The sequence below is a fragment of the Saimiri boliviensis genome, chromosome 1, assembly GCF_048565385.1.
Source record: "Saimiri boliviensis isolate mSaiBol1 chromosome 1, mSaiBol1.pri, whole genome shotgun sequence".
Taxonomy (NCBI): Eukaryota; Metazoa; Chordata; class Mammalia; order Primates; family Cebidae; genus Saimiri; species Saimiri boliviensis.
In genome coordinates this window covers 256,082,926-256,227,104 of record NC_133449.1, presented here as the reverse complement: position 1 = coordinate 256,227,104, position 144,179 = coordinate 256,082,926, and the positions used below count along the sequence as shown (strand labels likewise).

The window sequence follows — 144,179 nt, the reverse complement described above, 5'->3', positions numbered from 1 at the left end:
CCTCAGCCTCCCAAAGTGCTGGGATTACAGGTGTGAGCCAACGCACCTGCCCCCCACGCTATTTTAAAAGTTTTGTTTCTCACTATTGGAAATACATTTTATTCAAGATTTTTTTTTCCAGGCACTTACTTCATTTTTAGATATAATCACTCTTTTTGACAAAAAAATAAGTTTATTATAAAAGTATGTCGAAAATACTTGGCTGTCTACAGACTACCCTCTACTTTCTTTCTTCTCTGAAGATAATTTTGATTTTTTTTCAAGCACTTTTCTTCTCCGAAACCACGAGTCTCAGAAAAATCGGACATCACCCCCAGTGCTGAGGCAGGTCTAATGAGTTTTAGGATTACCCTAATGTTTGCTAACAGTGGCTGAGAAATGAGAATGTGAACACATTTTGGTTGATGAGACAGGGAGACATACTGCAGAGGAGTGTGTGGGAAGTTCCCTCAATTCAGGAACAGAGGACAACAGGATGTTTTTCTTCTTCCGCGGGACATCGTCACTGTACGATGTTCCTGTCACTGCCCTGCTGTCTCCCTCAGGATAAAGACAAAACCAAAGATGGCAGAGAGAGAGGATGGAAGCATTTTGCTCCTGAATGACAGACTGCAGTAGCTGGCTCAGCCGTCAGCCCAACTTCTGGGTTACCATTCACCCGGCATAATGCATTTTCTTCTTGTTCCAACTGTTTTAGTCAGTGTAGGCTTTGCAGATGAAAATATCCTAACTGATGCAAAGGTGCACAGAATTCGTCTCCTAAAGATATACATAGAATACTTATGATAATCCCACTCACTACCCTTATCTTCAGTGCCCATCTCAATGCCCAACTCCTACTTAGAGAGAAAATCTCCTGAAAACGTGAGAGTTTAAATTTCCTCTTTATTGAGTGCAAATCTGCGCTTCTCCCACTGCTCCCAATATCTGGTAAACTGGATCTATGATGAATTGACATTTTTAACAGGGAAAACAGAACAAAGCCTTTCAACTCTAAGATGTAAAAGATCATCTGGGAGACAGGGGGCAGAATTGCAAGAGTGGCATCACCTGCTCCTGTTGTACCTGCAGGCAAACTTGACAGCCAACATGTGCTTACAGGCTTATTCATGCACAACGACAAAGGGAGCCTTTTACATTTCAAGGAGCAAACACTGCCTTCTCTCTCATAACATATTTATTCTACATATCTTAGCTGAAGGCACAAGATATCACTATAGCCATGGCATATGTCAGATATACCTCTGCAAGTAAAGAGTTTACAAGTGCAGTGTGAGAAGACAGAGACCTGCAGTTAATATGAGATCATAGAGGCGGTGTGGATAATAATGCATCTTCTTTAAGGCCACCCAACAATTATAGGGAATGAATGGAAAAACTCCGAATGGTAACAGCCATTCTTTCACATACTATGACATCAATAATAATAACCATAATAACATTTATTGAGTGTTTGCTATACTCTAGTCACAGAACTAATTTGTTACTATGTCATTTGCCTTTCACAATTGCTCTCTGTGGTAGATACTATTATTTTACCCATATTACAGATGATAAAACTGAGGCACAGCAAAATCAAATAATATTCCCATGACCTCAAGCATCTTCCTGGTCCTACTGGCACGCAGGAAAACAAAAGTTGAGAGGTAACCTCAATTCCACACCCACAAGAGTATTTTACTGCTGTGCAATTTCCCAGAAATTGGATTGACAGGGATGGAGGGGCCAGGTGGCACTGGCAACTTTAAAAATCCATCAAACCTGTAGCCTTGCCCTTGCAGAATTCTCAATCTAGTCAAAGTATTTAAACAGAAAAGTGTTAATAACAATACCAAATTATGTGTTATATAGCTAAATGCATTGTCATACAAAATGATTTACAGTCGGAGATCTACGTGTGAAAGGTGCCCATACTTCATCTTTGAAGGAATGGGTCCAAGATCAGGCATCCAGACACATTAACTAAAGTGACTCCTTTCTTCAATGTCAGAATAAGCAATGTCTAAGAAATTTGATAAATAGTGCTTGAAACAGATTGGCACGAGAAGGCCCTGGACATCTCAGGATTCATTTTCTAAGGATGCATTTCCCATATATCTCAAAAGTGACAGAGATAAATAACAGAAAATAATTGCTTAGGATAGAAGCACAAAGTCCGATACGTGTCCTCTCCTTTGCAGTTCCATGCCTCTGCTTCACTCTCCACAATGCTAGGACGCTTCTCCCGTCTCCTCTACCTGTAAAAATTCATCCCATCCAGCTCAAACAGCAGGTCTTCTAACAAGTCCACCTGGATCCTGCTTTTGACGTGAACTCTTTCTCCTCTGGATTTCTTCCACCCTTTGTGTTTCTCTAATGCCCCTTCTCTTTTCTATTCTGGGTCAGAGCTATTTGCTCACCTCCCACTATATAAGGTAGAAGTTTCCTTCCTCATTATTCCAAGCTTCTCTGGCAGCTAGGATTCAGGCATGTGATGTGGACCCAGACAATAAGATGCCCCTGCCCGAGATTTTGAGTCAAAGATTTACAGCGTGAAGAAGCAGAACAGTAGAGAATTCATTCTGGAGAGAGTGACAACAGTGGCTTCTGTGGAAGCCTCCCCGGGAGTGGTGGTCAGGGTCTGGAGCCAGTGATGGTGGCAGGACACTGTGTGCATTCTGTGACCAGCAGCAATGACAGTTGTGTCTTTACGGCACAAGTTTTGTAGCATGGTTTGTCTCTTCCTCTGGCTGCCCGTAGCTTTCTTGTCCTTCCCAACTTCTAGGCCTCTACCTTTCGTACTACCCCACACTCCCTAGTAACTCAGTACCTTTTCAGGACATTCCTGTACTGTTTAAATTAACCAGAGATCGTTTCTATTGCTTTATCCCAAGAACTCTGGAAGATATATTCACTTACATTATTGTGTTCTTGTTCTGCTCTTCATAAAGAAGGAGTTTTTAAATATCATCCTATGTATGATACACTTTATAACCACAAGTTCCAGTGCTGTAACTGATCTAGCACTAATGCTATTGGTGAAGCTTTCTGTCACCAATAGAAATCTTCGCAGGTTGTGTCGATGAGAAAGGGATATTTGTTGTAGTCAATAAGATTCATATATATATATATATATATATATATATATATATATATATTTTTTTTTTTTTTTTTTTTTTAGACAGAGTTTCACTCTTGTTACCCAGGCTGGAGTGCAATGGCGCGATCTTGGCTTACGGCAACCTCCGCCTCCTGGGTTCAGGCAATTCTCCTGCCTCAGCCTCCTGAGTAGCTGGGATTACAGGCGCCACCATGCCCAGCTAATTTTTTATATTTTTAGTAGAGACGGGGTTTTCATCATGTTGACCAGGATGGTCTCGATCTCTTGACCTCGTGATCCACCCGCCTCGGCCTCCCAAAGTGCTGGGATTACAGGCGTGAGTCACCGCGCCCGGCAATAAATCTATATTATAATTAGCCTCTTCCATGTTTCCTTGACTTCTTCCCCACCTAAAAGATGGAGAAAATAGTCAAACAAATGCCAAGCTAGCTACAACCAGCATTCTCTAGATGCTGGAGAAGAAAGTGTTTCATTCTTACTCTTAACCACTCAAAGTTTGATAATATGTGCAATTTTTTTCTTCTTAGGAGGACTACTCTGAGTATCTTGATGGTACTGAATGTGTATGTTAAGGCATGAGTTGTACAAACAGTCCGTTCAAAGGGAAAATGGGCATATCTCAGTGTTGTGTTTATACTAACGGCTTTTTTATTGGCTACATTGGTGATAGTACTGCCTAACATACTGTGATTATTCTTTCTTTAACCATTCTTTACCTAAATTATCTCACTAGATCCTTAGAACAAGTCCAAGAAGCAGTGATTTATAAGGCAAAAGTCCAGAAGACACTGTATTCTAAAACTTTGGGAAGAGGTCTTAGTTTTCTAGGTTAAGTGGTTAACCTCATGCCACCCAAACTAGTTAGCGAAAAGCCAGAACTAGGTTGTGGTCTTTTGACCCTGAGAAAGTTGCTCCGTCAAACTTAAAGGATTGAAATAAGCTCATCAGTCAATCAATGTGTCAGACAAGTATTTTTTTAAGCCTCTGTAGGGTCCTTAACATTGTCCTAACCCCTGCCACTTGAGATACAGAAAAAACCTTTAACACGGTCGCTGCCTACAAATGTCTTACTCTTCAAATTATCTCCCTGTAAAGAGCCCAAGCAGACTCTAAAGTGGGGGATAAGAGGAGGGAAGAAAGAGAGGGCAGAAATCCTCAAATATCTCGTTTCTGCAGAAAAGTAATAGATATGACTATCAGCATGTCCCTTCTGCTTCCTTGGGCATGTAAATACATAAAGTCTTAAATGCAGCAAGAGAAAGAGCCCAGTCTAAGCAAAACTCTGCATTTGGAGGAATCTCTCTTCACCATCTTTTTATGTTGTTTTCTCTCTTTGGTAATCTTCTTGACTTTCTCTTCCTTCTTCTTTGTGCTTAACTCTCACTGCCTTCTGTTAGAACCTGGGAAATAGTGGGAAATAGTTTTCTAAGCTTTTTTTTTTTTTTTTTTTTTTTTTTTTTTTTTTTTTTTACAGTAAGTTGTTAATAATTGTTAATGATTTAATATGTTACCTTTCCCAGCAGGGCTTTCAAGGGCTTACACAGGACCAAACACATCTTGTTAGTGAATGCTTCTCACTTGAATATGCATTTACATTTTGCCACCCAAGAGCATGTCTAAGTCTACTAAAGATGGTCACGTGCATCTGCACCTTGAACAGTCAGTTCTTTTTCTGATTCTCATTGTCACTGTTCTCTTTATTCCTGTTCAGCTTCTGTGTCCTTGAGCAATCTGTCTCATATCTGCAGTCACACTTGACAGCTGCTCTACAAGGCTGTCAGAAATTGAAATATAGGTCACGCTTCCAGCAAGAGCATCAGGGCCCATGGCATGTCCTTTGAATGGATCCGGGGTATCTTTGTACTTGCTTGAAGTGTTGAATGTACCATGGGGTTGTTGGATTGCCTTAAGGGCTCCAGTCAGAAGGTTATGGAGCTGAGTTGACTCTGACACTATTGTCTTTTGCTACTGATTTAGTGACTGGCTATTTTGCTGAGGTAGCAATAAATTCTTGCCTCCCCCCACCTCTGAAAGCTTTGCTTGCCATATTATATCCCAAGTGAGAGAGGAAGAAAGGAAATATAGTTTTGTGACAAAAGATTTGTTAAAAGTCTATTCATCTGAATAATTAGTTTTGATTCTGAAACTGTTTATTAAAGCCTATATTTATTTATCTTAGTCTGAAAAGAGAACCATATCTGGCAATATGACTGTTAAGAATTATTGTGGGTAAAGATTTTAGCAAACAAAAAATTGAAAATCACAATAAGCTATACACATTTCTTGGTAGTCACAAAGGAAAAAACAAGATTTGTGCTGTATTTTATCTGGAGAATTTCTGTTTCCAAGCCTGTGTCTATAGATTAATTATTACCTGTAGCAGTGCCCCCATACTCAAAATTAAAAAATAATATCTATATCTGTATATGTTACTATAGATGTATATATATATGTCCACCTATATATACACATATACATACATCTGCCCATACAAATAAGTATGTATGAAATGACTACCTTCTCACATGGTAAAACTTGCTCTTTAAATATCACTACTGCTTTAAAAATGGAAGAATGAATGTATTCAGATGTTTTCTCTTTTCACACCCCTCCTCATTAGAAGGCAATATACGTGACCAAAAGTCTTCATATCCTTTCTTATTTGGGCTCTCCTGGTAATAGTACACTTGCTGAGTTTTGGCCTTCCTGGTCTGAATTCTATCCAACCAACTATGGTCATTAACAAAACCAGCAACACTACTTAAACACTCCACAGTTCAAAATGTCCTTGTTCTTAATTTTTGTTTTGGTCTCCTCTTATCAAATGTATTTTTATCCATATGCCCAATTTGTTCTCTGATAATCTCATGTATTTAGAAACCTCTCTGATTTCTCTACCTTAAGAATCCCTTCCTAAGAACACCATCTTTTCTTCCTCCTTCTTTTTTCGTAAAGAGACCGCAGCTCTGTTGTTCTGGCACATTTAACTCGTTACTAAAGTGTCCATTCTCATCCACATCCTCATACCTGCAGTGCAAGCCCTTCTGACTTAAAACTTCAGTCAGTTTTAACTAGAAGTTTGTCAAATAGGAAAATGGTGTTCTAATTCTATTTTGTGTTACCTATTTATATATATTTTACCATTTTCTTTCATTGGTTCCCAAGTTTTTCCCTGTGGTATCTTCTTTACCATTTCTTTCCATTTTATTTCGATTTTTCATTGTCTTTCAATTTTCAGAAATCTTTTCTTTTCAAATATAAATTTTTTTTTCACTAGTCTTCAAGGCGTGTGAAAGCCATACATCATCATGAAGGAAGAAATTAGCACAAAATCTGCTTGGCCAGTCTTGCTTTGTCCTCTAATATTGACTTAGAAATTTCCCACAGGTTTGCCTTTGATTCTACTTCTCTTCATGTTCATTCCTGGACTATTGCTACATTACCATCCTTTCTAAATATTTGCCACTTCTCACTTGGTCATCCATCTCTTCTCTACCAATAGTACCTCCTATTTGTACATTTTTATTTTTTGTTTTATATAATTAATGCATTGGTTCTTCTAGTATACCTGCCATATTTTTCAAATTTAGAGTTCTTCCTTATCAAACGTGCCATCCACAGAAACTGTTCCTAAACTTAGCCCACAAATCACTATCCTTTGATGATAATTACTCTTTCCCCTAAAATATTAAGTTGATTATTTTAAGGCTGGCACGTCTGTTGAGCATACATACAAGAAAAATCTACGTAAAGAGCCAATGTGTTTTTGTCCTTCTGACATAAACATTTTATTTCTCAACCCCTCACTGAGTAAAAAGATACTGGTCATATTAGTACTCAATGATACTGGTCATATTAGTACCTGATCTTGGTATATTTCAGTGATCTCATGGGGAAAAAAATCTTGGCTGGCTAATCAAAAGCCTTTCTTTATCGATATATAATCAACATTCCCACACCTTTAGTCTTGAATATAGCTCTTTAATTTACCAACCAGCATCTGTTTTCTACTGATTTTACTATTCCTATTGATATTCTTTTTTATCAATACCTATTGATATTCTTTTAAATCTTTCAATAAGAGCCATTCCCAATACTTTTTAATGTAGAGTTTAACATTAGCAGTCCTAAGTTTTGGTCATACTTCCTCTCTCTTTTAGCAAATATGTTTTTATTAACCTTTTATGTTTCATATTGCTTGGCCTTTTACTCATAATTTTACTCAATTACCTTCAACCACATACTGTGCTGATGACAGAAAGGAATGCAAAAATAAATTAGATACAGATTTTGTCTTTAAGAGCTTATAATCTGGTAGCCATTTCTAAATACAAATATTAGAAAGACATCATCTATTCATAACTCTAAAACCAGGGAGAGGGTGACAAGCACCATAAATATATCCAGATCAATGGCTGGGAGGACTGTACAACTACTATTGGTTTGTTCAAGTTGTGCTCAGAACATATGCAGCAGTCATCTCTGAGGTCAGCCGACTGAGGAACACTTCCCAGCTGCAGCTGCTTCATGCTGCTCATTTCTTCTCTTGAGCAGTCATCCCCACCACTAAGTAATTTGTTTCATTGTACTTTGGTTGGTGGATACCCAGAATTAGCCCATACCATCTCAGTTCTTCAATTCTTTCTTCGCTTCTTCCTTACCCACCTTGGGGGGTTCTTGCTTTAAGTTCTGCACTGTCAACAGCAACTCACTCTATCTTTTTCACGCTCAAGAGTAGGTTGCTCTCTTGAATGAATGTACCATTCACTTATAGATGAAGCTGACTGGATGTGCAGAATACCATTGTCTAAATAAGGCAAGTATTTTTTATGCCAGTTTAATAATAGTTAAGATACTTGAAACAGAGTGTATGTCATGTCCTTAAGGGTATATAGTTGCTTAGTGAAACAAATGAGATTCACTCTATCATTAAAATGATGTGTTTGCTTTTGCACTGTGCATCAAAATTCATCTTACTAGGAAGAAGTAGTAGAAAACCCAAAACCTTGAAGATGAGCAAGGCTAAAATAAGGAGGAAGAATTCCAAAGAATCTGTTTTATAACAGGTATAACAATAGAGAGATAGAGATATTATTTAATTCTCACAGAAACACTGTGATGTATTAATGTCTCCAATTTTACAGATGAAGAAAATAAGACCTAGACAACATTTATTAAGTAGGCACTGTAATCTATATTATTTACATTATTGCATTGAATACTCGACAATAAAACTGTATGAAAAGGAATGTTATTCTCATTTTACAAAGAACAAAACTAAGGTTCAGAGGGTTTATAGAATTTGCTTAATACAAAATCTTTCATTACTTTTGTAATTTTTATGCTTTCATTTTCTTTATTTTTCCCTGAAATTCTTATTATCTTAATACTTGTTATATGAATGTACTCAACTTGTCTATTATATTTTTTCTTTTTTTCTTCACCTGTTTAGCTCTAAGTTCTAAAAAATTTCCTCAAGTTTGTCTTTCGGACTATTTATTGACCTTCTTATATCGTCAGTCTTGTTTTTATTTCCCAAAATCTTATATTGTTTCTAATGGTTTTTTCTTTAATAGCATTCTCTTCTTATTTTGTGGTTGTAATATATTCTAGAATCTCTCTGTGGATATTAGTTAGAATTTTCAAAGATCTTTCCTGAATTATTTGTAACCTTTAGAGTTAGTGACCTTATTTATTCACTTTGGATTTTCTTTTTCATAATGTTAAATGTCATCAAATTTCATTAATCTTAGACAAATATCATTTATTATAAATGTTTGTCTAGTGAATACTGATTATCTGTGATATATAGAATAAAGACAGACTAATAAATAAAGGGATCTAGTACAAGTTCCCTTTTCTAATACAGAGGTAGATCTATGATCCTACAAGTCCTCTCCATTGAAAGGGTTGGTTGCCTGGGGATTCTGTGTATGTGAACAGAAACTGTGACTTAATAAACTTACCTTTAGGTAGTGTGGATGTGGAGAAAGCCCTTCTTATGCTAAAATAAAGAGGTTTTCTCTCTGGGGTTCCAATACCCTCACCAGAAATCCTAGCTTTTCTGAGACAGATGGTTCACTTTCTGTGGAGAACAGTGGTCCATTTCCTGCCTCGGGGTAAACAGAAGATAGCCAGTTGGTTTGAGTAAAGGGGATGAGAGAAAGGATAGAGAGATGACCAGAGCAGCTGCTCTGGAAAAGCGTACTTCAGTGAATCACTCTGCTTTCTGCTCCTCCACTCATTCCTGATCTCCCTATTTTCCAAGGGAAACAGTAGGTCTTCTCAGGGATTCTGTTGGAAAGATATATTCCCACATATGTGGCAAGACTTTTCTTCTGTGTATTCTGGGCTTCAGATTGCTCTAGATTCTTTTATTCAGCAGGTCATTCTCATTCATTTGATTTTTCTAAAGGAAAATTACCTATGCTTCTCCTCTATAATAATGACTCCTACCCCCATTAGTCTATTTTTTTCTGAATATATTTCCTTTTGAATTCTCTGCTACCATTTTGATGAAGTGTTAGAAAAGAAAGGAGGTCATATCTTGAGCTAATCTTCAACTTTATTTTAAACTAAAGTGGTAATAACAGGTGAAACTTAAACTTGAAATCAATGAAAAAACACTTACTTTTTGCCTAAATCATTGAGGTTTTCATTAAGACTTTGAAAAGAGGAGTAAGAGAGCCACTACAGTAGCAAAACAATTCAGTTCACCTTCTTGATTTTAAATGGCTATAGTTTAGATGACAATCTTAGATAAAATCGCTCTGAAGTAATAACAAATATTAATGTTTAAGGGCATATATCTTAAGATTATTTAGTTATTAAGTTTACATTATTTCAGAGTGGAAGCAATGCCTTTCAAGCTAAATTTCTATATGTGATATAAGTTTTATTCATTTTAAGCTTGCCATTCTGCAAACATTTATGCAAATTCCCGGGTGCATTCTAAAACACCAAATACAAGGCAAGCAGCTCATAATCCAGGAATCCCAACTGAGGCAGGGCTATGAATGCCAAATAGAAGCCAAAGTTGTGCTACCACTTTTTCTCCCTATCAAGGGTTTAAATTACTCAGTTCAAAATTTGTTTCCGTTTTGGAAATAAACCAATTGTTGAACATTCTCGACACATCACTACATTTTAATATTTATAAAAACATTAATCTATAACATTTTCAGGGTCTATTCAATCAAGTTGATAATTTTTAGGTAAATACTGGTATACCTTTTGTAAAGAAACAACTTTCTCAGTTTTACTCTTAAATGCATCAGCTTTACTCAAATTTGAAAAAGATGGATTCATGCAATTTTTGAACCTTGTCTTTTAAGAATCATGTGAGAGAATTCAAATATTGTTTCAAGATCCAAGATGGCCGAATAGGAACAGCTCTGGAGTGCAGTTCCCAGTAGAACAATGCAGAGGGTGAGTGATCATCACATTTTCAAATGAGTTTTTACTGCCCACAGACCAGGCGATTCCCAGGTTGAAAAGCCCACGAGTTTCCGGTGTGGCTGTTGCAGCTGGTGCTGCAGGTCTCCGCACAAAAACTCACACAAATCTGGGTGGCCATTTCAACAGGTGCCTGGAACACCTTGGATACAGAGCTGCCCATTCAGCTGGAAAAAGGGGGGTTAAAACAAGGGTCATCTTGCTCAGTGGGTCCCATCCCCCACAAAGACCAGCAATCTAAAATGCTTTGGATTGAGAGTTTCACAGCAAGCACAGCTGGGCCAGGGATGGTCCAGCTCGGTGGGGGGAAGGGCATCAGCCATTACCGAGGCAGTCCACCATTACTGAGGCAGTCCACCATTATCGAGGCAATCTGCCTTTGCTGAGGCAGTCCAACATTATCGAGGCAGTCTGCCATTCTGAGGCAGATGGCCATTACCGAGGCAGTTCTAACTGTACCTCTGTAAACAAAACCACAAGGAAGTTCAAACAGCAGCTGGGCTGAGCCCAAAACAGCTCAGTAAGTAATGCCTCTGCTGACAGACTGTAACTAGACTATCTTGTTGCTGGGCAGGGCATCTGTGAAAAAAGTCGACAGCATGTCAGGAACTTATAAATAAAACTCCACCTTTCCAGGACAGAGTACCTGGGAAAAAAGACATTTATGAGTTCCACTGCAGCAAACATACTTGCCCAGAAGTTCTAAACAGAACAGTGGAGCTCTCAGCTCAGCACTTGAGCTCCTATAAGGGACAGACTATTTCCTGAAGTAGGTCCCTGACTCCTGTGTATCCAAAGAAACACCTCATAAAGGAGAGCTCAGGCTGACATCTGGCAGATATCCTTCTGGGACAAAGATAACAGAAGAAGAAACTGGCAGCAACCCTTAATGTTCTGCAGCCCCTGTGGGTGATCCCCAGGCAAGCAGGGTCTAGAGTGGACCTCCAACAGTCCTACAGCAGAGGGGCCTGACTGTCAGAAGGAAAACTAAAAACTAGAAAGAAATTACTTAAACATCAACAAAAAGGATGTCCACTCAGAGACCCCATCTGAAAGTCACCCACTACAAAGACCACAGTATATAAATACACAAAGATGGGAAGAAACCAGTGCAAATAGAATGAAAACATCCAAAACCAGAATGCCTCTCCTCCCACAAGGGATCACAACTCCTCACCAGTAAGGGAACAAACCTGGATGGAGAATGAATCTGATGAATTGATAGAAATAGCCTTCAGAAGGTGGGCTATAACAAACTTCTCTGAGCTAAAAGAACATGTTCTAACCCAATGCAAAGAAACTAAGAACTTTGAAAAAAGGTTAGACAAAATGCTAATGACTATTAACAGCTTAGAGAATAATATAAATGACTTGATGTAGCTGAAAAACACTACATGAGAACTTTGCAAAGCATATACAAATTTCAATAGCCAAATCAACCAAGGAGAAGAAAGGATATCAGAGATTGAAGATCAACTCAAAGAAATAAAATGAGAAGGCAAAATTAGAGAAAAAAGAGTGAAAAGAAATGAACAAAGCCTCCAAGAAGTATGGGATTATGTGAAAAGACCTAATCTATGTTTGATAGGTGTACCTGAATGTGACGAAGAGAATGAATCCAAGCTGGAAAACATTCTTCAGGAAATTATCCACAACTTCCCCAACCTAGCACAGCAGGCCAACATTTAAGTCCAGGAAGTACAGAGAACACTAGAAAGATATTCCTCAAGAAGAGCAACCCCAAGGCACATGATTGTCAGATTCACCAGGGTTGAAATGAAGGAAAAATTGCTAAGGGCAGGCAGAGAGAAAGGTCAGGTTACTAACAAAGGTAAGCCCATCACACTCACAGCAGATCCCTCACCAGAAATCCTACAAGCCAGAAGAGAGTGAGAGCCAATATTCAACATCCTTAAAGAAAAGAACTTACAACCTAAAATTGCATATCCAGCCAAACTAACCTTCATAAGAGAAGGAGAAATAAAATCCTTTACAAACAAGCTATTGCTGAGAGATTTCATCACCACCAGGCCTTCATTACAAGAGTTCCTGAAAGAAGCACTAAACATAGAAAGGAACAACCAGTACCAGCCACTCCATAAATGTACCAAATGGTAAAGACCATTGATACAATAAATAAACTGTGTCAACCAAATGGCAAAACAACAAGCTAGCATCAAAATGGCAGGATCAAATTCACACATTGACCTTAAATGTAAATGGGCTAAATGCCCCAATCAAAAGACACAGACTGGCAAATTGGATAAAAAGTCAAAACCCAGCAGAGTGCTATATTCAGGAAATCCATTTCACATGCAAGGACACACACAGGCTCAACATAAGGGACGGAGGAAGATTTACCAAGCAAATGGAAAGCAAAAAAAAAGCAGGAGTTGCAATCCTTGTCTCTGGTAAAAATAGTCTTTAAACGGACAAAGATCAAAAGAGACAAAGAAGGGCATTACATAATGGTAAAATAATCAATCTAACAAGAAGAGCTAACTATCCTAAATATATATGCACCCAATACAGGAACACCCAGATAAATAATGCAAGTTCTTAATGACCTACAAAGAGACTTAGACTCCCACACAATAATAGTGGGAAACCAATCCACTGTCAATATTAGACAGGTCAACAAGACAGAAAATTAACAAGGATATCCAGGACTTGAACTCAGATCTGGACCAAGCAAACTTAGTAGACATCTAAAGAACTCTCTACCCCAAATCCACAGAATATATTATCAGCACCATATTGTACCTAATCTATAACTGACCACATAATTGGAAATAAATCACTCCTCAGCAAATGCAAAAGAATGGAAATCATGAAAAGCAGTCTCTCAGACCACAGTTCAATCAAATTAGAACTCAGGATTAAGAAACTAACTCAGAACCACACAACTTCATGGAAACTGAACAAATGGCTCTTGAATGTTGACTGGAAAGCAATGAAATGAAGGCATAAATTAAGAAGTTCTTCGAAACCAACAAGAACAAATACACAACGTACCAGAATCTCTGGGACACATTTAAAGCAGTGTCTAGAGGAAAATTTATAGCAATAAATGCCCACATGAGAAGCAAGGAAAGATCCAAAATCAATACCTTATCATCAAAATTGAAAGAGTTAGAGGAGCAAGATGAAAAAACTCAAAAGCTAGCAGAAGACAAGAAATAACTAAGATCAGAGCAGAACTGAAGGAGATAGAGAAACATAAAACCCTTCAAAAAATTAGCTGGGCATGGTGGCTCGTGCCTGTAATCCCAGCTACTCAGGAGGCTGAGGCAGGAGAATTGCCTGAACCCAGGAGGCAGAGGTTGCGGTGAGCCAAGATCGCACCATTGCACTCCAGCCTGGGTAACAAGAGCGAAACTCCATCTCAAAAAAAAAAAAAAAAAAAAAAAAAAAAAAAAAAAAAAAAATCCTTCAAAAAACCAAATAAATCCAGGAGCTGGTTTTTTGAAAAGATCAACAAAATAGACCACTAGCCAGATTAATAAAAAAAAAAAAAGAGAGAGAAGAATCAAATAGATGCAATAAAAAACAATAAAGGAGATATCACCACTGATTCCACAGAAATGCAAACCACCATTAGAGGTTACTACGAACAACTCTATGCACATAAACCAGTAAACCTGGAAGAAATGGATAAATTCCTGGACACTTGCACCCTCCCAAGCCTAAGCCAGGAAGAAGTTGAAACCCTGAATAGACCAATAACAAGAGCTAAAGCTGAGGCAGCAATTAATAGCCTATCAATCTAAAAAAGTACAGGTCCAGATGAGTTCACAGCCAAATTTTACCAGACATACAAAGAGGAGCTGGTGCCATTGCTTCTGAAACTATTCCAAACAATCCAAAAAGTAATCCTTCTCAAATCATCTTATGAGACCAACATCATACTGATACCAAAACCTGATAAAAACTCAACAAAAAAAAAAGAAAACCTTGGGCCAATATCCGTGATGAACATAGATGCAAATATCTTCAGTAAAATACTGGCAAACGAATTGCAACAGCACATCAAAAAGCTTATCCATCATGATCAAGTAGGTTTCATCCCAGGGATGCAAGGCTGGTTCAACATATGCAAGTCTATAAACGTAATTCATGACCATAAACAGAACCAAAGACAAAAACCACATGATCATCTCAATAGATGCAGAGAAGGCCTTTGACAAAGTTCAGCAGCCATTTATGCTAAAAGCTCTCAATAAACTAGGTATTGATGGAACGTATCTCAAAATAATAAAAGCAATTTACAGCAGACCCACAGCCAATATCGTACTGAATGGGCAAAAACTGGAAGTATTCCCTTTGAAATCTGGCACTAGACAAGGACGCCCCCTCTCACAACTCCTATTCAATATAGTATTGGAAGTTCTAGCCAGACCAATTAGGCAAGAAAAATAAATAAATAAAGGGTATTCAATTAGGAAAGGAGGAAGTCAAATTGTCTCTATTTGCAGATGGCATGCTTGTATGTTTAGAAGACCCCATCGTCTCACCCAAAATCTCCTGTAACTGATAAGCAACTTCAGCAAAGTCCCAGGATACAAAATCAATGTGCAGAAATCACAAGCATTCCTATACACCAATAACAGACTAAAAGAGAACCAAATCAAGAGCAAACTTTCATTCACAATTGCTACAAAGAGAATAAAACACCTAGGAAAACAACTAGCAAACGATGTAAAGGACCTCTTCAGGGAGAACTACAAACCACCACTCCACAAGGAAATCAGAGAGGACACAAACAGATGGAAAAACATTCCATGCTCATGGTTAGGAAGAATCAATATCATGAAAATGGCCACACTGACCAAAGTAATTTACAGATTCAAGGCTATCCCCATAAAGCTACTTAGGAGCCTCTTCACAGAACTGGAAAAAATCACCTTAACCTTCATATGGAACCAAAAGAGAGCCCACATAGCCAAGACAATTTTAAGCAAAAAGAACAAAGCGGGAGGCATCACCACTACCTGGCTTCAAACTATACTACAAGGCTACAGTAACCAAAACAGCATGGTACTGGTACCAAAACAGAGATATAGATCAATGGAACAGATAGAGGCCTCAGAGGCAATGCCACACATCTGCAATCATCTGATCTTTGACAAACCTGACAAAAACAAGAAATGGGGAAAGGATTCCCTGTTTAATAAACTGTGTTGGGAAAACTGGCTAGTTACATTCAGAAAACAGAAACTGGACCCCTTCCTGACACCTTACACTAAAATTAACTCCAAATGGATTAAAGACTTAAGCATAAGACCTAACACCATAAAAACCCTAGAAGAAAACCTAGGCAAAACCAGTCAGTACCTAGGCATAGGTAAGGACTTCATGACTAAAACACCAAAAGCATTGGCAACAAAAGCCAAAATAGACAAATAGGATCTAATTAAACTCCAGAACTTCTGTACAGCAAAAGAAACAGTCATTAGAGTGAATTGGCAATCAACAGAATAGGGAAAAAAAATTGCAAATTACCCATCTGACAAAGGGCCAATATCTAGGATCTACAAAGAACTAAAACAGATTTACAAGAAACAAACAAATAAGCCCATTCAAAAGTGGGCAAAGGATATGAACAGACACTTTTCAAAAGAAGACATATATGAGGCCAACAAACAAAAGAAAAAATGCTCATCATCACTGGTCATTAGAGAAATGCAAATCAAACAACATTGAGATACCATCTCATGTCAGTTAGAATGGAAACCATTAAAAAATCTGGAGACAACAGATGCTGGAGAGGATGTGGAGAAATAGGAACACTTTTATACTGTTGGTGGGAGTACAAATTAGTTCAACCATTGTGGAAGACAGTGTGGCAATTCCTTAAGGACCTAGAAATAGAAATTCCATTTGACCCAGCAATCCCATCACTGGGTATATATCCAAAGGATTATAAATTTTTCTATTATAAAGACACATGCACACGTATGTTCACTGTGGCACAGTTTACCATAGCAAAGACCTGGAACCAACCCAAATGCCCATAGATGATAGACTGGACAAGGAAAATGTGGCACATATATACCATGGAATACTATGCAGCCATAAAAATGATGAGTTTGTGTCCTTTGTAGAGACATGGATGAATCTGGAAACCATCATTCTCAGCAAACTGACACAAGAACAGAAAATCAAACACCACATGTTCTCACTCATAGGTGGGTGTTGAACAATGAGAACGCATGGACACAGGGAGGAGAGCATCACACACTGCAGTCTATTGAGGGTTAGTAGGGGAGAGACAGTGGGGAGAGAGAGGTTGATGAGGGATAACATGGGGAGAAATGCCAGATATAGGTGACTAGGGGATAGAGGCAGCAAACCACATTGCCATGTATGTACCTATGCAACAATCCTGCATGATCTGCATACGTACCCCATATCTGCATAAAGTACCATAAAAATATAAAAATAAAAAACGAAAGAATCCTGTGAGAATAAAGCATTCATCATGTGTCGTATTTCTCAAGTTAAATTGTGAGATAACACATTAAAAGGAAAAAATTTAAAAGATAATTAAAATGCTTTAAAATTTTTATTTGCTATTTTATTAATAACTTTCTTTTATGTAATTTTATTTGTACATGGAGTCAGCAAGTCGATATTTATCAATCAAATATTCTTAGAATCTTGAAGGTCAGAGAGATCCCCTCAGCAGCTTGACCTTGGCAGTTGACACTGGCATATTGCATCATGTAGTTCCTCAATTAAGATAAGAATCAGAATACTTTCTTTTTCATTGAGACATACTCATAAAAACCAGCAGCAACAAATAAAAAAAGATAAAAGATAAATGAGTGAATGAAGAAGTGGATGACTTATTTGTTTAGGAGAAAGTATAATGTCAGTAGAAATGGTTACAGATTCTCTCAGAATTATTTCTTGGTAATTTTCCCTGTGTGTTTAAAATTAAAAACAGAAAAATAATTACTAGCTTCTTTGGGATAAGACATTTAAATTCCAATAAAATATTATCATATGATAGTAACATTCCAATTCAATTAGAAAATCGTTCACCAAACACAGCTTGCAAAATATCGATTTATCATCTTTCTGCCTTAGTGTGTTTTATTTTTTATATTCTCTCAGTTGGAGGCATTGCTGCCGACCCAGGAGGACTTCAAGTTAGAAACCTAGATGTCATCCCTGTCATGTCTAGTTCTTACCTCTCACATGAATCATTCATTGGACCTACAAGTATTTATTGAGTGCTGCTTGTGCCAGCTGCTGTTCAGGGGATGGATTTGGAGTAGTGATCAAAATAGGCAATGTCTCTATTTCTCATAGAGTTTGCCTTCAAGTCAGAGCAGATAAAATAAACAAATAGATGTGCCAGATGCTAGGTAGAGAAAGATACTATAAAGAAAAATGAACAAAATATAGACCAGGTTATGGAATTTCTCCATATCATTCTTTCTTCCCCTTGATTTCAGAGTTTCTCATCATCTCTAAGACTATTTCAGTGGTCTTCTACTTCATCATATCTCACCCTGTTAGTGTTTAAGGAATCTATCTAATACAATTGCCAGATCTTTTTGATTCTCTCCTTAAATTCTTCAAAGCTTCCCCTTACCTTAAAGAAAAGCACTTAACTCCTTAACAATGCATACCAGCCCTCCATGATCTTGCCTCTGTCTCTACCTCCAGCCTCATAATGTCATTTCTTGCTGTCACTGGTGAAAATACCACATTAAGCTAATATTTTAATGTTCACCACTTATTGCTATGTCCATTGTGAAGGAGTTTGCCCTGACTCCTTCACCTGCCTAATATCTCTTTTTTCTTTATCCGGGAATTCTTCCATAATCTCCCTATTTTCCCTGTTCTATTAAATGTGTGACAATTTTATTAGCTCTCAGAATGCTCAGTGTTTATCTCTGCCACTCCATTTGCATATTATATTGTAGTATTTAATATGTATTTAAAATATTTTACTCCTACTGTGAACTGCTTCAGAGCGAGGATCGTGCTTCTTTGTTCTGGTACTCAGTGCTTAGCACAATGCTTGACTTATATTAGGTATGCAAGGCATATTTGCTAAATGAATGAATTAAGGGTCTATATCTGGGCATCAAGAAAATTCTGAAATGTGGGGCTATTGTGCAAGGGAACAGACCAAGGAGAAGGAAAGCATTTAAGAACCCTGAAAACCCAGAGACAAAATAAACTTAGTGTGTACTAATGCCATGCACTAGATACAAGAGAAATAAAAGCTATGGTGCCAGGCCATTGATAGTCACCTCATTTTATGCAAAAAAAAGCATTTTACAAATAAGAAAATAAATATCAACGTGATTACTCAAAAGGTAGAATCATTTAGAGAACAGCAATATATACAAGGCAATACCTTTAACAAAATGCAAAAGGTATTTATGGCTAGCCAGTTACCCCAGCACCATTTATTGACTGGAGTGCTTTCCCCATTGCTGTTTTTTTTTTTTGGTCTTATAAAAGATCAGATGATTGTAGAGGTGTGACTTTTTTTTCTGAGTTTTTTACTCTGTCCCACTAGTCTGTGTCTGTTTTGTTCCAATACCATGCTATCTTGGGTAAAATTAACTCAAAAAGTATCAAAGATTTAAATGTAAGACCTCAAACTATAAAAGTCCTAGAAGACAACCAGGAAATACTCTTCTTGACATTGGCCTTGGCAACAAAATTTTTGGTTAAGTTCCCAAAAGCAATTGCAACAGAAACAAAAATAGACAAGTGGGAGCTAATTAAACTAAAGAGTTTCTGCACAACAAAATAAACTATCAACAGAGTCCACAGACAACCTACAGAAGTGGGGGAAGATATTTGCATACTACGCATCCGACATAGGCCTACTGTCTAGAATCTACAGGGAACTTAAACAAATCAACAAGGGAAAATCAAATAACCCCATTAAAAATAGGCAAAGGGCATGAACAGACTCTTCAAAACAAGACATACAAGTGGCTAACAAACACATGAAAAAATGCTCAGTATCATTAATCATCAAAGAAATGCAAATCAAAACCACAATGAGATAGACACCATCTCGTACTAATCAGAATGACTTTTATTAAAAAGTTTAAAAAAAATAACAGATGCTGGTGAGTCTGAAGAGAAAAGGGAACGAGGGAACACTGATGCACTGTTGGTGACAACGTAAATTAGTTCAGCAACTGTGGAAAGCAGTCTGGAGATTCCTCAAAGAACTTAAACCAGAGTTACCATTCAGCCCAGTAATCCCATTACTGGGTATCTACTCAAAGGAAAATAAATCATTCCACCAAAAAGACACCTGCACTTGTATCTTCATCACTGCACTATTCGCAATAGCAAAGAAATGAAATGAAATTAACACAGGTGCTTATCAATGGTAGATTGAATTAAGAAAATGTGGTATATGTATACCATGGAATACTATGCAGCCACAAAGAAGAATGAAATCATGTTCTTTGCAGTAGCATGGATGCAGTTGAATGTCATAATCCTAAGCAAATTAATGCAGGAAGAGAAAATGAAATACTGCATGTTCTTACTTATTAGTAGGAGTTAAACATTGAGCAGGCACAGACATAAATATGACAATAATAAACGCTGTGGACTACTAGAGGTGAGGAGGGAGAGGTGCATCAGTTGAAAAACTGCCTATCTGATACTATGCTCACTACCTGGGTTATGGGATCCATACCCCAAATCTCAGCATCACACAATATTTCCATGTAACACACCTGTGCATGTAAGCCTGTATCTAAAACAAAAATTGAAATTAAAAAATATTTAACTTTCGTAGGAGAGAGATCCAGAAAAGGGCTGGAATGGCGGTAGATGGAGACTGAATCAGATTTAATGATGACCTGACCACAAAGAGGTGAGATAAAAGGAGTGTTCAGGCGAGAGGACCATCACTAACAAGGGCTTAAAGGAGGAGAAAACAGGAGCGGCAGAAAGGTAAGGTTAAATATTGAAAAAAACCCTTCATGGGACTGGGCAAAATAATCATCTCCACAGTAATACTGTTTCTAGGAACAATCTGTAAGCATAAAGAGAACGACTGGTTTTCCCAAGAGAATCTATTGGGCAATACTTCCATAGACTTATAGACAGCATATTTAAATAAGAGAAATGCTATGCACACATATAAACATGTGCTGCAGATATCAGTCCTGAGTTCTTAAAAATACCATTATAATAATAAATCTGTGCATCAGTTTCTATTGCAATGTCCGCTAGGCTTTAGAATTCAGAAGCTAGTTAGGCTTTAGATAAAATTCTGTCTAAATGTCTAATGCTAAAGTAGTGTAATTTGATGTTTATACAATTATTTTAAATAATTTTAGCTGCTAATTCAGCTCAGGGAATATACTTGTGAAATTGACGCGTGTAGCAAAAACTAGATGCAACTCGAAGTCCATCAATAGTAGATTGGATAATTTATGATGGGTAGAAAAAAATGTCTGAGTGATTGAACAATGGAATGCTATATAGTAATGGAAATGAGCTACGACTACTTGTAATAATCTGGATGAATCCTCAAAACATTTAACTGAATGAAATTTTTTACTGATTAGGGAATAAACAGTATAATTTTAGCTATTTAACATCAAAAACAAGAAAACTAAGTAATATATTATTTACAGATGAATAAATCAAAGACAGGGTGGAAATTATTTCTTTTAATTAGGCTACAAATTTAAAGTTAGGTTACTTCTTGGAGAAGGAAGGAAGAGTCAATAATGGAAAGGTGTCTAGGGAATTTAAAGGTCCTGGTTACATTCTATTCAGCTTGTGGTGGGTAAATGGGCATTTATTTTAGCTTTCTTTAACCGTACATTATATGCACATATTGTAAATAATGTATGCAACATATACATATCTTCATAGATATATGATAGAGTTTATAATTTTATTTATGATGTAACACTTTCCCTCTAAGAAACAATTCTATGTTAGTTGACACTTTTATGAATCAGGAGTTTCAAAATGCATGTTAAATAGGTTTCTGCTGGCACGTGATAGACTAAGTGAATTGTTCGAAAGCTAAGAGCATTATTTCAGTCAGCTGGCAATTGATACCAATCATCACAGCTGACTTTTCCACCTAGCAATCTGTGCCAATTGTTAACATGGGTGAAGTGAGCCAATTGCTTGAGACCAGGTTTCCTTAATTTATATCAAAATTTAGCCTTAAACAGACATATTGGGGAATTAAGAAAATAAAAAGGACAAACCAAAAATGCCAAAAAGAATGTAGAATATTTTGAAGCTGGTGCTTTCATTTCAAATGTAAACCTTCATTCAGAGTGATTGAAAATCAAAAGCCTATTGAATGCACATCATTTCTGGCAATTGTAAAATTCATAAATAGACAAATGGCTTAAGAAACATGATGAAAAAAATGTACTCCCAAGGAGGTATCATCTATGCCAAGTTTACTGCTGAGATCATGAACCAGCGACAATAGGGGTTAATAATGGAAATGTTGGTAGTCCTCTACTTATAATAGAATGAACAGTGCTGCTATAATTACAATTTTCTTTTTTTCCTGTTATATAGAAATGAATCAATATCCAAGTAGAGAGAGGATAAAAATGTCTTTAATAATTTGCTTTGCTCTTCAAAAGAATTGGCTTCTTAGGTCTGCAAGTCAATTGTATCATTCAAAATTATCACAAGGCTATTTATCAAATAGCATAAATTAAAATTTATTTTGACCTACTGAAGGCTATTTTATGTGATTTTCAGTAGAGACTGAATAATCATCACAATTTCCTCTTCTTTATCAAGTTACTTTAAAAAAGAATCAATATGTTATTTCACCAGATATTTAGAAGAATCAACTCTTCATGTGATCTTTTGCTGAGTTATGCCGATACCAAGACTTTTATATATGGATTCTCCTTGCCTTTGCTTGTTTTTAATTAGGACCAGAGAAATATTTGATTAGTGATGATAGCAATAACTGATAAATCTTACCAGGACTGTTGTTATTTCCAAGAAAAGTAGTAGCCAATTGGATTGGCGAATAGAGCAGTATTATAGGAGAATTGAGTAAAATTGGGAATATATGCAATGAAAAAATATATATTTTCCACATAACAGTCTATAAATTTGTTTAAGTTGTGTAAGAAAATTGGCACGTAATCTAAGTTAAATTAATAATAGTCTCAAATTATCCTTGCTACTTTGTTTCTTTTATTTATTTATTTTTTTTGGTATCTGTATTTGCAGGAGGAACCTGCAATAAAAGATTGCTGAAATTTTGCACTAAATTAATCTTATAAGAGGTGAATAATATTAGGCCTCCTTTAAATCTACATAATGAATTCAATTTAATAAAATATAAAGATGAAAATAAAATTTGAAGAAGGCAGAAAACTGGGTTTTTGCATATCTCTGATTTTTCTATTAATGGGTGTTTCATTACGATCTTCAAGTACAGCAATACCTTTTTAAAGAATGTTGTTGACTGATGTTCTGTTCTTTCAGTTTAATGATTTACCTGATTAGCTAATTTTTTCTTTCACTTATTAATCTGTTAGGTCTCTGCCCTGTGATTCTGTGCTCACTTTCCTCTAACTTCCTTAGATCTTCATCCAAGTTAGAGCAGACTCACTAGAGGGCCACAAATTGTGCTCACAGGAGCCCCAAGCACTTCACTTAACAGCTCTGTGATTGCTTTTAAGAGCCTCAAATAAGGAAGTGTTTCTGAAACAAATGTGAAAACTAAAAAAGGCCTCTAAAATTCCATTTGACTTGCAAACAACGTCATAACTACACAACTAATAATACAAATAAAAAAAGACAATGCTGTTGGGTCCCGGGTACTCTCTTCTAAGTGTTTTTTCAGTTTTAAGTCCTTTGATTTTCATAGATATAGACACTGAGTCCTCAAGAGGTATTTTACCCAGTGCTTACAGTTTCCACATCTCTCCCCTTCCCCACTATTTAGCCTCTCCAAATCTCTGTTCATTAATTTACAAAAAAAATCCAATAAAACAAAAGAAAAGGCCAAAACACTTTTCAAACTTCAATATAACTGACTTTTTTTCTTCCTGAACTACTTGTCCATATTAAATAATGAATAAACATTGCTTCTATCTCTGCAATCTCTCATTTTCCAGCTTTAGGTTCCATTCCTCTGTAGATGGCATTTAATTTCAACAAGTTAACCTTGGTAAACCTTGGTATCTTTCTAAATGACACATTCTACTTAGAGTCTCTGGCAAATTTATTGTCTTGCCAAATCCTCACTTTCGACTCTGGAAAATGTCAACTTTCTGACATTCTCCTCCAGCTTCATTTTTGAAGGGTTTGCTCATAAATCTGAATGAAGTAAAGGTGTCATCATCTTTCATGTGTACTTCTCTGATCCCTACCACCAAGCTAAGTGTGTGGGTTCCTTTGGATCATTGTTTCCTATACCAAAATGCCGCTATTTATTCTTTCTGGAAATTGCTCCTATTTCTTCATGCCTGCTTCCAGAAACAAACCTGTGTTGGCTTATTTATAAACTCTTATTATTTCTACATGTTAATATAGATCTTAATTTTGTTCTTGCGCTTAAGTAATTACACCAAGATTCTTATGCTATTAATATGACCTGTTGATATGCTTAATGCCTTGGAATTCATTAATATATGAGTCTGTTTTCATATTCTTTACATTTTAGCATTCTATAGGCATGTATATTATGTCTTTTAAATTTTTATGTATTAATAGTAACTAGCATAGTGCTCAATGCTATAAAATTTAGATAATAAAGACTGAAAGTCATTATAGAACCTTCAATTCAATCTCTTCATTTTACACAAACAGAAGCTGTGTCATTGGTGGTGAATTGGAAATTAATAGTATTATTTTTCCATTCATGTATTAAGTGTTTACACTATTGATAACCTATAAGGTCCACATATCTTAAGACATTAAGTTTCACAGCTCTCAGTGGGATGGTCATTTACCATTATCAACAGACATGGAAACTGAAGGAGAGTTTCACACTTTGCCCATGATCACACATGTAGTGGTGACAGCTCAGATTCAAAGTGAGTTTGACCTGCTCCAAATCTTATTTTGCTCCATCATATTTCCTCTCTAATATACGAGAATACACATTTTGCTTGCAGGTTTTGGGCTGAAAGTACCTAGCTATGTAAGACCCCCACCATTTGAAGAAATCAAAACTTTCAAATCATTTCATGAAGTCCAACCAAAGTGTAATTATTTGGTTGGAAAAAAAAGATGAGTTATTTCAGAGTATATTAGCAGGTATACATAAAAATTAATAGGAATCGGCTTGAAGGAATTCTGAGGTGCCTTTCAAAATATGTTCCTTTACTAACTGGCCTGAGAGAACACGGCATGATTGGGGAAATGAAAGCATTCTGGGATAGGTGCTGTGCAGGGCCATTGAGAGGGGAATTGGACAGATGAGGCTGAACAGGTACTAAGGAGTCAGCCATGAAAGGCCTCATGTTTTATGTTAAAGGATTCATGTTTTCTCATGGATAATGGGAAGCCTAAGAGATCAGATTCACCTAAATACCTTTTTCAGGACAATTCATCATCTCATTGTCAAAGGTACATGTCATGTTCCTCTTTCTTGCTGTTTGCCAAGAGAGGCAGGTGGAATTCTTAGATGGTCCCTAAGCTTTTCTACCCTAATCATTGGGAATGAGAATACAAGGAATTGTTTCTCCTGTAATCTGGTTGTGTTGTATGGCATAGTTAACTCTAAGAATGAGAAGTTATCTGAATGGAGCTAACTTACTTAAACCCTTTAAAACCAGAGAAATTTCTTTAGATGCTAGCGGAAGAGAAAATCAGAGACTCTAAGAATAAGAAAGATTTCATACCCTATTTCTAGCTTGAAGGTGGATGGAGTCATGTGCCAAGGAATGGAGGAGAAAATTAACATATCAAGCTGACTGATTTCACTTTAAAATACAAAGATGAAATCAACACTTAATAATGCTCTAAAATCATATGTTACTATAGCAGGTTTACTTTTCCTACTACTAAAAAGACTATTTGAGATAGTCTTCCCTCTCCTCAAGCATTCCTCGTCTTTACTCCACTATTATTATCAGCTGATGGCCTTATTTCATATTTTATTGTCAAAATATAAGCCATATGATAGGAAATATTTCAGATTTTCTCTGCCAAATCTAAAATCTCACCTATACTGAAATCTATCTTCATTTTTCCCTCTTATTTTAGTTGAGGATCATTCACCTCCACCATCATTGAATGAAAAATCCTACACTCCTTTATCTCATTCCCCTTCAGTACTCTTAAATTCTTATGTCTCTACCTCTTTTAGTATCTTCTCTCCCCTTCTACTATATTATTCTCATCAGCATATAAACAGTCTAGTGTCACTTATTTTATCATAAATAAAAATGGATCCCTTTTTCTCAACTACAATCTCATTTATCTGTATCCCTTCAAAATTAAACTTCTAAAAGGGTTGTCTACATTAGTTATTTGTCTGTCTTCCCCTTCCACAACTCAACCCACAACAGAGTGATTTTCACCCTATAATTCCACTGAAACTGCCCTTATCAAAATACAAGGGTGTTCAAGAACCTATCTCCAAAGAGCACGCTCTGAATTATTAAACTTTGAATATTCTTCACAAGTCAACCACTCCCTTCTTGAAATACTGTCCTCTCTTAACATTCATAGCAGCACTCTCCTGGTTTGCTTCAACTCAGTGGCTGCTCCTTTTCTTTTTCTCTGGTTTCTTCGTCATTGTTATTTTTGCCTCTAAATGTCTAGATACCTCCATGCTCATTCTTGAGTTCTCTAATTAACTTTATACACATTTACCTTGGCAATAGTTACCCATTTGCAGGAATTTAAATGTATCCTCATGTTAATAATGTTCATAATTTGTCCTTGGCCCAGATTTGTCATCTAAGGAAAACTCCAATAAAGAAAATTGATTAAATTTTGGTATCCAGTATATGGGTCAGGAAGAAATATGAGAGCACATGTGGACTTTAAGTGCTTCACATGGCACCCCAAAGGTCATTCATTTATGACAGAAGTAGCACCAGCTCTGTTTTCCAGCTCTGCTATAGAACTGTCTTATTGGACTAGATTCTAAGCTTATTCTAATACCTTCTAGGCCTATGACCTTGGACAAGTTATTTAACCTCAACACATCTTAATATGTCCATTTATAAAATGAATTTATCATGACCAAGTTATGATTTACACTGAGGTAACTAAATAAAATATGAATTTGCTTAGTACAATGCCTGAGATATCCCAGATTCTCAGAAAACACTAGTTATTTTTTAAATTTAAGATGAATTTTTTAACATTTTTCTGAATTATGGTTGCCTCTTACATTTTATAACATCTTACAATACCTATAATCTATGTAGAAATGATAATAAAGTTGTATAAAAATATTCTGTTCATGCCTTCTGATAAGATCAAGTATCAAACGGTCTTAGATTTAATGAACTAAATTTATAAGACTATGCTTTACAATATTATTTATTTAATTATTTAAATCATCAAGCCCTGAAACCCTCTCTTACTAGAATACTTTGTCAATAATGGAAATAGAGAAAGTGAAGATATGTTATCAGCCTTCCGAAAACTTAAAATCTAATTGGTGCAAAAAAGGTTAAAATTGGAGAAATAAATGGAGTATTTTGTTTATAGGCAGCAAAAGGAATACCCCAAACTATGGAATAATGGGAAAATTTAACATGATTCAAGATGTTATGGCAATACTCAGGAGAAGAGGAGTTTGCATTGAAATTCATGAAGAGCAATCAATGAAGGAGTGGCAAGGGTAAGAAACTATAGAAGAACTACATGATCATTTTTGGAGAGATGGGAGTGAGTATGCTTTGTTGAAAAATGTAAGAAACTAGCTAAACCAACTCTTGCAGAATTTTATGAGAAGGTTACATAACCTGTTTTGAGATTGATTAACAAAGCCTGTATATTTCAAGTTCAGTTTATAATTGAGGTAAGAAAAAGAGGAATGAAGAGTGGCTCAGAGGCTGTAGTTGCTGTTCAAGTGTACAAAAACTTACTCTTGAATTAGAATGGCAGCCGAAGAAATGGTAAATTGATTGAATCTCAGACTAAGAAGCAAGATTTAGAAAGATCTGATGACTCTAAAGGCAAAGAAAAGCTGTTATCAAGCCTGGTTCTAGATGCTAAGCTTGGAGGACTGTGAATTTGGAGGCTATTGTAATCAGAATGCCACAATAAGAAAGAAGATATGGTTTGCAGGTTTCGATAGATGAAGATTTTAATCAAATGGAATAGGCTCAATAATCATGAAGACGTGAATGAGGAAATTTGTGAACTGGAGAGATACAACAAAATTATCAAGGATAACAAATTATCAAGGATACCAAATTTGTGAACTGGAGAGATAAAACAAGATTATCAAGACCCATCTACATTTTTTTCCCTCATTTTCAGTGCAGTATTCTTAGTTCAATATAATGTTTTAAATTAATGATTACACTAAGCTGGTGTAATTAGAGGATGAAGTTCCTTACCAAACAAAGATAGAAGAAATCCTGGAAACTTTAGTGGTCATTGTGAACTATCACAAATCTAGCATAGAAAATATGATGTTAGATCTATGCTTTTAACTACGTTTCTGGGATGACATGGTTTGGCCATGTTCCCACCCAGATCTCATATTGAGTTTCCATAATCCCTGCATGTAGTGGGAGGGACCCAGTGGGAAGAGATTGGATCATAGGATCATAGGATCAGTTTTCCTCACACTGTTCTCACGATAATGAGTTAGTTCTCACAAGATCTGACAGTTTTATAAGTGTCTGGCATTTCCCCTGCAGGCACATCTCTCTCCTGCCACCTTGTAAAATAGACGCCTTCTTTCCCTTTGCCTTCTGCCATGATTGGAAGTTTCTTGAGACCTTCCTACCCATGCAGGACTATCAGTCAGTTAAATCTCTTTCCTTCATAAATTACCCAGTATCTGGTATTTTCTTAGAGCAATGTAAGAGCAGACTAATAGAGTAAATTGGTACCACGAGTAGGGTGCTGCTATAAGAATACCCCAAAATGTGGAAGCGACTTTTAAACTAGGTAACAGGCAGAGGTTGGAACAGTTTAGAGGGCTCAAAAGAAGACAGAAGATGTGGGAAAGTTTGGAACTTCTGAAACACTTGTTGAATAGCTTTGTCCAAAATGCTGACAGTGATATGGACAATGAAGTAAAGGCCAAGGTGGTCTCAAATGGAGATGAGAAGCTTGTTGGGAACTAGAATAAATGTGGCTCTTCCTATACTTTGCTTTAGCAAAGAGACTGTGGCATTTTGCTCTGCCCTAGAGATCTGAGGAACTTTGAACTTGAGAGAGATGATTTAGCATAACTGGTAGAAGAAATTTCTGAGCAGCAAATTATTCAAGAGGTGACAAAACATTAAAGTTTGGAAAATTTTCAGCCTGACAAATGCAGTAAAAAAGAGAAACCCATTTTGTGGGGGAGAAATGCAAGCCAGCAGCAGAAGTTTGCATAAGTAACATGGAGCCGAATGTTAATCACCAAGACAATAGGGAAAATGTCTCCAGGACATATCAGAAACCTTCACAGCAGCTGCTCCCAGCATAGGTCTGAAGATCGAGGAAGGAAAAATGATTTCATGGGCTGGACTCAGGGCACTCCCTGCTCTGTGCAGCCTCGAGGCAAAATGTTCTGTGTTCCAGCTGCTTCAACTGCAGCTGCAGTTAAAAAGGGCCAAGGTACAGCTTGGGCCATTGCTTCAGAGGGTGCAAGCCCCAAACTTTGGCAGCTTCCATGTGATATTGAGCCTGTGGGTGCACAGGAGACAAGAATTGAGGTTTGTGAAACTCCACCGAGATTTCAGAGAATGTATGGAAATGCCTGGATGTCCAAGAAGAAGTTTGTTGCAGAAGCAGAGCCCTCACAGAGAACTTCTGCTAGGGCAGTGTAGTAGAAAATGTGGCGTCGGAGTCTTCACAGAGTCCCCTTGGGCACTGCCTAGTGGAGCTATGAGAAGGAGGCCACCATCCTTCAGACCCTGGAATGTGGATCTACTGACATTTTGTACTGTGTGTCTGGAAAAGCTGCAGACACTCAATGCCAGCCAGTGAAAGCAGCCAGGAAGGGGGTTGTACCCTGAAAAGTTACAGGGGTGGAGCTGCCCAAGCCCATTAGAGGCCACATCTTGCATCAACGTGACCTGGATGTGAGATAGAGTCAAAGGAGAACATTTTGGAACTCTTAGATTTAATAACTGTCCTATTAGATTTTAGACTCGCATGGGGCACGTAGCCTCTTTGTTTGGGCAATTTCTCCTATTTGGAATATGTGTATTTATCCAATGCCTGCACCCCTGTTGTATCTAGAAAGTAACTAATTTGCTTTAGATTTTATAGGCTCATAGGTGGAAGGGACTTGCCTTGTCTCAGATGAAACTTTGGACTTGGACTTTTAGGTTAATGTAGTTAGTTAATACTTTGGGGGACTGGAAAGGCATGATTGTATCTTGAAATGTGAGAAGGATGTAAGACTGGGGAAGGACCAGGGGTGGAATGATATGGCTTGGCTGTGTCTCCACCTAAATCTCATCTTGAACTGTAGTTCCCATAATCCCCATGTGTTGTGGGAGGGACCCATGGGAAGCGATTGGATCATGGGGGCAGTTTCCCTCACACTGTTCTTGTGATAGTGAGTTCGTTCTCATGAGATCTGATGGTTTTATAAGGGTCTGACATTTGCTCTGCTGGCACTTCTCCCTCCTGCCACCCTGTGAAGAAGGTGCCTTGCTTCCCTTTCACTTTCTGCCATGATTGCAAGTTTCCTGGGGCCTTCCAAGCCATGTGGAACTGTGAGTCAATTAAACCTCTTTCCTTTATAAATTACCCAGTCTCAGGTATTTCCTTATAGAAATGTAACAACAGATTAATATATGGAGAAAAGATAAGAAGTTCAGGAAACATTGAATATAAGTTAATTTACATTTCCTGACTTTTGTCCTTTATCTGAGGTAGAAATAAATCATATTTCCCTATTTTTTGTTGGAATAATTTCTTAAAATAATAAATAATTTTACCTGGAAAAAATTAGATTATTTTAGGTCTAAAGAATTAAAGCTAGCAGTAATGAAAGAATTAATTAACAAATGAAAACATATTATATTTATAATTGCCAGAATAGTTCTCCTTTACATAAGCTTCCTCTTATGATACAGCAGTACCATATTTTTTCACATTGTCCATACAATGTAATTCAATTCAATGTATACTTCCTAAAAGCATGTTATTAACTAATTGCAAATAACAGAATAGAGAAATATGAAAGCAATTTAAAATAAAATCAGAAGTGTATTATGAGAATCTGAGAACTGATTTTTTTTTGCAAATATACTATTGTTTTTTAAAAATTAATTCCATAAATGGTTCCCTTAAAGGGTTCAATGAAGGAAAAATTAAAACCATGTTTTTAGCATATTACATTTTCCTCTCTTAACAGCAAAAGGGTTTGAGTCTTTTGGTGGGTGCTCATTAACTGTTACTAACAATGAGATGCTTCAGTCTCTTCCCTTAAAGGAGCAGCCTCCACCTTTTTTTTTTTTTTAACATCTGGAAAATAAACTTAAATTCAGGCATCAGAGGAGAGTTGTTTTTTTAATTTAGAAGACAATCTTAGAAGTAATAATTTTTCTTAAACATTCATACTATGATATAAATATCATTTTATTAGTCAAAACATAGTTTATTTGTGATATTATTACACTATAATTTTCAGTTATATGTAAATCGAGGGAACATTTTGATCTAATGAGGTACTTGCCTGAAAAATAGCCCAGTTTTTTACTGTTCTATTTTTTGTTTTTGTTTGTTTAGGCATGGGTTGAGTAGATTTAGTCTTTTCTTTCAAACCTGGTAACTATTCCTTGGAAATCAATCCATCGAATAGCATAACTAGTGTAAATACATAAGAGGAGAAGATAATTAATAAAACTCAAGAAATTTGTATGGTAGAATAACTAAATATCGAAGTGAATGAGGTAGACTGTAGTGATTTTTTTGAAAATTCTACAGATAATAATGACTGCAAAATGGACACAAACATGGCTTTCCAAACCTTTTAAAAAAAATGTATATTATTAGCTTTAGGATTTAACAAACCAAATTAAAATCCAGGCCATCTTGAATGCAAAACAAATCTTCAAAACAGAGCACATATTTTTGGCAGGGTTCCTAAGAGTGGCCAAACCACCAGTGTACGTGAGAGAAAGCATCGTATATTTAGGACAAGCGTGGTGAGTAATTGCAATAGCCACAGGTTTGGATCATTGGTAGGAATGCCATCAATAACGATGATGATGTAATCACATTGGTAAGACATTCAAGGTAAGTCACCCCCTAACAGATCACATTTATAAATGAAAGTATAGGAATATAATTTGTGCTCAGAGAAAAGATTTATATTTAAGAAAGCTTTTCACTACTATGGCAGGGGTCAAGGAGGAAAAATAAAAATAAAAGAGGAGGTAAAAGATTAGAAATAAAAGTTTTATACCATCAAATCAGTTAATTTTCACTTAACAAAATGCTAATTTAAATTTAAATATTGACTCGAAATATATTTAATTGAAAATTCAGTCACATATTTAGTAGCTAAAGTCCAGAAAAGATTTTTGACGAACTATGTCTAAGGGAAAGACATGAGTAATGTATCTGTCATCATTTCTTTGGTGTTTGTTTAGTCACATTCATAAAAGGGCAAAAGCTTCTCTATTTATTCAGAATATTTTTTCCAAAGTCATTTTTTCCATAAAAATATCTTTATATTAAAAGATAACAAAAATTGAAAGAGACACATTAAGTATATCATAATTTTGGAAAATATTATTTATCTTTTCCTGACTTCCTTAAAAATGAATTCTACTATACAAAAGAAAACAGAAATGCAACAAAAACATTATTTATAACCATATTTAGCAAGAAGTGATATATCACTTTATTTTCCTTAACAGATTTAATCTTCTTTTCCGAAATTAAAATTAATCTTTTTCATTGTTATGACCCTGTACATCGATTTAAAGTATTGTAAAATAGTATGCCATATTAGTGAACGTTTTAATTTTTTATATTTGAAATTATGTCTTCAATTACAAGGTACAGTATTATTTATTAAAGCATATACTTTTATAAGTGTGGATACTCCATTTTGGAACATTAATTTTGAAGCCATAGTTTTTAGCTGCTCTAAAGTAAGAACATTTTTCATGGAATATCTTATTATGAATGTTTTGTACTGTATTATGATATGTTGATTAATAAATTCATGTGGCAAATCCACAAACTCAACATTTTCTAAATACATAATTTGAAAGTGAATTATCTTTTTTTTTTTTCCCCTTTTGAGACAGGGTCTCACTCTGCAGCCCAGGCTGCAGTGCAGTGGTGCAATCTCAGCTCATTGCAACCTCTGCCTCCCAGGTTCAAGTGATCCTCCCACCTCAGCCTCCCAAGTAACTGGTGTTACAAGCATGAGCCGCCATTTATTATTGTTATTATTATTACTGTATGTTTAGCAGAGATGGGGTTTCACCATGTTGACCAGGCTGGTCTTGAACTCTCAACCTCTTGTGATCTGCCTGCCTTGGCCTCCCCAAATTCTGGAATTACAGGCATGAGCCACTGCACCCAGTCTAAAGTGAATTATCTAATCAAATGTTCTCATCTAGAAAAATGTCTAAAAGGGAAGTGTGTATAAAATTGTAAACACAACAGTAATGCTGTTAGTTAATACATTTATTCACAATCTATTATTAAATTAGCTAAGTATCCAGTTCATCTCTCTCTGCCAATTTTGGCATTGCCTTCTGCCTTACAGCACCTTCATGATACCTTCCCATTTCCCAAAGCCCCTTGGTTATACCACCTCATATCGCCTTTCCTTTGTCTCTTGCTTCTAGGAGTTTTATCTTCTCCCAAGGATGAAGCTGTTGCTCCTATAATAGGATTGCCTTCTCTCACCAGAATGCATTCAAGCTGAAGGACTGGTACCCTGAATCAAAATGTAAGATTACAATTTAAGTGAGAGGCAAGACTACTCATAAAGAATTGTGAGACAGCAACTAGGAAGATTATAATTGAAGCAATGTTTCCTAACTATTTCCTAATATAAAAATGTGATGGATATGGGCCCACAAATAAGAATTGGGGTTTGGGTGAATATCTGTATTTATGGGTACATTTAGAATTTCTCTGAAAAAGTCCTGAAGGAACTTCTGATAAGAAAAGAAGAAAAAGTATATTTTCTAGCTAAGGGAGAAAAATGTTCCAAGGGAATTTATTCTAGTAGTGCAATAAATATTGGCGAAACTATTCAACTCCAATAGTATTCAAAGAAAGACACATAATATAATGACTTACATAGTAAGTTAGTATATTTTAAATAAGTCTTTCTAATGTTGATATAAGAATAGGAAAATCTGTTAGAAAAAATCATTGGATTTTTTTTTTTTACAACAGATTGCTAATATCTCTGAATAGTTTGAACCAATCTAACGAATACTCAAACTTTTAGAAAAGAGTTATTAATAAATAACTCTTAAAACATAGAGTTATATAGCAGTATTACTTAAAATAGCCCCAAATTGAATAGACTCTAAAATTCCAACAATCAGGAACAACAACAACAAAAAAGCAGTGGTATAATGGTATATAACATAGTATAAAACTATATTTACAATAATGAGAAGAAAATCATTTTAAAATGATTTTTTATTATTACAGAAAAACATATGAACATGGAGATTACGAATGCTATTAACACAACATGTTCAAGCTTCCTGGGTCCTCAACGCAGCCTGGAAATACTTCTATTTCTTCTCTTAGCTCTCTTTCCTTTTATCCTCAGCAACGATTTAGATAGTTCTTAAATCTTCTCACAGCTCTGACCCTACAACCTCACAGACCCTCTACAGACCCTCTCGGAGAATTTGTTTACCTTCTCTTCCACAGAGCAAATGGATGCTCTCAGATATCTTTAGCTTCTTTTCAGAGAACCCTCACAATTTTCCAGCAGCTGTCCTGGCACCTTTCCTCCTCCTCCTCTCTAGCTGGTGTAGAAAAGGAGCAGTCTGGCTATTGCACTCCAGTCTGGGCAACGAGAGCGAAATTCTGTCTCAAAAACAAACAAACAAACAAACAAACCAAAAAAAAAAAAAAAAAAAAAAAAAAGAAAAGAAAGAAAGAAAAGAAAAAGAAAAGGAGTCTGTCCAGCCTAAAGCTGATCCATCTGCACTCTGAATCCCACCTCTTCTGTCTCTGCAACATTCTTTCTTCTTTTTCTTTCCCCTTCCTTCAATATCATCCCTAATCACCCAAATTTAAAAAAATTGCTCATCTCTCCAACTTTAAAACAATAATGAACACTTAAAGTTTTTCTTTTTCCGTAATAATCTTGATAAAATGTATCATTCCTTTAAGTCCCAACCCACTGCAATCTGACATCTAGTCTTTACCTTACGTCTGTCCAGCATTTATAGAGTTGACATTCGTTTTTTGAGTTACTCTCTTTCTTGAGTTTCTGTGACACCGTGACACTGCTCACTTCTGCCTGCCCTCCTGCCCTCCTCTCTTTCTGACCATTTCCATTCATCCTCTCTGTTGGCTCCTCCTCCACTGATTGTCCCATAACATTAGACGACCTTCATGCTTTACTTGGTTCGCTTTCCCTAGGTGACCTCTGCTACTGCCATAGGCTTCAAGTAGAATTATAAGACGATGAGGTTCAGATCTTTATCTCTAGTCATGGCCACTCTCTCTTACCTTTTAGGGCTGTGTATCTTGTTGGCTGGTGGACAATTCCAAGTGATGTCTCACAGAAACTTAGATTCAATATGTCAAAATTTCTGTGTCTAGAATGATCCTCTACTCTCACCTAAATGAACTTTCCTCGTGTGTTTGCTACTCGAGTCATGGATAAACCCGGTTCTTGAAGTCAGAAACTTGGCAGTAATTTTTAACCCTTTCTACTCCCTTAACCCAATAGTCAATTGATTACCAAATTCTGTATTTCTCCAACCTGAATATTTCATAAATCTCTTGTCTAAGTTTTTACTATCAGAGCCAACTGGTTTCTCTACATTTGTCTTGCTCATATCCTCTATTGGTAGAGTGTAAATGTTTAACAACCATTTCTCTGGAAAAAAAACTTCAATTTGTATTTTTTAGTTTTTGCGTAATAAATACTCACAGCATGACTAATTTCGAGCTGCTCAATGTGATTTCACTCACTGACATTGAATTGGCAAGTGATTATGACATGTGGCTTTTTGAGCTTATGAGCTGGTTTCAGCATACTGCTTTTTTAATAGAGTGTTTTTCCATCCTAGTTGTATGCTGGAATAACCCAGAATGCTGCATATATGTATGTATTTATGTATCCATACACATATGCACACATGTATGCATGCACATGGACCTTGTTTGGAAAGTTTAACTGGTCTGGGATGGGTCTCAAGTGTTGATATATTTTAAAACTTTTCCAAGCCTTTCTAATGTGCAATTGAAGTTAATATCAATTCTATGCTGTTTATGTGAGCTTTCTAAAATCAATCTGTGATCTTTAACCATCCTCACCCCTCATCCAATTAAATCATTTAATTGTCTTTGAAGTCCCAGCCAAGTTATTAATAAAACTTTTAAGACCCATATGACATGGCCTTATGGTATTTTTTGACGCCTAGAGTATTTCTTCCTTCTTTTCAGTTAGCTAGCTTCCTCCAAGTTGTCGAGTTTATGTTTAGATAGGACTTCTTCCAGGAAGTCTTCCTGCAGGAATCAAATCTAGATTTCGTTCTCTTCTTAGCTGTACCATAGCACTTTGTACTCCCCCAATGGAACACTTTGTGTCTTTAACACCTCCATGCAAACTATGATCAAGTGAGTCTTATTCTTCGTTGTATTCCCAGAGCCTAGAACCTAGTTTTCAAGTAAAATTTCAATAATGTATTTTGAATAAAAGAATGGATCTTATTTTCTCACTCCATTAATTGTATATTTGTCAGAATATGATACTATATTAAGAAATTAGAAAATACACAAAATCAGAAAGAAGGCCACTCATGGGCCTTTCTTCTCCAAAGCTGTTCACTTGTAAAAGTATATGTTGGCATATATTTTTTCTAACTTTTTCTGGACATAGAAAACTTAATGCTCTAATACATTTTATCAAATGTTATCAAGGATTTTCATCAATACTTACAGCTAGTCTGTTTAGGTTAACTTTGGCCTTTATAAAAACAAAAAGTGCTGTAATCCCAGCACTTTGAGAGGCCAGGAAAGGTGGATCACCAAAGGTAAAGAGTTTGAGACCAGCCTGGCCAACACAGTGAAATTTCATAGCTTCTAAAAATATAAAATTAGCTGGGCATGATGGTGTACACTTGTAATCCCAGCTACTCAGGAAGCTCAGGCAGGAGAGCCACTTGAACCCAGGAGGTAGAGGTTACAGTGAGCCGAGATCACCCACTGCATTCCAGACTCTGTCTCAATAAATAAATAAATAAATAAACACATAAAACAATCAGAACATAATACACATACTAAATCTCCCCTATTCTCATCCTGTGCTTCTCTGCTGTTGCAAATTAATATCATCTAGTATTGAGAAATTAATATGAATCTGACCTCACTTCTTCTGAGCTGTAACTTAATACTCCTGAACCTCAATTTTCCCAACTGTGAAATAGGATTAATAATACCCACTTAAAAGGTTTTTGTGTGGATTATAAGAAATGACAATTGTATAATGTAGATTTGTAGTTCAATAATATTGAATGCTAGAAAGTCCCTGAGAGAATTTGGATGGACAAAAACCACTCATTTTAGCAGAAGAAAAGATCAAGCATAGCACTCCTTCTAGGTTACAGTTTCATAAGTGTGTGGGAGTCAAAGCCAGTCTGCAGGAACTTAGAAGAAACTGTAGACCAACAGTAGACCATAAAAGCTTACCATTCCTCAGAACACTTTCACAAAGAAAGAAAGAAGAGAAATTTGTGGTATCTAGAAGGGGCAGCAAAGTCAAGTGAAAGTTCTTCAAGTTAAGTGGTGGTAAAAAAGTCAGTGGCAAGGAAGAGTGAACATGTGAGAAAAACATGTCACCTGAGAGGCAAGTGCTCAGAAATTGAGGACATCTAAGTGCAGGTAAAGGCATTACACTTAGTAGCTGGACTTTATCATTAGAAGGATGCCTTTTCCTGGAGGGACTTGAGGAAGCTCAGATTAAAATCAATACAACTGATATTTTTAAGACCTATATTTCATTTATTCTCAAAGAGATAAAGAATTCTATACAAATGTACTGACATTAAGATGAGGCAGAATTAATTATTGAAAGGAATTTGAAGGAATAGATGCTAATATTTCAGGTTACTGGCAATTAGCCACTATATTATCTTTACATGTTTTACCATTGGTTAAGTTCCAGAAATACGTGGCAGCCAGATTTGAAGTAATTGATTGTATCCATCTCAAAATCATTGTTAATTTTGTCAGAAGTTCAAGAGAAATCAAGTAATAATTTATTTCAAGAAATCTGATGCAACGGAGTCATGGAAAATGTCTTACTTCAAACAAGACACTAAATGTTTTACTGCCTTTTCTTCTTCACTCAACTTATATTTTGTGCCAGGCGTTGTTTTAAGTTCTGAAAGTTTATCAGTGAGCAAGGTGGACAAAGTTTCTGCTTTCATGGAGTTTATTTTTTAAACAAGGGACTCTGAAAGGACAAAAGTAAACAAGAACAACATCATCTCATGAAAAGCAAAGCTGGCAACTGTGGGTACCGAGTGTATGTGGGGTGAGTGGAAGTACCTTCGTCAGCCTGATCTGAGAGGTGTTCTCTGACCAGTGGGCATTTGAGTTGACACCTGACTGGCCTGAAGCAGAATCATGGGGAATTCAGAGAGTACTGTGTTCTAATTGATCATCAAATTCCCAGGCTTAACGTGGAAAGGTAAAGGCCATGAAAAGCCAAGCTATATGAAAGGAAGGACAGTGTAATTGAGGAAAAAGACAGCAAAAGCATGAAGCAAGGTGAGTCCAGGAATTAGTCAGTATGGCTCGCAGAATATGGTAAGGAGTCGGGATTGATTGCTAGTGCAATGAGATGTCATTTCAGGGTTTATCAGAAATATGATCTGATTTGTATTTCACAAAATTTATTCTGGGTAACGCATGCAGAATAAATAATGTCATTGATATAATAAATATACTGTTTATTACCACCATCTATAAGACTATAAAATGCAATTCAATAGTAGCATATTTGGAGAAGGATCTCAACGTGATTTTGATGAAAGAAGACCAGAGTGATCTCTAGTTTCTTCAAGTCTTTATTTTACAGATAAGGAAGTTAAGGTTTATAGGTGAAATAATATACAAGATCATTCAATATATAAGATCATCTTGTGTCTTGTATATCGGATGATCTTGTGTATATATTGTTGATCTTGAAATAATATGCAAGATTATCCAATCAGTTATTTGTTGAGGCAGGATTACAATAAATTCCTTACCCATTTTGTTCTTCTCATGAGACCTTATCTTTTCACTTGGCTTTGGCACACAGACACAGAAACACACACACACACACACACACACACACACACACACACACAGAGAGAGAGAGAGAGAGAGAGAGAGAGAGAGAGAGAGAGGTCACTAGCTGTGAATCATTTCAGTGACTATCCCAGAAAGCCTAGAAAATGTTGCTTGAAGTGTGTTCCATAGACCATTTACAGCAGAATCACCCAGGTTCTTTGTTACAGATGTAGCACTGATACAGAATTGTAGAATTTCTTGAAATAGGACCTAGTTATTGCATCTTGAAGAAAGAAAAACTTGAAAAGTTCAGGAGCTGTCCCGTTTTCAAGATGAAACATCTGTCCATTATCATCAATCTTTAGCAATTGTGATTGAACTGTCTCTATTGGACATTTTTTCAAAATGCAAAAAAAAAAAAAAGTCTACTAATTTTATTTATATTTTAAGATAGTGGCTGATCTAATTACTGATAACCTGTCATCCAGATAAGAGGAAATTGGAAGTCCTATATACTGATTAGGAAGAAGGGGAAAAACACAACATAATTTAGAAAGGTTTTCATCAAAAATGATTATTTAAGCAGTAGGATTTTGGTATATGGAAAATTCATTTATATGAAACATCACATTTGCCTGAGAATAGTGTATAAATAAAGAATTATTGCTAAAGCTTGTCTTTTACCATTGGAGAAACACGCTTAAGTTGAAATTGTATTTGTTGTTTCCTTCCTATAATTTCCATATTTGTGAATAAAGAATCTTGTTACGTACATTGTAAAATTTGTTTTATTTTTGTTTCCCAAACCAGTAGCCAGTGGTTACATGACTTTAAGGATGAAGCAGCAAACTTTGGGTGAATACTTTCTGAAAGACATTATTGCAGTAATAACAAACATTACTTATTGAACATTTACTTTATGCTAGATGCATAATATCAACTTTATTTGCATTATCTAATTTAATCCTCTCAACTTACCATTTTTCAAGCAAAAATAAAAATAAAAATAAAAATAAAAATAAAAAAGAAACCCACTACCATTTCTTTCAGCATTCTTTCATATTAGAAAGTTAACACCAATCCCCTGAGCAGTAGAGAAATTTATTCAGGTTTCTGGATGAGGACGTGATCTCTGAGAATTGTGAATAACGTAAAAACCTCTGACCCAGAGGTTACAACTAAAAACATCACAGCCTAAACAACTCTAAAAATATTGTACCAGAAACAGCAAAATCATAAAGAATGTGGAGTTCTAGTTCAGCACTTAGCCTGGCTTTTTTATCTAAGCTAGTGATTTGACATTGTTGCTGTAGTGAAATGTAATACTAATTTCAGGGATATGATGTAGGAAAGACTAAACTATAGAAAACTGAGTACTGTGTTTTATATTAGCTTAAAGTATTATGAATTGCTTATGTAAGGTTTTTCCAAATTTGGTATAAAGCTCATAGAAAGTGTGTTTTCTACATATGTTTAAAATTGCATATTAACATAATTAATAACTTAGCCTATACTTCTCAATTTACTTTTAATTTATTTTAATTTTGGCCCAAATGAGGACCAGATAGGTCCCAGAGCCAAGGTGAACCTCTCTTTTGCTTCCCAGGTTGTACAAAGGAAACTGACCAACTCCCATAACTTTGTAAATATAAACCCCTGGACAGTAAAGAGATGGAAAACAAAACAAAACAAACAAAAACAAGTTTAGGATGATAGATCTGATGCAACCCATTCTTTTCCTTCTATCATTAGTCTAAGTTCAAGCATCCAGAAACAGCCTTCTTAGGTTTCCAGCACTCCCTAAAGAGGCTTGAATGAGGCTTAAGAAGGAGCAGTGGCTCATAGAGGTGATAAGGGCACCCAATACCAAATCAGTCCAGAAAACATACATGCCATACAATGCCAGCAGAGATAAACGAAGACAATTCGGTCAATGACAGCAAATTTAAATAAGAATGACCAAGGTTTGAATGTCTCCTCCTTATCAGGACTGAATGAGGAATGAGGGGGGGAAAAAGTCATTTTTTAGTGTCCAGTTTTCTAATGAAATTATTTAAAGGGAATTCAGATGTCATTTCCACTTGTTGAAGAATGCATGGTCTCACTGTATAGTCCTGGCTGGAGTACAGTGGTACAATCATAGCTTATTACAGCCTTGAAACTCTGAGCTTAAGTTATCTTCCCAGTTCTCAAGCAGCTAGGACTACAAAAGCAGCATCTACAGTTTTCAGAAAGGCACAGCAAGAGCAAAAGATCTTCTAGAACACGGTTAAAGAAAATGTACTTACCTGACTAGAGATGAAAGCCATCGAAACTATAGGTGAAGAAATAATTTCCAAAACCACTGCCACACCAATCTTCACCTTCTCCAGGGTAGGGAGAGTACCCTTTAGTGGAAACCCAGCCCACTTACGGACATACTGAAGAACAAGGAAAAGAAAAAAACGGTGGCTTATTTCACATATAGCCCTAGAAAGAATTGATGGTCTACCTATTTGGAAAAACAGAAAGGAAGTTTACTAAGTGTGGAGTTGATGATGTTTGAACCAAACTTTTTGACAACTGAATAAAGAAGAACAGTTAGATACACATGTCTTACAGAATTCCAATTATAACTGAAGATCTGATACTTTTTCAGACAAATTGAAATGTATATACTTATGTGCACATGGCTGTTTTATAAGATTACAATGCTTTCAATAAAAACTGTTGACCGCATGGTTTCAAAGTCTTTCACATGTCAAAAATGTTTTAAAATTTACAATTTACCTAATTAACTTACAAAATATGTAATACTGGATAAAATATAAAACAACAATACAACAAAAACACACAAATAAAATCATTTTTGAACTTGGAAAGAAAATAAAGGAAAATCTTCAGATGCCAGATTAAGAGAGAGCTAATAGTCAGAGCAATGTGTTAGAGTTACAGCTTGAGGGATATAGAAAAATCAGGTCAAGGTTTTCTTCTAAAGTTTTTACAGTTTTGGGTTTTACATTTAAGTCTCTAATCCATCATGAGTTGAATTTTGCATATGGTGAAAGGAAGGGGTCCAGTTTCAATTTTCTGCATATGACTAGCCAGTTATCCCAACACCATTTATTAAGTAGAGAATACCTTCCCCACTGCTTGTTTTTATTAGATTTGTTGAAGATTAGATGATGTGCAGTGGTCTAATTTCTGGGTTCTCTGTTCTGTTCCACTGGTCTATGTGTCTGTTTTTGTACCAGTATCATGATGTTCTGGTTACTGTAGTCCTGCAGTAAAATTTGAATTCAGGAAGCAAGATGCCTCCAGCTTTGTTCTTTTTTCTTAGGATTGCCTTGGCTATTTGAGCTCTTCTTTTATTCCATATGAATTTTAAAATTGTTTTTTTCTAATTCTGTGAAGAATGTCAGTGGTGGTTCAATGGGAATAACATTGAATCTATAAATTGCTTTGGACAGTATGGCCACTTTCATGATGTTGCTTTTTCCTATCCATAAGCATGTAACATATTTCCATTTGTATAATTCTGGAATTGGGCATGGGCAAAGATTTCATGACAAAGATGCCAAAAGCAATTGGAACAAAAGCAATAAGATCTTATCTGAAAAAAAAATTTTCAGATAAGATCTTATTAAACTAAAGAGCTTCTGCACAGCAAAAGAAACTATCAACAGAGCAAACAGACAACCCACAGAATGGGAGAAAACTTTTGCAATCTATCCATCTGACAAAAGTCTAGTAATCATAGGTAACACAAACAAATAAAAAAATATTCTATGCTCATGAATTGGGAGGATCAATATTGTTAAAATGGCTATACTGCCCAAAGCAATCAACAGATTGACTGCCATTTCTATCAACCTCCAAGGTCATTTTTCACAGGACCAGAAAAAATATACTACAATTCATACAGAATCAAAAAAGAGCCTCAAAAGCCAAAACAATGATAAGCAAAAAGAACAAATCTGGAGGCATCACATTACCTAACTTCAAACTATACTATCAGGCCACAGTAATAAAAACAGCATTTACTGGTACAAAAGCACACATAGACCAATGGAACAGGGTATAAAGCCCCAGAAATAAAGCTGCATAACCATAGCCATCTAATTTTGACAAAACAGACAAAAAAAATGATGAGGAAATGACTTACAGGTTCAATAAATGGTTCTGGAATAGAAGGGTAGCCATACGCAGAAGAAACTGGACCCGAACTTTTCATCATATACAAACAATATTGCCAGACAGATTAAATGTTTAAATGTAAGACCTCAAACTATAAAAATCCTTGTAGAAAACCAAAGAAACACCATTCTGGACATGGACCTTGGAGAAGAATTTATGACTAGGTCCTCAAAAGTAATTGCAACAAAAACCAAACTTGGCAAGTGGGACCTAGTTAAACTAAAGAGCTTCTGCATAGCAAAAGAAACTACCAACAGAGTAAGAAATCTAAGAATGGAGAACATATTACAAGCTATGCATCTGTCAAAGGCCTAATATTGAAAATATATAAGAAACAACAAGCAAAAAGCAAATAACCCCATTAAAAAGTAGGAAGAGGACATAAACAGACACTTCTTAAAAGAAAACATACAAGCAGCCACAAAAATATGAAAAAATGCTTAACATCACTGATCATCAGAGAAATGCAAATCAAAACCTCAGTGGAATATTATCTCACACAAGCCTGAATAATTACTATTAAAAAGTCAAAAAACAACAGATGCTGGTGAAGCGGCAAAGAAAAGGGAATGCCTACACACTATTGTTGGGAATATAAATTAGTTCAAGCACTGTGGAAAGCAGTTGGGAAACTTCTAAAAGAACTTAAAACAAAACTGTCATTCAACCCAACAATACCATTACTGGGTATATATCCAAAGGAAAATAAATCACTCTACCAAAAAGACATATGTGTGTGTATGCTAATCACAGCATTATTCACATTAGCGATGATACATAATCAATCTAGGTGTCCATCAGTGGTTAACTGGACAAAGAAAATGTGGTATATATACCCCATGGAATACTATGCAGCTATAAAAAAAAAGGATGGAATCATGTCCTTTGCAATGATATGGGTGCAGCTAGAGAACATTATCCTCAGTGAATCAACATAGGAACAGAAAACCAAATACCATATGTTCTCACTTATAAGTGGGAGCTAAATATTGGATACACATGGACATAAAGATGGCAATAATAGACACTGGGGACTATCAGAGGATGGAGGAAGGGGACAAGAGTTTAAAAACTATTGGGTACTGTGTTCACTACTTGGGTGATGGTAGCAATATACCCCAAACCTCAGCATCATGCAATATACCCATGTAAGAAATCTGTACATGTTCCCTTGGATCTGAAATAAAAGTTGAAATGATAAAAACAGCAACAACGACAAAACACCAAAAATTAGTAGAAGAAAACACATAATAAAAATCAGAGCAGAAGTGAAATCAAAAGTTTTTTTTTTTTTTTTTTTTTTTTTTTTTTTTTTTTTTTTTTTTTGGACAGAGAAACAGCACTGACAAATCATTAGCTGACTAGGAAAAAAAAAAAAAAAAAAAAAAAAAAAAACCAGAGAGAGAAACCAAATAACCAGAATCAGAAAGAAAAAAAGAGACATTAACAATTGATTCCAAATAAGTAAAAAATATGATCAGAGATTATTATGAATGACTATAAGCTAACAAACTGGCAAAACTGGAGGAAATATATACATTCCTGGACACATCCAAGTTACCAAGATTGAGCCTATAAGATATAAGAAACTTGAGCAGACCAATCCTGAGTAATTAACATGAATCAGTAATAAAAGCTGTCCCAACAAAGAAAAGCCCAACATTGGATGGCTTCACTGTCGAATTCTAACAAACTTACAAAGAACTAACACCAAATTCTCCGCCAACAATTCTAAAAAAAATTGAAGAGAAAGAAATTCTCCCTAACGCATCCTACAAAGTCTGTGTTACCCTGATGCCAAAACAAACATGGATGCAACAAAAAAAGATAACTTTCAACCAATATCTCTGATGAACATAGATACAAAAATCTTCAACAAAATGCTAGAAAATTGAATTTAACAGCAGATCAATAAGATAATACATCCTGATCTGTTAAGATTTATTTCAGGGCTTCAAGAATGGTTCAACATATTAGGCATAGAAATTATGCCAACCAAAGGGCAAAACAACGAACCAGTAATAAAATGGCAGGATCAAATTCACACATAACAATATTAACATTAATTGTAAATGGACTAACTGCCCCAATCAAAAGATACAGACTGGCAAATTGGATAAAAAGCCAAGAACCATCAGTGTGCTATATTCAGGAGACCCATCTCACATGCAAAGACCCACACAGACTCAAAATAAAGGAATGGAAGAAGATTTACAATAGAAATGGAGAGCAAAAAAAGCAAGGGTGTCAATCCTAGTCTTTGATAAAACAGAATTTAAACCAACAAAAATCAAGACAAAGAAGGCCATTATATAGTGGTAAAAGGATCAATACAACAAGAAGAGCTAACTATTCTAAATATATATCCACCCAATACAGGAGCACCCAGATACATAATGCAAGTTCTTAATGACTTACAAAGAGACTTAGATAGTACACACAATAATAGTGGGAGAATTTAACACTCCACTGTCAGTATTAGACAGATCAACGAGACAGAAAATTAACAAGGATATCCAGGACTTGAACTCAGATCTGGACTAAGCAAACCTAGTAGACATCTAAAGAACTCTCCACCCCAAATCCACAGAATATACATTCTTATCAGCACCCTATGGTACCTACTCTATAACTGACCACATAATTGGAAGTAAATCACTCCTCAGCAAATGCAAAAGAATGGAAATTATGAAAAACAGTCTCTCAGACCACAGTTCAATCAAATTAGAACTCAGGATTAAGAAACTAACGCAAAACCACACGACTTCATGGAAAATGAACAACTGGCTCCTGAATGTAGACAGGATAAACAATGAAATGAAGGCAGAAATAAAGATGTTCTCCAAAACCATCAAGAACAAATACACAATGTACCAGAATCTCTGGGACATATTTAAAGCAGTGTCTAGAGGGAAATTCACAGCAATAAATGCCCACATGAGGAGAAAGAAAAGGTCTAAAATTGATACCCTGTCATCAAAATTGAAAGAGCTAGAGGAGCAAGATAAAAAAGCTCAAAAGCTAGCAGAAGACAAGAAATAACTAAGATCAGAGCAGAACTGAAGGAGATAGAGACACAAAAAAATCCTTCAAAGAATCAACAAATCCAGGAGTTGTTTTGTTTTGTTTTGTTTTGTTTTGTTTTTAAAAAAAGATCGAAATAATAGATAGACCACTAGCCAGAAAAATCAAAATGAAAAGATAGCAGAATCAAATAGATGCAATAAAAAAACATAAAGGAGATATCACCACTGATTCCACAGAAATACAAACCACTATCAGATTACTACAAACACCTTTATGCACACAAACCAGTAAATCTGGAAGAAATGGACATATCCCTGGACACTTGCTTCCTCCCAAGACTAAACCAGGAAGAAGTTGAATCCCTGAATAGACCAATAACAAGGGCTGAAGTTGAGGCAGCAATTAGTAGCCTACCAACTAAAAAAAGCCCAGGACCAGACAGGTTTACAGCTGATTACTACCAGATCTACAAAGAGGAGCTGGTACCATTGCTTCTGAAACTATTCCAAACAATACAAAAGGAGGGAATCCTCCCTAACTCATTTTATGAGACCAACATCATCCTAATAGCAAAAGCAGGCAGAGATGCAACTAAAAAAGAAAACTTCAGGCCAATATTCATGATGAACATCTATGCAAAAATCTTCAATAAAATACTGGCAAACAGAATGCAATGGCAAATCAAAAAGCTTATTCATCATGATCAAGTAGGCTTCGTCCCAGAGATGCAAGGCTGGCTCAACCTACGCAAGTTTTGTAATCCATCACATAAACAGAACCAAAGACCAAAACCACATGATTATCTCAATAGATACAGAGAAGGCCTTTGACACAATTCAACAGCCCTTTATGCTAAAAACCCTGAACAAACTAGGTATTGATGGTACATATCACAAAATAATAAAAGCTATTTACAACAAACCCATAGCCAATATCATACTGAATGGGCAAAAGCTGGAAGCATTCCCTTTGAAATCTGGCACAAGACAAGGATGACCCCTTTCACCACTCAAATTCAATATATTATTGGAAGTTCTGGCCAGAGCAATCAGACACGAAAAAGAAATAAATGGTATGCAATTAGGAAAAGAGGAAGTCAAATTGTCTCTATTTGCAAATGACATGATTGTATATTTAGAAGACCCCATCGTCTCAGCCTGAAATCTCCTGAAACTGATAAGAAACTTCAGCAAAGTCTCAGGATACAAAATCAATGTGCAGAAATCTATACACCAATAGCAGACAAACAGAGAGCCAAATCATCAGTGAACTTCCATTCACGATTGATACAAAGAGAATAAAATACCTAGGAATACAGCTAACAAAGGATGTAAAGGACCTTTTCAAGGAGAACCACAAAGCACTGCTCAAGGAAATAAGAGAGGACACAAAGAGATGGAAAACATTCCATGCTCATGGTTGGGAAGAATCAACATTGTGAAAATAGTCATACTGCCCAAAGTAATTTATAGATTCAATGCTATCCCCATCAAGCTACCAATGATCTTCTTCAAAGAACTTGAAAAAACAACTTCAAACTTCATATGGAATCAGAAGAGAGCCCACCTAGCCAAAACAACCCTAAGCAAAAAGAGCAAAGCTGGAAGCATCATGCTGCCTGACTTCAAACTATACTATGAGGTCATAGTAATCAAAACAGCATGGTACTGGTACCAAAACAGAGACATAAACAAATGGAACAGAAGAGAGGCCTCAGAAGCAACACCACACATCTACAATCATCTGATCTTTGAGAAACCTGACAAGAACAAGCAATGGAGAAAGGATTCCCTGTTTAATAAATGGCATTGGGAAAACTGGCTAGCAAGATACAGAAAGCAGAAACTGGACCCCTTCCTGACAACTTACACTAAAATTAACTCCAGAAGGATTAAAGATCTAAACATAAGACCTAACACCATAAAAACCCTAGAAAAAAACTCAGGCAAAATCATTCAGGACATAGGCATAGGCAAGGACTTAATGGCTGAAACACCAAAAGCAATGGCAACAAAAGCCGTAATAGACAAATGGGACCTAATTAAACTGCAGAGCTTCTGTACAGCAAAGGAAACAATCATTAGAGTGAATCAACAACCAACAGAATTGAGAAAAAATTTTTGCTGTCTACCCATCTGACAAAGGGCTAATATCCAGAATCTACAAAGAACTAAAACAGATTTGTAAGAAAGAAAGAAACAAAGAAACCCATTTCAAAATGGGCAAAGGATATGAACAGACACTTTTCAAAAGAAGACATATATGAGGCCACATATACATGGAATACTATGCAGTCATGAAAAATGATGTGTCCATGTCTTTCATAGGGACATGGGTGAATCTGGAAACCATCATTCTCAGTAAACTGACACAAGAACAGAAAATAAAACACCACATGGTATCACTCATAGGCACGTGTTGAACAATTTGAACACATGGACATAGGGAGGGGAGCATCACACACTGTTGACAGTTGGGGAGGGGCTAGAGGATGGACAGTGGGAGGTGGGGAGGGTGAGGAGGTATAACCAGGGGAGAAATAGCAGATACAGGTGATGGGGGAATGAAGGCAGCAAACCACCTTGCCATGTATGTACCTATGCAACAATCCTGCGTGACATACACATGCACCCCAGAACCTAAAGTACAATCTTAAAAAATGATTTTGTTTGATCAAAAGACTGGGAAATAATTCTAGTGACTTTAGCAAGGCTACTTAGGGAATTCAAATGTGCAATGAGAGAATTGCTAATACCTAAACCACACCCAAGCTGAGAAACAGCCTTTTCTATAATCATCTTAAAATGTAGAGTAATTAGTGCCTTCATTGTAACACTCCAAACACCCAACATGGTTATTCTCCCCACTACTTGCAATATATTATTTGACAAGTAATTTAATCCCTATGTTCCTCAGATTTCTCATCTATGTCATCACAATAATTGAAGTCTGTCTCTCATTACAAAGTTGAACTCCCAACCTCAGGTGATCTACCCTCCTCAGCTTCCCAAAGTGCTGGGATTACAGGCATGAGGAGCCACCACACCCAGCCAAGAATTGTTAATAAAAGCTATAATCTTTGATAATCAAAAATTAAAAATTAAAAGAAAAGAAAAGAAAGAGACAAGAAAAAAAGAAGTCAGGGAGGGAAAGAGAAAGAAAAGAAGAAATAAAACAGCCCAAGAGAGAAAAGGTCAAATGTCATAAACAGTAATTTACAAAAGAAAAATCCGAATGGTCAACAAGAAAATGAAAGATGCTGAAACTTACTAACAACAAGCAAGGAGCTACAAATTAAAACTACACTGAGATAACATTTTATATGCATTATATTGCCAAAAAAATTAATCTTTACAAAACGAAGCATTGGAAAGGGTGTGGAACAATGAAAACATACATACTCTACCTCTGATCCTGTGAAATGTACATTGGTACAACCACTTTAGAAAATATCTTGGTAATATCTATTAAAGCTGAATATGTGCATACCTATGTTCCAGCAAGTAAAACACTCTCAAGCATGTGTTCCTTTTAATATTATTTGTAGTGAAAAACAATGACAAAAAAATGAGCATCATTGAAAAAAGAGAAAAATGAATAAATTGTGGTATGAACAACAGTTGTAACCTAACACACAAACACACACACAGACACACATATACATCAAGGAGGGTACAAAAAATGTGTTTTCAGGTAAAATGCTGAATGACACAATGGCATTTATATAAACTTTTATAAACACAAAAAGCAATACAATATATTGTCAGTTGAGGTACACACACATACGTATGTGAAAACATTAGATTGACTGGGAGGAATCAAACCAATATCTCGGCCTTGGTTATGGGAGGGAAAGTGTGGGTAACAGGTTTGAGGAACAAAGATCTTCATTTACTCTACATTTTTCTACATGAAATAGAATATGTATATATTTGTGTAAATGTGTATGCATCTGTGTGTATTTGTCTCTCTATATTAAATATATAATATATTAAACATACACATATATGTTAAAATTATAAAAGGTCACATTTATAATTTTGGGAGTGGTTTTACACAAATTTTGCATTTTTCTACTTTTTAACATTAAAAAATAAAAACCTAAGTGTGCATCCGATGCTGAGTTATGATAATTTGAGGCCAAAAGACTAACCGAGGCATTAGCATTCTAAGAAGGAGGCTTGAAAAACACTGTGCATGGAAAATGGTAATTTACCTGCCCCCCTAAAAGGAAGTCAAATCACAGTGTCAGGTTCCAGCTGTGCTGCTGGTTAACACTGCAGCTCAGAGAATGGAGTGTTTTCGTGGAGGAAGTGTTTTGAGGATGCTGAGGCAGAGCAGCAGCTAGGGATTTTGGGGAAATGAGGCTCAGTAGACTAAGGCAAAATGCAGAAGAGAATTTTCACTGGGCCGGGGTAGGTCAGCAAAGCAAACAAACAAAACTCTGAAAAGCTGAATACAGAGAAAATACTTTCTATGTGGAGACCACTGCACATTATCCTTTAGGCCAGTATCCCTCTCTCTCCTCCTCATTCCAACCTTTCCACTTTTTCTTTTAAGGGAACAGAAAGAACATGAAAGTTAAGGTGTGACAGGAGAGGAGACAGAAATTTATCTTTTATGTTTTGATTTTTTGTGCTTTCTAAAATAACATATTTGCTCTTATCTCTTCTTGCTCAAAGCAAGTGAAAATAACTTGAGTGCCTCCTAAAACTATGAAAAACGCAAAATAATTTGGTTTTATGCCTTAGGAAGTACCATTTCATGATCTATGCAAAGTCTTTCTGTGAAATTTGAGAAAAACTGTTGACAAGTAAAACTGGAGACATTGCCCTAACTTTAAATATAACATACTGTACTAAGTTTAACATGTGTCTTTTCTGAAATGTAAAATGGCATCCTTTTTTTTTTTTTTTTTTTTTTTGGTCTCTATCCCTAAGGTGTTGAAAATTTACTTTAAAAATCACCAGCAATATATAGTCAAAAATGACAGAAAATATTTTCACTTAGAAACTTTTGTGATGTTTATTTATGAAGACACTTTAAAAATTTTTCCTTTTTAGTACTGTTATTGAGGGAAAAAGTTATATGTAATTAGACAAAAATTAAATTTAAGTCATTTGTAATCCCACCAATGACAGAGAAGTTAAATCTAAACGAATTTATTTTATTTTATTATATGCCTTATAACCAAAGGAAGAGCTGACCAAATTTTAATTCACTGTTCTCAGGCCTCCATGTGCAAGCCCGGACCCAGAAAGTCTGAAGTCTTGCCTGACTCGGCTGATCAACCCCCACCCCACCCTCACCCCCACCTGTGTTTGCCATTATCCCTGACTGCCCTGGGAAGCTTCTCCTGGACATAAAAGCTTCCCCTCACCCCACCCTGCTATCTTAAATGTTATTATGATAATATGAACACTCCCCACCCGACCATCTTAACTACTCTTACCCCACCCGCCATTGTAACTGAATTTAGGTATTGTATACTCCTTGCCTCTGCCCCCACCACTGTAACTGATCTTACTCTGTAACTTTCCACTGCCCACCCCAAATCTATAAAACCAACTCCTATCCCACTGCCTTTTGCTAATTCTTTTTTTGGCCTTGGGCCACCTGCACCCAGCTGAATAAACAGCCATGTTGCTCACACAAAACCTGTTTAGGGGGTCTCTTCATTCAAAGCGCACACTTTTAACAACTGTGACCTTCATGCTGCTACAGATTATTTTTGGCTCATGAAGATCCTTCTAGGCCTACCTCATTATCTTCCTGGTTCTGAGAGGAACCTAGAATTCCAAAAGAAGATGTCCTGGGAACTGTTACTCTTAATGAAACTCAAGTTTTCCCACTGAAATGGAATAAGAGAATTCTTGGAGCCTGGGCTTTTCTTTCAACAGGAGGCTAATGAGCTAATGGGATTTCATTTTGTTGTGTTGATTCTTCTTGTCCTACATTTCTTTCTAGGATCTTCTGTGCTAATGATTCTTTTATTCACGGTGGTACCTACACCATTTTCTACCTATTATATTTCACTGGAAGTGATTGCTCTACTGTCATAATTCCTCTGTCCTTTGAAGCACATGGTTGTAATTTTCAGAATGAGAGAAAAGCCATCATAGTTTGCAAGTTCTAGAATAAACACATGTTTGGGAGACACCTGCTAATAAGAATAAAACTATATTTTCTTCTTAATGAAAACACTTAAAAGCAAGATAAATATTTATACATCTGCCACTAGACGATACTAAATATACACACACACACACACACACACACACACACACACATAAACACACACAACACAGAGCCAACAATTTAATTGCATGACTTAGAGTAAAAATATTTGATTAATTAATACACTGACCTGAGAGAATGTATTCAATTACCTTCTTCATATTTATTAAAAATATGAAAGAAAAGACAAGGCCCTTACGATTTGTTTTGAATTTTGTGAAATAGTGTTTATGGTATTAACCTGTATATATCCTTCAATTAATTTAGAATAGTAATCTGTGCTACTGTCAGTAAAAGATTAGTGAACAAAGCTCAATATCATAAAGAAATAGTTAGTGGAGTTTCAAGTTTCACCTAAAGCAAGGATGTTGATTTTTGCAAATTCATTAAATAGATTGTTATGATAATAATTCACATGCAAAGTCCTCTCAGTAACATTTTAACAAATTCTCTATCATTCAAGTTCTAAGAACATCACATGGTGAGACTGAAACCTGAACTTGGAATTTGTTTGACCTTAACACCTGTGTTCTTTCAATTACCTGGATAGTAGAGGATTAAAAGAAGAGATTCCTCAGGTAAAGAGAGTAGTGCCAGCAACATCTTGGAGACTAGAAACAGCATAGTGTGAACAAGAAACCACAAGTATTTAAGGCATTGCTGGAGGTTTGCTCCTCAGGCGTAAGCAGAACAGCAGCTAGAAATCACAAATGCCATGCTGAAGAGAAGAAAATGAATCTTGTGAGCAGTACAGATCCAATAAAGTGTTTTAAGCGACTAAGACACATGGTAATAATTGCAATTTAGATATGAGTAGATTGATGGCAGCAGGGGCCCATCTAGAGCAGCAGCTGGTAAGACACTGGTTGCCATGGGGAGGCACCAACTGGGCTATAATGTTCCATGGAGCTGGTAGGAGCCACCTCCTCACTCCATGAAGTAGCTAGGAGTCTGCTTTCCCCAAGTGCCACTGCAGCCGCCCTGCCATGGCTCCAGACGCTCTGGTCCCCAGTGTTTCTGTGCTCTTGGGGACTTGGGAAGACCTCCCCCACCTCCCCTGCAGGCTTGGAAATACCTGCTCCTGTTGCCTGGTTTCTCCCCGCTGTCTACACCTGCTCCTATCTTAGAGGTGCAGCTGGGGCTGTATGCTCCATGGAGCCAGTGGGAGGGGGGAACAAGTGGGAACCCCACTCCTTCTGAGTTGTCCAGACAGGAGCTTTCTGAGTACAGCTGCAGCCACCCTCCCATGAGCAGGACCCAAGCGTCTCTGCATTCCGCATCCTCAGGGGCCAGAAGACCCCTCTATCCCCACAGGCTAAGGGGTCTATACTCCCATTGCCTGGCCTCTCCAAAATGCTGGGTCTGGTTCTGATCTCAGAGTGGAGTTGGAGCCAAGCCTGGGCATTGCACAGCAAGGCTGGATGTGTGCACATTTGAGGCAGCGATGACATGCCAGCCCTGTGCTACATTGGTCCCCTTTGAACTTTGGGTACTCAGGAACATAGGAGAGGAAGCTCAGGTGGGGGCTAAGGGTGGCTGGGTGCTGGCCAGCAGGTGCCCCTTGGTGCTAGCAGCCTTAGCACCAAGGACCTCAGCAGGAGGCAGACAAGCTCCTGGTTGGAAGTGGGTGAGTCTCTGATAAGCCCCAACTGCAGGCTGGGCTGCCAGTCCTGCAGACTAGAGGTGCTTTTTCCTGAGCCTGACCATGGCTGCTCATGGACCAGTCAGCAGGCACTTTCCCACTCTGGGATCATGAAAATCCCAGAGTCAGCCAGAACAAGCTACCCTCTCCAGAGCCTCCTCTCTGCTGAGAGCTGCAGACAACAGGAGGACCAGCTAGAGAGAGGAGCTACCCTTTCTGCTAAGAACAAACACTCTTCAGGATGGCCTGCCTGTAGAGAGGATCCACCTACTCCTGTCCTCCTCTCTGCTGAGAGCTGAACACTCAACAGGATGACCTGCCTGCAGAGAGGAGCTCCTCACTGTGGGCCTCTTCTGAGCTGTTCTAACACTGAGTAAAGCTCCTGTTTGTCTTGCTCACCCTCCACTTGTCTGGGTACCTCATTCTTCCTGGAGGCAGGACAAGACCTCAGGCAAAGGCACCACCAGTCACAGAGGTTTCCAGTGAGAAAAGTGAAACCCCAAAGATCCTGTGACCGTAATATTTGCAATTTAAATACCAGCAGTCAAAAAAAAAAGCATAAATTTTTGGAGATTGTTGGCATAATACTGATTTTCACCTAAGACCTTCAGGAGATAATTCATGGTAGAATGATTTGTAAGAGAGGATTTGAGAAATGTTTCAGAGGTAAGACGAGGTGTTGTTAGAGACAAGCTGGTTACTAGGAAGAACAATATGATAGAATACATAATGAGAGAATCACTCCCAGGTGTCAAGCTTGAGTGATAGAAAAGTAGAAATGCCAACCACAAAGAGAAGGGATTTAAGAGAAGAAGCAATCCCGGCCGGGCGCGGTGGCTCACGCCTGTAATCCCAGCACTTTGGGAGGCCGAGGCGGGTGGATCACGAGGTCAAGAGATCGAGACCATCCTGGTCAACATAGTGAAACCCCGTCTCTACTAAAAATACAAAAAACTAGCTGGGCGTGGTGGCGCGTGCCTGTAATCCCAGCTACTCAGGAGGCTGAGGCAGGAGAATTGCCTGAGCCCAGGAGGCAGAGGTTGCGGTGAGCCGAGATCGCGCCATTGCACTCCAGCCTGGGTAACGAGAGCGAAACTCTGTCTCAAAAAAAAAAAAAAAAAAGAAAAAAAAAAAAAAAAAGAGAAGATGCAATCCCATGGGAGTATCACGGCATGAACAATAAATAATTCAGTTGGAGAAATAATGCTAATAGTGTGGACATGTCTAAGGGAGAGTTAGTCATGCGTTTCACACTTAATGAGAGATTAGATGAAATTTTGTAGATGCAGTGATCAATGGGAATAAAATCGATCAGAGAGAGACTGTGATGTAAATAGAAAAGAGGATACAGGAACAAGTTTACTCTTGAGGCCAGAGAAGAAACACCTTTAGGGACTAATTAGACTAGAAAGTCAGAAAACACAAGAATGCTGTGTCATGGAAGCAAAGTAAAAATCGTGTTTCAGCAAATAGAGCTAGTAAGATCTATAGTGGATAAATATATCTATAAACTTATATAAATCCATCATATAGGTATATATACTTACATATGAGCATATATATAATACACACATAAAATATGCATAGATATGTGTATAATGAATACACCTATATATTTACATATAAAAATGTTTTAAATGTCTATCATATTTGTATTGCATATGAGTAATGCATACACAAATGTGTATATACACATATAACGAATATATACTATTCTAGTTATTCATTTATAGTTAAATGGAGACAGAGATGTGTATCCACTGTAATTCTTACTATGTACACCTATAGCATTTTACACTAGCACACACACACACAAACACAAAGAGAGGAGTTGAGTTGAATATATTGTTGGATAACAGCCACAGAGAGAGAATAAATAAAAATTCATTCAAGGCTGAAAATTCTTTCAACAGCTGATGTGAATTTTAGCTTTGACTAACTGCATTTCCAAAAGTTATATGCTTAAAATAATTGACATGCTGTGGGTTAAAAAATCTAATAATTTACATTCTGTTTTCCAAAGTTACTGTATTTCTCATTTTTATCCAGATATTGATTTAATTTAATAAACTTATTTATGTATATAATATTAGGCATTCTAATTGTGCTGAGATTAGCAATAATACTAATAAGATGTGGGCTACACATTAAAAATGCTCATGAAACTTTTTTCAGGGAGCTGATAGCTGACTGGATGCAGCCAGGTAGAACAGCTGCCACTGAAGGACCTGAAAGACTGGCACACTCCTAACAGATTTTCAGAGGAGAGGAAATGAGAGTGAATGGAGGGAAGATGTAAGAGCAGAGCGGATGGGAAAGGAAACTGGAAACCCTGCAGAGGGTTCCCACATACTGGGACTCATTCCTAGCTCCCAGTGACTCTGGGGGAATGGGTGAGCTGAACTGCAAGGGGCAACCCTCTGTCACATGGGCCTCTGGAATCCCAGCAGGAGGAGAAATCTCCACAGCCATGGACACTTAAGTTAAGTTGGTAGGGAGAGCTGCTTAGAGAAGTTGTAAGGGCAGAACTCCAGCCAATGAGGAACCCAGAGGGTTTGCTGTGGCACCATTTGTAGTGAAGCATGGCCATGGGCACATGAGTACATGGGCTAGCAGACCTTGCTTTCCTTGCCTTACCAGTGTACATGCACATATGCACCCTGGCTTCCCACTGCTACCAGCATGAGTGCACTCTGCCCCTCTTCCCCTGCAGTACTGCCATTGTACTTGGAGCCTTGGTGGGCACATAGGCTACTAGCCGTGCCCCAGGCAGAACCCACTCCTGTGCCAACACTATCCCCAGAGTAAAACTAAGCATGGAGAACAGCAGACCCTTCCCTCCTCTGAGCTACTGCTTCCACCTATGTGAATACACACAGATGGTGTACACAGTTATGTGCCCACCAGTGCCCTGCCCCCTTGCTATCACCACCACCATCAGCACTACCCATGTGCACAATTGCCAGTAGTGGTTTCCTGTCCCCACCTTGCCAAAGTGTGCTGCTCCACTGCTGCTTCAAATGCCTGCACAGAGGCTAGCACCCCAGCACCCACTAGCACCCTGCTACAGCTGACAAGTACGCATCTTGCTGTGCTGCTGATGCACTGGCATATGTGAATGAGGAACAATCCTGCTGCCAACTGCCCTATGAAATACTTTGTCTGGCACCACACAGAGTGTTGTGGCCAGCAGTCTGGGACACCTCTGCCCCTCAAGTGCAGTGGATTCCTAACCTTGTAGAGGCAGAGAACAAAGGTAGGGCCTGATACCAGTCACCCTGAGTTAGAGCACACAGTCCAGGAATTGTGAGCTGAGCCCTGGCACCCTAAAATCTTCTAGAAATGAAGTCAGCCAACTGAACTCAATTTATACCACAATCAAACCCTCAAGGTCATCAAGTTGGACAAAAGGAAAAAATAATAAACCAAATGACAGTAACTTCAAAGATTAAAGGAACATCAGCCCACAAAGATGAGAAAGAACCAGTGTAAGAGCTCTGACAGCTCAAAAAGTCAGTGTACCTTTTTCCAACAAACGACTATACTCAGCCTCTCAGAAGGATTCTGAAGGGGGCTAAAATGGCTTCAGTGACAGGAATAGATTTCAAAATATGGACAGGAATGACAATCATTGAGATGCAGGAGTACACTGAAACCCAATTCAAGGAAGCTAATAATCACAATAAAATAAAATGGAAGCTGACAGACAAAATACCCATTATAGAAAAGATTTAAACTGGTTGGATGGAGCTGAAAAACACACTACACATGATAAGAATTTTAAAACACAATCCCTATTATTAATAGAAAAACATATCAAGCTGAGAAAGGAATCTCAGAGCTTGAAGACTGGATTTCTGAAATAAGAGTCAGGCAAGAATAGAGAGAAAACAACGATGAAAAACAATGAATAAAACCTCCGAGAAATATAGAATTATGTAAAGAGAGCAAATCTATGACTCAATAGCGTCCCTGAAGAGAGATAGGAAGAATGTAAGCAACTTGGAAAACATGTTACAAAATACCATCCGTGAGAACTTCTCCAATCTAGCTACAGAAGCCAATATTCAAATTCAGGAAATGCAGATAACCCCAGGAAGAGACTCCACAAGAAGATAAACGCCAAGACACATAATCATCGTATTTTCCAGGATCAAAATGGAAGAAAACATTTTAATGGCAGCAGCTAGTAAGAAAGGTCAGTCACCTACAAAGGGAAGCCCATCAGACTAACAGTGGATCTCTCAGCAGAAATTCTATAAGACAGAAGGATTGGGGACTGATATTCAATATTTTTAAAGAAAAGAAATTCTTTCTTTCTTTTTTTTTGAGATGGAGTCGCACACTGTCACCCAGGCTGGTGTGCAGCGGCATGATCTCAGTTCGCTGCAACCTCTGTCTTCCAGGTTCAAGCAATTCTCCTGCCTCAGGCTCCTCAGTAGCTAGGATTACAGGCACCTGCCATCACACCTGGCTAATTTTTTGTATTTTTAGTAAAGATAGGGTTTCACGCTGTTGGCCAGACTGGTCTCTAACTCCTGACCTCATGATCCACTCAAAGTACTGGGATTACAGGTGTGAGCCACCACATTCAGCCAAGAAAAGAAATTCTAACCAAGAATTTCATATCTTACAACACTAAGCTTCGTAAGTAAAAGACAACTAAGATCCTTTTTAGACAAGCAAATGATGAAGGAATTCATTACCCCCAGACTTACCTTATAAGAGCTCCTGAAGGAAGCACTAAACATGGGGGAAAAAAGACCATTACCAGCCTCTACAAAAACACCTAGGTAGATAGACCAGTGACACTGTAAAGCAAAATATTCAGTCTGCAAAATATTCAGCTAATATCATGACAACAGGAGCAAATCCATATACATCAGCACTAAACTTGAAATTGGCTAAATACCCCAATTAAAAGGCGTAGTGTGGCAAGCTGGTTAAAGAACCAAGACCCAATGGTATGCTGTCTTCAAGAGACCCATCCACAGACAATGACACCCATAGGCCCAAAATAAAGGGATGTAGAAAAATCTACCAAGCTAATGGAAAACAAAAAAGCAGGAGTTGCAACCCTAATTTCAGACAAAACAGGCTTTAAGCCAACAAAGATCAAAAAAGACAAAAAAGGAAATTACATAATGGTAAAAAGTTCAATTCAACAAGAAGACCTAACTATCCTAAATATATATGCACCCAACACAGGAGCACCCAGATTCATAAAGTAAGTTCTTAGAGATCTTCAGAGAGACTTAGGCTTCCACATAATAATAGTGGGAAATTTCAATACCCCTCTGACAGACAGATTATCAAGACAGAAAATTAACCAAGATATTCAAGACTTGAACTCAGCACTGAATCAAATGGACCTGATAGACATCTACAGACCTCTCCACCCAGAACAACAGAATATACATTCTTCTCATTGCCACACAGCACATATTCTATAATTGATAACACAATCAGATATAAAATAATCCTCAGCAAATGCCAAGTAACTGAAATCGTACTCACTACTTTCTCAGACCATGGCACAATAAAATTAATAATCAATTCTAAGAAAATTTCTCAAAACAAAACAATTACATGAAAATTAAATAGCCTGTTCCTGAATGACATTTGGGTAAATAATGAAATTAAGGCAGAAATCAGAAAGTTATTTGAAACTAATAAGAAAAAAGATACAACATATCAGAATCTCTGGGACACAGTTAAGGTAGTGTTATGAGGGAAATTTATAGCACTAAACACACACAAAAAGAACATTAAAAAGATCAACAAATCTTCAAGTTATCTTTTTGAAAAATTAATAAAATGGAACATTAGCTAGACTAAGTTAAAATGACAAAGAGGATATTACCACTGACCCTACAGAAATAGAAATAATCATGAGAGAATACTGTGAACAAACACCTCTATGCATACAAACTAGAAGACGTAGAAGAAATGATAAATGCCTGGACATACATAACCTCCAAAGACTAAACCAGGAAGAAATTGAATCCCCGAATAGACCAATGATAAACTCTGAAATGGAATCAGTAATAAATAGCCTGCTAACCAAAAAATGCTCAGGATCAGATAGATTCACAGCTGAATTCTACCAGATATACAAAAAGGAGCTGGTACTATTTCTGCTAAAACTATTCCAAAAAATTGAGAAGGAGGGATTCCTTTCTGACTCATTCTATAGGCAAGCATCATCCCGATACCAAAACCTGGCAGAGACACAACAAAAAAAGAAAATTCAAGCCAATATCCTTGATGAACACTGATGCAAAAAATCCTCAACAAACACTGGCCAACCAAATTCAGCAGCATGTCAGGAAGTTTCCCATCGCAGACAAGCAGGCTTTATCCCTGGGATGCACGATTGCTTCAACATATGCAAATCAAAAAATGTGCTTTACCATGTGAACAGAACTAAAGACAAAAACCACATGATTATTTCAGTGGATTCAGTAAAAGCTTTCAATAAAAGTCAACACTCCTTTATGTTACAAACTCTCAATAAGGGACATACCTCAAAATAATAAGATCATCTATGACAAACCCACAGCCAACATCATACTAAGTGGGCAAAAGCTGGAAGCATTCCCCTTGAAAACCAGCAAGAGAAAAGGGTGCTCTCTTTCATCACACCTATTCAACATATTATTGGAAGTCTCGACCAGAGCAATCAGGTAAGAGAAAAAATTAAGGGGCATTGAAATAGGCAGAGAGGAAATCAAACTATCCCTGTTTGCAGATGACCTAAGTCTGTCTCTAGAAAACCTCATAGTGTGCCCAAAACTCCTTCAGCTGATGAACAAATTGAGCAGAGTCTCAGGATACAAAGTCAACAGACAAAAATGACTAGCATTTCTATATACCAGCAACAGTCAAGGTGAGAGCCAAATCTCATTCACAATTGCCACGAAAAGAATACAGTACCTAGGAATACAGCAAACAGGTAGGTAAAAGATCTCTATGAAGAGAACTACAAAACATGCTCAAATAAATCAGAGATGACACAAACAAATGGAAAACCATTTCATACTGATTCTTCCTCATGAATAGGAAGAATCAATATTGTTAACATGGCATACTGCTCAAAGCAATTTATAGATTCAACACTATTCCTATCAAACTACCAAGAATATTCTTCACATAACTAGAAAAAAACTTATTTAAAATTCATGTAAAACTGAGAAGGAGTCTGAAGAGCCAAGCAAAAAGAACAAAGCTGGAAGCATTATACTACCTAACTTCAAACTATACTACTGGGCTATATTAACCAAAACATCATGGTGCTGGTACAGAAAGCAGACACATAGAACCATGGAAAGGAATAGAAAGCCCAGTAAAAAGGCTGCACACTTACAACCAACTGACCTTTGACAAAGCTGACGAAAGCAAGCAATGGGGAAATGACTCCCTATTCAATAAATAGTGCTGGGATAACTGGCTAGCCATATGCAGAAGACTGAAACTGGACCCCTTCGTTACAGCATATACAAAAATCAATATCAACTTGAGATGGATTGAAGACTTAAACATAAAACTGAAAGCTATAAAATTGCTTTGGAAAACCGCTTAGGCTTCTGGACAGCAAAATAAACTATTAACAGAGTAAACAGACAATCTACAGAAAAGAGAAAACTTTCGCAAACTATGCATCAACAAAAGTCTAATATCCAGCATCTATATGAAACTTCAACAAATTTCAAGAAAAGAAATTAAAAATTAAAAAGTGGGCAGAGAACATGAACAGACACTTCTCAAAAGAATACATTCATATGGCCAATAAGAATGTGAAAAAAAGCTCTATATCATGAATCATTAGAAAAAAGGAAATCAAAACCACTATGAGATACCATCTCATACCAGTCAGACTGGCTATTAATGAAAAGTCACAAAATAACACATGCTGGCGAGGTTGTGAAGAAAAAGGAATACTTACACATTGTTGGTGGGGGTGTAAATTAGTTCAACCTCTGTGGAAAGTAGTGTGGCAATACTTCAAATAGCCAGAAACAGAATTACAATTTGACCCAGCAATCCCGTTACTGGGTATGAACGAAAGGAATATAAATTGTTCTGTCATAAAGACACATGCAAGTATATGTTCACTGCAGCACTATTCACAATAGCAAAGACATGAAATCAACCTGAATGTCTGTCGGTGATAAACTGGATAAAGAAAATGTGGTGCATATACACCATGGAATACTATGCAGCCACAAAAGAGCCACGAAACAGATCATGTCCTTGGCAGGAACATGGATGCAGCTGGATGCCATTATCCTTAGCAAACTAATGCAGGAACAGAAAACTAAATACTGCATATTGTCACTTACAAATGGGAGCTACATGATGAGAACCATCAACACACGGGAGGGAACAGCAGACACTAGGGCTACTGGAGGATGGATGGTGGGAGAAGGAACAGGAGCAGGAAACATAACTAATGGGTACCAAGCCTAATACCTGGGTGATGAAATAGTCTGTACAATAAAACTCATGACTCGAGTTTACCTGTATTACAAACCTGCACACATACCCCGATCCTAAAATAAATTTTTTTAAAGTGCTCATTGTCTAGTCTGAATGGCAGATATGTAAATATAAATAAATGGTGATAAAAACAATGATAAAAATATATCCAATATCCAGTAAGAGCATGTTAATTTATTCAAGAATGTATTTAAAGTTGCTCATAATATGAAATAAAAGGTAAAATGAATGATAGAGTAAATCCAGCAGAAAAAAATAACTTTGCATAGATAACTTGAAGTCAACAGTATACGGGTGTACAGAATACATAGAGTTAAGGTCTAGAAAAATGTCTGAATAGGTGTTTGGCCTCTAAGCTTTCTGGAAGGTAAGCAAAAATGAGAACATAATCAATTACACTATTTATATTATCTCCAAAGAAAAGAAAATGAACCTGTTCTTAGTGCTGAAATGAAAGTTTTTCCTTGTAGGTGATCAAAAAAGAACAATGTGCCATCCTCAACAACATCCACATATTAATTCGACTTCACAGGGCTATTTCTTATAGTGGCTGCTAGCATGGACCAATGATGACATAATGCCAAATTACATACAATAAAAGCAGTTTTACAAAAGGACAGACCATATGGTCCAGATGTATACATTTCTGCTTGTGAAGCTTATTCCTAGGATATTTCTTTGTATCTATAGGAATACATGGACTATATATCACTCAGGCAATCCTTTGCAAATTTATGTTGCCCAGCCAAGCATTTGATGAGTATTAAGGAACAGTGAGTTCAAGGTTACAGTCCTTAACAATCAGTTATGGCACAGCTATTTCAGTCTACTGATTAAATAATGGAAGTGCTTAACTCCCTCTGGGGCTGGATTCAGAGGAAAAGGATTACAGAACTTGGACTGTTTTTAAAAATTGTGGTAAAATACACACACCATGAAATTTATCTTGACCATTTTTGTGGGTACTGTTCGGTGACATTGAGGACATTCACATTGTTTTTTTTTACTAGTCCACCCCCACGGAACTCTTTTTATCTTACAAATCTGAATCTCTGTGCTTATTATACAATAGCTCCCCATTCCTCCCTTCCTTGGCCCCCAGCAGCCACCATTTTAATATCTATCTCCATGAATTTGACTACTCTAGGTACCTTCATAAAAGTAGAACCATACAGCATAAAAATATAGAATACTTCATGAATTTGCACATCATTCTTGCTCAGGGGCTATCCTAATTGCCTCTCTGTTGTTCTAATTTTAGTGTATGTACTGCTCAAGCAATCACTTTGGCTGGTTTTGGAGAGAAGGACAGGAGCTCATCTGTAGACAAGCTCCTGCACAAACGCAGAATGGTATAGTAATACTATTTTCCTTGCACCTGCAGATTTGAGACAAGTAGGAACAGGAAAGGAGATGAGGTTAAAAAGACAGGAAGAAATCAAACTCTAAAGGGCTTTGTAAACCATATTTAATTAAGAGCTTGAACTTATAAACAATAAAAATGGATAGGAAATTGAAATTTATATTTAAGAAAAATAATTCCAGGGGAAAAATAAGGGAGGTCTGGAAGAGGATAAAATCTAAGAAAGACCAATTAGAAGGCAATGGCAAGTATCTAGACAAGGTTTTCCTTCTCCCCCACCTCCCAGCTCACCAATATGTTAGAGTGGGAATTACAGAATTGTACAGAACATGGAGAGATTTATGTCTGTGCTTCTCATGTCCTTACTTCCAATTTTCTGTTCCAAGCTCAGAAGAAAACTTTTGACATTTTAGTAAGTCTTACATGTCATTAACTAGAAAAAAAAAACAACCCCATTAAAAAATGGGCAAAAGATATGAACAGACACTTTTTTTAAAGAAAATATGGCTGGGCATGGTGGCTCACGTCTGTAATCCCAGCACTTTGGGAGGTCAAGGCAGGTGGATCACGAGGTCAGGAGTTCAAGACCAGCCTGGTTGAGATGGTGAAACCCCATCTTTACTAAAAATACAAAAATTAGCTGGGCATGGTGGTGGGTGCCTATAATCCCAACTACTCAGGAGGCTGAGGTAGAGAATTGCTTGAATCAGGGAGGTGGAGGTTGCAGTGAGCCAAGATCACTCCACTTCAGCTGGGGCGACAGAACGAGACTCCATCTCAAATAATAATAATAATAATAATAATAAAAACATACATGTGACTGATAAGCATATGAAAAAATAGTCAACATGAACTAATCATTTGAGAAATGCAAATTAAAACCACAATGAGATACCCTCTTACACTAGTCAGAATGGCTCTTATGAAAAATTCAAAAAGTAGCAGTTGCTGGTGAGGTTAAGGAGAAAAGGAATTGCCTATACACTGCTGGTGGGAATGTAAATTGGTTCAGCTATTGTGGAAATCAGTGTGGTGATTTCTCAGAAAAACTTAAAAGTACCATTGGGCCGAGCAATCCCATTATTGGATAAATACCCAAAGGAATAAAAATTGCTCTGTCCTAAAGAAACATGCATGCATGTGTTCATTGTGGCACTATTCACAATAGCAAAGACATGGAATCAACCCAAGTGCTCATCAGCAGGACGCTGAATAAAGAAAATGTGATACATATTCCCGTGGAATACTATGTAGTCATTAAAAAGAACAAGATGATGCCCTCTGCAGCAACATGGAGAGAGCTGCAGGCCATAATCCTAAGCAAACTAACATCAGGAACAGAGAACCAAATACCACATGTTCTCACTTATAAGTGCAAGATAAACATTTAGTACAAAGGGACACAATTTGTTGTCCGGTAGTGACAACAGACACCAGGGCCTACTTAAGGGTGGAGAGTGGAGGAGGAAGAGAATAGAAAAACTACCTATCAGGTACTATGCTTCATAAATGGATGATAAAATAATTTGTACACTGAATCTCCACAGAAAGCAATTTACTTACATTACAAACTTGCACGTATACCCCAGAACCTAAAATAGTTTTTTTTTTTTTTTTAAAGAAAATCTTACATTTCAGCAAAGAATCTAGAGAATCCAAAGTCTAAAATACATATTTTAATCCAGGAGAGCACTTCTGCAGTGGCGTTTATTCCAGCTGACCTGCCTCATTCCCTACCTCACATAATTTGTGTAGCAAGTGATATGTACTAAGTCATTACTTTATAGCTTTTCTGGAATCCTATGTGAATCATTGTCGTTGCAATTCAATTACACTTAAGAAAGTGGAACCCAAATATTGAAAGAAATGTGTTTTCCCTTCATAAGAAGCTTTCTGACTTTATACACCCTAAAGATCCCCTAATAATTAGAATGAGGGCAGAGGCTCTAGGATTTGACTGTAACAGCCTTGGGCTTAAATGCTGCTGCTTTGTCTCTTTTCGTGGTCCTTAAGTTCTTCATAGCAGACAGCTCTCAAGGAGCACTCTCTCCCAAAACATTTCGCTGGCCAATACCTAAGGCATCATATATGAAGTCACTGTTACCGCCAACGAGAGAGAGAGATCTTTTCCAGACAATGTTTCTACCTGGGATGCTTTCCCTCATCCTATTTTCATATGTGAAATCATAACCATTCTTTAAGAATGATGCAAAGAAGAAAACTGTAAAGCTTTTCCCAAAAAAATGTACTGGACATGCTATCTTCACTATCTGAAGTCTAATTGGACTTTATTTCAATCTTTTCCATAGCACCATCTTAGTCCTCAATGTTTTATTTTAAAATTACTTGAGAATGGAGATAATGTTATAATTGTACTTGAATTCTTTTTTTTTTTTGAAGGAAAAAAGGAAAATATTTTATTTTTATTCAGGAAATAGATGAGAGACAAAAGATACCATTAAAATTGACACATAACAACAGAACATAGGAACAAAAATATAAACCTTTTTAATAATCAAAAAGTTTAAAGTGAAAGACAAGATACATCACATAGAAAAGAAATAGCAAATATAGATGACTTGAATTCTTTACTTGCATATAAGAAATAATAAATATTAAATAATCAGTGCTTATGCATTCAACAGATAGTTGTTGGAGGCCTATTAGATGCCAAATACTTGGTTAGGCATTGGAAATACACCAATGAATACAAAATAATCTCTGAACTCAAGAAATCGTAGTGCAGGTGGAAGATTCCTCAGAAGTGTTTTAGAGCATGAAGAGGACATTTTGGGAAAAAATTAAGAAGGCACATCTAGAATCTTAAGAATTCTGAAAAGGGCTAGAATTTAAAAATGAATTGCAATATGTAATTTTTGCTACCAATGGTGTTTCCTCAGGTGGAAAAAAGAATTGTTCTTAAAATAACAAGAAACTAAATTATAAAAAGACACATTTCAACTTAAAGTAAGGACTGCTTTTTAGTAATAAGCGCATCTCCACATTAAAATTAGTTGCTTTGTAAAGATAAAGAGCTTTGGATTATATTAAAAATCTAGACAACTGCTGCATAAATGTATACATTTAATGTAGAAGAAATCCTTGTAAGGAATAAAAAGTTTGAGTTGACAATCTTAAAGACTCTAATTCCAAGATCTATTAATTTCATGTAAGCATAATAAGAGCATCTCATTATATGTATATAAGGATAATATGGATTATTATGTCTTAAGCTGAATGTATTATTGAAAATGGATGCTTTGGAAACTCTAACAGAATTATTCACAAAACTATTCTTCACTTTCCAAATATCATGAACTATGACTTTCATTTACTAAGACCTATAAGCCTATTAAATGTCTGTGTGTGTGTGTGTGTATGTGTGTGTGTGTGTGTGTAGAATATCCTAGTGATGCTCCCATTAAATTGGCATTACTCAGTAAATGGAGGATCTTAAATCAATTATAGTTGCTACAGAGTAACTTGGTCTTCTAATGTTTTAGCATAGAGGCCAAAACCATTATTTTGCCAAGTAATTGTCCAAAGGTTAAGCCAGGTTATCTAGAAACCTGAACATTAAGTATGTTAGGAAAGAAAGCATAGGATTTCTTATGCTTTTGTGCTAATCTTCTCAAATTCCCTTTTCCAAATAATTAAGTATCAAGGAACCAGTTTCCCTGGAAATGCTTGGCTCAATGAAGAGAATTAAAACGCAGAAAGAAGAAAAAATAACTGCAACTGAAATCTCTTACTTTAAAAAACATACTAATACAGTATTTACAGAAGTATTCCAAAATGCTTCAAAAGTAAGAAAAAAAAAAAGTGGATGGAATACTTAAAAATTTTCACTTCTATTTCTTCCCACTGTTAAAAGTCTTCCTCCGCTCTCTGCTTCCTTCCATCCAACCTGCCATTACTCAAGTCCTAATAGTGAATACCTGGACTACTGTAGTCTTACACTCTTACACAATAACACCAAACACATATAGCCTCAAAAATACAAATCTGATCTTGTAATCAAGCTCTTTTACAAGCATTTTTCAAGAGGAAACTGAAGTTTAATGAAGTTTAAATGGGCTACCACGATCAGGGGGCTCTGAGCACGAGGCTGGAGCTAGAGCTCAGGTCTGGTTCTTCCTTCAAAACTATTTTACCTCTCACATTGTCTTCCTAGGTATTGTTATGTATATGGTGGATACTAATAGAATAATTCTACCTCAAAAATACAGTAAAATTTGGATAGAATGTTGGGACTATATTCACAGACAGAGAAGCTGTCGGCTCAAAATTTTATTCACAAAGTACATAAAATCTATTCAACAAAGTTGTGTTGCAAAACAATTGCTCCTAACACATAATTTACCAGTATTTAAAATCATTCCATTTCACCATCTATATATTTAAATCTTTCTTATATATGCAACAAGAATCACTTTGATTTTTAGCCAACACATAGCTTAACAGATTGCTTAAATTTATTAAAGAAAAATATTCTTATTAAGATTAACCCCGTGTGTTTTTTCTTTATATCACATAAAAATTACCTAATATAGATGACAGGGTGACGAATGCAGCAAACCACTATGGCACATGTATCCCTACGTAACCAACCTGCATGTTCTGTACATGTACACCAGAACTTAAAGTACAATAAAAAATAAATAAACAAAACCTTGATGACATTAAAAAATTATAAATATTATGGTGGAAAATAAAAGGAGTATAAAAATTTCCATTTTCTGTTCTTCCTTTTAACTCTCAAGTTTTATTTTGATATTAAAATTGTCCAAATTCTACATTGAAAATTTTATAAAGTAATGAACTTGAGTAACTTTGCTAAAATGTTAATATGTGCAAAGTTACAACAAGAAAAATGTAGAATATAGGAATATTTTGTTCTTTAGTTTGACAAGATCTGAAAGAAATTCTGTTGTGCAATTCTCACATAAGAATTATTAGACATATTGCAAATGTCATAGAATAAAATAAACTGAAATAAAACATACAATTACGATATTTACCTTTACTTTCAGATTATTGATGCTTCTAAAATGTATAAATAATATTAAAATTAAAAGTTAAATTTCCTGATAGTTAATATAAGCACAATATTGTAAAATTACACTTTTGTGCGGCATGCAGCTAACTTTTAATATTTATTCATCATTTTCTTACTTTTCTATGTCATTGCTAAAGTGCAACACAAATGCTCAAATTTGTTTTTTGAAATTAGCCCATGAGCTGTATTTTATAGTAAATAATCTGTAATTAAATTTTAAGTTATATAAGCATTCACTCGCTAATATCAAAACGTGTTTATGGCCTGGATGCTATAATTCACTTTCCTTCTTGCTAATTTGAATAATAAAATGCTTGAAACATGGTCTTGAAAATTTTAGGTAGATATGAATGTAAAACTGACGAACAGCCAGGAATAAAAATCTGCCATCGATGCTGACTATTTCCATTATCTAAAATACTGGACTAAACCCAGCACACATTGTAAACTGTTTTTGTTTTCCTTTTTTAGGAGAGGTGTTAAAAGTGTAACCAGGCGGCCCTATCTTAGGTGAGACCGTTTCGGCTTGGAAACAAACAAAGCTCTCTCTCGATGAACTAGGTTCATTTCATATTTGTGTAATACCCTGGAAGAAATTAGGTTTCAATAAAGTCCATTTTTGTCACTGCATGTAGCAATGAATATCACACCCAGCAGGGCACAGTGGCACCTGGCTGTCCAGACCCCAGTGTAGCACAAACCATCTGGGGGTAATTACAACAAGGTATTCTTTAAGGACCAGATGGGACCAAGGAACAGAAGCCCCTACCCCTCCCAGTCATTTACAACATAATTCCTTTCAATGATATACTTAATCCTCCCACCAGCTATGCCTTTCAGCTTGCTGTTGTCACTGTTCCTTTATGTAAATTCAGTTGCAAGACTGAGAAAAAGAGGGGGTGAGAGAGAGAGTACAAGAAAAAAAAAAAGGGAAAGGGTGAGAGAGAGAGCCACTGGGGCCTTTAGGGACCAAAGGAAATTATTCATCCCTAAATTGTTTTCACCACAGCAAGTACAGTAACAATTTTTTTTTTTAAAGGACTGAAATTATCCTAAAGAAGGTCAATGTGGCAGCTCTGTGTGGCAGCAGCTGAGGTTTACTCAGCCACCTGTTAGCTAGAAAGCTCTCTGCACACGCTTATGATGCATTTAACCAGTTTAAAGGGTCTTTATTGACAGGCCAGCCACCTCCATTCAGCAGGCTGGAGCCATAGGCCTGCTTTGTGGTCATATGTGGCACACAAGCCTTAATTCAATTACGCTGTAAGCCTATCCAGTCTGCATCACTGCCCTTTCACTTTTGTGCCATTTGTCTTGCATGTTGTAAAGAATTTTATTTTGAAGAGGGAAAGGCACCCTTCAACCCAGTTGTCTTTATTTTTCATTTAAGGTTGTGCCGCAGGTGCGCCGCCACCTTTCAACTCCCAAAATGTATTCATCTTTAAGTGATATTTTAGAGGAAAGCAGTATTTATTGTTTGGTGACATGGCTTTGTGGGTGTTGCTGATTTTTATTTTTTTTTAATTAGGTATATGTTCAAACTCTCCAACACACCAACAAAGAGTCTCCAAACTTGTGTGTTAACAATTCAAAAGAAGAAACAAAAAGAAAAGCATACATGATAAATGAAAATGATAATTATTAGCTTTGTTCTACATTTTTTTATTTAAAAAGAAATGTATTACTTAGAGTGAGCATATATTAAATTTTAAATTTTGGGTTTTCCATATAAGATAATTAAATATATCAGGTCTGCTCATACTGTTTTGTATTTTCGTACTTTGAATTTTCCATAACTTGGACCAGTGCATATCATTGTTCGATGCTTGGCTTTTTCATAATAATGCATGGACAATGAAAACATAAGGATAGATTTCCCAAAGTCAATTCTAATGTTTATTTTTATATCATATTTTTCTTAAATTAAAAGTCCGCCTCTTTTAAACATGCTTAAAATAGCATGCAATATTGCAATAACATAGAGATGTGATAACCAACCAAGCCTACTCCCTACAGTTCCTGTGTTTATATTGAGTATGGATTATTCCAAATCAATGTTTCCCCAAATCATTAAACGACTTATCATGACAATTGAAGGGACTTCAAAGGAAAGAGAGAAGAATCTTCTTTGTTAGGTAACATCTATTTTCTTTCAAAGTCAAGGAAAGGACAATAGTGCTAGATTAGTTACTAAAGTTATTAAGTGAGTATCAATTTTCATCATGGCAATTTCAATGAGTCTTTCGTATGGAACTTCCCATCTCTTTTAAATTACTGAATCAAAACCACAGATATGAAGCATTTGAAAGAGCTCAAGATACCGTAATTGGCAAGAGAAAATAAAAATACTTGTATCTGATCCTCAAAATAAAACACATTTTAAAAACTACTTTTTACTCATGTAAATTTAATGTGCATGTATCTCTCAGCAATTCTATGCCCATTTCCTTTGTGTTTTCCTATGGGGTTGCATTTTAAAAATGAGAAAAACTAAGGGTTAATAGAGGCTAAATGGCTTGCCTAAGAACTCAAAATTCTTCTGATTCCTGAGGGTTCTTTCCATTACACCATGAAGACTTCATATGACTTTTATAAACTTTATGATTTGTACCCCTCTATGCCTGTATATGTATTTAATGTATATGAGCAATTCTATGCCAATTTCCTTTGTGTTTTCTTATGGGATTGCATTTTATAAATAAGAAAAACTAAGGGTAAATAGAGGCTAACTGGTTTGCATAAGAGCTCAAAATTCTTTTGATTTCTTTTTTCTTTTTCTTTTTTTTTTTCTTTTCTTTTTTTTTTTTTTTTTGATGGAGTTTCGCTCTTGTTACCCAGGCTGAAGCACAATGGCACGATCTCGGCTCACCGCAACCTCCGCCTCCTGGGTTCAGGCAATTCTACTGCCTCAGCCTCCCGAGTAGCTGGGATTACAGGCACGCACCACCATGCCCAGCTAATTTTTTGTATTTTTAGTAGAGACGGGGTTTCACCATGTTGCCCAGGATGGTCTCGATCCCTTGACCTCGTGATCCACCCACCTCGTCCTCCCAAAGTTCTGGGATTACAGGCGCGAGTCACCGCGCCCGGCCAATTCTTTTGATTTCTAATTGAGGGTACTTTCCATTACATCATAAAGATTTCATATTAGTATTTCATGAACTTTATGATTTTTACCCATTTATGCAATTTTTTGTATATATTAGAGATATACACTATAACATATATATACAAGAAATTGCACAGATGCATAAGCTTATCGATATATGATAAATTTATCAATACATGTACACATCAAGTATACTCTATGTACTCTAACATATATATATATGTATATATACACATAACTGCACTCTAGGTACTCTAACATATACACATAACATATACATAAGTACATATGTACAGACATTGATAAGCATATCAATATTCTGTGAAGTAGAAATAACAACTGAACTTTTTTTTTTTATTCCATTTTAGGTTTGGGGGTACATGCGAAGCACATGCAAGATTGTTGCATAGGTACACACATGGCAGTGTGGTTTGCTGCCTTCCTTCCCCTCACCTGTATCTGTCATTTCTCCCCATGCTATCTCTTCCCACCTCCCCACCCCCCCACGCCTTCCCCATTTCCCCCCAACGGACCCCAGTGTGTAGTGCTCCCCTCCCTGTGTCCATGTGTTCTCATTGTTCAACACCCACCTATGAGTGAGAATATATGGTGTTTGATTTTCTGTTCTTGTGTCAGTTTGCTGAGAATGATGGTTTCCAGGTTCATCCATGTCCCTACAAAGGACGTGAACTCATCGTTTTTGATGGCTGCATAATATTCCGTGGTGTATATGTACCACATTTTCCCTATCCAGTCTATCATCGTTGGGCATTTGGGTTGGTTCCAGGTCTTTGCTATTGTAAACAGTGCTGCAATGAACCTTCGTGTGCACGTGTCCTTGTAGTAGAATGATTTATAATCCTTTGGATATATACCCAGTAATGGGATTGCTGGGTAAAATGGGATTTCTATTTTTAGGTCCTTGAGGAATCGCCACACTGTCTTCCACAATGGTTGAATTAATTTACATTCCCACCAACAGTGTAAAAGTGTTCCTATTTCTTCACATCCTCTCCAGCATCTTTTGCCTCCAGATTTTTTAATGATTGCCATTCTAACTGGTGTGAGATGGTATCTCAATGTGGTTTTGATTTGCATTTCTCTAATGACCAGTGATGATGAGCATTTTTTCATTTGTTTGTTGGCCTCCTGTATGTCTTCTTTTGTAAAGTGCCTATTCATATACTTCACCAATTTTTGAATGGGCTTGTTTGTTTTTTTTCTTATAGATATGTTTTAGTTCTTTGTATATTCTGGATATCAGCCCCTTGTCAGATGTGTAGACTGTGAAAATTTTTTCCCATTCTGTAGGTTGCTGATTCACTCTACTGACTGTTTCTTTTGCCATGCAGAAGCTGTGGAGTTTGATTAGGTCCCATTTGTCTATTTTGGCTGTTGTTGCCATTGCTTTTGGCGTTTTGGTCATGAAGTCCTTGCCTACGCCTATGTCCTGAATGGTTTTGCCTAGATTTTCTTCTAGAGTTTTTATGGTGTTAGGTCTGATGTTTAAGTCTATAATCCATCTGGAGTTAATTTTGGTGTAAGGTGTCAGGAAGGGGTTCTGTTTCTGCTTTCTGCACATGGCTAGCCAGTTTTGCCAACACCATTTATTAAACAGGGTATCCTTTCCCCATTGCTTGTTTTTGTCAGGTTTGTCGAAGATCAGATAGTTGTAAATATGTTTCCTCTGAGGCCTCTGTTCTGTTCCCTTGGTCTATATCTCTGTTTTGGTACCAGTACCATGCTATTTTGATTATTGTAGCCTTGTAGTATAGTTTGAAGTCTGGTAGTGTGATGCCTCCTGCTTTGTTCTTTTTGCTTAGAATTGATATGGCTATGCGGACTCTCTTTTGGTTCCATATGAAGTTTAAGGTGTTTTTTTCCAGTTCTGTGAAGAAGGTCATTGGTAGCTTGATGGGAATAGCATTGAATTTGTAGATTACTTTGGGCAGTATGGTCATTTTCACGATGTTGATTCTTCCTAACCATAAACATGGAATGTTTCTCCATCTGTTTGTGTCCTCTCTTATTTCGTTGAGCAAAGGCTTGTAGTTCTCCTTGAAGAGGTCCTTTACGTTCCTTGTTAGTTGTATTCCTAGGTATTTTATTCTCTTTGTAGCAATTGCGAATGGCATTTCCTTCTTGATTTGACTCTCTTTAAGTCTGTTACTGGTGTATAGGAATGCTTGTGATTTTTGCACATTGATTTTGTATGTTGAGACTTTGCTGAAGTTGTTTATCAGTTTCAGGAGATTTGGGGCTGAGATGATGAGGTCGTCTAGATATACAATCATGCCATCTGCAAATAGAGACAATTTGATTTCCTCCTTTCCAATTTGAATACCCTTTATTTCTTTTTCTTGTCTGATTGCTCTGGCTAGAACTTCCAGTACTATATTGAATAGGAGTGGTGAGAGAGAGCATCCTTGTCTAGTGCCAGATTTCAAAGGGAATGCTTCCAGTTTTTGCCCATTCAGTATGACATTGGCTGTTGGTTTGTCATAAATAGCTTTTATTATTTTGAGATACGTTCTGTCAATACCTAGTTTATTGAGGGTTTTTAGCATAAAGGGCTGTTGAATTTTGTCAAAGACCTTCTCTGTATCAATTGAGATAATCATGTGGTTTTTGTCTTTGGTTCTGTTTATGTGGTGAATTACGTTTATGGACTTGCATATGTTGAACCAACCTTGCATCCCTGGGATGAATCCTACTTGATCATGGTGGATGAGCTTTTTGATATGCTGTTGCAATCGGCTTGCCGGTATTTTATTGACGATTTTTGCATCTATATTCATTATGGATATTGGCCTGAAGTTATTTCTTTTCTTGTTGACTCTCTGCCGGGTTTTGGTATCAGGATGATGTTGGTCTCATAAAATGATTTGGGAAGGATTCCCTCTTTTTGGATTGTCTGGAATAGTTTCAGAAGGAATGGTACCAACTCCTCTTTGTATGTCTGGTAGAATTCGGCTGTGAACCCATCTGGACCTGGGATTTTTTTTGAGTGGTAGGCTATTAATTCCTGCCTCGACTTCAGACTTTGTTATTGGTCTATTCAGGGTTTCGGCTTCTTCCGGGTTTAGGGTTGGGAGGATGCAGGTGTCCAGAAATTTATCCATTTCTTCCAGGTTTACTAGTTTATGTGCATAGAGTTGTTTGTAATAATCTCTGATGATGGGTTGGATTTCTGTGGAATCTGTGGTGATATCCCCTTTATCGTTTTTTATTGCATCAATTTGGTTATTCTCTTTTTTCTTTTTTATTAATGTGGCTAGTGGTCTGTCTATTTTGTTGATCTTTTCGAAAAACCAGCTCCTGGATTTATTTATTTTTTGAAGAGTTTTTTGTGTCTCTATTTCCTTCCGTTCTGCTCTGATCTTAGTTATTTCCTGTCTTCTGCTAGGTTTTGAGTTTTTTTGATCTTGCTCCTCTAGCTCTTTCAATTTTAATGATAGGGTGTCAATTTTAGATCTCTCCTTTCTTCTCATGTGGGCACTCATTGCTATATATTTTCCTCTAGAGACTGCTTTAAATGTGTCCCAGAGATTCTGGTATGTTGTGTCTTCGTTCTCGTTGGTTTTGAAGAACATCTTTATTTCTGCCTTCATTTCATTGTTTATCCAATCAACATTCAAGAGCAAGTTGTTCAGTTTCCATGAAGCTGTGCGGTTCTGAGTTAGTTCTGTTTGTTATGATTTCTGTTCTTTTGCATTTGCTGGGGAGTGATTTATTGCCAATTACATGGTCAATTTTAGAGTAGGTGTGATGTGGTGCTGAGAAGAATGTATATTCTGTGGATTTGGGATGGAGAGTTCTGTAAATGTCTATTAGATTTGCTTGTTCCAGCTCTGAGTTCAGATCCTGGATATTCTTGTTGATTTTCTGTCTCGTTGATCAGTCTAATATTGACAATGGGGTGTTAAAGTCTCCCACTATTATTGTGTGGGAGTCTAAGTCTCTTTGTAAGTCATTAAGAACTTGCCTTACGTATCTGGGTGCTCCTGTATTGGGTGCGTATATATTTAGGATCGTTAGCTCTTCTTGTTGCAGTGATCCTTTTATCATTATGTAATGTCCTTCTTTGTCTCTTTTGATCTTTGTTGCTTTAAAGTCTATTTTATCAGAGATGAGAATTGCAACTCCTGCTTTTTTTTGTTGTTGTTGTTCTCTCCATTTGCTTGGTAGATCTTCCTCCATCCTTTATTTTGAGACTTTGTGTATTCTTGCATGTAAGATGTGTTTCCTGGATACAGCACACTGATAGGTTTTGGCTTTTTATCCAATTTGCCAGTCTGTGTCTTTTGATTGGGGCATTTAGACCATTTACATTTAGGGATAGTATTGTTATGTGTGAATTTGATACTGTCATTTTGATGCTACCTGACTGTTTTGTTGGTTAGTTGATGCAGATTCTTGATTGTGTTGATGCTCTTTTACCATTTGGTATGTTTTTGGAGTGGCTGGTACTGATTGTTCCTTTATATGTGTAGAGCCTCTTTCAGGAGTTCTTGTAGAGCAGGTTTGGTGGTGATGAAATCTCTGAGTGCTTGCTTGTTCACAAAGGATTTTATTTTTCCTTCACTTATGAAGCTGAGTTTGGCTGGATAGGAGATTCTAGGTTGAAAGTTCTTTTCTTTAAGGATGTTGAATATTGGCCCCCAATCTCTTCTGGCTTGTAGGGTTTCTGCTGAGAGATCTGCTGTGAGTCCAATGGGCTTCCCTTTGTGGGTAACCCGACCTTTCTCTCTGGCTGCCCTTAGCATTTTCTCTTTCATTTCAACCCTGGTGAATCTGACAATTATGTGCCTTGGGGTTGCTCTTCTTGAGGAATATCTTTGTGGTGTTCTCTGTATTTCCTAGTTTTGAATATTGGCCTGCCTTGCTAGGTTGGGGAAGTTTTCCTGGATAATATCTTGAAGAGTATTTTCCAGCTTGGATTCATTCTCTTCATCACATTCAGGTACACCTATCAAACATAGAGTAGGTCTTTTCAAATTTCTTGAAGATTTTGTTCATTCCTTTTTGCACTTTTTTCTCTGTTCTTGCCTTCTCTTTTTATTTCATTGAGTTGATCTTTGACCTCTGATATCCTTTCTTCTGCTTGGTCGATTTGGCTGTTGAAGCTTGTTCATGCTTCTTGAAGTTCTCGTGTTGTGTTTTTCAGCTCCATCAATTCACTTATATTCCTCTCTATGTTGTCCATTCTCTTTAGCATTTTGTCCAATCTTTTTTCAAGGTTCCTCGTTTCTTTGCATTGGGTTAGAACATGTTCTTTTAGCTCACTGTAGTTTCTTACTACCCACCTTCTGAAGTCTGATTTTGTCATTTCATCACCCTCCTTCTCCATCCAGTCTGGTTCCCTTGCTGGTGAGGAGTTGTGATCCCTTTTCGGAGGAGAGGTGTTCTGGTTTCAGGAGTTTTCATCCTTTTTGCACTGGTTTCTTCCCATTTTTGTGGGTTTATCCACCTGATGTCATTGCAGTTACTGTCTTTCAGATTGGGTCTCTGAGTGAGCTTCTAGTTCGTGGATGCTGAAGTAACTTTTTTTTTTTTTTTAAGTTTTCCTTCTAACAGTCTGGCCCCTCTGCTGTAGGACTGCTGAGGTCCTCTCCAGGCCCTGCTTGCCTGGGGATCACCTGCAGCAGCTGCAGAACACTAAGGGTTGCTGCCAGTTTCCTCTTCCACTATCTTTGTCCCAGAAGGATGCTCGCCTACTGTCAGTCCATTCTCTCCTTTATGAGGTGAGTCTTTGGATCTATGGGGGTCAGGGAGCTACTTGAGGAGACAGTCTATCTTTTATTGGGGCTTAAGTCCTGAGTTGTGAGCTCTGTTGTTCGTTCAGAGCTGCTGGGCAGGTACGTTTAGGTCTGCTGCAGCTGAACTCATAAACCACTTTTTGTTCCCAGGTGCTCTGTCCCGGGGAGTTAGGGCTGTATGAGTCTCCGTTGTGGTGCTGCACTTGTTTTTTCTTTCAGGTCTGCCCCGCCCAACGAGAAGCCCACCTGGCCACTGTCTGCCTGCAGAGGCTTTGCTGAGCTGCTGTGGGCTCCGCCCAGCTACCCTGTGCTCTTCCCTGCAGTCCTGTTTATATGGGCGTAGTTAGAACTGCCTCGGCAATGGTGGCTCCACCTCTGTTATGGCAGACTCTCTCTGTTGTGGCAGGTTGCCTTGGCAATGGCGGCCTGCCTCCATAATGGTGGAGAGTCTCAGTAATAGCAGATGCCCCTCCCCCACAGAGCCGGCCCTTCCCGGGTTCAGCTGTGCTTGCTGTAAAACACTCAGCTCAGAGAGTTTTCAATTACTGTTTTTGTTTTCCTTGTTGTTGGGGGTGAGGGGTGGGACCAACCGAGCCTGATCACCTGGCTCCCTGACTCAGAGTCTTTTCTTTTAAGTTGAACGACCCCGCGTTCCAGTCACTTGTTGAAAAGGCACCGGGATCTCCCGTGCTGCGACTCACTGAGTTGGCTCAAACAGTGGCACTGGCTCCTGGCAGATTTTTTGCCTCAGAATCTCCTGGCCTGGCTCACTATTTCAGATGAATGGGCAACTCTGCCATATCAGGGCTCCAATCGCCAGCTAAGAGGGCTCCCAGACCAGTGGCTTTTGTACGGAGAATGGCTGCAATAGGGCGTGGTCACAGCAGCTGGCTGGGCCAAATCAGCCCCTCGGGGGCCAAAACAGCCACACCGGCCGGAACAGCAGCACTGGCGACCCCTCTGCCTGGGTATCTCCTGGTCTGTGGGCAATAAAAATTCGTCTGGAAATGTGGCATCCACTCACCCTCTGCACTTTCACTGGGAGCTGAAGTCCTGAGCTGTTCTTAGGCGGCCATCTTCCCAGCATCCCATCATCTTTTTCTTTTAGACCCTCCAGTTACTCTGGAAGAGTAGGTTTTTGAAATTTGTTATTTATGAGTATATTTTCCTGGAGGTTCTTGTCGCAATATGATTTACACTGGAAAGTCTGTACCAGCAAATTCTGAATCTAAGGTCTGCTAAGGCCAGCTCCTTTTACCGAAGTACCACCTTCCACTGAAGCAGTCCTGTGGACCAGGCCTCTTAGGTTCACAGCTGAACTTCTAAAAGTCTAGAATCACATCAAAAGTATGAGAAAAGTGACCCTAATTTGTTACATTAAAAAATCATTGCTAAGATATAGACATATTTCTTTGGCCACTTTTAACCCCTTGTATAGAATTTTGAAGTTAGAAAATAGCCAATAAAATATGTCTAGTTTTACAATATTTTATGTGAATCACATAATCTTTGCACTTTGTATCTCTTTACATAATAATACAAAAAAATTTGAGAGTTTATTTTTTAAGGACTTCAGCATCCTGGAATTTAGGTTAAAATATCTAAATATGCTTGATATAAATATAAGAACACAGGTTTTAAAAGCTTTTAGAAGAGAAGTAGTATAGGAAGTTAGTTTCATTATAGAAATCTGTATTTTTCCAAATTTCAAACACACCATATTGCTTTTGAAATAATGTAATCTGTAATGTACTGAATGCATTATTATATGCCAAATGGATGTCTATTAAAGTATAACTACCCGTTATATTTTTATTAGTAGATCACACAATAAAATGGAATTATATAATGTTTATGTTAAATTCTCACTTTCTAGTAAAAACCATGCAAATATTCCTTTCTGAAAATACTTTATTCAAGGAAATATTGAAGAAAAAAAGAATTTAGGGGCTGGTGCAGTGGCTCATGCCTATAATCCCAGCACTTTGGGAGGCAGAGGCAGGTGGGTCACAAGGTCAGGAGTTCGAGACTAGCCTAGCCAATATGGTGAAACCTCGTCTGTATGAAAAACACAAAAATTAGCACGGTAGTGTGTGCTTGTAGTTCCAGTTACTTGGAGGCTGAGGCAGAATAATTGCCTGAACTCGGGAGGTGGAGGTTGCAGTGAGCTGAGATCATGGCGCTGAACTCCAGCCTGGGCAACAGAGTGTGACTCCATCTCAAAAACAAACAAACAAACAAAGTAAAAAACCACACAACAACAAAATGTAGAAAAACTAAAATAGTAATAGCTAATACCCATAACTATCTATGTATATGTATATATATTTAAGAATCCAAATGATTTTGCTCAATAAACCAAAAGGCTAAATAACAATTTTGGAAATCTGTTACCGAATAGCTAATACTCACCAAAGATGTTCAAAGCTGAAATTTGAAAAAAGATAATAATAACAAGTTTACCATACTTTGGATGTTTTACTCATCATTTACAAAAACTCTCTTGCCTAAGGATTTATAAGGAAAAAACTCATGTAGCAGGAAACTGGTTACTCTCACATGCAGTGAAACATAATTTTAGCTTTGCATCTAATTATTCTCCAACACAATGGTGCCATCTCAGAATAAAATGTGCTTTGGAGAAAATTATCGCTGTATATGTCAATAAAATTTTCAAGCACACTTGATGGCCACCGAATGAGGACGTATGTGTAAACCAATAATGTAGTCTGAATTAAAATAAACAATCTCTTTACTAAATTTTCTGACCCTAAATATGCATAAAGCTATTTGTCCTTCTTGTTTCCAAAATTTATTTAGAAAATACAAAAGGTTTTTCTTTGTGTGTTCATTTTGGCATAGTCAATTCTAATATCAAGAAATGTCAACATGATGTAATTGGGTTTAGAGGAAAAGTAAAAAATTGAGTTAACTAGCTTGTTCTGTGTGCAGAACACCAAAGAGTGGTTTCTATAATCTTTCTTCTTGAATTCACCATTTAAACATTATTTAGCAAAGTTGCGTTAACATTTTTTGTTGCTATGATCAACATGGTTTGGTTTGGTCTAGTACCTAAAAACAGTAAGTAATATATGATTATCTAAACTAAAGAATAAAGACAAGATACTTCTTTTTTAAAAATTTTTAAATTTTTTAATTTTTTTATCGCATTTTAGGTTTTGGGGTACATGTGAAGAACATGCAAGATTGTTGCATAGGTACACACATGGCAGTGTGATGTGCTGCCTTCCTCCCATCACCTATATCTGGCATTTCTCCCCGTGCTATCTCTCCCCAACTCCCCACCTCCCGCTGTCCCTCCCCTATTTCCCCCCAACAGACCCCAGTGTGTGATGCTCCCCTCCCTGTGTCCATGTGTTCTCATTGTTCAACACCTGCCTATGAGTGAGAACATGCGGTGTTTGATTTTCTGTTTTCTTGTGTCAGTTTGCTGAGAATGATGGTTTCCAGGTTCATCCATGTCCCTCCAAAGGATACAAACTCATCATTTTTGATGACTGCATAATATTCCATGGTATATATGTGCCACATTTCCCTGTCCAGTCTATCATCGATGGACATTTGGGTTGGTTCCAGGTCTTTGCTATTGTAAACAGTGCTGCAATGAACATTCGTGTGCATGTGTCCTTTCAGTAGAATGATTTATAATCCTTTGAATATATACCCAGCAATGGGATTGCTGGGTCAAATGGGATTTCTATTTCTAGGTCCTTGAGGAATCACCACACTGTCTTCCACAATGGTTGAGCTAATTTGCACTCCCACCAACAGTGTAAAAGTGTTCCTATTTCTCCACATCCTCTCCAGCATCAGACAAGCTACTTCTCATTAACTCAAGGGGAGATAAAAATAGCAGAATGAAAGCTAGAAGAATGATGAAAGAATCTCACAGCTATCATTTATTCTTATTTCTCTACCACCCTAGATACCCCGATGACCTTAGCTAGTTGAAAGAGAAAAGTGATAGGTCATTGATAAATGATTTTCCGAAGAAACCTCCTGGACATTCTCCTGTTTGTTCCTAAAATGAATTGTAGATTCCTGGTACAGTTCAACCTCCCACTCTGGAACAATTTTCTTAAATAATATTAGAGTTTGAGATTAGCACCAGAAGACAACCACTATTAAATATGCTTATATTTCTTTGCATTAAGTAAAAAGGAAAAGAATAAAACATAAACGTCTTATTTGAGTGAGATGTTATAAATGCACGTGAATGAGAGAGTGGAATGTGCAGCTTTGTAGGATTGTGCATTTATTGGCTTTGGCATTCTGAAGAGTGTTTGCAGATGTGTTGTGTGCACACATATGTCAGAAATGTACATGTATTCACATGATGCAGAAGAAATTAGCACCAAAAGATTAATTCCAGATTTCAATTACATATGTATTAATTTTACCACAAATAGTGCAGATTGATAACCATTTAAACAAAATTATTTAATCGTTTGTACTCTTGCAGCTTCATTGTACAAATAAATAAACTGAACTTAGAGAACTAAGTAATTTACCCAAGCTCACATTGGGAACAAGGGTGAAAAGAGATTTGAATCGAAAGATGTCTGGGTTCTGAGATGGTGTTGTTAACATCCATATTATACAGTTATACCAAAAACACAAGGGCCAGGAGTTAAACAGATGCTACGTAATAAATGTATGACATGTTTAATGTATTCATATATTTGCAAATTCTTCTTCCCTTTCAGTTATGATCATTGTTAGAAGTAGTCATGAAATCTGAAAATTATTACTGAGGTCACACCTGGTTATAAGAGGAATAAATGATTATCTATAGTTTTAGTAGTTTCCTGATGTATCTGCCGCACACTGTCTGAAATGCTACCTAACATAAATCAATCAGCTACCTCTCTTGAAATGAAAATTATTATTTCTATTAGAGTAAGGCTCTCCATTTTGTTTAAGTATTTCTATACCTGCAACAAATAGAAACATTCCATAGTGTTTGAATAAATGTGTAGTAGCTTAAGGAACAAACTATTTAATTTAATTATATTTTTCTTTACCACTTCTGGGTGAAGTTTCTTCTCTTCAGAATGGAGTTTCTTTTGGATTTTTCAGAACCAGGAGCATAGGGAAAGGCAGGCCAAGTGGAATACCACCCAGGTGGTTCAGCACCTTGTGAAGGAGCATGTCAACACAAGCGGAGGGAGGAAAGAGGCGACAACTTGAAAGACGTCAGGGAAATGCCAATGGTTGTGTTTCTTCTCTTTTTATTCTGCAATGGTTTTCTGGCCTTGATGGAGACTTCCGGCAATCTCATCAGAAATTCCAGGGAGCACATTAACTCATTAACTTCTAGTACTAAGTGTGGACTTGTCTAACAGAGCTGTCCAGGTTTAACTTAACTTTTCTATCCTCATTGCCAGCCCTTCTTGATTAAGTTAAGAAATATTCTGGCCTTTGTCTGATGGCTTTTTATGCAATTGCCAAATTTTCATGGATTTCTTCCATATTGTGGCCATATATGTGCACAGCATGAGAGAGAAGATATTATATTATGATATCAGCACTACCAACACAACTGAAATATGTTGCATGCTCGCTCTATGCCAAGTGCTCTGCTAAGTCCCTCACATTGTATTTTCCAAGAAACCTAGAAGAGATTTTATTAATATCCGTCTTACCAATAACAAAGCGGAGATTGACATAACTGGTCAAAGATCACATATCTAGAATCTAGCGCAACCAGAATTTGAATCCAAGTAGTCTCCCTCCAGAACTACACTCCTCTGCCAGCCTGTCTGCCCAAACATTCACTAATTAATAAATTGATTCATCAAAACCGTTAAACATTTAGTATGTTTTCGGAATTGTGCTAAATCCTAGAGAATACAAAAAGAAATGAAACAATAACTTTGATAGCACAGAGAAAGATACCTATTTCTACCTCTGCTAGTCTGGACATCTTTGTGGAGAATATACTCACAGGAATCTAGAAGAATAAATAAGGAAACAACAAACAAAATGTAGAGTTGGTGGACACAAATACAGGCAGGTGAAAGATCGTACAAAGGGATCAAAACAAAGAGTGGCTACCCTGGTCTACCTCGAGCCTTTCCTCCTGCAATGCACCCTTTCTTTCTGCAGATAAGCCCTTTCCTTTACTTGTGCTGATTGAAAGTCTTCATCTCCCCAGACTCATTCAAAATCCTCTGTCTCCTGAGAAGGTCCTTTGCAATTCTCACTGTTGAGATGATTCTGGATTCTCACCCTCCTGTCTGGCTCTTATTTTAATTCAGTTGACAGTATGATTACTTCTGGGTCTGTTTTATTCCCTGTTTCAAGCAGATTGCAGCATCAGACAGCCTCTTCCTCATGGCCCCTCTTCTCACTATGGCCCCAGCTCCCTTGGTTGGGCTTATACCTAAATATTCCTCTGCCCAGTACACTTCTTTCCCTAACCTTGGCTTTCCCCCCACCCAAGTCTTTAAGCTCTCCTTTAAGAATCACTCCTTCCAGTAACCCTTCTTTTTCTTTTTTTTCTTTTTTTTTCTTTCTTCTTTTTTTTTTTTTTTTTTTTTTTTTTTTGAGATGGAGTTTCACTTTTTTGCCAAAGCTGCGGTGCAGTGGTGCAATCTCGGCTCAACTGTAACCTCTACCTCCTGGGCTCAAGTGATTCTCGCGCCTCAGTCTCCTGAGTAGCTGGGATTACAGGCTTGTGCCACCATGCCTAGCTAATTTTTTGGTATTTTAGAAGAGCTGGGCTTTTACCATGTTGGCCAGCGTGGTTTCGAACTTCCAAGCTCAGGCAATCTGCCTGCCTTGGCCTCCCAAAATGCTGGGATTACAGGCGTGAGACACCATGCCCAGCCCCAGTAAGCCTTCTTTATTACTGTAGACTCTGTAAGAGGGCCCTTGTTTGTGCTTGCGTGGCACCCACTATAATCCCCTCCATCGCAGGTAACGCCCTGTACATTACTCTTCTGTATTCCCCACTAAGACTGTTCACTCAGACATTAGGGTAGGGGTTTCTATCACGTTCACGTAGCATAAGAGTTACGGATACCAGTTGAATGAACACATGAATGAATGCTTTGTTGAAGTTGGCTGCTCCCTTTTTCAAGGAGGGAAACCCAGACTGAAGGGTGTGAGTGGGAGAACCATGTGAGGATGACAGACTGGAGACGAGAAGATGAGGTGCAGTAAAGGATACTATTCAGTTAAGAAATGTGACATTAATATCTGTGTATCCTCAATTTGTGACCACTTTAACCCTGATGTTAAAGGAGACCAGTCAGGACCCTAACAAATAGAGTATTTCCCAGATACCTTTTAGTAACTGTCGGCATCCGCAGACTGCTTTTCTCATCTTAGGGTCTCAGTTCTGTCCTCTCCTTTATTTATTTATTTATTTACTTATTTATTTATTTATTTATTTATATTTATTTATTGCATTTTAGGTTTTGGGGTACATGTGAAGAACATGTAAGATTGTTGCATAGGTACACACATGGCAGTGTGGTTTGCTGCCTTCCATCCCCTCGCCTGTATCTGTCATTTCTCCCCATGCTATCTCTTCCCACCTCCCCACCCCCCGTCCCTCCCCGATTTCCCCCCAAAGGACCCCAGCGTGTAGTGCTCCCCTCCCTGTGTCCATGTGTTCTCATTGTTCAACACCCGCCTATGAGTGAGAACATGTCCTCTCCTATTTTTAAAGAAGTGCCTACATGACATCCTACAATCACTGGGAGACAGAGTCACTCCAGTTTAGTGCTTTAATGACTGGTTCCAAATCTCCCTGGTGTAAGATTCTGACAGAATAAGGAAAGATCTTTGAATGTCAAAGCTTGTAACTCAACTGGTACATAAAAATGCCCTCGTTCTCCACAGCTTGCCTTTAACATCTCTAAAATACCGGGGAGATCTGTGATTTTTGCCTATCCAATTTCTTCTAGTACCAGCATCTTCTCGGAGGACTACTGCCCATCTCTTGGCTAAAATCAGGGACATCAACCAAATTAGACTTCCTGAAACTTAATCTTGAGGAAGGTATCACAAAAATAAAAATCTTTCAGAATTCAATGGAGCCCCGAAGATAGTGGTGAGATTTGAGCAAGTTACTTAATTTCTCTATGCCTCAATTTCCTTATAGTAATAATGCTAATAGTACCTATCATAGTGCATTGTGGTGTGGATTACAGGTGCTAATATATGTTAACACTTAGAACAGGGCCAAGTACAGAGAAAGTGCTAAATAATTGTTATCAATAAATAATATAGCTATTTAAGTTTTGAAGCTGATATGTTCTTGTTCATTATATGACCTTGCTGTGCAGTTTTTCCTTCAGCTTTCTGGTTACTCCAATTCCCTTCCAACGAAAATGGTTTTTAGCTGAAATTGGCCAGTTGGTTTGTGTTGCTTGCCACCAGAAAACCCTAATGGCTGTTTCTCTCACACGCCATGGGCCTTTTCTCCCCAAAGTGTTTATTAGACCCTAGAGAACAATAACCATATATTATTAATGTCTCCATCATCTGGGACACCAAGAGTGGTGCGTTGTATGTAGAAATATTCATTTCAGTGACTAGAAGAGCAAAGTCATGAATAATATTACTGATCTCTTTTTTAAGGGCTTTACCACATTTTTTCTTAGCAATAAAAATCTGAACTAAGAGCATCATGATCTCCTTCAGAGGCCTAACAGCTGCCATCACCAAATATTTAGCTTTCCAGGGAGGCAACTAGCACAAGGCAAAGAGAGCTCTGGAGTCCCATGGGCCTGTGTCCCCATTCTCACCCTGCCACTCACTACCCAAGTGACCTTAGGTAAATAACCAAAACTCTCTGAGTTTCAGTTTTCTTATCTGTAGAATGGAGATAATAAAATGTATCCCACAGGGACTTAGAAACCAAGAGAAAAGATTATCTAGCATGCTGTATACTCTATTCAGCAAATAGTCTTTTTTGAAAATGTTTTGAAAGTGCACAGGAACAAAAAGAAAATTAAACTTTTAATGAAAATACGTTATTTATAGGAGTATACAGCTTGACCTACAAATGAAAGGTCAACAACTCCTGCTTAGTTATAGGGACAACAAGTAAGTGCTGGGAACAGGAAATGAAGTTTTTGGTTGGGGGCTTTCAGATGGTGCTGTTTTACAATGAATGCAGAACTAAATGCACCTTTTGTTTGTTTTTGTTTTTTTACAATCATTACTGATTCTGCACCTAAAAGGTTTTATTTTCCTGTGTATTTTGTATCATACTCACGTAATAAGAAACTCATCTAAAATTTACTAAAGGATAAATCTCAATTGATGTGAACTGGACTCCTCTCTGATTAGTTTTATGAACACATTTTTATAGCAGAAACATTTTGTGTTAAGCTTCCTTTTATTGTATTTGTTTGTTTGCTGCTTTATTCTTCCAAATTGTTTATATTATTTTTGAATGATAGAAATATTAAAACTACATACAACTATTTGCAAATTTCAAAATAGAAACAATTACTAGTAAGTCACTATTCTAAGTTGTTTCCTTTTAATAGATTTTTTCTTTTCTTTTTTTATTTAATCGAAAGATATTCTATCTTACTTTTTAAACTTAGCACATGATAAGCATTTTTTATGTCTCTACAGTTTTCTAATAGCAAGTTTTGTAGCTACAGATCTTAAAACTGAATAGATATTTAGACTACACTTAACTTTTTTTGCCCTTGTTTTAATTATTTTTATAAATTTGCTTGTTTTTGACTTCAATACAAGTCTGATTTTGAAAGTTTAATGATATTTAAAAGCTGATAATCAAAAAAAAAAGCTGATAATAAACATTATGGCACATACCTTAGTGGTACTCAGAGACATTCATCTGCAGAAGTAGAAGCACTTCATAAAAAAATTACATTTATATTCGTGTTATAGAAAATCTTGGAGACAAGAACAGTAAGTGCCTCTTTTTGACTTTGCCACTGCCAACTTTAGGATACGAGTAGTTACAATTTGTAGATTTTCTATCTCCTAGTGTTTGTACTAGTTTCTAATTTCTTTTTCGGTAAAGGTGGAGCTGGGGAGGGAGTATGGGAAAGGGTATCCTTTAGTGATGTATCTCAAAATTATATCACAACTAGAACCTAGCTTTTATTTTAAATGTCATTTAGCAGGATTTTGGGAAGGAATTAATAGAGATTATGGCTGTTTAAAAGCCCTTGCCTCATGCCTCTAATGCCAGCACTTTGGGAGGCTGAAGCGGGCGGATCACTTGAGATCAGGAGTTTGAGACCAACCTGGCCAATATGGTGAAACCCTGTCTCTACTAAAAATACAAAAAATTAGCTGGGCGTGGTGGCAGGTGCCTGTAATCCCAGCTACGCCGGAGGCTGAGGCAGGAGAATTGCTTGAACCTGGGAAGCAGAGGTTGCGGTGAGCTGAGATCGTGCCATCGCACTCCAACCTGGGTGGGGAGGGGGGTGGGGGTGGTCACAGAAAGACTCCATCTGAAAAAATAATAATAGTAACAACCCTTACCCCTCCAAACCACACCTTACTACAGCCTAGGCAGGAACATTCTTTGATAAATGTGGTTGCGTACAGACACAGAGTGAAAGAATATAATGGGGCTATCAATTTACACATTGAGGAGAGGGAAGGAGAAAGTGCACCTTCATCAGAGATTAAATACGATAGAAATCAGGGTGGGGATAGGAAGATGGAGACTGAGCACAGAAGGAATGTTCCAGAGAAGGAGAACAGAAGTACAAGGGCCTGGAGGCAGAAGAGAGCAGGGCAAGTGCCTCCTGGAAATTATAGTGTAGAGTGAGGGCAAGATGTCCATGAGTAGGGAGGCAAACAGGAGAGAGCACAAAGACTGCATACTTCTTTTATAGTTAGTTTCAGGGTGGCTCAATGTTGAGTACACAGTGTTTACTCTCATCATTTATTCAGAAAATATTTATGGGTCACTTAGCAATATGCCAGGCACACAGAAGAAACAAGACTTCTGTTCTTGTGGAAATTGCAACTTTGAAAAGAAGAAAGAAATTAATTAATCAAATAACCACACAAATAAACAAGAAATTGCACGTGGTACTCTGAATGTGTTGAAAAGGAAGACTTGACTATTCCGAGAGCTCAGGAAAGCTTTCTTCTGAAAGGGTAAGTAGGAATGGACTAAGCCATGAGGAAGTGGAGAAAACTGTAAGTGCATAGGTCCTGGGGTGAGCACATCGAATGATAAAAACTGAAAAAGAGATCCATTAAACCCAGGTGACTGAGTGGTATACAGGGCAGAGGAATATGTAGAACCATATTAAGAAATTGTCAGTATTCTTTTTTTTAATTATACTTTTAAGTTCTGGGATACATGTGCAGAACGTGCAGGTTTGTTCCAGAGTTACACAAGTGCCATGGTGGTTTGCTGCATCCATTCCCCCATCATCTACATTAGGTATTTCTCCTAATATTAGCCCTCCCCAATCCCGCCACCTCCTGCTATCCTTCCCCTAAGCCCCCAAACCCAACAAGCCCTGGTGTGTCATGTTACCCTCCCTGTGTCCATGTGTTCTCATTGTTCAACACCCACTTGTGGGTGAGAACGTGCCGTGTTTCGTTTTCTGTTCTTGTGTCAGTTTGCTGAGAATGATGGTTTCCAGCTTTGTCCATGTCCCTGCAAAGGACATGAACTCATCCTTTTTATGGCTGCATATATTCCATGGTATTTATGTGCCACATTTTCTTTATCCAGTCTATCATTGATGGGCATTTGGGTTGGTTCTAAATCTTTGCTATTTTAAACAGTGATGCAATGAACATATGTGTGTTTGTGTCTTTATAATTGAATGTTTTATAACCCTTTGGTTTTATACCCAGTAATGGGATATAATAAAATCAACAGACATGGAAGAGTTCGAAACTGAGGGGTGACACGACCAGATATGTGTTTTGTAAAAGTTACTTTGGCTACATTAAAAAAAATAGATTTAAAGTCTGAAAGAGTATATTACATGATAACCCAGAATAGAAGTTTAGCATCTTGGATTTTGGAGGTAGAGATTATTATCAAGCAATTTGGATATACAGAGAAATGTTTAGGCGATAAATAGCCACAGGATTAGACATGGGGGTCAGGGAGACGTAGGTAACTGGTTTCTTCATCATTTGATTTCCATTTGGTTTCTTTACCTCTTGCTTCTTTGAAAAATACGCAAGTTCAAATGTTCATTCTTTCAATAGTCAGTAGCTCTTGCTAGGTGCTCTGCACCATCCTAGTTAGTAAATAATATATGAAGATGAATAAGTGAGTAAGACACTATCCTGCCACTTCAAGTATAGCAGAGATGCAGCCCAAGACCCCATCCCGTTTGACAGCAAGCTTTGTTGCAAGGTGGTCATAGACATATTTTGTAAAATTGGCAATTTGGAATTCCTAGTGATAAAGTCACATTTCTGTAAATTTGGACACATATGAAGAAATTTACTCATTAAGCCATGTTTCTATAGATTGAGTAAATATAAGCAAAATCACGTTGAGTTGTTTGCTTACTGTGAAATCACACTAATTGTCTCTTTGAGAGGTCTGACTGCACCTTTCACACAAGGAGGTTTTGACAGTCATAAATCTTCAAGCTATGCTAATACCATAATCAAAGTGTTTACTCCATTTATATTTTAATCTGTTTCTAATTGGCATTTCTGCACGTTCACACTATCTCCTTTGTTTCCATCTTAGAGAATATAGAGGTCATTCTTGCACTTTTGGACTCGAAGGAGGCCACATTGAGGCCACACATGGAGAGCAACTACCAGCTCCTCCTTTTTGCTTTCCTTTCTTAAGATGTTCAGTTTGCCAGGTGATTAAGATTGTACTTTCTAGACAACTCTCCATAAACAGTTGGTAGAAAACAGTGGATGCTGCTTTGTTCACAGTTTGGAAAAACTCTTGTATATTCTCAAGTGCTTATAGTGGAACTACAGGAGTTTCCCTTGCTTACATCAAGAGCTTTTAACAGTGGTAGCATACTTTCTTTAGTTTGCCCACATGGGTGACATTTAGGAGGAAATCGAAATAAAGTAGAACCTGTTAAAATAAACTAACCCCGTATTAAAAACCCGATTGGTAAAACATTGAGCGAATCCCCCAAAATAAAAATCTCACTGATCAATTTTATTTTCATAAATAAATATTTCAAACTCCACAGAAAGTAAAGATTAATATGCATCTTTTAGTAAAGCTTGTTAGCTGTCCTTATTATTACCTGCTTCACGAGCCTTTAGGACATCCCTTCTAAAATAGGAAACGCGTAATCTGTATGCGAGGAAAACTACGAAGAAGCAATAAATTATTGCTGTAATGACATGCTAATTAAAATTTTGCTTGTAACTCATGTAAGTGTTTGAAGCCCAGCAAATTTCTCTTTTCATTTGTGAAGTGTGAAGGTAAATTGCCCAGTGACAGTGGGACATCGCTAACAAGTACAAATTGAATAACATGCTATCTTGCTCTATTAGCCCTGACTAGCATGTCTGAATTAGATATTCAGCGCACTCCCCATTGTAGGCCTGATTGATAAATGCTAAGGAGAATTTGTCAAAACAACAGGGGCTACACCCAGTGGGACATCAATATGCTCCATTTAGTCACCCCCACAGCACTTCCTACATACGATTGTCACATAAAATTAAGACTAGCCGCTAACCAGCCATCAAGCTTGTAGCAGACGTCAGGCAGCCTGTGTTCTGTATGCATATTAGTCACATGCTTAACAATTTGGGCTGTCAGGACAGAAGCATGCAGTGACCTCTGGAGCAGAGGTTGAATTTTGCAACTATACCAAAACATCATGCTCAGCTGTTCAAGATTTTAGACCATTTCCTGCCAGATCTGTGCACAGATGCAGTGCCCTAAGCTATAATCTGTGGCAGCGTCCAAATGACAAATGGCACCAGGAAGATTATTGCATTATATATTAAGTACTACAGTCTGTAAATTATAAGTAAACTGCTGTTCAGACTGTCTCCTCCAGCTTTCAGGATACTTTCTCTCTTCGTTCTTTTTTAAATAAACCTAATAAATATTGGGTGAACTGGAGATCAAAGCCCAGAGTTTGAATTAGCCATCTCCATTGCTAATTAGCTGCTTGAATATCAAACAGTTTTGGACCAGCTGTAATTTAATAAGCCATGATTGAGGTTGGCCTGATTTTGTTTCCCCATTGAAAATTCTTCTCAGGTGCAAGTTTGTATGATTTTAGAATTCATGGTGATAAGCTGTTTTTGGTATTTCCCTTGTAAACATAATTAACCATAAATACAGAAAAACAATAATAAAACTCATTGCAAGCTAACAGAATCTTTAGTTAAATCTGTTTTCTTATTTCTTTCGCATTATATGTAAGCTCCTTACAATTGAATTTATCTGCTAATCAAATAAGGAACTAACATATAATAAAGTCATTTGTTTGAAATAAAAGATATTCACTGAAAAATATGTTTTAATATTTTTAACTCAGTATATATTCTGTAAATAAAAAGCTTGTTATTCTCTAATTGTCATTAGGCATGGGAACTATGATTACTTTTGAAAAGAAATTGCTTAAACTTCCATTTACAGATAGTATAATAAAGCATATTTTCTGATGTACGAAAAAGAATATATCGAATAGCTCTTAAGACCATACATCTGTTGGAACTCAATAGAATTTATTGTAAGTTGAACTTTTAAACATTGAATATGGAATATTTTTCTCTGTGTATTTTGGGATTATTGCTTTTATTCTGAGAATCTAAGCAAAATTATCCAAATAGCATTAGAAATACATTTCTTATGGCACTTCTATGGAATTTTACAAGAAATATATGAAATATGACTAAAAAAAAAAACATTGTTAAACTTAAGTAGTATTTCTTCTTTCTAGGACATAAAGGCCAGGCATTTAACCTGCTACTGCTATTCTGTATTTTTCATTTCAAAGACAGCACATGAGCAAAATCTTGCCTTTTGACATCTTCTAGATTTTATTCTTTCTAGAGTTTAAAAATTTTTGACTTTTTGATAGTTTCAGTTTTATTGCTATTATAACCATATGATAAATGGACTCATAGGATTCCTCCCAGAAAATGCTAATTTTTCATGAAAATCAACAAGATTACATTCCTTAGCATATATGATTTAATTTTTAAAACTCATTTAATTTTTTAAAAATAATTTTATTAAAAAATGATGAGCTGCAATGTACTTATAGACTTATGTTAAACTATATAATAAGCCTAAGTGGGAGAGCTATATATGGAACCTGAAACAAAGTTTATTGCATTCAAGCGACAACCACAACTCTAATGATGGGTTAAACAATGGCTAGACACCATCATATTGCTGGAGATTATTACGAAGGCTTATTAAGAAAAGAAGGGCATAGGCGAACTCTTAGTAGTTAAGCTGAGCAGGTACAAACCTGTTTTCTTTAAAGGTTTTTTTCTTTAAATTTTTTTAAGTTGAGAACTATCTCAGTGCTGCAGATATCTCACATTTATTAAAGCTAGAGGGAATAACCAACTGCACTTACAAGAAATGGCCACTTTAAATTATTCAACAACTTTTAGCTCAAAAAATTTCAGTTATGATGAATTTTATAAATTCCCCTTTCACTCCTCCACCTCTCCCCAGTCTTCTACTTTGAACAGAAAAACAAAGGACAGCAGGGTCCTTTTCCCCTCAGGCAACAGTCTGCTGATGGATATTGTAGAAGCTGAATTGCTCCCCATTCACATTCTAAACCCTTTCTCCTACTTGTCATCTGTATCATCAATGTCACTGAGACCACTGCCACAATTCTACAGCCCTTTGGAGCAATATTGCCTTGGCTTTTTCTCCTGGGGCTTGCTCCTTGCTTGGTGCAATCTGTGGAGCCACTTAGCACGGGATCTTTGTTGACTTATAACAGGTACCAGATGATGCGTCCAGACCTCTAGCCTGGTTTTATGCCCTCGTGCCTCGTGTGCCTGCCACTAGTGTGTGTGTGCACAGATGTCAGAGAATAGATGATGCTTCTGCTGCCATTTTCATGCAAGAGCTTCAGGTTGGTGGGAAGAAATTCAATAGTACAGGAGAAAATCTGGTGTCTAAGAGAAATAGTGTTCTTGTGTTTGATGGCTTTGTGCATTCTACTTTAAACCCAGCCCAGAATTTTCACTAAGCATATTTATACTGCTCTATCACTGTGATGCTTTAGGAAACAAAATGTAATTGCCTCCCTCTTTCCACTGATTTCCTTATCTTTAAATATTCTACCTTGGCCTCACCATTCATAAAAATAAGTTTAAGGAAAAATTATTTGCATGAATAAGTTACATATAAGGATTTGGAAAGAAATCACTCCCAACTGAATATTTTTATAATAATTTTTATTAATAGCAATAGTGTTTTCTTGGTGAGAAAACAAAATTTATTTTCCTATAAATTTATACAGAAGATTTCTTCCTAATGGTCAAATTTGTATTAAATTAAAATTCACCTGCAAACAAACATAGGTAATGTTGTTTGAGAAAAATTACATTGTTTATACAATGGTTATATCTCCTAATAAATAAAATTTATATATATAATAAAATTAACATACAATATACATGTAACTTAGAAAATGTATCAGCAATTAAAACAACTGTATTTGTTTTAAAATACAGGTAATGATGTAAACAGGTCATGATGCATCTATGTTTTCTATAGCTGAACTTCCATTATTTCAGTTACAAATTTTATTTCTTTATTGAGATTATTTTAGTAATTACTGTCTTTCCCCATATGATTGTAAATTCCATGAATGAAAGAAAGAACCATGTCTTTTTTTTTTTTTTTTTTAACTCACCTTTTTTATCCACAGTGTCTTACAAAAAAAGTCTGGTTCATTGTAAGAGTTTCACAAGTACTGGTAGACTTAAAATATGACTGCTGAACGAATAAATCAGTGAATGAATTAGTGAATGAAAGAGTATATAACATAACTAGAATTCCAAATTTTTAATATTTGAAATGGAAGCATTTTACAAGAAGCTCAACAAGAATGTAGGTAATCCCAAATGTGGCTGTGGGCTCATAGTGCTATCTCTGTATGGAATATCATACAGACTTCAGTCTCCTTTAGAACTTTTAAAGGAGTTTCAAGCTTTGAATCCCATCAACTTCAGAAGAAATTCTCACTTTAGGTGATCTCCTTGAGCAACAAAGTGAAATAAGATAATTCCTAGGATGACTTTACTCTCAGGAGGGATTCTGATGTCTTACTATCTTTCACTGTATCTACGGAATGCCACTTCAGTTGGAATATCTTATAAGTATTGGGTCTTTATAAAATATTTATCTTCTCAAAATATGCAAGAAAACATGGCATTTTAAAAAATAAGGTGAATACAGTGAAACAGACTTATACAATAGTTTCTATATTTTTAAACAGAGTATTACTAATAATGGATTTAATATTTTTTTCCCCACATCTGATCTACGTTGAAGAATTTCACCATCTCTCTTTTCCCAGTTCTATGATGATTTTCTATACAGATTAGATTACAGTAATACCCTTTTGCCTAGGGTGTCCCCTGAGGACCACCCAAGAGCTCTCCTTTGTACAAATGATAGCAGCCTATGACTCTAGTGTGTTTTTGCCTAAAGCATATAGTGCTTATGAAATATAGGGATCTCTGTCCTGTAGTTCATATGGTTATGAAATTGTTTCAAAAGCTTTCTGAATAAGGTCAGTATAATGCTTCTGACTTTTAATCAACAATGTTTGATGCCAATAAATTTATTTGACTGTGTCTATGTATGCCTGTGTTTGTGTGTGTGTTTAAATATTTCACTCTAAAATCTCTTTATTTGTGCATTAGTGGCCTATCATGGACAACTTCCTATAAATGGCAATACAACTGGTAAATGCCAATTTGTCTTATTCTGCATGTGAGAAGGAACCTTTCTAGGGTCATGATTCTAATTTGCTATTGTGATAATACATATTATCCACTAGCCTTTTCTTGTAAGTATGAATTTAAGAAGATTTTAGCCTTGAGCTAATAAATATTCTGCAAAGTTAAAAACAATGTACTATATCACCAGAAGTAATATTTTATGATATTTGTCATATACTACGATTATTTTCAGACATAATAATTATTAGAAATGAAAACATTTATGACTATTAAACTTTTACTTTGAATGCAAATACTTTTATAATATTCAAATATTTTTAATACTTTTTATTGAGAATAAAATTTTACTTTACACACACACACACACACACACACACACACACGTTGATTCTATATGGAAAAGAATGGCAGATTAAGAACTGATAATCATGGTTTCTGCTATAGCAGCAAATTAAATAATTCAGTTCCAAAAAATGTAATGAAAACTGGAAACCATATTAGATATCCACATTGCTCAAAATAATGAAATAATTATCCCCAGTTCATCTTACTTTATGTGTTTTATCAGTATAACTATGATGAAAAATTATTCTCCAACATTCTCTTAAGCCATCGTGTCTAAAATAAAGTCTGTGGTTTCTTTTTTTTGAAAAAATTGTTCTCTTCTGGCTTTGTTATTTTGTCCAATATTGTTACTCTCAGAATTTCAATCATCCTAAGAGCCTAGAGTTAATTTGGGGATCTCCCTCCTTCCTAACTGCTGTAAGATTTGGTAACAGTCCATTAGTTAGAAGCAGGAAAGATCATTTCTCAGGCCCTTTCCTTCTTGGCAGTTCCCACTGTCATTACTCTATTCCAGGTCCTTATCATTTATCACCCTCATCTACGTTCCTCTTTTGGCAGCCTCCTAAAAATCCTTTTTGGTTCCTATCTCCCAAATGCAAATCCTTATGCACAAACACTAGATTAATGTTTATTTTATTATAACTTCATCAGAAGCATCCAAAGCTGCCCATGGCTAATGGGATAACTCTGAACTGCTTTGCTAGAATTTAGGACTCTTGATATTTTGCTTCAACCTCTCTTTTCATCATTATTCCCCACTTGCCACTCAAGCTGGATTGCTCTACTTGTCATAGTCTGATTATTTCTACTTTATTATCTCTGCCTATGCTATCATTACTTCTCACACTTAAAAAGACCTTCTCACTTTTAAACACCTTGGAACCCTGCCTCCAAAGTCAATTTTCCTAACCCTCAGCATTCTTTCTCATCCCTCCTATCTTTCTTTTCAGCAGTCACTTAGCCTTTGTGCTATATTTCATTGTATTATTATTATGTTACACATATTTTACCAGTTTGTCTTTATGCCTTTAAAAACAGCATCTTTATTTCCTCTTTCCCTGCATTGCTCATAATAGAGGTAGATTCCCCAAAGCATTTACTGGTTAAATAAGTACGAAATTCCACAGAAAGTTTAAACTATTTTGAGTGTAAAACAATTTATTTGATGAAACCAAACATTCTTTAGTCTATTAGTAAAAGAATGATCTTAAACATATATCAAAGTTTACTTATATTTTCTTTGATACTGCAGGTATGAAACTTTAGTAAAAATTAAGACAACTGAACTTGAACCCTAATCAAAACTGATCTTTTTTTTTTAAAGAAGAAAGCCCAAATTTATGTATCTCATAAATAATAATGTTATTTAACAGCAGAGAGATAAAAAGTTACCTTTGAATATATATGAAAATTGTTAAAAAATGAGACTAGGTGAATATTATGTATTTGATTCAGAGACTTGTGGAATGTCCTACATATAAGAACAAAGTAATATATATCTGAAAACAAATAAAAATATAAATGATCAAGATCTCACAAATTTGCAATCGAAGCTTGTCAAAAGTTCAGGATGGATGAGTAATTCAGCACTCTTCAATATTATAGTATTTTAAAAGTCATTACCAATATAATAATTATAATAAATATAAACATTTAAATACTACACCTACTTTTGTGTGTAATACTCCACAAAAAACTTCATCTTCAAATGTTCTTTCTACTGAAAACTCTGCAGTCACAGTAAAGTGTGTATATTTTGGGGTATTTGCCTTGACATTTTAACAATTCTTAAAAGTCTAAAGTATGTTTTTCATTTTGCAGCTTTGTTCTGTGAAGTACTAATTACTTAGAAAGTCAACAGAAAACTTAGAGTTGCAGAAAAAGGGATACCCTAAGATAGTGCCTTCTCTTTCATTACTTGAGCAAATACATTTTATGGCTTTAGTGTTTTGGTCATTGTGGAGTTGTCATTCTATTGGGTAAATATTTTTTAGTTGCTTCTCAATTTCTAAAATCTTGTTACAAGGTCCATTAGACCAGCTAATTAATGTGTGACCAAAATGAGAAGCTCATCCCCAAATTCATCACAGAGATGTCCTCCATTGCATAATTACAAATAAACTTGTCATCTCGTTTAACTTACAAATGTGCGTTTCCAATTATAATGGGTGGGGAGTAGTTTGTAAGTGTATCCTGACCACTGCAAAAGGAAAAGTAAATCAATACTTTGATGATAAGGAGTGCTGGCACAATCTTTGATTGTAAGAACAAGTTTTTTAAAAAAATAAATTTGATGAATTTAGTAAAGAAATTACAAAATTATATTCTGATGTTTATCAAATATGCTTGAAATGAAAATATCCAATAATTATTACATATAACACTATATATAACTACATATTACATGTTCTATGTATGATATAATGTAAAACATACAATTTATGTATATTTGTTTTTGTGTGAATTTATGTTATACGAATGTGTAAATATGATGTATTATGAATGTATATCTATCTAGCTAATCTACCTGCCTAACCATCTGTTTATCTGATAAATTTCCATGATTTGACTGAAAGTAACAGCACATGTAATCCAAGTATAAGGACTTAGACCAATATCGTTTTTTTATGAGACTAACCTTTGCTTTCTGGCACATGTACTATACAATTTTTTCAGAAGTAAAATTTTACAATATAAATAAATTTCTAATTCTAAAGTGCCCCTTGTCAATTTTATACTATTCAGCATTGTCTAGTTAGTTCATGTACTTAGTCACTATATTTTCTCTGGAGGACATTGGACTGTTATTTACAAGAAAATTTATTCTTAACAATTAAGATTCACCATTGTGGCAAACTGTCAAGAGATAAATTATTTAACAACCAATAGCATCATTACTGGAATAAGTGTTTCTCTTCCTTGACTGTCACATGTATATTCATGCATGTGTCTAGGAACTCACAGCAGAAATCCAAAACTACTTCATTTTTTACAAGATTGATAATACTGTCTATATGCTATTATTTTGTATGTATGCCTTTGGTGGGGAAAAGTTCTAATTTTATAGCATTGTCTAGCAATTAGCTGTCATAAACAATACTGGATTTTGATATAAAGTAATGGTGGATTCCTCAAGCTACATGTAAAAATCTATTTATTTTTTACTTTATCTCTCACATGTTCATGAAAATCTAAGTGATATGAAATATGATCTAGACTGACTTCAAACTCGTTTTAGCTCTATGTCCTTGGGCAATTTTTGAGGTAGTTCACTCATTTGGGAAATGGGTTATATCTACTTACATGATTCTTAAACTATAAAATAATTGTTTTACTGGGGAATACTCTTGTGTGAAGGAAGAGAACTACAAGAAAATATATTATCCAAAAAGAGTGAGGTTTAAGAGTGACATAAAGATACAAACTAAATTTTCACTGAAGATGAAAGTAACCTAAAATCCAAAAGTTTTCCCCATTTTTGGTATGCTATCCATACTAGTTATTTAAGAAAATATTTCAAGGTATATTTTTGTCTTGACCATACTATTCACACAAACATGAATATTGGAGTATGTGTTTTTTGCCGTACTAAAGGCTGTCTATGATAAATGGAAAAATTACTGAAAGTAATGTGGGAGTCTTGTCTGAAAAAAATATGAAAAATATGACTGAATTACTCTGATTGACTTTTTTCTGCAAAAAGATTAAAATTTACACCACCACTGGAGATCTATTTAAGAGCATGTGGGTTAAACACACTGAATCTCCATCCCAAACACAGTAAGGCAGCTACAAGTCAAACATAATGACAGTGCTGATTAATTAGATACTCCTACCCCCCAGCACTTCAGAGTGATTTATGGAGACACATCTCTAGTCTGATCCATTGTGCTGACTGGATTAATGGAGTGAGCTAGAAAAATTCACTGGCAACAGTATCTGGCAGCCCAGCAAAACATTAACCCTTGGAGTTTTCTTATCTAGGCTATTGACAGAATATTAATTATGACAAAACATACACATTTCACCAAATTACCTTTTGATAGCTTTGTTTATATTCGATATATAAATATAGCTGTACATATTGTGTTGAATATTTAGATATATTGAAATTCCTTGCATTAGAAAGAAATTGCACATAAACATTTAAGAACAGGGTTAAACAGTGGATCCATTATGGAAAGGAAGCTTAGTAAGCATGTACTTTTCCTCTTTATTATATGCATAGAGACATAGATTTCTCATGGAATGAAGAGAAGATAAGAATTGTTTTGCAAACAAAAACTATTCCCATTACATTAAGAAATTATGAATGTGTAAACTGCCTGGTGGTAGTGAATTCTGAAATAAAGAGTGATTCTGCTTGGGGGAGAAACACCATTGATATATAAGCAATCAAACTAGAAATATTCTGAAGTGTGCCTAATCAGAAGTGAGTATATTAGCACATAAATTGCTTCTGGTGTATATAAATGAAGCATCATATATTATCTGAATCTCCAAATTAAAAAGCTTCGTAGAGCTATTTCAGCTCAGTATTTAAAGCTATGTAAAATTAAAATTGAACCTTTCTTAAAGTATCAAAAACAATTATGAGATATATCATATAACTTCAGCTTTAATTATTTTGGTGACATTTGATCCATCCCAGTCACATTTTCTAGATGTGTTATATTAAATACATGGAAACACAACTTGTAAGTAGACATGGTTTAAAGGGCTCTGGGAAAAATGTGTCTTTCAATTAGGAGCAAATGATAAAACCAAGTAGTAAACTATTTTTTATTCTTTTTCAACTTTTATTTTAGTTTCAGTGGGTACGTGTACTGGAGTGTTACATGGGTAAATTGCATCTTGCTGGGGTTGGGTGTACAGTTGATTTTGTCACCCAGGTAGTGAGCATAGTACTTGATACATAGTTTTTCAACCCTCATCCTCCAACTACCAAGTAATAAATTCTTAAGTAAGTCTTTCATATATTGAAGACAAATTTTAAAAAGATTAAAATATTTGTAAAAACTATTTTCATTAGCATAGTAAGTTTTAAGTAGTATAAAAACTTACTATAGGTTAACAGTGTAGAAAGGATAATGCAAGGACAGTTGCAAACATTTGGATAATCTGAGGAAGACTCCTTACCTCTCTGATGACTCAAGGTTCACATTTAGAGGGATTAGATTGTTTGTTGTGGCTTTTCTTCATTCTAATGATGGTACAAAAGAAAGGAAACGTAAAACTAACCAAGTCTAAGTGCATAAATTTTTTTTTCTCAATCCCACAGCAAATGGAAATGTAATATCAGGCTTTCATGTGCCTAGATATATTATGCCTCATGAAACCAATATGTCAGATCAAAGCTGCTGTCTTACGTTTACCAGGTTGGAGCATTTGATAGTTCTGCAAGGGGAGCCCTATGTTAGTGGTTCTCAACTGGGATGATTTTTGGTTTACAAGAGCACATTATTCAATGTTTAACATTGTTATTTGTCCAAAGGAGGGATGTATTACCAGTTACTAGTGAGCAGAGCCCAGGGATGTTGACAAACATCCTACAATCTGTAAGACAGCCCTCCCACAACGGAATTAATTATGCAGCCCAAAACGTCAATAATGCAGGTTGAGAATCCGGGTCCAAGGTAGAATACACTTAAATAATTTTATCTAAACTTTTCAAAAAAACTTCTTAATGTTGAAAATCATCTCTAAAAATAAAATTAAGATTTGCTGATGAGCTGTCACAAAAAGCAGTAGTTTTTACTTAGGAATTCAAGAGTACCCTGAAAACTAGAAACGTGAGCGTATGCCATCACTAACACAGCCTCAATATACTAGGAGACATCGAAAATGAACACAGAATTGTTGAATAAATTTATTAATTAATATTCTATATGTAGAACTTTTGAATTTGAGTATTTAGACATCTAAGACCGTGTATTAGTTCCTTTTTACGCTGCTGATAAAGACATACTCGAGATTGGGAAGAAAAAGAAGTTTAATGTGACTTACAGCTCCATGTTGCTGAGGAGACCTCAGAATCATGGCGGGAGACACAAGGTATTTCTTACATGGCAGCAACAAGGCAAAATGAGGAAAATGCAAAAGCAGAAATTCCTGATCAAACCATCAGATCTTGTAAGACTTATTCATTACCTCAAGGACAGTATGGGTGAAATGGCTCCCAAGATTCAAATTGTCTCCCACTGGGTCCCTCCAGCAACACATGAGAGTTATGGGAGTACAATTCAAGATGAGATTTGGGTCAGTATACAGAGCCAAACCATATCAGATCATATACATGTGTGTATACACACACACACACACACACACACACACACACACACACACACACATATATATATATACTCTAAGTACCAGGAAAAATTTTTTATGTCATTCAATATTGCTGAGACGATGAATAGTACTTGAAAAAAGAAATTCATAAGCCTTTTCATGCAAAGGATTATAGAAAATAAAACATGTGAAAAGGGTAAATACCTTTATTGAATATATGACTAAAGTCAAAATCATGTGCATGAGACAAAAGTTTCTATTATATTTTCTAATTAGCTAACACACTTCCAAGTCAAATTCCTCATCTCTTATATAATTTGTAGGCTCTATTAGCAGATAATAGACTCCAAAGGGTCGCCCTCTAATCCTTACAGATAACCAATGTGAGAAGTTTATATGGTTTCTAACTTCAATTCTTTCCATTTCAACGTTTAAGTTTTATTATTGTAGTCTGTGTAAAATGGCTCCTCAGTTGAGAAGATTGTTTCATGTTTTAAGTCTATCACATTTTTTTGAATTCAACTCTAGCCCCAATTTAGTCAAATCAAATTAAGTTAAATCTAGCCTTTCCCAGCTATTCCAGCTCACTAACATTTTTTCTACTCAGAACTCATAGAATTTATCATTTTCAGTATTCATTTTGGCACTTAATCGTATACTGCCTCACTTTTTTTTTTCCTGACTAATTCTTATTTATTTAATTTTGTATCTTCCTAGTTAGATTACAAACCTCAGGAACCAGAGACCGTATCATAAATACCTGTTCTAAGGAAAAAAGTTTAGTAAATGTTAGAGAAATGAAAGAAAAAAGATAAGAACAGAAGAAGGGAGCAGGAGACACAAGAAGAAAAAAAGGAAGAAGAGATCAAGGAAGGGAAGGAGGGATGAAAGGAGGGAGAAAGAGACGGAGAAAAGGCCCTTTATGTCTTCCTTCTCATCTTTTTCAGAAGTAAAATATTTTACTAATAGTTATTTAAATAAAAAGTATTTCAGTTGGCTCTAATCCTTCTCAGAGATTCTGAAATTCACCGAACTTTGACCACAATTCCCTATGTTTAGATATTATAACATTTATGGTTTCTTTGAGTTTTCACATTAAAGATCAATAATACTCAGCCTCAAATTAAGAGTATAAACCCAACTTCTAGGGAAGAAGGTTGAAGTGTGGGAGAGGGTTAATTTGAAAAACATAAGGAACTGTTAACATCATTGCATATTTAGGAAAAAAAAATCATAAAATAAAATAAATTCAAAGCACCTACAATCGCAATATGCTTCTTAAATCAGATGAGAGCAAATTATTTCACATTCTAGACCCTTAAATGTCTTCCTATTTCCTGGAAAATGCATTCCAGTTCTTAAATTCCGCAAGTAGTCCTTTCTTCCTCTTTTATTTCTTCCCTTTTCAGTCCCTAATTTAAATGGTGGCTTGAACAAAGCCAAATGTGGGTCAGGTTTCAAATGCTCCCAACTGTCTCTTACTGTTTTTCGCACATGCCCTTTAATCTCATCCCAGTTCCTATGCCTCTTGGCCTCCAGCACACACATAAAATGCATACACCATACACTCACATTTGCTGTATCTTTCCTACTTCATATCCAAACTCGTGTCACTTCCTGCAAGAACTTTTCCAAGGAGCATCCAGGCTTCCAGGTGACGGTCACCTCTCTATGTTCCTCTCCATACCCTGCACTTCTTCCTCTCTGCTAATAGCACAGGGAAATGAGATTGCATGCATCCCCGGAATGGAAGCTCTGTTAAGATCTTTCAGCTTTCTGTCCTTGTATTCCTAGTAGCTAGCACTGAGTCAGGCACATGATGTTTTCAATAAATATTTTTTCGACTGAATTAAAATGAACTGAATTGAATCAGTTCATTAAATACATTGCTGGAGCTATGGAGATTCTTATTTTGATAAAAAGGAGAGCTGGAGATTTTTCTGGTGAAGGGTGGGGGGTTTTCTAAAGGTTGATAAACACCTTTGCTCAAATCTTCCTAACTTCTCAATACCTTTCCTCTGTAAAGAAATTCATTTTCCTTTTTACCTAGATCTTTTCACTTATAAGAGTTAGCTTAAGACACATGGTCAAACATACTATGGTCCCTCAGGATTTTTACATCTGCTGTTTCGTAACTCAGCTTTTTTCAATCATAACAATATTTTCTGCTCTTAAATGGCAATCTTTCTATAAAAAGGTAATCTATAATTTGTTCTGTACTTGACATTACAGGACATTTTCTGTTTCACAGCATTCTTTTCTCAAGATGTTTCTCTTTATAAAGTTTTTCTTTTCATTTTCTAAACATTGGATTAATAATCATTGGTAGAAACTTTGAAAGACAAAGAAATGTAAGTAAATAATGATTACACATAATTCCATTATCAGAGATGATCACTGATAACATTTTGTTGCAATTTGCTTTCTATTTCTTTTCTATGCATATATTTTTACACAGTTAAGATCATACTGGGCAAATAAATTATATTCTGCATTTTAAAAATAGTTTTATGTCATAAGCATTGCCCCATGCCATTATCTTTGTACACATAATTTTAAATGGCTGCGTAATGCTATTATGTGAATATATCACAATTTACTTCCTAGTTTCCTTATTAGTGGCCATTTAGATTTCTCCATGCTTTTACAGTTGCTCCTCCTTTCAGGAAACAGAGGCTGCAGAACCCCATATGTCATCGTGCTTGGATGGGTTTCTTTTTTTCTTCCTTGTTCATGTAACTTGCTATACAGCAGTTGCTTCAATTCAATGACACTATTTAGGAAACTGTCCTAGAAGTGCATGAGTAACACAACTGGGAACTTGGGGGAAGAACGATGTCTTCTTCTGCCTTATGCATTGTTGATAAATACAGTTATGACTCAGGAAACAATATTGAGTCACTTATTTCACTTCAAGCGCTTCTCAGATTCAGTGAAAGAGAAAGCCTAAAATTGCTGGCAGGAGAAGATGTTGTTGTAGATCATTATTTTTAAGGGAGCAGGAGACTTTCTGCACTGCTTGCCTGAGAATCGATCATTCCAGAAGTATAAAAGGTATAATGACAGAATAGCAGTAACTTGGTATGGCAGTAATACCAATAACGATGTTAAACTGAATAGGTCTCAGTATTCCAAAGGTGTGCAGACATTGGAACAGGATTTTCCACAACCTGGTGAATTATAGGAAAATCCATTAAAGTGTCCATACAATGAACTGTTTAAAAATGGACATATTTTTGGCAAAAAAGGTCAGTAACATGTTTGTTAAGAAAGGTCATTTATGCCAATAATTTGCTTCTAGCGTTGATGGAAAAGAAGAAGCCAAATAACTGGATTAAATGGCTTTTGCAGTTTACGGTGACCTTTCAGGTTACGGTGAAAAGAAACCCAAATGCCCAAAATGCTGAATTACAGTGTTTTGATGATGAAACACCCTTCCTCAGTCCTGGGTACTATATTCTCATTAAAAGATGAGGTGCATAATTTTCATATTAAGGACACTTTAATCATGATTTTCTGTTTTAGGGATATTACATTTTCTCATCAACAACAAACAAATCTACAAAAGGTTACAAAAAGCTCCAGCTTCATTCATATAGCTAGACTGGAGTTAAGAACTCTATCTCTATTAAAGGAAGCAATGGAAGTAATAGGAAGAACCATGATGTTAAATTTGAGCCTGGGGCTTTGACTCTCCTGTGGAATAGACAGGAAAGTCTCTGAGTAGAGGTAGGATACAATGGGGGAGGAGAAATAGGCATGCAGAGCAGAAGGAAGCAGCATCCAGAACACCAGCTTTAGTCCAGATAATAGGTGCCCCAAAGAACGCTATGAGGTGCCAGAGCTGGGGATTGTTGCAGATCGAGTGTGTGTTGACTGCAGTTTCCACAGCAGATGGCCAAATGAGCAGGTGGGTTTCTGAGAGGACGCTCCTGGGCCTTTACCCACATTCTCCGTGTACCTGGGATCGCAGATGGCAGTACCAGCTGGCAAATGAAAAGATGCCGTTTATGTGTTTCGTTTACTCTCATAAATTACAGAGAGCAAAGTCCATCTTTCACGTAAAAAATTCACTCTCAACACATGTATAATACTTACCTCCGATGTTTTACTTAAGTATGGCAGAGATTGTATTTTTGTTCAACTTTTTTTTAGAAATTATAATTTTTCATTTTTGTAGATTATAGATGTTTTTGAATTACATAATATTTTAATTCTCGAGCAACTAAGAGAATTCAAATAAAATTCCCAAGGAAAAAAAATCTCATTTTATGCTTAAATTATCTGTATTCACAGAAGAAAGAGTTTGAACTGAAAATCTAAACATTTTTAGAAATTCAGAATGGAAATGTTTTTTAACTACTAATAATCCTCAAAGAAATACATTATTATTAAAGTATTATTGTATAAAAATGCCTTTCCATGTATTAAAAATAGTTTTAAATATTTAATATTAACATTTTAGTTGTGTAGATGAAACATATAGATACAAATGGGAATGTTATTATAAAATAGTTTAATTTTGTTTTAAGCAAACAATGTTTATTGATATTTGCTGAAGCATGCTTTTAGAAAATGTGTATCTAAGCATAAATGCTTTCAAAGGGCTTACAGTTTGGTTGAGAAGACAGAACACATAAAGGACCCAACCAAAAGCATCTTCTGAAGTGGCAGGACGGGAGAAAATTAATATAGAGTGAAATAAGTTTTGTTTAAAATGATGAGAAAGTAATGGGAGTATCCCAATTAGCTAATTTGTTATTAATAACAGATTTCCAAGAACAGCAAAAACTGGATGTCTTTACTTTCCTTAAAATAGAAATCCAGTTCATCATGTCAAACTGCATAGAATCAATAATTAATTGCATTTTAAGATCCAAATAAGAACACTTAAATGTGATTCTTCCTTGTCAACCTAAACAATGTTACATATGTACTTTAAAAATTCCTGTTATAAATAGAAGTGTATCATGCACTTGAATCCAAAAAGATAAGGGACTTTGCTCCCCCAGGGAACAATTGATAATGTCTGGACATGCTTTTTGGTTGTCACAACTGGGGAGAAGGATGTGTAGAGGCTCAGGGTGCTGCTACATTCTGATAATGCACAAAACAGCCCCCCACAACAAAGAATTATCCAATTCAAAATATCAGTAGTGACAAAGTTGAGAAATTCAGTTGTATCCTCATAAACAATTTCCATACACTTAACAGAAAGATTGGTCAAAAAATTTACAAATGTCTGGAATACGAGAGATCAGGCTGTTCTGCAAACACATGTACACTTTAGAGAAAATTAAATGACTTTTTAAAAAAGTTTTCAAATTCCTCTTCAATGTGACCCCACTTTTTGAGTAGTTTTCAAAAACTCCCTCAAAATACACCTTTACTCTGGTCAGGGGAGTCTCTTTAGTGTCTTACAAATATGGTATGGCTGTATTTCAAACTACTACACCATTTCTATTGTTCTTTTACCTTCAACAATTTATCTTTTCCTGTACCTTTCTTTTCTTTTGAATATTTTATATCTTCTGGAAGTTGGATAAAATGCTTAAAAATAAAATTGGACTTTTGTGCATGTATTATTTCTGCCAGGTAATTCTCATTAATCATTGCTCATGGTCTTCTGTTGTTTCCTGTCTTGCATTTTATTAGGAACTGGGCATCATTGGTAATCAGCATGCTTCTTTCAGTATCTTACACAGACTGGCATATATAGTAAGTAATATGTTTGGCTCTGTGTCCCCACCCAAATCTCATGTCAAATTGTAATCCCCACATGTCAAGGAAGGAACCTGGTGGGAGGTGATTGGATTATGGGGGCGTTTTCCCCAATGCTGTTCTCGTGACAGTGAGTGAGTTTTTCAGAGATCTGACGGTTTAAAAGTGTGGCACTTCCCTTTTGAATTCTCTCTCTCACCTGCTAGCACGTAGGACGTGCTTGCTTCTCCTTAGCCTTCAGCCATGATTGTAAGTTTCCTGAGGCCTTCCCAGCCATGCAGAACTGTGAGTCAATTAAACCTCTTTCCTTTATAAATTACCCAGTCTCGGGCAGTTATTTAGAGCAATGTGAAAACAGAGTAATACAGTAAGCATTTATTAAATTCTCATTATTTTATTCACTTATTCTTTTACAGTGATAGGAAAATAAAAAGGGAGGAAAGATAAAGAAAAAAGTAAAGAAAGTTCCTGTACCCAGTTTAATAATTTTTTTCGGTGATCTTTGCTCCTGTGTCATCTCTCTTATTATTTAATCTAATTAACTTTTGTTTAGCAGCATCTCAATCTTTATGGATATTAAATTAAGTTACTGTTTCTTAAGAAATACCAATCTACTAAGAAACTATTGTTTCCATATGCCCTGTATACCCAGGGTTTGACTTTGAGTCATCTGCTTATTGACAGTGTGACATTTGGGGAAGTTTTCTGACTCGACATGCTTCATCTGGCTTATGGGAGTAGCAGCAGTGCCCAGTTCAGATAGCCATGATGATGACTAAATGAGGTAATCAATGTGAAGGGCTTAGAACAGCACCAGGCGAAGAATGAGAGCTCAGTACATGTTGGATAGCCTCATTACTAAAAACATAACTGAATGCTGTGATCCCTCAAGATCTTATCTGTTAACCTGACCTTAGATCTAAGATCTTCAAATCATCTTAGCATTTCAAACATGTTATAATGTTCTTTATATCAAATTATTTTATTTCTCAGTTATTCAAGAAGTAACATTTTATAGTTCGCTGTGCTTCGTGTTAGGAAGATTCACACCATTTTCAAATATATTTTACATTTTTTATTCTCTCTAACCTCAAAATCTGAAATAAAGAATAAAAATGCTCTTAATCTCACATACTATAAATCTGCTTTTGTGTGTTCATAAACACAGGGCTCATGGTGAAATAAATTAGCGTTGTAAAATACACATATGTCAACAATTACTGAGTGCAGTAATTTAGGGCCTGATTCACTAAACTTTTCTTTGACCAACAGGGAGCCCTGAACTAGAAATGTAATTTATAGGGAGAAAAGGATGAAGTATAAAGGTTGCACTGACGCCCATCTTTCATATTCCAAAGTGCTATACCTTTCAGAGTATAATTTCCTATACTGAGACATATACAATTAGCCCCCTCCCACCCACATTTATTAATGTCATCATTTTCCTTGGATTACTTCTGATTTATAAATAAGCATGCTTGTTGAAAGCAAAGCAAAAGTATGATTTAACACAAGGTAAGAAAACTGTGTAGGTTTTAGTTTATCAAAACTTGCAGTAAGTTTTGGTGAAAAAAAAATTCACCTACGCAGTAAATGGCGAGGCATTTCGGCTTTACCTCTTGATTTAGAAGGGCAATTAATTCAGAATCCATTCTTCTGTTTTTAAATGTAAAACCTTAATTGACAAATGCTGACTTCCAGTGGTGTAACATAAGACTTCTCAACATGGCAGGAATACGCTACTTTCTAATAATTCACCTGGATTAGTTTTTTTTTTTTTAATTTATGCAAACTATTTTAAAAGTATAACTCTACAAGAAAGCATTTATAGATTAGAGGCAAATAACACATGTGCATTTCTGCATTTTACAAAAGAGAAGAGAGGACATCACTGTTTTCTAGGCTAGAAACCACTTGGAACAAGCAACAGGTCTTAGGCAGCAACTTAGATAATGAATTCTTTAGAAGAACCCTTCTCCCCACGTCACAAAATAAACCAGCAAATAAACATAGAACAGCAACAGCAACAAAAATCCAGAAAATAAAATTGTTCAAAGTATGTGAAATGTGTTGTAGTTCTTTACTGCAAGGGAACTGGAAAGTCCAGTTTATACTCAAAGCAGACTAGCAAATATGCATTAATTCATGTCTGCTCTTAATAAATATAAATGATTGCAGTGGCCTGTTTATTTTGAGGCTTTCCCTAACTCCAGTTTATGCGATGTATTTTTCCTGGAAATGCTGGTGTAATTTCGTTCTGTCTTCTGCTTCTAAGCATTTAATTTTTTAATGCCTTATTATCTGTGTAATCTTGAACAAGTTACCTTCCCTGATTTTCAGTTTTCTCACCAGTGAAAATTCTTACAAGGGTTTAATGAGATAATGTGTGTGAACATAATAGGAGCTAAGTAAATGTGAGCTTAATAGTATCTGAAATTTTCTATTGTAAGAAGTATGTCATCCTGGCTCATCGGAAATTTGATTGGGCAGAATCCAGTAGAATTTGAAGAATATGTATTGAGTTGTATTCTAATGGCTTCTTACTAATCTTCTCCTCACTTTCTGCAATCTTGAATTTGCAGATTAATTTTCTTGAACAGTTTTTCTAAGGTTGTCACTTAGAAGTGTCACTCCTCTGTATGAAAACCTCACATGGCTTTAAATTGCTTAAGAATTAAAGGCAAATACTTATCAATTGTGTTCAAGGCCCTCCATGATCCAGCCCAGGCTCCCTGCTCCCTGATTTCTACAGCATCCAATATTTAGAGCCAAATTGGACTATGGGCTGCTCTCAGATATTCTGAGTGTTTTCCTGCCTTTGAGTACGTTTTACTCTCTCTGCCATGTGGACTTGCTGAAATTCTACTGAAGCAATTTCTCATTAATGATTAATATTTGAAAATTGAGTGAAATTAACAAATCACTATAAATTATTCTCCAAGTCTAAAAGATGAACTGTTGTAGTCTCTAGAAAATGTTTAGTGTTTTTTAAAAAGTAGTGCAGAGTTTACTTTTGGTTTTGTTGACTGAACATTTAACTTTTCAATTAATGAGCTTATGGCAAAAAGACATGCGGCCCTGGGTACAGTGGCTCATGCCTGTAATCCCAGCTACTGGGGAGGCTGATGTGAGAGGATCCCTTGAGCCCTGAAGTTCGAGGTTATGGTGAGCTATGATTGTACCACTGCACTCTAGTCTGGGTGACAGAGCAAGATCTGGCATCTAACAACAACAACAAAAGAAAATGAAAACATACTAATTTATTAATGTGTCACTTCACACTTTTGTAGAATTGCTTTTGAGACCTCTTACTGCCATTAATAAATATAAAATACGGAAATTGTGCAGGACATTTTCACAAAGACTTGGGGCACTGGAGGTAAATAGCACACATACACACATACACACACAAATCTAATCAAACTAGTAATTTTATTAATGCCACTTGCAAGTATAGTTCTTTCAAAATTTGAGTGGTAAAATAAAGCATATGAAGGAAAACAGTAATTTAAAAGATATTCAAAATAACATTGATAAAGCAAGAGGTCTGCAAGACTCAAAGAATCTTGCAGGTGTAAGATAGTCTGAAACACTGAATAATAGTTATTTAGATGAACTGAAACCAACTCTCTCTTATAAGGTCTGATTACTCCTTGACAAGTCTTTTACATATAAGAGTTCTGAGTGTGTTTGTTGAAGGAACAAATGAGTACATGAATAGCCGCTTAGCATTCTGGACAGTGTTGATTTGATTATCTTCCTCTTACACGCAGCTCAAGATTATTTGTAACTGGATCCTCAAATCTTTCTTTCTTATCTTTCCCATTTTTTTTAAGGACTAGATTTATTAATCCAGCCCCTACGAGGTGCCATACATAAGGCTAAGCACGGGGGATAAAAATGAGTAAGTAGACAAAGTCCTTGCTTTATGGGTCTTACAGCCAAGTGAAAAAGACAATGCAAACTTTGAGATTTACACTAGAGTTACCTGAGGAAGTAATCAATCAAGAAAGTAAGTTCTGTTAAAGTTTAGGAGATAGAAAAAAGAAACTGTTGTTTGTAGAAAATAAAGACCCTGGGCCACTGAAACGTTTCAACAGTTTATGAATATTAACATTCCTCTTTTTTTTTTGCTATTTTTTATGTTTTTTTTTCAAATGCAGAATTTGGCATGCTAAGTGATTTTTATGGTTTTGAGACTGCTACTTCTGGCTTTCTGCCAGAATGAATAGAGCAATAATATTAAAATTGTTCTTATTCCTGATTCCTATTCTTGATTACTTATCTTTACAGAAAAGCATCAGGTTTGAATTTCAGAAGAATCATATCTCTTGAATTAATATACTGTATGACACTTATAATCTCAGGATTGTTTTAAGTGAGATCTTAGAATTTCACACATTTTCATATTGGGGGTTAGTGTTTGTCAAAAACGTTCATAATTAAAATATACTCCAGGTTGAAAGGACTCCAGGTTGAAAGGAATTCTTACCTCTGCTGATATAAGAGCATAAAAATGGGAAACCTCCGTTCTTACTTTACTTACTTCTGTATTTTTATAATAATTATGTAAATTTTGTGATTGAAAATAAATCAGAAATTGGGCATAACACAAAAGGGAGTCAATATTTATTGGTTTGAGGCCACACGCAGAAAACCGAATCAACGGACACTAACTACTCTCATTCAAAAGCAGAATGTCTATGGTGCCTTCACAAACATGAAGGGGTGAAATATGACCTTACAGTCAACCAACCAATAAATTGTATGGAAAAAGCATTTGGTATGGTCCACATATCCAATTAATAAAACTCCCATCTGAATAAACTTGTGATTGACTAATATTATCTCAGTGTCTGCATATATGGACAATGTTATAAAAGTTTATCTTCAAATGCTTAAAGAGTTATAGAAGAGAAAGTATAATACTGTGTATTCATGACCTATTTTCTTCAGACTCACAACATTAAGTCATTGTACTTAAATATAAATGTGGTCATTGCTCATTCATAATGGAATGTATCTACAGAAATCAAATGCTCATAATTCTTCTTTATAAATCACATTATCTTAATCTTATGCATTTAAATGTATTTTGAGTAGATAACAGAAACAGGAAACTGATTACCCACAACATCATTATTATTCAGAGGAGAAAAAAACTAAAGTGATTCAAATTCTGCATTTTGCTTAGCCTCTCAAAACATGACCCTCCATCCATCGTAGAATTAGCTTAAATATTAAAGATTGAGGTCAAGGTCCAGAAATGTGGAAGGTACAGTTACGATTTATATTCCTGGCCCACTTGACTTCATGTTTGTCCTTCAAATGAAAGTTGTCTTTCTAAAAATCCTGTACAAGTAATTAAACATTTATTGAGCAAGTATTATGTATAAGACACTCTATTGAAATGTTGGAAACACATACAAAAATAATTGTTACCACCTAGTAACTTAAAGGTACTATCTAGAACTGAATCTTCTAATCTTTACCCTTTGGAGATATGTCTATAATGTGTTCTTCAGAATGAATTGATGACCACATTTCTTGCGACTTTGCCATTCTTCTTATTCTCTACATCATTTTCTTTTTCTTTTACATCTTTTTTTCTAGTCCTCTATAAACAACCTCACTCTTCTTCAATACTTTGTCTCAAAGACATATGTTTGATTTCTAGGCAACTCATCTTTTTACTTTGTTCTTTTGAAAAGCACTTTGTAGTAAGATATTTATGCATATATCATAATAGAGAAAGGTATATATTTCCAAAGCGAGCAGTTTGATATATTTGTGAAAAGTGAAAACACCTGAGAAACCATCCACCAATGGGGGAAGAAAAAAGAAACTAGAAGCATTATCTACTGAAAGGTAAATGCTCTATTGATTTCTATTACCATAGGTTAGTTTTGTTTTGAAATTTATATAAGCAAAATCATACAGCATGTACCTTTTGTTTCTAGCTTCTTTTGTCCAAAATTGTGTTTGTGATATTCGTCCATATTGTTTTAGTATTATGTTGTGTGAATATACAATAATTTATTTATCCATTCTATCATTGATGGATATTTAGATCTTTTTTAGTTTACAAATGAGCAATGCCAGTATGAAAATTTCTTTTGGGGATACACCAAGGAATGGAATTGCTGGGTCACAGTCTTTGTGTATCAGCTTTAGATACTATTAAATTGACCAATTTACATTGCTGCCAACCGTGCATGAGGACACCAGTTGCCCTATAATTTTGTCAGTACTTAGTATTGTCAGTTAAAAAAAATAGTCATTTTCATGTCAATTTGATGGTATTTTACTGTGATTTTAATTTGTTTTTTTTTTCCTATCTACTAATAATGTTGAGCACTTATTGATATGTTTATCAGTCACTTGAATATCCACTTTGTTACATGCCCGTCCCATGAGGATTGGGGTGGGGGTGGTCCTGTAGTGCACTGATTGATTGAGAAATTCCTTATATCTTCTAGATTCAGGGCCTTTATTAAATATCTGAATTATAGATAGTTTTTCCCATTCTGTGGCTTGTCTTTAACTCTATTAATGGAGTCTCTGGATAAAAAGTTGTTCTTAATTTTAAAGGAGTCTAATAATTGATCTTTCCTTTACGATCAAAATTTTTCATTCTATTTGCTAGCCATAGAATAATGAAGCTATTCTGCTATTAAACTTTGGGAGACTATATTCTTTTACATTTCACATTTAAGCCTATAATTCACTTAGAATTGTTTGTGTGAATTGTTTTTCTTCCACTTGATATCAAGGGATCATTTATTGAAAAGTCCATCCTTCCCTTGTGGTACTATAGAAGTGCTTTTGCCATATAGCATCTAACAATATATATGTATGTCTGTTTCTGTTAAATTTCCTGCGATGTTTGTGAATTAGTCTATTTTTCCTTTTACTCATGTGTTTACACTTTATATATTGACTATTTCATCGCGTATATTCATATTCATAACTGTTATATCTTAGTAGTTATTGATTATTTTAACCCTTTATCTCTCGTGATACTTCTTGCCTTAACAACTGCTTTGCTATTTGAACAGCTACAAACATTTTCTCGGGGCTTGGTTTTCATGCTGTATATTACTTGTATATTACTTTTACCACATTTCAGACAATGGAAAGAACTTAGAATATTTTTATTCTATTTATGGCTCATCAGTTCTTTTGATAGTATTGTCATACATTTTAATTCTATGTATATGTATATTTGAACTGAATAAAAACTGTTACTACTGTTTTATACTATAAATATCAAATTCAAGTTTACTGATATATTTACTGTTTTTATTGCCTTTTATTTCATTTTCTTAATACCTGTGTCCCCAGCTCTGAACATTTTCATTCTACCTGAAAGGAAAAGTGTGAATCTATTGATAATATATTATTTAGTATGGATCTATTGATAGCATATTATTTCATTTAATGTGGACCTACTGGTAATATGTTATTTCAGTTTTTGTTTTATTAAGACCCATTTTTATTTCATTTTAATTTTTGAGGCATTTCTCCATTGGATTTAAAATCCTAGGCAGCGTTTTCTTTTCTCTTTCAGCATCTTAAAAATGTCATTCTATTATATTCTTCCAAAAATGTGCTTCGATTTTTCCCTGTTGAGAAGGTCATTACCAATCTTATTGATCCTTTGAAGGTAATCTGCTTTGTTCCCTGGCTGCTTTTAAGATTTTGCTTAGATTTTGTCTTTCAGCAGTTTGGTGTATGTGCCTAAGTAGAGTGTTCCTTGTGTATTTGCTGCCTTGTGAGTCTAGAGCTTCTTGAATATGTGACTTCATGAATTTATCAGGTCTAGAAAGTTTTACTTCATTCTCTTTCTTCTCTCTTTGTGGGACTCCAATTATATCACCAATAGAATTTTTCACCTGATTCACTTATCTCTTACATTCTTTTCTACATTTTTCATCGTTTTTTCTTTTTGCCTTGATCCTATATAGTTTTATCTGACCTATCTTTCTGTTTACTAAGCCTCTCTTCATGTTCGATCTACTTTACTCTTACACCATCCATTGAGGTCTTGATTTTAGAAGTTATTTTTTCAGTTATCTAGCATTTCTACTCATGCTTTGTTTTGTTTTGTTTTTGGTATCAATTCCAGGGATCTGGCAAAATTTTCCATTTTGGTACCTACTTTTAAAAACATATTTTTTTAAAAAATTATATTTATTTCTATAATTTATAATTATTTTTATAAATTATAATTATTTTAAATCCATATTTCATAACATTAACTATCTGGATTGCAAGTCTTTCATTTTTCATCGAATTTGAATCATTGCTCCTTTTCTCAACAAATGGTTTTTTCTACTTTTTTGCAATAACAATTATCTCACAATCAACATTTTTGTGCATGTTTTCTGGGGCTCCTTTAGATCATTTCAACTGAGTATAAGTAGAGTGGAATTGCTTAGTAAACAGGTCATATGCATTATAGCTTTTTTCTAGAAACTGACACATTTTTCAAAGGGATTGTATTAATCTACCTCCCCATCAAGCATATAATATTTCTTGCTTTTCCATGATCTCAGCAATATTTGCTATTGTCACAGTTTTAAAGTGGCTGATCTAAAACGTATCATGTTTTTATAATTTTCCCAAATATGTTGTTATATTCTTAATGATTTTTAGATTTTTAATGTTTATGGTTCTGTTTCAAAACTGTATAGATAAGCTCATCTTGGCTAATCTCTAAATAAATAGGTAACAATCATTTAAACTAGTATACCTTTATGTTGTTCATTTCTGGTTGTATACCTTTTATTAAATTTGATCCTTTTTTAAAATTATTGAGTTGTGTTATTTACCGATCTTTGAAAATATATTTACTAACATTATTAACCAAAAGGCAAGCAATGATTTTATATCTGTTGTTCACCTTCTTGAGTTATTAGGCCCCATGAATTATCCAGCCCAACCCCCAAAATGATGAAGCTACTTTGATGCAAGTAAAGAGAAAACAACTTCATATATTTCTTCCACATGTACCTTTCCAAGTTTACTTAGGTAGAAAGAAATGGATTTATTGTGAAAGTATTTTATCTGAACGTATTCCAAATACTCTAACTGAATAAGAAGTGAAATAATAATTATGCAGTCTTATTTTTAACTTAAGATTATTTTAGGTGATTTCTCTTATATTGAACAGTTTTAAATACCTGTAACAAGCACATGATCATTTTCCTCTTTCTTCCAAGCCAGTAAATGCTGAGTAATGTCTAACGATTCCTTGGGAGCACTTAGTATTTTGCATGCTAAAACCTCCTTCTAATTTTTAGGCTTCCTGATTTCACCCAGAGTGTTCATGGCCTTCTTTTCAAGTGCATTTGTGTTAGGCAAGAAGCCAGTGGTATTAGTGCATGGAAACCAGGTAGTTGTCAGAAGGACTGTAGCAGCATGTCTAATTTGGCTACATTAAACCTGTCACAAAACGTTAAGTAAGAGATTATAGGAAGCATGCATAGAACACATGGTTTATAACTTGATAAACTTGAAGTGTTGGGAACTAGCTAAAACCCCTCTCTTTTATATTCTTTTCTGTTTGGTTTCACCAATCTCTTTAAACCATTGTTGGACGAATGAGTGAAACTATAAAAATTTTTCATGACCACAAGAAAGCTCTCTCCCCAACAACAGCCATACCAACAGTTAGGCAGTAATACTTGAGAAGCTAACAAGAATTTCTTTTTCAAGCCACACAAATCTTTAAAAGTACGATGAATCCTTATAATTGCTGATGTTCTACTACATTTTTAATTTTCTCGAAATCAGATTAATTCTTAGTGCAGCCAGCAGCTTCTGTTGTAGAAAACAGGAGATCCAATAAACCTTTTTTTTTCTGAAACAGAAGCACAAAATTTAGTACTAAATAATATTTTAGTGTTTTTTTAAAAAATGGACATAGGCGAATGCATGCTTTGTGGTGCTGGAAGTGTATACAATTTGGAGGACACCATTTAAGAAATTTACTAGTTCAAAATTAGATATAAAAGTGGATATGTAATTCGAAATGAAAAATGAAAGATAAATTACAAAGTATAAAAAAAATCACAAAAACAATATGCATGATAGCTTTACTAAGTCACTACCTCCTACATTGCTGATCGCTTACTTTGGTGCTTGCTGCAGGGCAGGCTCTCTGCTATGGCCTTGGAATACCTTGGGTTCACCTTGTTTCCTACTAACTTTTCAGAGGCCTGTTTCATCTTGAGTCTATCACATAGCATGCACCAAGACACATTTGCAGAATAAAAGCCATCTAAGAAGTGAATTAAAATTTCAAAAATGGCTCCTTCTGTTCTGCCCATCCTCACGCTTTATAAATTCATGAGTTCATCAAAGCCAAAAAGAAATAAGTAATATAAACAAGGCATTGCAAATTGGATTAATAAGTGACATTCTGCATGATACAAAGAAGAATTTTGTGCACTGGGAAAACAAAACTTAATGAAGACATATTGTTTAAGCCATTTACAGTAGTTTAGTCTCTGAAGGAAAAAAAAAAAAGATGTAACATGGAAAATAGTTGCCTGATCTCCTTTGCAATAAATGTGAGTGGGGTTAGAGCCTCTATCCTCAGCATGGGAAATCCTAGAAGCAAATGTTAGACAAAGCGATTAGATACCATGATACTGGCTTTTTTCAGAAGGAAGGTACTGAAACAGAATGTTAAAGTGTGAATATTAAGTTAAAATGTGGTCAGGCCAGCTGGAACGCACGTAGGGGAAGTTCACACAGGCTGTCTGAAAAGCAACCAGGAGAGAGTCAAAGACAAGTTTAGTTGAAACAAAAGAGGCAAAGGAAGCAGGTGAGGGATAGAAAGGGGTGTGTAACTGTGTGATCCTAAAAGTAGAAAGGTCTGCGCTGGCAGGTGTGTATCTTTTAACAGGCCAACATCTTCCGGAACAGTTTTAAATGAACTGAAAGTTGAGGAAGTCCAGTCCTGGAACTGTAGATGTTGTACAGTCTTTAGTCCAAAAGTACTTCTAGGTCTGGGCAGTACTTCTTCTTTGGGGTAACTTGAGTCTTCCAAAAGTTCCAAATGACTTGCATGTTCCCAGGTTTGCAGTTCATTACTGTTTTAAGTCATTGCCCTTCCACTTCCTATGCCAGCCTAACACATAGCTCTCACTCAATGTTCTCAACGTCTTCTCCCTTTCTGTGCGACCAACTCTTTGCCTGGGACTGTTTGCCTGGAACTGCAAGAGTTCCTCAGATGCAGGCCTTTCAGTTTCAAAAGGACAGTTCCAGTCAAACAGAGGTGAGTTGATAACCTTAACTTCAGGCCAAATCATCTTGCACCTCAGCTCTAATTTCATGATGGATTAGTGATAGGGGCAAACTCGTGCTCAGAGTACTGAATTTCCAACCCAGTACACCATTCATTACAGTTTATTCTTATGATTATCAAGTTCCTTTATTAGCTGATATTAACCTAATCAATGTGCTGGAATTTATTCTCACATTTACATTTGCAATGTATGTGCAAAGTCCTCTGTTGGTAACACAAATATATTCCTTTATGAAAGAATGATGATTATATAGTGATTTTTGTTTTCACTTCACAATTGCACTCGATGTTTATAGTGGTGTGTGTGTGTGTGTGTGTATGTGTGTGTGTGTGTGTGTGTTCAAATCACAGTGCTCAGACTGGAGCAGAATAAAATTTATACTCAGACACCCAAAACAAAATTCTCAGTCAGATAACCACTCAATTTTCTTGGAGTGGCACTGCTATGGAAATTGAACCATTGAGCTACTGAGAAAAGCCATTCTCTGAGCTGTAAAGCAAAGTAGATCTTGTGAAACCCATAAATTAACATTTGGAATAAGATTAATGCATCAGAATGCCACTCCATTTTATAAATTCAATCCTCTGTTTCACATACAGACAAATCGAAATGGTGAAGAACCTCCAAAAGCACATCTCACCTTAGAAATGTGACGCCTACGGTATTGTTCATTATTTTATATCAGCATTTGTGGGTATATGTGTGTTATGGGGGAGGGTCTGGAAGTTGTGTGCATGTCAACTCCCTTCTCTTAAGAGCTAGGAAGCAAATTACATATTTTGAATCTATTTGGATGTCTGCAAAAGATCAGGGTCGGCATTTTGGAAATCTTAGCATTTCAAATGTGAACACTTTGTGTTGAGATTTGAGTATTGCGTTTCTTTGTCAATCATGTTTAACATTTGGGAAAATGCACAGTGAAGGCTGCCTAAGTATTGCTGAGAAAATGTGAGTTGTAAAGTAATCGTGAAAAATGGATTGTGATAATCCACGGCCCAGTGAGTGATGTATAAGAGCTGTGGAGATTAAGGCATATATTCATCATTGTGTTGACTCCCAGGTTCTCAGCATGATATATAGAGGGAAGCACTGGTTTGGGCAGTGGGTCACTTGATTGTTAGTTTGTTAATAGTGATTGAGATCTTACTACATTTGAGACACTGTACTAAGTGCATTTATGTGAATTACTTTATTTAATTCCCATGACTTAATGAGAAGATATTTCCCCATTCACAAAAGTGGACACTGAGGGCTAATGAGTTTAAACAACTTGACCAAATTTACACAATGGTCAAGCCGGAATTTAATTTCATGCTGCAAAGTCCACCAAAAATTTTTCTCTATACCTGAATGTCTTAACATATAATGTGGGCCTACACATTAGCTAGCCTATCAGCTATGTGAAGATAAAATATGCTGATATTACAAGTTTGGTATGAATAATTTTTAAATTCTATATTGAATAGAAACAACAAAAAAAGACATTATAATGATGGGTTGGGAAGACAATATAGTTTTTACCAAGATAGAAAAAAGATACAAACATATATTTATACTATGATTAAAATTAACTAAAATCATATATAAATGAAAACCAGAAAAGTAAAATACAAACACTGTAACAGTGATCACTTTAGAGTGATAGCATTATGAAAACTTTTTCCGATTTTTCTATAATGTGATATCATTTTAATGATGAAAGTGCCAAACATTAAAACAACTTTTAAGTTTTTTAAGTGAGAGAATACTGGGAGAAAAAAAAATTCATCTTTAGGGACATATTAGAAACATAAAGTGTGACTATTATTGTAAACAGAGTTTTATTAAAAATTAAACCTATAGGAGAGTCCTCAATTTCTGAAATGAAGTCTGTTTCAAGTGTTAGGTGGACTATAGAAGCATTTATTTTAGTCCACAGATTTTTAAACATGTTATCATTAGCCTCTTTCAGTTTTACTGATGAAAAATATTAAAGGTTGTGAACCACTTCTGCATAAGGAAATGAAACTTCTGTAAATATTGACTGACTGATGAACCATATGATATATTTATCTTTTTTTTTTTTTTCTAAATCATACATCTCCCACCTGTTTTCTTAGAGCCTCAGTCAGACCTTGGGACAATTAATACCTCTGTGGGAGATGATCATTTTCTCACTAGAAAAGTTTTATTTAATTGTGTGTGTAAAATCTTTCCTCTTTTCTCACAGACTCTCCTAACCTGAGGACCATAGAAGAATTTTCATTAATATCTGCAATTTAGTTTGATTTTACAAGAGGAATCACCTGACATTTATTAGCTATGTCTTATTAGGCTAATATCATTTTCTAATAACAGGTTTGCTGTGATGATAAAACTCCGATAAAATATGTTGAATTTTAAGATCTATTAAAATATGTTAAAGACCCAATTATGATGATCACACATAAAAGTAGACAGGTTCAACAACAAACTTGAGGTGACAATGGACTTTTTAAACTTTACCAGATCTTATGAACATCTTCATTCAGTACTGTAATTGACAATATCTATCACTTTGAGGTAGGAGTTATTGCCCTCATTGAAAGATAATGAAACATGTTCATTAAGATCAAGCAACCCAGGTATGTCTGGCTCCAATGTTAATTCTCTTTACTGCAGTTCAACACTACCTCTAAAATAGTCACCTGGAGAGACTGCTGAAATTATGTTGCCTTCACTCAAAATACTGCTCTCATTCGAGTTGCTTTTGTAGAACCTCAGGAGGAACAGCAACAATTAAATCCTGTTACTTTATGGGTACACGTCTCTATTTTAGCAGCCTTTCTCAAAACTATTTTCCAAAATCCAATTTACCTATGAAGAATAAAGAAAGAAAATCCTATCATTTATGATAACGTGGATTAACCTGGAGGACATTATGTTAAGTGAAATAAGCCAGGTACAGAAAGACAAATATTATATGATCTCACTTATATAGGAAACCTAAAAATGTCCACTGCAGAGTGGAATGGTTGTTACTAAGGGCTTGTTATCTAGGGAAGCGGGGCAGGGAGTGGAGCATTGACTGGGGGATTATTGGTCAAAGGATTCAAAATTTCACTTGGCAGGATAAATTCAAGAGATCTATTGTATAACATTATGTCTATGTTTAACAATAATGTATTATATATTTGAAACTTGCTAAGAGTAGATTTTATCATAAACATGTAATGCCTGTATTAATTAGCTTAATTCAGTTTTTCCACAAGGTACACATATTTCAAAACATCGTGTTATACACTATACACCATGAATACATACAATTTGCATTTTTAAATTTTAAAAATTAATTAATTGAAAAATAAAATCCCTTCTAACTAGATAAGAATCTGTTCTGAAGCCTGATCTAAAAGACTAATGTCTAAATATTTTGAGCAATGTCAACAGTGTTAAAGTTGTGGTACATTCTCCAAAGGCAAAAATTTTGATGCCGACAAAATTTTAAACTTAGAAGTTTATATTTGACTTGTAGAGTGTAGAAAGGGTTGGCATAAATGTTTTTAAAAGTTTTAGAAACTTGAGGTGATAGTTGATAAATGACTTTAAAATATAGACATACTAAAATGCCCTTTGATTGAATATACTTTGAGATTAACTCTTATTTGAAATTCTTTACGGAATAAATTAATAACTGATTTACACTTAAACTAAACATGCAGTTTAAAAACTGCCTCACTGAGATACACTGTAAACCGTTATGAAAACAGTGTAATGTCTTGCTTCTTACAGGTTTCTACTGAAACACGCCACGTGATATATAAGAGCCACAGAAGATGACTTATCTTTTTGATGTATTATTTTCATTTATCTGTTTCCATTTTTTCTTTGTAACAAAGATCAGTAGACACAGAAAACAATAATTGTCAGAGCATGTAACATTATAATTGCCAAAATTAATAACTCATGGATATAGTTGCTTTAAACATCATTACTTATTTCCTTACACATGTAATAGAATTCTTTTAAAATACTTTGCTACTTCTCCCTATTTCAGTTTGATAGCATTTTTCAGTCATTGGTTGGTATCTTGTCCATAATGGAATACTCTGAGTACAGAAGAAAGGTAGAGTTAGTTAAGACAGTGTGGCATATACCATCTCATTTTGAGTAAGGCTCATTAAAGATGTCCACAAAGCATTATTTTATTTTTCCACCTGATTTTATAATAAGTCCTTGAAATGCTGTGACTATATCATGTTTAACTGTAGGATAATGATGTGTTTTCTTATCTTTTGCGTTTATAAATGTTCCAATTTTGAAAATAAGAACTAAAAACAAGTGAGAAAAATTACCTCATGACAAAAAAAAAATTACATTTTCTGTTATTTATGGCCTTCCTTCTAAAAGCTCTCTTACAAAAAATATGGGAGTTGAACAATGAGAACACATGGATGCAGGGAGGCGAACATCACACACTGGGGCCTGTAGGTGAATGGGGGGCTAGGAAAGGGATTGCATTAGGAGAAATACTAATGTAGATGATGGGTTGATGGGTGCAGCAAACCACCGTGGCATGTTCTGCACGTGTATCCCAGAACTTAAAGTATATTTTAACATATGTAACATCATGTAATAATGGTCAAAACATGGATTTCTAATTTTTAAAAAGCCTCTACTCACATAGTCACCTCTGCCACATAGTGACTATGTGAACTGGGTAAGTTCTTTAATTACTCTGAGCCTCAGTTCTTCATCTGATAAATTGTTCTATTCATAAGACCTCATAGGGATATGGTAAGAAATAAACTATATGATGTGTATACGATTCCTAGTAGCAGAAGGATCTTGGTTTGTATGTGTGCAGTCTCCCTTCTTGTTACTGCATAAGGAGCCAAATTATGCATCTCCATTTGTTCACACTCTTCCCAAGTTGTAGCCTTCCATTTGTTTATTTGAAGTGTGGAGGAAATGGGAGGGTGTTAAAGATCAGGGTGGAAATAAAGGTGTGAGAAGTGTTTGAGAGAGTGAAATGAATCAATTGTTGATTTTTGGCCCTGCTCCCAAATTCGGGTCCATCATGTCACTGGCCAAAGGCAAGCTCTTACATAAATTGGTAACATTTGGTTTTGGTCTCTTTTTCTTCCAGAGGGACACCTTCCACAGTACTGCTAATCTATAAATTAAGCATCAAATGTTTATTTCCCTCTATTTTTCAACCTCTTCTTTTTGAACTGAGAAAAGAAAAAGACTGTGATTTTAAAGCAATGTTTACCTCTCCTACAGATAAATGAGTATAATGCTGTGTTTTTCATGATGGAATAAACTGCTTTGTTTTTGGCTCACGTATAAGTCATAGGTAGAAGATTGCTCCAAATATCACATCTTGCTAAATACCATTGCACCTGCACCTATACTTCCTGCCTTCATTCTCTGCCATGATCTGGCCATGGTCTTTTCCTCCAGCATCATTTCTGAAAGGCAAGTGTCTGCTGAGAATCCTGCAATATAAATCAATGTGAACACCTGCTTCTGAGAAAGGGCACCCCACACTTCTGTAAATGATGTGTAGCTTTCTCTGGTTGCCAGTATATTTATTACATTAGAAAAAAGAGTATGACAAACTTCCATGCCAGAGCCCATTGGTGCATAAAGCTCCTAACTATGGAACCGGGTAATGCCAGTTTTTCACCATTATCCAGTTTTCACTTGTTTAAATATCCTATTCCGTTAACTCAAGGTATGTGTTATGTATCTGCTTTGTGTAAAACACACTACTCTCTACTAGGAGCAAAGCAAAATGTTTACAACATGACATAATGTTGGAGAGTCGCCATTGTTAAGGAGATGGGACTTGGACTGGAGGAGAAAGTGATATAAATAGATATAGATAGATAGATAGATAGATAGATAGATAGATAGATAGATATAGAGATAATCAAGTGCCCAATGCCATGGAATTGTGGAAGGTAGAAGTTCAAGATTGAACTTTAACTTCTAGACCTCAAACCCTATACTGGCAGCAATGATCAGATTCCCTGCTCAACATTGTTACCGGGAGATCATAAAGCCTCTGTTTCTAAACCTCCCATAAGAGAATTCCCACTCCCTCTGCCCAAAAGAGAGCGGTCCATCTCATTTCCAAAGAGCTCTAATTATTTATAAAAGTTATTTCTTGTACTGAGCCAAGATCTTATTTTCTTGAACATAAATTCTGAAATTTGGAGTCATGTAGAAAATATCTAGCTAATGTTTTTCTTTAAGTGAGTATTTAAAACATTTGAGGAATGTTCTTTTTTTGTTGTTATACTTTAAGTTTTGGGATATGTGTGCAAAATGTGCCGGTTCATTACATAGGTATATACGCGTCATGGTGGTTTGCTGCACCCATCAACCTGTCATCTACCTTAGGTATTTCTCCTAATGCTATCCCTCCCATACCCTGTAAACCCCCGACAGGCCCCGGTATGTGATGTTCCCCTCACTGTGTCCATGTGTTCTCACGGTCAACTCCCACTTAAGAGTGAGAACATGCAGTGTTTGGTTTTCTGTTCCTGTGTGAGTTTGCTGAGAATGATGGTTTCCAGCTTCATCCATGTCCCTGCAAAGGAAATGAACTCACCGTTTTTTATGGCTGCATAGTATTCCATGGTGTATATGTGTCACATCTTCTTTATCCAGTCTATCATTGATGGGCATTTGGGTTTGTTCCACGTCTTTACTGTTGTGAATGGTGCATAACTGTGCACGTGTGTTTATAGTAGAATGATTTATAATCCTTTAGATATATACCCGGTAATGGGATTGCTGGGTCAAATGATATTTCTGGTTCTAGAGCCTTGAGGAATCGCCACACTGTTTCCACAATGGTTAACTAATTTACAATGCCACCGACAGTTTAAAAGCATTTCTATTTCTCCACATCCTCTTCAGCATCTGTTGTTTCCTGACTTTCTAAAATCTAATCACAAGTTTTGGTTTCTTCAAGCTAAATATACCCAGTTCCTTCATGTCTTCCTTAATGGCATGGATTTGAGTGCCTTTGTGTCCTAGTTTTTCCCAATGGACATATTCCCATTTGTCTATACATGTATTTTTCAAAGTGTGACATCCAAATTTGAACACAAAACTACAAATGTACTAACTGGTGCAAAGTCATTATTTCTTCCTAGCTTCTAGAGACCTGTACTTCTATTCATCAAATGCATATCAAGGTCATAATCAATTTTTTTAACGATCACGTGGCACATTAACCTAAGTCTATCTTGAAAATATTGCTATTCAATCGTACATGGCAACCATTACACCTAAGTCTCATAAAATGTAAAACTTACACAAATTTAAGGAATTTTATTTCCAAGTTCTTAAATGTTTCTGTATTACATTGGTCTTTGTTATAGGCTAAAATATGCACATATTAAAATCATTTCACATTCTTACTCTGTTTTCTCATATATGTATTATCCAACCCCACTCCTGATTACAATCACTTAAAAATTTGATAAACAAGGTATCAAGGTACATATTTAATAAACAATAAATGGTAGAATTGAGACTGGTCCTATAGTTACCTGCTAGTATCTCCTCTCCAGGCTGGTATCAACCTGATAATATTCATCTCAGGGATCATTCCACTGTGAATTTATTTCTCTGTCCTATTTCTATCTTGTCTTCAAATACTTTACAAGATACTTACAAGAGTACCTACCTGAGATCCGGATCAATTCTCTTTTAAGAACATTTCTGGGGCCAGGCAGGTGGCTCAGGCCTGTGATCCCAGCACTTTGGGAGGCTGAGGCAGGTGGCTCTCTTAAGCTCAGGAATTCAAGACCAGCGTGGGTAAGACGGTGAGACCCCATTGCTACAAATAATTTAAATATTAGCTGGGTGAGGAGACACTTGCCTGCAGTCAGTCCCATCTACACAGGAGGGTAGGGCACGAGGGTCACTTGAGCTCAGGAGCTTGTAGCATCAGTGAACTATGATTGTATCACTTCACTCCAACCTGGGCAACAAAGCAAGATGCCATCTCTAAAAATAAATAAATAAATAAATAAATAAATAAATAGTACCTCCGATATGTCCCTGTATAAAAATTAGTTTGCACTCTAAGTACTCGGAGTGCTTTGGAAAGGGAATGAACACTAATAACTGAAGTTGTTTTGAATTAATTTATGAAGAAATTGATACTTCAGTTGAAATTTAGAAGCTCTGAAAAGTTAAAATATTGTGGATTACTGGTAGGAGAGTTAACACATATTTTAGTTGTGGTCTATCCCTTGTACCATGTATATAAAATTATGTATGAATTTATAGGGATTTTTCTGTAATAACTTTAATATGTTAATATATACTATCCTCAAACCTCTGAACAAAAAAGGAAAATTAATAGTCAATTGGACCCCAACTTTAAGGCCCAACTTAATTATTAATTTCTTGGTGAGAATTTTTTTTCAATTAAAGCAAGCTGTAATTAGCCTTCCTCTAAATGTCTAATGTAACTGATAGTTTGAAGCTCTCATTATGGTGTTTTATCAAACATCACATCATCTTTATAATTTCACTAGGTCTATTACTATATTGTTGTACAATATATCTTCTCAAGACAAATTGTAAACATCTAGAGGAAAGTCACTATGTCCATTAGTGTTGGGTTCCCTGCATGGTAGCTAGCACAGAAATAGGCTGAATACTGGCTGAATAAGTGAGTGTAGCCAACATGGTTGTTTTCTGACTATACCAAGGCATTTGGTATGCTTATTTAAATGCAGGGTTATGTGTGTGTTATCTTTTATATTTTTCCAGTGTAGTTTCTTTTTTGTGTGTGTGACAGGGTCTCACTTTGTCACCCAGGCTGGAATGCAGTGAGGCGATCTCAGCTCACTGCAACCTCGACCTCCCAAGTGCAAGTGACCCTCCTGCCTCAGTGCCCCTGAGTAGCTGGGATTATAGGCACACGCCACCCCTACACCTGGCTAGTTTTGTATTTTTTGTAGAGACGGGGTTTCACTGTGTTGCCCAGGCTGGTCTCCAACTCCTGAACTCAAGCGATCCACCCACCTTGACCTACCAAAGTGCTTGGATTACAGGTGTGAACCACCATGCCCGGTCTCATTGTCATTTCTAATCAATAATTTAAATGCAGAAATTAAAGCTTAACTTTAATTTCTATTTCAATATAACATATGCAACTTGGAAACCATCGGGTTTACATATGTAACGGTAAATATTATTACATCAATGCCAACACCATTGCATTCATTTGCACTTCAGCTTGGAATTCTGTGGTTTTTAAATTTATTTATCCTAGCCCAATAATAAGGTAGAAAGTAATTGAGAACAAACATTAGTCTTTTTATTTTATTTTATTTTTTATTTTTTTAAAGACGGGGTTTCACCATGTTGGTCAGGTTGGTTTTGAACTCCTGACCTCAGGTGATCAGCCCGACTTGGCCTCCAAAGTGCTTGGATTACAGGCGTGAGCCAATAGGTAATTCCCCAAAACACACAACAAAGTTCTCAATTTTCAAAGTGTGCTGAAAGTGTTTGAGTAACTTCTGTACTCATGAGGCTTATATTTTTTCAATCATGCTCTACTTTTTCAGTTAGGATTTGCTGATGTATCATTTTCTTCATCTTCAGTCTATCTAAGCAAAAGTCATTTTTAAAAGGACCTGCTGTATATCAGCGTTTCCCCTTTTCTTTTAAAATTACACCTGCAGTTTTAGATGGAGATGTCAGCAAGTTGTTATTCAAAAGTACAGAATGTCCTACATTGGGAGCTAATAGACTTGGTTTTATCTTTGGCTTTACTGTCAATTAGTGTGTGACCTTGGGTGTGTCATGTTGCCTCGCTAGTTTTAGTTTAATTTTCCATAAAGTAGGGAGATTGGATCAGATTGATTTTAAGGAAAAATCAGTTGCTGTCTCTCTTTGAATTGCTTAAGACTTACCTTCCATCTTTGATATTCATATGTCCTTGTTTGAAAGTGGTGAAGCCTGAGAACTTCTAGGAAGGAACTAGCTTATGGTTTTTCCCGTAACTATGAATATTGGTGTAAGAACTCACTTAGAATATGACTGTTTATTCCTCTAGAATTACCAGCTACAGGATAATGTGAATTCTCAACTTATGTCTTCACATGAAATGATGAAAATTTAATCTTTGATTTTGCTACAAAAAATTAGAAGTAAGTATTTAAATGGTACAAAACTGTAGGACGTTGAGACTTCTCCGGAGCTTCTTATAAATACAACTGTAAAATGCATTTTTATATTTTTTAAAATGTGCTTCTGTTCACAACAGCAAAGATTTGGAACCAACCCAAATGCCCGTCAATGATATATTGGATAAAGGAAATGTGACACATATACACCATGGAATACTATGCAGCCATAAAAAAGATGAGTTCATGTCCTTTGCAAGGACATGGGTGAAGCTGGAAACCGTCTTCCTCAGCAAACTGACACAAGAACAGAAAACCAAACACCGCATGTTCTCACTCATAAGTGGCAGTTGAACAATGAGAACACATGGACACAGGGAGGAGAACATCACACACTGGGGCCTGTCAGGGGATTGGGGGCTAGGGGAAGGATAGGATTAGGAGAAACACCTAATGTAGATGACAGGTAGATGGATGCAGCAAACCACCATGGCATGTGTATACCTATACAACAAACCTGCACATTCTGCACATGTACCCCAGAACTTAAAGTATAATTTTTAAAATGTACTTATGATTAGGGCACATGACACAGTTTGACTGTCAGGATAAGTTCTGCACCCGTGAAATGCAGAATGCATCCAAACTGTCACAGAATACCACCTCGCATTTCCACAGAGGGTGCTGCTAATTGACACACTGGAAAAAATCAACCGTAAGAGGGATGCTCCATGGGATTGCAATGCAATTAGAAGGGTTTTTTGTTTTGTTTTGATTTGGTTTGGTTTGGGTTTTTTTGCTCATCTCATCTCCATATATGTCATAAATGCCTCCATTTCTTGAGTTTGGTGGGCTGCATAAGGAGCAAGAAGTAAAAATTATCAGAATCATTTCAACTGCTGGGAAAACCGGATTAATGCTGGCTGTTAAAAGCTGTTAATTGCAGTTTACAAAAGAGAAATCCCTTATCTTTGAAAGTTCACTTGCTTGAGTGACTCATTCTTCCTGGGAGGGATTAATGCTTAATTAAAAAAAGATGCTAAACAATCTGATGTGCTTCCTGAATGAAAATCTCACCTTAGTTTTAAAGATTCTTAACAAGGTAACATGCTAATTATTTAATGAATGATTTGTGCTGAGCACTAGAGACGTGTTAAAATAGCAGTGCTTATCGCGTTTGGCACAGCTCCCAGAAATCAGTCCACTGAGTGTTCTAGGATTTGGTGCCAAGCCTGTTTTTTGTTGTGCTTGGTGCTTGGTTTTGTTTTCCACCTTTAAGTGTAAACATGTTTGTCAAGGTACACTGTTAGGGGAAGCAGAGAGGAGCAGGGAGGGAAAGCCTGGTGGTCAAGGAAGTGAGGGTGGTGGAGGAAGAGAAAAGAGGAAGAAAAAGCAGGCAGAACTCCCTTTTTCCTTTGGACTATGACTACATTGTACTGACAAATACCTGGAAATATCTGTACTCCAACGTTGCGGTAATAAGGATGTAAAGAAATTAGGAAAAGTAGTATGTATGCCTCAGAGAAAGGTGCAAGGTATTGCAAGCCTGACTTCACACTTTGCTTGGCTGTCAGGGAGCTTTCTCCTTCACAACAATACCCCAATGTTTTGGTAGGCTGACTCCAGTTCACTTTACTAAGTGGGGAGGCATGGGTGGAATGCCAGGTATGTCTACATAGCAAAGCAGTGCAGGCAGGCTGACGCCAGGAGAGAATAGGCAGGTACCTATTGAGTTACAGGATTTCTACAAATCTAATCCACATGTAATGTGAGACTCATTGCAGAGCCAGCCTCTGCAAGGGTTGTGAAGTCTGAGGATATGAACAGTCTCAGGACCAAAGATCCCAGTTAACCCATTGAAATCCAGCTTCAGTTGACCAAAACTAATAGCCTCTTATCCTTGTAATGTTATCTAAGGGCGACAGTAATTAGAAGTTTCTTGCAATTGTGTAAGAATACTCAGAGTCAGATATTATTGCACAGAGATATTTAATATGCCTGCAATACAGTGAATACACAATACAGCCAAAGCAACCAGGGCTATTTTAAGTTACTCTCTATTTAATATATATGACATTGGATAGTCTATACATTACTAATGATGACTATCTATAATTTATGGTAAAATTTTGCATGTGATAAGTTTGCTATGAAAATTTAAAACAGCAAGTTGTTTATTAGTATTTAAAAAACATTTGCTTAAGGGAGACATTTGTTTTCTGGGACATCTTCATTAATTATTGTAATAAATCGATGATAAATTTATTAATGGAAGGAAGTCAGAATTACCAACATAAATAGAAAAAAGGCCCAGGTACTGAAGGTCAAATATTTATGATGCACATCATATACTTTTCTTGATAATCAACCAACATACCTCTTAGAAGAGTGGGTAAAGGAAATGAAAGTATTTCTATACTTAATGTATGATCATAAGAATTTTCTAGATTAAGTTATATAGATTAAAAATTATCAGTCTTCAAGCCATTCTATAATTATACAAAGATAGGACAATTATTCTTTGTCAATTGTGATAAAACTCCAACCATAACTCAAAAGCCCACATTATAAATATTTTTATGATCAATTAGCTAATAAATAAGATTTAACCTCAGAAACATTTCAAGAGGCATGAGTCCACTTACCTTCAGTGTTTCCTACATGTTGATATCCTCTCCACAGGCATTTATGTTCATTATCATATTTAGGCACCTTGAATCAATTGGCAACATCTTCTTCTAGAATTTTGTTTATTAACACAAAGATACCAACATCAAGTCTTCAAAAATCTATATACTGATACAGAAATAAGTGTCTTCTGTGGTCCATATATTCTAACAGGTACTTTGGGTATGTATATTATTTATACACTTATTATACACTTATTTTATACACTTTTATGATTCTCAGTGTTAGCATGAAGAAATTGAGGCCCTTATGTGTTACTAGTGAGTAACACATGCAGACATTAACACAAGACAGTTGATTCAAAGACTGTTTAGAGTAGTGTTCAATGTGGGAGGCAATATAGCACTACCCCAAAAAGGCTAAGGATGAGGATAACATTCGACTTGTTATCTGGAGCTCTGGATTGAAAAATGTCACTTCTACTTCCTAACTTTTGAACTGACAAATTGCTGTGTCTCTATGTGCTTCAGTGTCCTTGCCTTTTAACAGGAATAAACTCACATGATGACGGTTGTGTAAGAATGAAGTGAGACAACACTAATGAACACAACTGTGCAGACAATGTGTAGTGACTGACAGCAATGTTAGCTCTGCTCTGTAACATTACACGCACGTCTCTCTGAGTCTTAAGCTGGGTACTGTTCCAATATACACATGCTACATTGCAAGAGCAATCCTCTGTTTTAAACATGGGTGAGGAAGAGAGGGATCAAAAACGATATTCCCTGGCTTCTGGCTGAACTGCACAGCTCTTGCAGAATTTACTGAAGGAGATTGTCTCTGAACCTCCTTCCAGGAGGTTGCAAGTTACGTTTTAAGTTGATTTGTGACACTAAAGCCAATCCAATCCTAATTTTCTTCACTCCCCCACTCTGCTTGGTTCTTTCAAGCTATTGCCAATCTTCGTGGTAGATAAGAAGATAGTATTAAATCTTGGACTACTGAGTAGGCCTCTTGGAAACTGCAGTCAGTATCTGACAAAAGAATGTGGAGGGATATTCTAAGCAGCTTTTTTTAAACACCAAAAGCATTGATTAAAACTAACAAATTAAGGCCATTTGCCAAAATGGTATCTGTTTAATAGTGCTCCTAATTCCCAAGTTATTAATATCTTTAGTGTTTGGTAAAGATAAGAATTTTCCCGAGTTACTGAGTAATTTTACTGGGTGATAATAGTCTATATTAATTGCTGCTTTATGTTTTTGATATAGCAAAAAAAAATTTTCTTTTTCTTTAGGCCAGACTCATATTTGAAATACCAAATATATCTCTACAGTTATATTTCTGTATTTTATTGATGCTAAATTTAAAATTTCCAAAGAAAATGTAGTTTAGAATAGTTTTTTCTATAATAAAGAAGATTAAATGCTTATAAATTGATGTTTTAAAGAAAATCTATAAAGATTTAAAAGTGAAGATTAAAATACCTTAGTAATAAGTAATATCTAAGTCTTTTAAAAATTCAATTTCATGATAAATGTTTCATGTGCACTTGAAAAAGTGTATTCCATTGATATTGGGTGGAGTATTTTAGAAATATTAATTAGGTGAAGTTGGATGATAGTGCTATTTATCATTACCATAAACTGGCTGACATCCTGTCTATTTGTTCTATCAATTATTGAGAGAGAGATATTGAAATCCATTTCTATAATTGTAGGTTTATCATATCTGTTTCTTTTTGCTATTGTATCAGTTTTGCTGCATGTCTTTCAAAGCCATCTTTCTAGGTGCATAATTGTTTACGATTATAATAAATTGATTCTTTTTTTGTTATGAAATGACCATCTGAATCTTGGTAATGATTTTGGCCTAAAGTCTACTTTGTTCTATATTAATGTAACCATACTTTCTTTTTATTAGTGTGGGCAGGGGCATTCTTTTCTCCCATCCTTTTACTCTTGTTCTATTTGTATCATTACATTTAAAGTGCATATTTTGTAGGTAACATATACCTATTTTTAAAATCCAGTCCTGTTTTACTTTTTATCCAATCTGACAATATCTGCCTTTCAATTTTGGAGACCATTTATAATCAATGTGATTATTAATATAGTTTTATATGTACTGCATTTCTCTTCATTGCTAGTGTATTTCATCTCTTCTTTGTTCCTTTTTCTCTTTTTCTGGCTTCTTTTGATTAAATAGTTTTATAAAGCCATTTTACCTCTTTTGTTGGTTTATTAATTACAACTCCTTGTTACTTAATTTTGTTAGGCTGTGTAGTTTATATATTTCAAATGATATTACAGTATTCCTTGTACAGTATACTCTTATTCCTCCTTTCCCAGCTTTTATGTTCTTGCTGTTGTACATTATATTTTAAACTTAAATTTTAAACTTATAAACTCTAAACTATTTTATTAGCTTTGGTTAAATAATTACATATTAAGATAATTTAAATGATAAAAAATACTTAACTAGTTATCATTTCTAATAGTCTTCATTCCTTTGTGTAGTTCCACAAAGGATTTCATCTAGTGTCATTCATTTATATTTCATCTAGTATCATTTTTCTTCTGCTTGAATAAATTTTTTAACATTCTTTGTAAAACAGTAGTTCCCCTTTATGCAGGTGGGATACATTCCAAACTTCCAGTGGATGTCTGAAACTGCAGATAGTACCAAACCCTATATAGACTATGTCTTTTCCTAAACATATATACCTATGATAAAGTTTAATTTATGAATTTTATACAGTAAGACATTAACAACAGTAATAATATGGAACAATTATAACATTATATTTAATAAGTTATATAAATGTGGTCTTTCTCTCTGTGTGTCTCTCAAAATATCTTAATATTTTTGAACCGTGCTTTACTACCAATAACTGAAACTGTAGAAAGTGAAACTGTGGATAAGGGGGAATACAGTACAGGTTTGCTAGTGATTAATTCTTTCAGCTTTCAAGTCTTTATATTTCCTTCGCATTAGAATAGTATTTTTGCTGGGTATAGAATCCTTGGTTGACAGATGTTTCATTACCTTAAAGATGTTGCTCCACTATCCTTTTATTTGTATTATTTCTAATGAGAAATCTGCTATAATCCTTATTTTTGTTCCTTTGTATCTAATATCTTTCTTTTCTGCCTGCTTTTAAGATGTTCTATTTACCAATGTTTTGATCAACTTGATTATGAAGTGCCTTGGTGTAGTTTTCTTCATACTTCTTATGCTTTGATTCGTTGAGCTTCTTAGATATAAGATTTTATTGTTTTCATTATATTTGGAATAGTTTGGGCCATTGTATCTTCAAATATTTTTTCTGCACCCCCTTTCTTCAGGTATTTCAAGTATGTTTACATTAAGTGACTTGAAGTTATCCTTCAGGCTACTGAGGCTCTGTTCATTTTAAAATTTTATTCTCTTTTTCTTTTTTTTTTTAATTTTGGATAGTTTCTATTGCCATATTTTCAAGTTCACTAATCTTTTCTTTTATAGAACTTTATTTGCTATTAATCCCATCCAGTGTATTTTTTCTTCTCAAACATTGTAGTTTTCATCTAAAAAATTTCTACGTTTCTACTTAACTTTTTGAACATACAGAACACAGTTAAAATAACTATTTAATGCCCTTGCCTGTTAATTGTAGCATCTTTGTTAGCTCTGGGTCAATCCCAATAGATCGATTATTTTTCTCATTATGAGTTATGTTTTCCTGCTTCTTTGCATTTCTGGATATCTTTGAATGAATGCCAGACATTGTGAAGTTTTACATTGTTAGGTGAGGGCTATCTTGTACTTCAATAAATATTCTTGAACATTGTTCTTGGATGCTAACTTACTTGGAAATAGTTCAATCATTTGGGGTTTAATTTATGATTTTTGGATGAGTTTTGAGAAATTCTTATGCCAGAGCTAATTGCTTTTTATTTCTAATCAGGGTCTTATTGAGTACTTGACCCAATACTTTTTGAAATCTGAGCTTTTTCAGGCTGGATAGTAGAAACAGACACTCTCCCAGGCCCTAAGTGAGCAGTGGGCAATGTTTCCTTGAGTCATTTCACTGGTTCTTTTCCGAGCTTCAGGTAGTTTCTTCACAGGCATGTGCTGATCAGTACTCTGCTGAATATTCAGACGGCTTTCTGTAGATCTCAGAGTTCCCCATTTGCGTAGTGTTCTCCTCTCTAGTATTCTTGTAAACATTTGCTACCTTGGTTTTGCCAGATGCTCTGCTCTGTCTCCTCCATCCACAAACATCCCCAGAAATCTTTCTGGGTTGCTCCTGGCTCTGATTTGACCTGGAAACTTCCACACGGTAGAAAGATGGGAAAATCATAAGGTTCATCTCTTGTGTTCCTTGTCTCTTGGGGATTACTGTCTTTTGTAGCATAGTATCTAGTGCCTTGAAAAAAAAAAAACCCACTGATTTATTTTATATGTTTGTTTTCATTGTATTTGTCTGGAAGATAACTCTTGTTCCTATCCATCTTACCCAGAGTGGAACAAAATTAAATTTCCAGACCAGACAGAGAAATGCATAGATTCTAGAAATAGATTCTAGAAACTGGAAATGCTCTTGCCAATTACTAGCTGTATAGTTATAAACATTAATGTATAAGACATTAAGTAGTTTTCACAATATCACACACAATTAGTTACATTGTCATTGTTGTTATTATTATTTTTATATAAGGAAACTGAAAACCAGAAAGGTTATCATAGTGTGAGAAAATCAGAGGTCACTATGGATCTGGGCAACAAAAGAGAATTGATTTGACTGTCAGTTGTTTTCTTGGTCTGGTTCGTGACCTGTTCTAAACTGAAAGCACAAAACCAGATATCAGTCTTGGGAAACAGACAGTGTAACAGCTCCTCAAGCATAGAACCATGTTAATTAAATGGAAAATGTTAAGGATAGGTATAAGTTGAACAAGTGAATAAGGAATTTATGGACGATGCCCACGTTCTTAAACTACTCATTTTACTACCTTGGCATTTCTTCAGTTCTTTCTTCTAGAAAATTACCTGTAAGAAAACTCAAAGAGATACTAATTCACATGGCAGATTAACTGTCTTGTAGACAACTTCAAGTGTTACCCTATCTAACATATTTATTTAAAGGAAAAAGCTTGTTAACTCTAAGGCAGCATTTCCAAAAACATATTCCATAATCATGGCCATGAAGTAAGAAACTTTCTGAGCTAAATATTTGTCTTCTCAAAACTAAGAAGCTTTCTTTACTATGGGTTTTTCAATCTTAAGATATTAATGGATACTTTGCATTTCTAAGAGAGTGAATAAAATAAACATCTTTCACCCAATTTGCTTTTGGAACCTTCATCTCAAGACAAGTATCCTATGAAAAATAAGCTGGGAAAAGTTGACCTAGGAAATAAATTTTATGGTTAAATAATTAAGTACCACAAAATTTTGGTGGAAAGGAATTTTTGAGGCTAAAAACTATTTTTGAGACACTAAGAGAGTTAACAACTTCAGTCCTTGCAAAGCTGGCTATATGGACTTGTCAAATCAATAGTTTTAACAGCATCTTTCTAAAAGGTCTTTATGAACACTGTCCTTGAACAAGAGGAATTAATAGAAATTTTTACCCATGATGCTTTCCATGCAGGAAGTATTACTCATAAGTTAATGCTGAAATTGTATTTTGGGGGACAAAGAGGAAAAGCCTTAGATGGGTGGCATAAAAAGAACGAATTACGGGTTTGTTTTCATTTCCTTCCAAAGTAATTGCCTAAGGAGCGTTTTATATCATCAGGAAGTACACTAACAAATGGCTTTCTTGACTTTTGCTAATCACTTTATTAATGTATTAGCCAGATTTTAAAATATGCAGTAGTATTAATATCTGAGGAGAAAAACCTTTATTGTGTATAAATTACAAATTTTCTATCTCAATTGCAGTTGCGTTTTAATATTTCCTTTCCAGAAAAGCCCTAGTGCATATTCTTCAGGGAGCAATTCTGCACTCTTAAGGGAATGAACTGAATGACCTAATGGGTCCTTCCATCTTTAATTTCTGTAATTCAGGAAAGCCTCATAAAACACAAGCTTCCTTTGTGAATTAACTTTTCTCTGAAAGTATTGAAACTACTTTCTTGCTCTCTTTGGAAGTACTTAAAAATCCTTAACAATATTAGAAATATTTACTGGACCCACATTGAAAAAAATAAGCTAAATTATACTCATAGTTCAAGTGTAAATCTTTCAAAAGATATGACCTCTACAGACGTTTTTTAATTATAGGAAGCCAGCCATTCACAACACCAAGAAATATAATTTTAGGGAGAAAGAATCTAAAACAAGAATCAAATCAAGCTAACAACTAATTGTGAAATATATTTCATGTATAAATTTTATGCATAAATATCATGGTCAAAAGAACAAAAGTATTTGCTAAAAACTCAAAAGAGGTATTACATTCCTGTTTTAATATTGCTAGTAAATGTAATAAAATATATAAAAGAATTTTTGTTAAAAATTGAATATGTGCTAGAGACCGTGAAAAATTTAGAAGAAATATAAGTCAGAGCTGTTTACCATACATGTTTGCTACTTAGGAGGGAACATAAAACCTATGGTCATAGGATAGTTAGTCAGAACATTATAAATCATGAATTGAAGCATAAGAGCATTCTGTTGAAGCTACAGGAGTGGGAGCATGCATAAAGAAGAAGGAGCTAAGTTATTTGCAGCTTCTGTTTTTTCCCCCCAGAACAGTTGGTTAAATAAGAGTTGAGACTAGAATACTTTTCCTAGGCCCATGCAAGAGCTTAGGAGTTCCAAGAACCGCAATACCAACTGCAAAACAGTACACCTTTGCGTTTTTCCTAGGGATTAGTGGCATTTATGTTTACATGTTTACACAGTGTGCATTATCTTTTTATGATTATAATTCTAAACCAGCATGAAAATGCATTTAAATCATCAAAATTATAACTTTAAAATAGAAACTATTTAAACAACTTTCTTTTTTAGACATGGGGCCTCACAATGTTGCTCCCTAGTACAGTGGCTATTCACAGGTTACAGCCCACTAAATCCTTGAACTCTGAGGTTCAAGCAGTCCTCCCACTTCAGCCTCCTGGGTAGCTGGGACTACAGGTAGGCTTAGACAATATTAATGAATTAATAGTAGCCCTGTTGTATAATGAATTAATAGTAGCCCTATTGTGTGACATAATAGAAAATGTGAAGTGGTTTCCAATTGCATGCTACTGAATAATTCTTAATGTCATTTGATGGTGGTAAACCATGAAATAATTTAATTTTTTGCAGATGTCTTCCCAAAGTTCAAATATAAAGCTACACCAAATTGACAACATATTTTGTATGGGCTTTGGACAGATGGAATATTAGAGAATGACATTAACAGGTTTAAAAAATAATCAAGAGTCCAGCAACAGATGACTGGATAAACAAAATATGGCAGATAGCTAAAATAAAATATTATTTAGCCATGAAAAAGTAAAGTTTTGACACAAGATACAACATAGATAACCTTAAAAAATTATGCTAAGTGAAATAAACTAGAAACAAACCACACATATAGTATGATTCCACTTATGTGAAATATATAGTAGGCAAATTCATTGATATAGCAAGCAGATTTCAGGTAACTAGAGACTGAATTAAGGAGGGAATGGGGAGTTATTGCTTGATGGTTATAGAGTTTCTGTTTGTGGTGATGAAAGGGTTTGGAAATAGATAGTGGTAATGATTGTACAACATTGTGAATATAATTAATGCTACTGAATTACATAACGCTGTGAAAATGACAGTTTTTATGTTATGTATATTTTAATACAATAAAAATATTTTAAAAATAGGAACTTTTTCTTGCCTTATCCTTTGACATAAAAAGGGTTACTATTTATTTCATCCTTATGTCTAAGAGATTATAAACTATTAATAAAAGCCACCTACTCAGTAGACAGTGGCCGTGAGAGTAACTTGTTTTGATCAGTAGCCTATGTTTGAGAAAGAAAAGAAGTAATTAACAACATATGAGCATTGATGAGAAATGAAGTAGAAGGCAAACATGCTAAAGACCTTCAACTCACAGGAACAATGGATTAAAACACCGCAGTTATAGCATTCTCTGGGGCATTAAGTTCTTTGGTAGAAAGGAAAGAAATGATGTGGTTGATGCAGAAGAAAGGGTTAAGAATAAGATCAACATTTTAGCCTTAATTCTGTTGCTTTTTACATCTAGTAATTTCAGAGACTCACTTCTCTGGGTTTTCCTTTTCTCGCTTGTAATATAAAAGGGCTAGATGAGTATTCTTAGATTTTATTTCGGGTGTAAAATTTGGACAGTCAATCCAAGACATTGTGATCAATGACAGATTACTTGTTGCAACCAAATACACATTTAAATCAAATTTTTATAATTTTGATAAAATTCTAATGTCTATCCATTGCTGTCACCTAGTAAGCTTACAGTTCAGAAATCTGATGTTGTCATTTGACATGCTAACGAGTTAATTGTTTTCACATAGCCTCATTTCCAAATTTAAAACAACATAAATTGATAATTTCATCATGATGCTTGTAAAATTCTCTTTTGACATATTCTTCTAAGAACAGGGTGCAGCACTGAAGTATGGAGACTACAGAACATAACCAAACTGTACGCATGTGTTCAATGATGACTCAACTTGGAAAATAATGATTAATGAACTCACTGGCAATTATTACGATCTGATAAAGTGAATTAAAGATTCTCCTCGTGCAGTATTTCCAATATCATTTTAGTCTTCCTCACAAAATGGTCACAAATATATCTTGAACTCCACAGTTTGGTTAGATCATCTCTGCATACCTAATAACCTTTCCAGATCCATCTCACATCCTTGCCAGAGTGTTTTTGAAACTCTCACCAAACAGGGCACTCGAAGAAGGTTAAAGCTAGCATGTGTTCTAAAGTCTGCTTCATTTCACAGTAGGAGCCTATGAGCCATATGTTTTTGAGGCTGAAAGTGGCAACGGCAAGAATAATCCCATGCCATTCTCAACACAATTTCCAAATTTTGCCCTTCAAATGTGTCTTTAATGTGTAAAATTGGTTATTAGTATTTGAAATGTTTTTACCTCTTTCGATGTTTTGGCTTATTTAGGTGTTGTATCCCCCAATAAATGTTTCTAAAATAAGGAAATTATGTCTTCTAATGATTATTTTGATGCTATCCTAATATAGAAGCTATGGCGTCACAGAGGACAATCTGAAGAGATGAACGCAAGAGATTAGGGGAGGCCTAGAGCATTTGGAGGAAGTAGCCTCACTCGGTCTTGAGAAGTTACCCCAAAACTCCACAAACAGGACAAAAGAATACCCAGGAATGAAGAGGAGGAATGGTTTTCTTGCACACAATCTCTCATACCTAATTCAGCATCTTGTGAAGAAGTAATGAACCAATCATGTGACATGCATGGTAAGTGACCATTTTCTAATTATTGCTATCATCATCGTGGTTGTTATTGCTATTGCCTTGAAGTCTGTGCCAGGGACCCACAGAAACCACATTAACTAACATATATTTTCGTCAACCAAGTGCTAGAGATTGTTTTCTGGTGCTTTTCCTCTATTATCTTCATAAAACCCTGCCAGAAAGGGAATGTTATAAATGAGGATCCTGTGTCCTCGGTCAATAAAGTAACCTGTGACTGCAATGTAGTAAGCAGAATAACCAGAGTTTGAATCTTGGCTTCCCTGAACCTTACTCAGGAAGGTTGTAGGAAGAAGAAAAATATACAGGAAGGTAGGATATCTTCACTTTTTATACCATTTTCTTGCTAGTAGAAGAAAGCCCTGGGATACGGGAGAGGTGACAGAGGCTTCCCAGTGGCTCATGTTGGACATGTAGGACAAGGTCAGCTTCATGAAAGATGAGAGAGGCTGTTGGGCCCTACGCAGGACTGCACTGGTGTGACACCTGTGGGATTGAAAAGGCTAGTAAAGTAAAAAAAAAAAAAAAAAAAAAAGTAGGAAGGCTGCATGCTAGCAATATCAGCCAGCACAAAAGAGCAGCAGAGAAAGCATAGACAAACAGAATTTGAGCTAAATAACACACAGTGCAGCATCAAAGAAGGTGCTGAATTTCAAATGCAGATTCTTGTCAGATGCGGCAATTCTATGTGCACACAATTTAAATAAATACCTGTGTGTGTGATTGTGTGCAGATAAAAGATGTACATCATAGCAATATTGGAGACAATACAAATGTCCATTCATACTATGGACGGTTAGGCAACAGTAAAAAGTAAAAAAGCTAGATTGATACATTCCAGCAAGAAAAATTGTCCACACCACACTATTATTTTTAAAATACAAATACATTGTAGACTTTTTAAAACTTTAAATACTCCACATTTTAAATTTATGTAATACATTAAATGATGAGAACACATTTATGTATTTTGACGCTATTGAAAATGAGCAAATACCTAAGAGAAATCTGTTTTTTCAGCAGCTTTAGTGAAGGATACTTGGAAACAACTGATTGTGTTGTCACTGTCTAGGAGAGTGAAGAGGTTTTTCATTCTTACCTCCACAAAGGTAAAATGCCTTTGTGTTCCATAAACTGTGTTATAAACAACTTGCAAACAACTCCTAAGGAGAAGCCTAGAATGGGGAACTAGCTTTGCCCTAGGTAAGACAAACATCTGTTTGGTAGGACAATGCCTTTTTGTTGAAGGGCAGACTAACTTTTTATTTCGTTCATCTTCACTTTTTACTCATGATATTATTCAACGATGTTGCGTGCCTATTCTGTGCCAGGCACAGTGCTAGTCTCTGCAACTGCAGTGATTACTGGGACAATCCTTGGGATATCATAGGTATTATAGCAACCTGGTATATTTTCATTCACTCACTGCACAATAGAAAATACACCTAATAATGTATCTACAATACTCTTTCTTCCATAGTGATGTCCCTTTGATGATAAAAGAAAAGTGTGCATTATTGTTTCTGTTGGTACAAAAAGGGGTATTATGACAACTTAGAATTAACAATTTAGGGCCAAACGTGATGGTTCATGCCTCTTATCCCAGCACTTTGAGAGGCTGAAGCAGGTGGATCACCTGAGGTCAGAAGTTTGAGACCAACCTGACCAACATAGTGAAACCTCATTTTTACTAAAAATACAAAAATTAGTTGGGCATGGTGGTACACGCCTGTAGTTAGAGCTGCTAGGGAGACTGAGGCAGGAAAATCGCTTGAACCTGGGAGTTAGAGGTTGCAGTGAGCTAAGATCACACCACTGCACTCCAGCCTGGGCAACAGAGTGAGACACTGTCTCAAAAAAAAAAAAAAAGAAAAAAAGAATTAACATCTTAGAATTAGATATTTTACAAGGCAAATATATATATATGTTTTAAGCAGTCTAGGCTAGGCACAGTAACTCACACCTGTAATCCCAACACTTTGGGAGGTTGAGGCAGATGGATCACTTGCACTCAGGAGTTCAAGACCAGCCTGGGCAATATGGCGAAAATGCGTTTCTATAAAAAATACAAAAATTAGCTGGGCGTGATGGCTCATGCATATGATCCCAGCTATTTGGGAGGCTGAGGCTGCACACCAGCTTGTGTGACAGTGAGACCCTGTCTCAAAAACAAAACAAGCCATCTACTTAAATAAGCCAGTGGTAGGTATCTGAAAATATTTTCAGTCATCTAGACACATGATGACATCACAGGGCCTTTCCATTTAATAGGTAAATTGCCATAGAGAAACCGCATTTCTAGGAATGTTACCTGCAAATGTTTCCCAGAAAAAGATGAAGAAAGCTATCCATTTTAAAAATA

The 144,179-nt window shown here is 36.0% G+C and overlaps 1 non-coding gene across 1 annotated transcript; it reads right to left on the bottom strand.

Annotated features, from left to right (window-relative positions):
• Positions 1 to 63,913: 63,913 nt before the first annotated feature.
• Positions 63,914 to 64,020, bottom strand: LOC120365694 (U6 spliceosomal RNA). The gene has a single exon (XR_005580576.1). It is a non-coding gene; the product is annotated as a U6 spliceosomal RNA (small nuclear RNA).
• Between the last annotated feature and the right edge of the window lie 80,159 nt (positions 64,021 to 144,179).